Below are 142,835 nucleotides of genomic sequence, written 5' to 3' on the forward strand. Positions count from 1 at the left end.
AATAGTTAAGACATCAACACTATGACATAACACATGGAATCATGTAGTAACCAAAAAAGTGTTAAACAAGTACAAATATATTTTATAATTGAGATTCTTCAAATATCCAGCCCTCCACACTCTTGGCATTCTCTCAACCAGCTTCACCTGGCATGCTTTTCCAACAGTCTTGAAGGAGTTCCCAAATATGCTGAGCACTTGTTGGCTGCTTTTCCTTCACTCTGCGGTCCGACTCATCCCAAACCATCTCAATTTGGTTGAGGTCGGGGGATTGTGGAAGCCTTTGTCATGCAGCATTCCATCGCTCTCCTTCTTGATAAAATAGCCCTTACACAGCCTGGAGGTGTGTTGGGTCATTGTCCTGTTGAAAAACAAATGATAGTCCCACTAACCCCAAACCAGAGTGGATGGCGTATCGCTGCAGAATGCTGTGGTAGCCATGCTGGTTAAGTGTGTCTTGAATTCTAAATAAATCACAGACAGTGTCACCAGCAAAGCACCCCTACACCTTAACACCTCCTCCTCCATGCTTTACGGTGGGAAATACACATACAGAGATAATCTGTTCACCCACATCGCATTTCACGAAGACACAGCGGTTGGACCAAAAATCTCCAATTTGGACATCAGACCAAAAGACAGATTTCCACCGGTCTAATGTCCATTTGCTTGTGTTTCTTGGTCCAAGCAAGTCTCTTCTTATTATTGGTGTCCTTTAGTAGTAGTTTATTTGCAGCAATTTGACCATTAAGGCCTGATTCACACTGTCTCCTCTGAACAGTTGATGTTAGAATGTCTGTTACTTGAACTCTGTGAAGCATTTATTTGGGCTGACATTTCTGAGGCGGGTAAGTCTAATGATCTTATCCTCTGCAGCCGAGGTAACTCTGGGTCTTCCTTTCCTGTGGCGGGCCTCATGAGAGCCAGTTTCATCAAGGCGCTTGATGGTTTTTGCGACTGCACTTGAAGACTTTCAAAGTTCTTGAAATATTCCAGATTGTCTGACCTTCATGTCTTAAAGTAATGATGGACTGTTGTTTCTCTTTGCTTATTTGAGCTGTTCTCGCCATAATATGGACTTTTATCAAATAGGGCTATCTTCTGTATACCACCCCTACCTTGTCACAACACAACTGATTGGCTCAAATGCTTTACGAAGGAAATTCCACAAATTAACTTTTAACAAGGCACACCTGTTAATTGAAATGCATTCCAGGTGGTTGAGGCTGGTTGCTGGTTGAGAGAATGCCAAGAGTGTGCATCAAGGCAAAGGGTGGCTATTTGAAGAATCTCAAATATAAAATATATTTGGATTTGTGTAACATTTATTTGGTTACTACATGTGTGTTATTTCATAGTTTTGATGTCTTCACTATTATACTACAGTGTAAAAATAGTAAAAATAAAGAAAACCCTTGAATGAGTAGATGTTCTAAAACTTTTGACCGGTAGTGTATGAAAATGTCATATTTCATTTTTTATTTTTTTTTTATTTCTAAAAATCTGTTTTTGCTTTGTCGTGATGGGGTATTGTGTCTAGATTAAGGAGGGGAAATAAACAATTAATCAATTTTAGAATAAGGCTGTAACTACAAGAAGAAATCCAGCCCAGTCACGGACCAGGATGTCTTGCTCCCAGGCAGACTAAATAACTTTTTTGCCCGCTTTGAGGACAATACAGTGCCACTGACACGGCCTGCAACGAAAACATGCGGTCTCTCCTTCACTGCAGCCGAGGTGAGTAAAACATTTAAATGTGTTAACCCTCGCAAGGCTGCAGGCCCAGACGGCATCCCCAGCCGCGCCCTCAGAGCATGCGCAGACCAGCTGGCTGGTGTGTTTACGGACATATTCAATCAATCCCTATACCAGTCTGCTGTTCCCACATGCTTCAAGAGGGCCACCATTGTTCCTGTTCCCAAGAAAGCTAAGGTAACTGAGCTAAACGACTACCGCCCCATAGCACTCACTTCCGTCATCATGAAGTGCTTTGAGAGACTAGTCAAGGACCATATCACCTCCACCCTACCTGACACCCTAGACCCACTCCAATTTGCTTACCGCCCAAATAGGTCCACAGACGACGCAATCTCAACCACACTGCACACTGCCCTAACCCATCTGGACAAGAGGAATACCTATGTGAGAATGCTGTTCATCGACTACAGCTCGGCATTTAACACCATAGTACCCTCCAAGCTCGTCATCAAGCTCGAGACCCTGGGTCTCGACCCCGCCCTGTGCAACTGGGTACTGGACTTCCTGACGGGCCGCCCCCAGGTGGTGAGGGTAGGCAACAACATCTCCACCCCGCTGATCCTCAACACTGGGGCCCCACAAGGGTGCGTTCTGAGCCCTCCTGTACTCCCTGTTCACCCACGACTGCGCGGCCACGCACGCCTCCAACTCAATCATCAAGTTTGCGGACGACACAACAGTGGTAGGCTTGATTACCAACAACGACGAGACGGCCTACAGGGAGGAGGTGAGGGCCCTCGGAGTGTGGTGTCAGGACAATAACCTCACACTCAACGTCAACAAAACTAAGGAGATGATTGTGGACTTCAGGAAACAGCAGAGGGAACACCCCCCTATCCACATCGATGGAACAGTAGTGGAGAGGGTAGTAAGTTTTAAGTTCCTCGGCATACACATCACAGAAAAACTGAATTGGTCCACTCACACAGACAGCATCATGAAGAAGGCGCAGCAGCGCCTCTTCAACCTCAGGAGGCTGAAGAAATTCGGCTTGTCACCAAAAGCACTCACAAACTTCTACAGATGCACAATCGAAAGCATCCTGGCGGGCTGTATCACCGCCTGGTACGGCAACTGCTCCGCCCACAACCGTAAGGCTCTCCAGAGGGTAGTGAGGTCTGCACAACGCATCACCGGGGGCAAACTACCTGCCCTCCAGGACACCTACACCACCCGATGTTACAGGAAGGCCATAAAGATCATCAAGGACAACACCCACCCGAGCCACTGCCTGTTCACCCCGCTATCATCCAGAAGGCGAGGTCAGTACAGGTGCATCAAAGCTGGGACCGAGAGACTGAAAAACAGCTTCTATCTCAAGGCCATCAGACTGTTAAACAGCAACCACTAACATTGAGTGGCTGCTGCCAACACACTGACTCAACTCCAGCCACTTTAATAATGGGAATTGATGGGAAATTATGTAAAATATATCACTAGCCACTTTAAACAATGCTACCTAATATAATGTTTACATACCCTACATTATTCATCTCATATGTATACGTATATACTGTACTCTATATCATCTACTGCATCCTTATGTAATACATGTATCACTAGCCACTTTAACTATGCCACTTTGTTTACATACTCATCTCATATGTATATACTGTACTCGATACCATCTACTGCATCTTGCCTATGCTGCTCTGCACCATCACTCATTCATATCTTTATGTACATATTCTTTATCCCCTTACACTGTGTATAAGAAATTAGTTTTGGAATTGTTAGTTAGATTACTTGTTGGTTATTACTACATTGTCGGAACTAGAAGCACAAGAATTTCGCTACACTCGTATTAACATCTGCTAACCATGTGTATGTGACAAATAAAATTTGATTTGATTTTAACGTAACAACATGTGGAAAAAGTCAAGGGGTCTGAATACTTTCCGAATGCACTGTATATGGGAGAATTTGATTTGAATACATCTTATCAAAACTTCAACAAGTATGCCCAGATGATACTCAAAACTAAAGCAAAGCACTAGGACACAAAGTAGCCTACTATCAATGCAACGTAATGAGTCCAAACCTATCCTTATATTGTCGTGTACTGTACATAAAAAATGTATGTTGCATATTTGTAAGGACCCCTTAAAATGAATTGTTATCGCATATTTCTCTTAACTCCCCTGCAATCAGCTGATATGACTTAAATCACTTCCAGGATTCACTTTAGCTAACATAATTTGCTGTCATCCTGATAGAGAACCACAGTATGAGTCATAATACCCATAAAACCTAGCAGTCAAATGGAATGATTCCAACCATTTTTCCAGCATTCATTTTTCCTATAGCGGATTTTAGAAACACTTAAAATGAGGGTTTGTAGACTTTTTTGATAACCATGTAAATCTCTCTCGGACCGGTTGACTTGTATCAATATATTCACATATATTTAACGCCAACAAATGAAACGTTAGTTAGCTGCTAATGTGGCTATCAAGAACTACAAATGCCATGATGATCTGGACGAGACTGCCGAATCGAGGCAAAGGTAAGAATCTCTGGATTAATTATCTAATGTTAGCTAAATGTAGTAATTCATAAATTGGATACATTTCTTTGTGTACCTGCTAGCAAAGGTGTCAGCTAGAGATGACGAGCTAGAGATGACGAGCTTGGAGGGATATGTAGTCTACGAGGATGCGAATTAGCATTTTTGAATCTGTGTGAATCTGTGTAAATAAAGCCTAATATATTGATAAGTCACCTTGTCCGAGAGACATTTACACGGTTATCAAAACATCACACCATGGTAAGCCTACACAAAACACAGCCCTTATTTAAAGTTTCTAAAAAAACTTGGTGCGAAACTACTGGAATTATTTCCCTCTTTGACCGCTAGGTTTTATGGGTATTATGACACCTCTAATGTGGGGCTCTATAGGCCAATGTTGTATCACTGTTTCTCTCTCCCATTTAATGAGTCGTTCCTTTCAGTCATTAGTCGTTCAACCAAATCGGTGCCTTTTGAGGTGTAGTTTTTTTAAACATTCTGTCATAATGAGCCCATGTTAAACTTAAATAAAAGTTAAGTAAAAAAGTACTACTTACTGTTACTATAGTAAGTGGCTATTAATTTCCAAATGTATGCCACATTTACGTACTAGTAGGAACTAGGAAACTTGGAAATGTCTGACTGAGCAAAATATGGGGTTGACAAAAAAGGCTCTGCATGGTCAAACCAACATCTGCAATGTCCTTACAGCATTTACTGCAATGGGGACTCCGCAGAAGTCAGGTGCATTCATACGTCTTGCACTTTATGGAGCAGAGCAGAGCTGTTGTGAAGGAAGTTAACCCTCGCAAGTCTGCCGGCCCAGACAGCATCCCAAGCTGCGTCCTCAAAGCATGCGCAGACCAGCTGGCTCGAGTGTTTACGGACATATTCAATCTCTCACTATCCCAGTTTGCTGTCGCCACTTGTTTCAAGATGTCCACCATTGTTCCTGTACCCAAGAAAGCAAAGGTAACTGAACTAAATTACTATCGCTCTGTAGCACTCACTTCTGTCATCATGAAGTGCTTTGATAGGCTAGTTAAGGATCATATCACCTCCACCTTATCTGACATCCTAGACCCACTTCAATTTGCATACCGGCCCAATAGATCCACAGACGATGCAAAAGCCATCGCACTGCACACTGCAGTGCACACCTCCACCATGCTAATCCTCAACACGGGGGCCCCACAAGGGTGCGTGCTCAGCCCCCTCCGGTACTCCCTGTTCACCCATGACTGCATGGCCACGCACGCCTCCAACACAACAGTAGTAGGCCTGATTACCAACAATGACGAGACAGCCTACAAGGAGGAGGTGAGGGCCCTGAAAATAACCTCTTCCTCAACATCAACAAAACGAAGGAGCTGATCGTGGACTTCAGGAGACAGCAGAGGGAGTACCCCCCCTATCCACATCGACAGGACAGCAGTGGAGAAGGTGAACAGCTTCAAGTTCCTCGGTGTACACATCACTAACAATCTGAAATGGTCCAACCACACAGACAGTGTGCTGAAGAAGGTGCAACAGCGCCTCTTCAACCTCTGGAGTCTGAAGAATTTAGTCTTTGTCCCTAAGACCCTCACAAACTTTTACAGATGTGCAATTGAAGGCATCTTCTCGGCTGTATCACTGCCTGTTACAGTAACTGCACAGCCCGCAACCCCTGGGCTCTCCAGAAGGTGGTGCGGTCTGCCCAATTCATCACCGTGGGGCATACTGCCTGCCCTACAGGGCACCTACAGGCCCTGATGTCACAGGAAGGCCGCCCAAAAAATCAAAGACATCCACCACTCGACCCACAGCCTGTTTACCCCGCTATTATCCAGAAGGCAAGGTCAGTGCAGGTGCATCAAAGCTGGGACGAAGAGACTAAAAAACAGCATCTATCACAAGGCCATGCTACAGTAATATAAAGACTGAATGCACTAATGTCTAATTTACCCATCTCCCTCTGGCTTTCGGGGGTCACCTTATATTTTATTTGTAAATAGTTTTTTATTTGTATTGCAGCTGCACTCAAATATCATCAGGGCATTCATACTTTTTGTGCTTTGCCAAGCAGCTTAGAGCTGTTGTGAAGGAAGTTGTCAAGGAAGTGATTTTGTGATTATGCAGGACCTCCGACCCTCACCTACTGTCAACCAATCATGTCAATGTGGAGCTATACAGAGCCACCACAATGTTACAAAATTTGAAATGCGTACGCAATGCCGTACAGAGCTCAATTTGGCCTCTGCATGCCTCCAGGGGGCACGAAATTGCATCACACCATCCATACAGCGCCACTGACCACATTTTCAGGTCAAGCATAAATTGGCTTTAAGCACACCTAACCTATTATTTTTTCTTGCCCAAAAGGAAACCTTTCTGGCTAGTCTCAGGGAATGTAAAACAGTTAGGAAGAGTGACTTTTAAAACGGGATTGAATGAAGTAGCAGCAAATATGATACATGAGCCACTAATGTGTATGGAGAGCCTCATAAGTTTGGCGAAATCACCTAATATCTTTCAGTCTAATACTTCTATTTACTTACTTTTGTAGTCAGACCGAACTGTCCTCTCCAAGTTTATTTGGAATTTAGCCTGAAAAGGATTGGAAAAATATGATTGGTTGATGATAGGCATATGACGTTGGCCAACGTCTGGTCTTGCACTGCACATAATATTAAATCTAAACAACGATTGGAGAAGTGTTTAACATCACCAGTACCACATCCTTTTAATAGGCTATATACATTACATTACCAAAAGTATGTGTACACCTGCTCGTCAAACATCGCATTCCAAAATCGTAGCCATTAAAATGGAGTTGGTCCTCCCCTCTCAATGTGCTACAACAGCCTCCACTCCTCTGGGAAGGCTTTCCACTAGATGTTGGAACATTTGCTGCGGAGACTTGCTTCCTTTCAGCCACAAGAGAATTAGTGAGGTTGGGCACTGATGTTGGACGAATAGACCTGACTCATCCCAAAATTGTTCGATGGGGCTGAGGTCAAGGCTCTGTGCAGGCCAGTCAGGTTCTTCCACACCGATCTCGACAAACCATTTCTTTATGGACCTCGCTTTGTGCACAGGGGCATTGTCATGCTGAAACAGGAAAGGGCCTTCCCCAAACTGTTGCCACAAAGTTGGAAGCATCGAATCGTCTAGAATATCATTTTATGCTGTAGCTTTAAGATTTCCCTTCACTGGAACTAAGTGGTCTAGCCCGAACCATGAAAAAAAGATTGCATGGCTGTGTGATCGATTTTATGCACATCAGCAAGGGAACTGGCTGAAATTTGAAGGGGTGTCCACATTATTTGTATATATATTGTATATTTTAATTAGCGCAGCGTGACTGCAAGAGACAGGTTAGAATGTCTGACTGAAATACAGGACAAATCAACCTTTTTTCAAGATTAGTGATGTTTAGATTAGGGTGACCACATGTCCCAGATTGTGTGTGACATGATTGTTTCCTTGTTGGAGAAAGGGATAAAATGTGGGACTGTCCCGCACAATCCGGGACATGTGGTCACCCTAATCTATGTATGGATTAAAGCCAATTTATGCTTGATCTGAAAATGTGGTGTGATGATTTGTATGGAGGTTAAGACGCAAGCCTCTGGAGGCATGCGGAGGCCAAATCAAGCTCCTTACCGCATCACCATGTGCCTCTCAAATTTTGTAACAATGCGAAGGGCTGCCCATTATTATTGGTTGATGGTAGGTTGGGGTGGGAGGTCCTATAAAAACACAAACTTCCTTGACAACTTCCTTCACAATAGCTCTGCTACGCGAAGGACAAAAAGTATATTTGCTCTGTTTTCTGCAGAGGCTGTATCACAGTAAATGCTGTACAGCCACTGCAGAGCCAGATTGGCCATACAAAGCCTTTAACAGGGTGAACATGTTATTCTCCACCCGTTCAGTTGTCCATAGTGCTGAGCAAGTGTTTTTTTAGGTCGGTTCAGTTACGGTTCGATCTAGTAAGAAAAAATATAATTGTTTTCGATTTCAATTTCTATAAAAACATTTTTTACATTAAATGCATTATAAACAATTTACCACAAAACACCAGAAAATGACCAAAAAGAATAGAACCAGTTCACCTGATTTTACTCTAGGATTTGATTATTAGATGTTTAATGTTCCTTTAAAAATATATATTTAAAAAAAGTAATGGCTTCACCATATTAAAACAAGAGTTTAGTTCACATAACAGGGTTGACCTTGAATGAGGGACAGTCGTAAATAAACCACTAATCACATGAAATACATCATCTTCAGAAATGACTGTCAAAGCAACAAAATAACTAGCCTTTGCAATTATGGTGAAACTTGGAGACATTTTGGGATTAAGGGCTCAATTCAATCAGATCCGCTTTAGCCGATATCCGCATAGTGGTTGTTTTGGCATGTCGGAGGTGGAACTGGATATTCCCTAAAACATGGCACTTCAATACATCTATGACCGAAAGTTACTTTTTCATAGCAGGTTAGAATTTACGCAACAAGTTAGGAGAATTAGCATAGCAGGTTAGGATAATTAGGTTAAGGTTAGGAAAAGGGTTAAGGTTGGCGAAATGCTCTCCTAACCTGCAATGAAAAGTTACTTCCAGTTGTAGATGTATCAAAATGGTGTGTTTTTAGGAAGTCCCATTAGAGCTGTCAAATCAACAAGCAGCTCCCGGCATTATCTGAAGTGGACATGGCCATTGGCTGCATAGAGTAGCATTAAGAGAAATCCATTGCAGCCTTGTTTACAAGCTCAAACACTGGAATGTGAGATGTAATCTCACCTCCATTAGGCTGATCGAAATCCTCATTATTTAATTTTATGATTTTCAATTTGAGTGTCATTATTTCTATAGGGTGAATTCAAAAAGAGTAGGACGTTATATACACTGGGACACCATAATCCTGACGTTTATTTATTGGTTTGACAAGAGCAAATCAAAACTAAGCCCTTGCAGAGAAACCACATGATCAAAATCACATCACTTCATTGATGTGATATCATAAGAGGCGGGAAGAGCAAGCTTCAAACAAGCTTACCCTGCAAAGCACATGGTGAAATCAGCTACATGATGTCATCTGAGCCTCTCTTTCCCGATCTCTCTGTGGGAGAAACTCTCTCGGCCCACTTCCTGTGTGGCACTTCACTTCCTGTTGTTGTGATCATTTTTTCTGTTTTGATGTTAAGGTTCTAAAACTACCAGAAATAACGCAGTGCCAAATTCTGATGTAAATGTGCATACTATGTACTGATGCATCAAAATACATTTAAAAAAATTGCCAATATTATGTTTCAATTTTGTAATTCAGTCATGTTTTTAGTTGTCCTGCTTTACCAACTATAGCTAACTAAAGTAGGACAGCATGGAGTAGCTAAAAGTGGGACAGTCTTATAAGCTATTCCAATGGAGGAAAGGGATCCAGTTTACATTAGGGAACCCCTGTACTTAGGTTAGGCAAGGTCCTGGTTCGTGTAGTACTATATCCTGTAAAAAAAAAGAAAAAAAATGTATTGTACTGTTATTTGAGTGATTTCAGAAAAAGTGGGACACTTTTTGCATTTACATTTTCTGTAACTGCTTCAGACATCTGTTCAACATATTAGCCCAACAGATGATGAATTTCTGAATTCCTCAGATGTTTCCTAATCACACAAAATGTACTTGAATTGTCATTAGGGTACAATTAGGACTATAATAATGGTGTCCCAGTTTATTTAACCTGCTGTCTCAGTCTACCAAATGCAAACTGAAAATATGGTTTTGTACACAAATGTCATGCCTCCTGTGAATTTGTTTTGTTTTTTGGGGTGATTAAGGAACATCTTGAGGATTTCAGGAATGTATCACGTGTTGAGATATGTTGGCTAGATGTTGAAAAAGGTTACAGAACACAGATATGAAAAAAGTGTCCCACTTCTTCACCCTATATTCTACACTTTCTCGTTCTGAACTTCTAACACAAGTGTGTAATTGGCATGCTGACTGCAGGAATGTCCACCAGAGCTGTTGCCATAGAATTTGTTAATTTCTCTACCATAAGCCGCCTCCGTCATTTTAGAGAATTTGGCAGTTGTGGCTTTTGAACGATCAGAAGAGCAGCTCCAACAGTTACACCTCAGTTACCGCCACAACATCAGAAATGCGGGTGTCGGCTATTGCCTGCTAACGCTTGATCAAATTGAATCTAGGCCTAAGTGCAGTAAAATCTTCCTAGAAGTGTCAGCGTTGACGGAGGGATGTCAAAATTCAGAATTTGGGCAATTTAGCAATCCTTAATTCATGCAAAAAACAACTGATTTATTGAATTAATGTGGTCTATGTTAAAGGGCACTTAATTTAATATAACAGACTTAAAATTCAATATTGGTGCAACATTTCTACTTAAAATATCAGAGATGCAAAAGGCACCACCCACATACTGATCCTGAAGACATCCTTCACAGGCTGGGGCTTTGACCAAATTACATGTCACCAATTCTGTGCCTTCACCTCAGACTGTCACTAAATAACACACTAAAATGTGTAGACCTAACTCACTGCAGCACTATGAGACAGTACATATTCTGTGATAGAAATGTGTTTTTAATCTAATTGATTATAAAAATAAAAAGCAACCTACTGCATTGGACAGGGGTCTGTCTTGGACAAAATGATGGTTAACATTTTATTTTTCAGTTACCCCCCCCAAAATCCATTTTATGTTTCATACAGGAATCAGTTGGATGACAGGATTTACATAATTACCCCCCTCATGCTAAAATTCACTGGCAGCCTCTCGACTCACACACAATGCACGGTCTCCTTGCCTTAAAAATGCAGTGATTAAAACATTCACACAATGTCATAGAACTCAGTCACATTAGTTCTGCTGTATGAAAAGCCTTGACCTTGCTGGAACACATTGCTATCATTGATGCTTATAGAACACAACGTTGCAATTTCCCCAATCCCCACACAATGATTTGTATTGTATCTGTGCAAGTAGGGATGGAAAATACAGTGATTAAAAGGCAAGATGACTCGTGACCGGTTCTTTTCATTATTTCACTAGATTACCTTTGCTTTTTTATGGTAAATAATTTCACAACTCAAATAAACCCATGTGATATTGCATTATGCAAAAAAACAAGTACACATCCCATTGTTGATGTTTGTTTTTTTTCGGTCCTCCGAGCATGCTGCCGCTGGCTACATCTACAGGGCCAATTTCCCGATGATGACACCGATGACGAAGAACAGCACGCAGAGCGCCAGCACGCGGGTACTCAGGCCCTCCTCCCTTATCATGGCCTGTGAGGAAGATGAGTGGGGAGAGGACGCCATGGACGTGACCTTCCTCTTCCGCAGACCATCCTCCTCCTGGGTAGAAGGAAGGAGTCACAGGCCAAATGTCAGTTATTTGCTCCATCTGAAACTATGCAGACTTACTTAATAGGCCTCATATTTGAGATGGGTAATTGACTGATTTGAGATCAGTAACTGCTTTTCACTGTTATTGCTCAAAAACAGATGTTATATATTAAACAAGGCCTATTAAGTAAGTCTGCATTGTTACAGATGGAGCAAATAAAATGCATTGTGTCAAACAGATCTGATTGCTGTGGGTTCTAGGGACATTTGAGTCTCACCCTGATCTGTTTGTTCTCTTCCCGTAGCCTCTGGACCTCCATCTGCAGCCTCTTGCACTCCTCCATGATCTTCTTCACCTCGCCGTCATCCAGGGAGGAGCTGGCAGACTTAGGGAGTGAGGAGAGCTCTGACTTTATGGGGGTAGAGGACACATTTTTGTTGCTTTCACTGTCATGCTGTGGAAAGGAGTGGAGACAGAAACATGCAGATGAATAACAGAATGGGGATGAGAAGCACAAAATAAAAAACATGGTAACGGCTGTTTCAGAGATGCAATGGAGTGGAGATGATCGAATCATTCAGAATCTATTTGTGAATGGAATGAAGGTGCTCTGAATTAATCTTGAGGGAAGGAATGTCAACAACAACAAAAAACATGCAATTGTATGTAGTAATATGATAAGATGTAGGAGATACTTACAGTTTTGTCATTCTCTAGTGGCAGCTCAAATGCACATCTCAACTTGGAGTCCATCAGCTCCTCTGGCTTTGCCTCTTTCCACTGTCGGCCAGAAGGAGGAGAGAATGATAGAAAGAATGACAGAGAGAAAGAGAGAAAAAGAAGAAGAGGGCCGAAAGAAAACTGAATAATAAGGCAACACCAAGATGACCACACCCAAATAGGGACTCCATGACACTCATAAGAAGCATATCCTGACAGCACATTTGTCCCACTTGCAACGCATAAACAAGTAGATGCTTGAGACAGTAAGACAGAACTAGAAATGCAGATTGAATAAACTTACTGTGATCATCAGATCATAATTAGTGACATTCAGATGTATCACATTCCATTTGGACACTTACCACCCCTTCCATGTCAGTCATGTCATATGGAGCAAGCATGGACTGCACCATGAATTTGTGTTTGCTCTTTTCATTGGGATCATAGTCGAAAGGCTGTAGCATAACTGCAAAACAAAGCAGACAAATGGCGTCAAGCAAACTCTTAGCAACAAGTTACCTTCCGTTGACCAGCTCAACATACTATTAGTTCCTGAGATTATTCTGCTACGATCATCTATAAATCAAACTAAAAGATACCAACCAGATACATTGATGGAAGTGCCTGCGTCAATGATGCCACTGTTTGGACGGACACAGTATCGACGAGGCGCTGTCGTCTTCACTTTAAAACACACATTTCTGTCTGTTGGGTTACCTAGCTTCAGGGTGGCCGTGACGACATCTGTAAATGGACCTGGAAAAGATGGAGAGAATAGACAACAGATACACTACATGACCAAAAGTATGTGAACACCTGCTCATTGAACATCAAAATCATGGGCATTAATATGGAGTTAGTCCCCCCTTTGCTGCTATAACAGTCTCCACTCTTCAGGGAACGCTTTCCACGAGATGTTGGGACATTACTGCTTGGACTTGCTTCCATTCGGCCACAAGAGCATTGGTTATGTCAAAACTGATGTTGGGCGATTAGGCCTGGACCGCAGTCGGTGTTCCAATTCATCCCAAAGGTGTTTGATGGGGTTAAGGTCAGGGGTCTGTGTAGGCCAGTCAAGTTCTTCCACACTGATCTTGACAAACCATTTCTGTATGGACATCGCTTTGTGCACGGGGGCATTGTCATGCAGAAACAGGAAAGGGCCTTCTCCAAACTGTTCCCACAAAGTTGGAAGCTAAGAATCATCTAGAATGTCATTGTATGCTGTAGCGTTAAGATTTCCCTTCACTGGGGGAAAAAAAAGTATCTGGACACCTCTTCAAATTAGTGGATTTGGCTATTTCAGCCACACTCATTGCTGGCAGGTGTATAAGATTGAGCACACAGCCATGCAATCGCCATAGACAAACATTGACAGAATGGCCTTACTGAAGAGCTCTAAGCTGCTGTAAGCTGCTCTGAAAGGCGGTCAAAGGGGGAGTTGGCTTTGGGGGTGACCAGGAGGAGGAGTTGGCTTTGGGGGTGACCAACCGATCGCTGACCAGCGAGCATGCATTTAGTTTACTTGCATTTAAGAGCAGTTGGAGGCCACGGAAGGAGAGTTGTATGGCATTGAAGCTCGTCTAGAGGTTTGTTAACACAGCGTCCAAAGAAGGGCCAGAAGTATACAGAATGGTGTTGTCTGCGTAGAGGTACAACACTCACTACCAAGTTCCAAACTGCCTCTGGAAGCAACGTCAGCACAAGAACTGTTCATTGGGAGCTTCATGAAATGGGTTTGCATGGCCGAGCAGCCGCACACCAGCCTAAGATCACCATGCTCAATGCCAAGCGTTGGCTGGTCTGGTGTAAAGCCATTGGACTCTGGAGCAGTGGAAACATATTCTCTAGAGTGATGAATCACACTTCACTTCTGGTAGTCCGACGGACAAATCTGGGTTTGGCGAATGCCAGGAGAACGCTACCTGCCCCAATGCATGGTGCCAACTGTAAAGTTTGGTGAATGAGGAATAATGGTCTGGGGTTGTTTTTCATGGTTTTGACTAGGCGACTTAGTTCTAGTGAAGGGAAATCTTAACGCTACAGCATACAATGATATTCTAGATGATTCTGTGCTTCCAACTTTGTGGCAACAGTTTGGAGAAGGCCCTTTCATGTTTCAGCATGACAATGCCCCCGTGCACAAAGTGAGGTCCATATAGAAATGGTTTGTCGAGATCGGTGTGGAAGAACTTGACTGGCCTGCACAGAGCCCTGACCTCAACCCAATTGAACGCCTTTGGGATGAACTGGAACACCAACTGCGAGTCAGGCCTAATAACTACACTTTTTCTTGATCTCCTTTATGTTATTATCATCATCATTATAATAAGTAATGTCATTATCATTAGTAGACTTATTGCCTTGTATAACTACCATCGAGCTGTAGGCCTAAGAGCGCATCCTGTTAAGTCTTAACACCTGAACTTGCTTAGGCCTATATTTCAATACTTATATTGGCTACTATATCAATCAATTAATCGTTCATGTCAACACACAGCATACGAGTCATTCATATGCAATCAAGCATTTTAGGTTTAAAATAAAATCGACCTTGAATAATTAGCATAATAAATAAACCGTTTGGCAATTGCATTCATGAATGCATGCGACTGTTTTGAGTCTTTGCTGTAATAAAGGCTTTGTAAAAAAAAATGTAAAAAAAGGTTACAACAGATTCTCTGGTACCCTTTACATTTATTTAGTGTTGTTTATAATGTTACAAACAGTCAGAAAATGTATATAGTAATATAAAAGCACCTGGTACATAATATGAACGCAGAACTGGCTCCCTACCTTCTTTTTCTTGATCTCCAGTATTTTCCACAACTAGTCAGATGTATTCCACACATCTGAATTCCCCTTTACCTCCTGTGCAACCAGTGAACATTCCCCAGTTTAGAGTTTATTTGTCATGTCTTCAGCATCCATTTTGCTGTCACGTGTTACAGTGTTCAGAGTTTGTTATAACCAATTTATTGATGTAATTATGATATAGGTCAGATTGGTCACATTTATGCGATGCATACGTGTCACGTAAAGAGAGCAAGGCCGAGGGTTGAGGGAATAGGGAATGTTTTACCTAAACAAATGAGGGATTTCGGTAACAAAACCTTTCAGTGAGAAATGTCTGTAATCATGTTGCAGCTTCAACAACACGGACAGTGTGATAAATACTGTTGATGTTCTTTAGTCTTTGCTGCAGCAAGGAGGAGGGAGAGACAACCGGTGCTAGTCACAGTCACTCGCTGTAAAAACAAAAATTATACAGTGCAGCAAGTCTGAGCCCGGCCCGGCACAATCAAATCAATTGCAGTCGGACTCCCCGGTCAGACTCCCTCTAGTTATTTGTGTGTCTTAATATTTCATCAAACATAGCGCTTAAAGCATCATACAAGCTCATTGCATATAGTTGATTTGATTAAAACACATAAGATGTGTCTATATATGGAAAAAATAAACGTTTAAAAATGTCAACCAATTGATTGGTCGAAAGAACCTGATGACTCGGTCAACCAATTTTATTTATAGTTGGGGACAGCCCTAATATAATTCTCAAATCTATTCATCAATTATAGCCTGTTCAATAACTCAATTACAAGCGGTAAGATGGTCCTACTCAGAACCTTACAATTCTGCTAAAACTCACTGATTCTGAGCCTGACAATTGTCAACAGTCACTTTTCTACTGCAGTATTTCTCAATCAATTCCTGGGGCTCCCCTAGGAGGTGCACAGTTTCAGGCCAACAATAACACCAATCAAGGGCTGATTCAACTAATCAAGGGCTTGTTCATGTGTGGTCAGGGCTAAAACAAATATGTGCCCCACGAATGGTTTGAGAAACATATGTATCCATAAAGGTAATTGTGAAATGGGATTTTCCCTAGTATCGCTCTGACCTCAGAAAGTACTATAAATCAATTAATTATACTTCATTTAGCTAGCTAGTAACGTTAGTAGCTATAGCAGAAATAACTTAATTTATGGTGGCAAAAACTGACTCGCAAGTAAGGGAGATCGTGATTATGATAGTAACTGAATAACATGCAACTAACATTGATTGAGGAAATTACCAGGGCCTGGCTTTTCTTTGCAGGCTAAGATAGCTAGCTAGCCACTGAATAAAATGACAGCTAGCCATTAGCCGGTTAGCATCGGTAGGTAGAAGACGTTGCTATGCAATGTCCCTTTGCTTGTCACCGCTCTAGAAACCAAATATGATACACCGTGTGCAGACCCATTGTTTAGTTATCAACAACACTACTGATAATGCGTTGACGTTAGCTAGCTTGGAACAATGGTCAAATACTTGCAGACCAAACTGCCCGGCCCTGCCCTCTTACCTCTAAATTTCAGTTCGTGTGGTGGCTCAAGCTGGAGGACTTGCTCTTGTCTGGCCATGTCCCAGAGGTTCGAAAGCCTTTCTGATATAAGTACCTGGTCTATATGTCGCAGCTTTTGTTAGTATAACTATTGTAAAATCTCCTAAATACGACCCGATTTCGTTAAGGGATAGCTGGAGGATCACAAACGCACCACTTGGACAGCCAAGTGCCAACAGCTGAGCGAAGCTAGCAAGCAAGCAGGAAGGAAAGGATCCGTGTGACGTCGTGGGAGGGGACAGGTCTGTGGAATGTCAGCAAAGAGATCTTTGTAAAGTTGTTATATTTTTTTCGGGCAACCCGAAAAAACACTCTGATCTAGCAGCTATTTGAGAATGTAAAGTCATTTTCATTTAGAGGCTGTTTCAAGCAGATATCCTTATTAATTGACAAACTGGGTGATGCCCAGAAAGGCTTGTAACGATGCAAAGGAATCAAATCAAACTTTATTTGTCAAACGTGAAATGTTTACTTACAAGCCCTTTAACCAACAATGCAGCTCAAGAAAGAGTTTAGAAAATATTTAACAAATAAACCAAAGTTAAAAATTATAAAAAGCAACACAATAACATAACAATAACGAGGCTATATACAAGGAAGTGGTACCGAGGCAATGTGCAGGGGTACAGGTTAGTCGAGGTAATTTGTACATGTAGGTAGGGGTAAAGTCACTATGCATAGATAATAAACAGCGAGTAGCAGCACTGTAAAACAAATGGGGGGTAAATAGTCTAGGTGGCCATTTGATTAAATGTTCAGCAGTCTTATGGCTTTGGGGTAGAAGCTGTTTAGAAGTCTTTTGGTCCTAGACTTCGCACTCTGGTACAGCTTGCCGTGCGGTAGCAGAGAGAACACTTACCTGTACCCCGACACATTGCCTCGGTACCGCTCCCTGGAGTCTTTGACAATTTGAAACTCTCGACCCGCTCCACTACAGCCCTGTCAATGTTAATGGGGGCCTGTTCGGCCTGCCTTTTCCTGTAGTCCACGATCAGCTCCTTTGTCTTGCTCACATCGAGGGAGAGGTTATTGTCCTTGCACCACACTGCCAGGTCTCTGACCTCCCCCCTATAAGCTGTCTCATCGTTGTTAGTAATCAGGCCTACCACTGTTGTGTCGTCAGCAAACTTAATGATGGTGTTGGAGTCGTGTTTGGCTACGCAGTCTTGGGTGAACAGTTAGTACAGGAGGGGACTAAGCATGCACCCCTGAGGGGCCCCAGTGTTGAGGATCGGCTTTGCAGACATGTTGTTGCCTTCCCTTAGCACCTGGGGGTGGCCCGTCAGGAAGTCCAGCATCAAGCTGCAGAGGGAGGTGTTTAGTCCCAGGGTCCTTAGCTTAGTGATGAGCTTTCTGGGCACTATGGTGTTGAATGCTGAGCTGTAGTCAATGAACAGCATTCTCACATAGGTGTTCCTTTTGTTCAGGTGGGAAAGGGCAGTGTGGAGTGCAATTGAAATTGCATCACCTGTGGATCTGTTGGGGCAATATTGGAGTGGGTCTAGAGTATCAGGGATGATGCTGTTGATCTGAGCCATGACCAGCCTTTCAAAGCACTTCATGGCTACCAACGGTAATCATTTAGGCAGGTTACCTTCGCTTCCTTGGGCACAGGGACTATGGTGGTCTACTTGAAACATGTAGGTATTACAGACTCAGTCAGGGAGAGGTTGAAAATGTCAGTGAAGACACTTGCCAGTTGGTCCGCACATGCTTTGAGTACACGTCCTGGTAATCCGTCTGGCCCGCGGCTTTGTGAATGTTGACCTGTTTAAAGGTCTTGCTCACATCGGCTACCGAGAGCATTATCACACAGTCGTCCGGAACAGCTGGTGCTCTCATGCATGCTTCAGTGTTGCGTGCCTCGACGTGAGCATAGAAGTTATTTAGCTCGTCTGGTAGGCTCGCGTCACTGGGCAGCTCGCATCTGAGTTTCCTATTGAAGTCCGTAATAATTTCAAGCCCTGCCACATCTGACAAGTGTCAGAGCCGGTGTAGTAGGGTTAAATCTTAATCCTGTATTGACGCTTTGCCTGTTTGAAGATTCATCTGAGGGCGTTGCGGGATTTCTTAGCGTCCGGATTAGTGTCCCGCTCTTTGAAAGCGGCAGCTCTCGCCTTTAGCTCGATGCGGATATTGCCTGTAATCCATAGCTTCTGGTTGGGATATGTATGTACGGTCACTGTGTCTTAATATAATATAATATATATATTTTTTAAGTGGGTGCTTATTATTTATGGAGTATTTTCCCTGTTTTTGAATGTCAGTAAAAAGGTCTGCAGACCATGCTTTGGTGTTTTGCTGCCTCGTGCATCCTGAGGGAGGAAGTAAGATGGCACCAAGATGGCATAGCAGTCAGACGTCCTTTGTCCTCGTCTTGTTGTGTCCTGTGTCTATATATATTTACATCTTTCTTCACATATCTTTTATATTTTCTTTTCCAAAAACTCAACTTAAAAACTCTCTCCTGCAACCTGCCTCACCAATTTAAAAAAAGTATTATGTACCTCAAATCTGAAATCCACAATAGAAGCTAGCCAGAAGCTAACCAGAAGCTAGCCAGTTTACTGGCTAACGTTAGTATTCAGCTAACCACGGTTTTTGGTCATCAGCTATCCTTTAGCTCAAAAAGCTATCACCAGTTTTGTACAACGCGACTCAGACCAGAACATACTGAACCTATTTTTCTTTCCATATCCCCGGATCTCAACCGCAAGCTCTGGACATTTAGACCTGGATCTCACAGCTGGTTAGCTGCAATCCGTGTGACTTTTGGCTTACGTCGATCCCGGAGCAAACGTGAATTATTCCGGAGCTAGCCAGCTGAAGCGTTCCATCAGCCACTCCTGGGCTACAATCCCCTATCCGAACCCGTTTTACTGCTGATGCTGAGCCCCACCGGGCCTTCACAACTGAACTGCCGACGTTATCTGCCCGAGGGAGTTATCCAACTGGCCCCTCCGTCGCCACGTGACCTGAACGCCCATCTGCGGCCCGCTAATCGTTAGCTGTTTTATCGGCTGCTATCTGAATAGGTCTATCGGACAATTCTTCTTGGGTCACTTTAACTATATCTATTTTTCCAATTGATTGATTGATTGGATTGATCCCCTCCACCACACAGAACCCCACTAATCTACCAACGGAAACGCACAAGGTGGCTAAAAACAGACCTCCATCCTATGCTAGCTTGCTACCGATGGCCCGGCTAGCTGTCTGAATCGCCGTGACCCCAACCAATCTCACTACTCACTGGACCCTTATGATCACTCGACTAAGCATGCTTCTCCTTAGTGTCAATATGCCTTGTCCATTGCTGTTCTGGTTGGTGTTTATTGGCTTATTTCACTGTAGAGCCTCTAGCCCTGCTCATTATACCTTATCCAACCTTTCAGTTCCACCACCCACACATGCAATGACATCACCTGGTTTCAATTATGTTTCTAGAGACAATATCTCTCTCATCATCACTCAATACCTAGGTTTACCTCCACTGTATTTACATCCTACCATACCTTTGTCTGTACATTATACATTGAAGCTATTTTATCGCCCCCAGAAACCTCCTTTTACTCTCTGTTCCAGACGTTCAAGTCGACCAATTCTCATAGCTTTTAGCCGTACCCTGATCCTACTCCTCCTCTGTTCCTCTGGTGATGTAGAGGTGAATCCAGGCCCTGCAGTGCCTAGCTCCACTCCTATTCCCCAGGCGCTCTCTTTTGATGACTTCTGTAACCGTAATAGCCTTGGTTTCATCCATGTTAACATTAGAATCCTCCTCCCTAAGTTTGTTTTATTCACTGCTTTAGCACACTCTGCCAACCCGGATGTTCTAGCTGTGCCTGAATCCTGGCTTAGGAAGACCACCAAAAACTACAACATTTTCAGACAAGATAGAATGACCAAAGGGGGCGGTGTTGCAATTAACTGCAAAGATAGCCTGCAGAGTTCTGTCCTACTATCCAGGTCTGTACCCAAACAATTTGAACTTCTACTTTTAAAAATCCACCTCTCTAAAAAAAAGTCTCTCACCATTGCCGCCCTGCTATAGACCACCCTCTGCCCCCAGCTGTGCTCTGGACACCATATGTGAACTGTTTGCCCGCCATCTACCTTCAGAACTCGTGCTGCTAGGCGACCTAAACTTGGACATGCTTAACACCCCAGCCATCCTACAATCTAAGCTTGATGCCCTCAATCTCACACAAAATATCAATGAACTTACTAGGTACCACCCCAAAGCCGTAAACACGGGAACCCTCATAGATATCATCCTAACCAACTTGCCCCCTAAATACACCTCTGCTGTTTTCAAACAAGATCTCAGCGATCACTGCCTCATTGCCTGCATCAGTAATGGGTCAGCGGTCAAACGACCTCCACTCATCACTGTCAAATGCTCCCTGAAACACTTCAGTGAGCAGGCCTTTCTAATCGACCTGGCCGGGGTATCCTGGAAGGATATTGATCTCATCCCGTCAGTAGAGGATGCCTGGTTATTTTTTTTAAATGCCTTCCACACCATCTTAAATAAGCATGCCCCATTCAAGAAATTTAGAACAAGGAACAGGTATAGCCCCTGGTTTTCTCCAGACCTGACTGCCCTTAACCAACACAAAAACAGCCTATGGCGTTCTGCATTAGCATCGAACAGCCCCCGTGATATGCAACTTTTCAGGGAAGCTAGAAACCAATATACACATGCAGTTAGAAAAGCCAAGGCTAAGCAGAAATTTGCTTCCTGCAACACAAACTCAAAAAAGTTCTGGGACACTGTAAAGTCCATGGAGAATAAGAACACCTCCTCCCAGCTGCCCACTGCACTGAGGATAGGAAAAACTGTCACCACCGATAAATCCACTATAATTGAGATTTTCAATAAGCATTTTTCTACGGCTTGCCATGCTTTCCACCTGACTACCCCTACCCCGGTTAACAGCACTGCACCCCCCACAGCAACTCGCCCAAGCCTTCCCCATTTCTCCTTCTCCCAAATCCAGTCAGCTGATGTTCTGAAAGTGCTGCAAAATCTGGACCCCTTTCTTTCTAAAATGTCTGCCGAAATTGTTGCAACCCCTATTACTAGCCTGTTCAACCTCTCTTTTGTGCCGTCTGAGATTCCCAAAGATTGGAAAGCAGCTGTGGTCATCGCCCTCTTCAAAGTGGGGAACACTCTCGACCCAAACTGCTACAGCCCTATATCTATCCTACCCTGCCTTTCTAAGGTATTTGAAAGCCAAGTAAACAAACAGATTACCAACCATTTTGAATCCCACCATACCTTCTCCGTTATGCAATCTGGTTTCAGAGCTAGTCATAGGTGCACCTCAGCCACGCTCAAGGTCCTAAACGATATCTTAACCGCCATTGATAAGAAACAATACTGTGCAGCCGAATTTATGGACCTGGCCAAGGCTTTCAACTGTCAATCACCACATCCTCATCGGCAGACTCGATAGCCTTGGTTTCTCAAATGATTGCTTCACCTGGTTCACCAACTACTTCTCTGATAGAGTTCAGTGTGTCAAATCGGAGAGCCTGTTGTCCGGGCCTCTGGCAGTCTCTATGGGGGTGCCACAGGGTTCAATTCTTGGACCGACTCTCTTCTCTGTATACATCAATTGTGTCGCTCTTGCTGCTGGTGAGTCTCTCATCCACCTCTACGCAGACGACACCATTCTGTATACTTCTGGCCCTTCTTTGGACACTGTGTTAACAACCCTCCAGATGAGCTTCAATGCCATACAACTCTCCTTCCGTGGCCTCCAATTGCTCTTAAATGCAAGTAAAACTAAATGCATGCTCTTCAATCGCTGCCTGCGCCTGCCCGCCCGTCCAACATCACTACTCTGGACGGTTCTGATTTAGAATATGTGGACAACTACAAATACCTAGGTGTCTGGTTAGAATGTAAACTCTCCTTCCACACTCACATCAAACATATCCAATCCAAAGTTAAATCTAGAATTGGCTTCCTATTTCGCAACAAAGCTTCCTTCACTCATGCTGCCAAACATACCCTTGTAAAACTGACTATCCTACCGATCCTCGGCTTCGGCGATGTCATTTTCAAAATAGCCTCCAATACCCTACTCAATTAATTGGATGCAGTCTATCACAGTGCCATCCAATTTGTCACCAAAGCCCCATATACTACCCACCACTGCAACCTGTACGCTCTCGTTGGCTGGCCCTCGCTTCATACTCATCGCCAAACCCACTGGCTCCAGGTCATCTACAAGACCCTGTGAGGTAAAGTCCCCCCTTATCTCAGCTCGCTTGTCACCATAGCAGCACCCACCTGTAGCACGCGCTCCAGCAGGTATATATATCTCTCTGGTCACCCCCAAAACCAATTCTTCCTTTGGCCGCCTCTCCTTACAGTTCTCTGCTGCCAATGACTGGAACGAACTACAGAAATCTCTGAAACTGGAAACACTTATCTCCCTTACTAGCTTTAAGCACCAGCTGTCAAAGCAGCTCACATATTACTGCACCTGTACATAGCCCATCTATAATTTAGCCCAAACAACTACCTCTCCCCTACTGTATTTATTTATTTTGCTTCTTTGCACCCCATTATTTCTCTCTACCTTGCACATTCTTCCACTGCAAATATACAATTCTAGTGTTTTACTTGCTATATTGTATTTACTTCGCCACCATGGCCTTTTCTTTCTTTTTTTTTTGCCTTTACCCCCCTTATCTCACCTCATTTACTCACATTGTATATAGACTTATTTTTCTACTGTATTATTGACTGATTGTTTGTTTTACTCCATGTGTAACTCTGTGTTGTTGTATGTGTCGAACTGCTTTGCTTTATCTTGGCCAGGTCGTAATTGTAAATGAGAACTTGTTCTCAACTTGCCTACCTGGTTAAAAAATGTGACATAAAAAAAATATAAAAAAGTAGAGCATAATGGAACACCACCCACAATAATATTACGTCATACGGCCTAAACCAGGAAGTAAGAAATATCAACAATCAGGCCAGAACGAGAAGAGTGACGCGATCGCCTGTTGGCGTTTAAAAATTTAAAAGGACCTTTATTGCTATATAGTTTAGAATCGCAGAATGTCCGTGTTTGGGAAGCTGTTCGGCGGTGGGGGCAAAGGAGGTAAAGGGCCAAGTGCACAAGAGGCGATTCAGAAGCTCCGAGAGACCGAGGAAATGTTAACGAAGAAACAGGAATTTCTAGAGAAAAAAATTGACCAGGAACTCATTACTGCGAAGAAAAACGGAACTAAAAACAAACGGGGTGAGTTGCCAACTAACATCACATATGAATTTTCACGATTGTTGTCTAACTTGGCTAGCTAATTAAGCTAGCTAACTAACGTTAAAGTTCGCCTGATTTGTTAGCTTGCTGCCAGCTAGCCAACTTTCCGAAAAACCACACCTGTCACTGCATAGTCAGGTTGCCAATCTCGCCCTACCTCGTTGCACCAACTGTGTTAGAACAACTAATATGCATTATACCCGTTTTTTAAATGAAGGTTTTGTGTGACTGGTATCAAAAGTCTAGGTCTGGCTACAGCTAGTGAATCAACATTTGTCAAATGGCATCGTGTGACTGGGGGATTTTGTGAGTCATGAATTTGCACTCAATACCTGCTTGTCAAAAGAAGGGAAGGGGGCATCCATTCAGTCAGTATCAAGTTAGCAGTTTTAATTTCCCGACATTTAAATCATTGGGATTCCAACACACCCTGTTATAGGGCCTGTAGTAGTGATTAGTTCCCTAATAGCTGATAGAGGCTCCAAGTGACTTCTAGCATTCTTCACTGACAGTGGTGTTCATAACATAGGCTTTTGATGTAATAGTGAGTGGTTACACATTTACTCACAATAAAGTCCTGGGCATTCAGAAACACTGTGACCATGACTCACTTCCACTGTCTTCACATACTAACCAAGCCCCCCATGAAAGTCGACTTTGCTCATGATCATGGTGTTCTCATGTAGTGTTTTAATGCTCTAAACCTATTTTACCTACACAGTGACTCAATTCTTGCTAGTGTTTATTTCCCATGTTCTTTACAACAAATGCTATGTTTCCATCACAAACATTAAATGACATTTAGCCAATGCTTTTATCCAAATGACTTAATCATGTGTGCATACATTTTATGTACCGGTAGTCCCAGGAATCAAACCCACTAACCTCTTTTTCGTTTTCACTACGCAAAGCGGCCCTGCAGGCCTTGAAAAGGAAGAAGCGGTATGAGAAGCAGCTTACCCAGATTGATGGCACATTGTCCACCATCGAGTTCCAGAGAGAGGCACTGGAAAATGCTAACACCAACACTGAAGTGCTCAAGAACATGGGCTTTGCTGCCAAGGCAATGAAGGCTGCCCATGAAAACATGTAAACGGAGGCACACTAATTGTTTATTAGCTTTGGTCAGGCACTCATACAGCTCTTGTATTAATTCAAATCTCTATGTTCCATCTATTGTTGTGTTTTAGGGACATAGACAAAGTAGATGACTTGATGCAAGACATCACTGAGCAGCAGGAGCTAGCGCAAGAGATCTCAGATGCCATCTCAAAACCTGTAGGCTTTGGAGAGGAGTTTGATGAGGTATGTGACATGAACATGTCTGAACATTGTTCTTGATTTGGCTTTCATCGGTGCTGTTAGTTTAATAGGTGACCAGATATCACAGAGTCTGGATATTCTGATTGTCTTGCATCATAGGATGAACTCCTAGCAGAATTGGATGAGCTGGAACAAGAGGAATTGGACAAAAACTTGCTGGAGATTGGCGGGACAGAAAATGTCCCTCTACCCAATGTGCCTTCTACTTCATTACCCTCAAGACCTGGTGAGTCCTTCGTAATATGCAATAAAACATGTGATTTCTCCAATGGAACATTTTATTCCATGGTTACTATCCCAACAGTACATGAAATAACTACTTGATCGCTTGTCCTTAATTGCTATAACACATCTATATTTGCAACTTTTACACAAGTAATTCACAATTTTTGCATGGCTATTTATTTTTTATTTGTAGCCAAGAAGGAGGATGAAGATGAGCATGACATGGAGGACTTACAGCGCTGGGCGATGGAGGCTAACTAGTTGCATTACTGACACCACTTGTTGTAGAGGGGAAGAAAGGACTAATTGAATATGGTTGTTTTGTGTCCGAGAGCCAACCATCTTCTAAAACTAACACTAGAAAGGCCAATGCTGTAGGTTCTGTTTCCAGCCCAAAACCAGAGAAAGGTTACCATGGCCTTCCATTAAAAGAGGAAGTTCAGAAGCTGTATAAAAGCTATAAACAGGATGTTTGAATCAGAAAATGTCTTTGGAAATTTCTACCAAAAAGTTTGAGCATAATTGTTTGGCAGTGATTGTACTATCACTGAACTGTTCTATTGTCTTTGATGCTATGAACTTCACTGAAAGGCAAACATTTGTTTTTAATACATGGGCGTTGCAATGTCTCTCTTTCCGACTTAAACATATTTACCGTGTGGTGGGTGTGGGCTGGATATATTTATTCACTTTTACTTTTTGTTTGTAGTTTCTCCCAAAATAAGATGGAAATATGAGCATGCTCTCATGGTAATGTTTAGAAGGGTCTATTTTCTGGATTGTTTTTCTGAATTTTGTTTTACATATTTTTTCCCCTTATCAAATTTTGGTGATTCCCATCTACTAAGCATCTTCACCATGTGGCCCTTGCTATTTGATGTAAATATCTAAATAATTTATATTTTTGCTGTCACAGAAGGTTTTCTTCATGTTGTGCTAAGCATGCAATGAGGGAAAACTTAAAACACTGCACAGCTTCAGAGAAATTATGAACCCCAACCAGTTATGTTCTCTGTGTCATTTCTGAAAGGGTTCATTTTGAATTATATAAGTTTGGGGAAAAATCACCATCTTAACTGCAGGGGGGAAAAATAGACTTCATGGTTTGTCATGATTAGACTAGTAGATACAGTATCAACATTTGGGGTTTGAGGATTACTTTTATTTTATTTTTTACACAATGTACATTTTTTTTTACATAGGAAAAGAATATTCACAAGGATAAGCATGTTTGCATTTCAATGGTTTAATTGTCCAGATGAGAATATTATTTGGAAAATAATTAAAGTTGTTGATTATTTTGTGGTGCAGGTTGTTTTTCTTGGTAAGGCATCAGTGTACAAAACAATAAGATAATCTGTGAATTCAAAACTCAATAAAGTAGGAAATCTTTATTTTGTTAGTTTTAAATATTTTTGGTTAATGTGTCTGATTTGCAATCATTGGCAGTTGGTGTCATTTAAGATGGAGGACGATAAAACATTTTCATGAGCATGGCGTTATTTATACTACAGCATATTGGATGACTGTCATTCATATTCCATTCACCCAGCTCATTGAAACATTGATAGGTTTAGGCTACTACATGATACATTTTTGGGTAGCTACAGCCTAGCCTATGAATGAAAGTTTACAACGTAGTTGCACAGGTCAAGATACATTTTAGTAATCAAGGTGAAAGATAATGACACATTCAATACCGCCTTGCACAATATTGCCAGCATCTAGCTGATCTATTGTGTGATCATTAGTCTAAAAGTTGCAAACGAGAGTTTTAACAGAATCTGCAGAATGAATACACCCCTGATCACATGCAAACACAGTTCACAAGTAAGTGAAGTGAAAAAAAAAAGTGAAATATAGCTCTCTTGCTTCGTCTTCATTTTTTAATGATTTTTGTCTCTTTGCTCTTTGAGTCAGCTACTCACCACATTGTATCCACTGCAGTGCTAGCTAGCTGTAGCTTATGCTTTCAGTACTAGATGCATACTTTGATTGGGTGGATACCATTTCAGTTCATGCTGCAAGAGCTCTGATAGGTTGGAGGATGTCCTCTGGAAGTTTTCAAAATCACTTTGAAAGTATATGGAAGTGGGTGAGAACCACGAGCCTCCTAGGTTTTGAATTGAAGTCAATGTACCCAGAGGAGGACAGAAACTACCTGTCCTCCGGCGACACCATGGTGCAGAGTGCTGTTAGGACTACTGTAAAACTTCATTGCAAATCAGTGTTTTAATCAATGATTTGGTGATGTTAATATATTTATTGTAGTTTTATCTAAAAATTATAACTTTAATGTTCCACTATTTTTATATAGGAGATGTAAGACAGCTCAGGAATTATTTGTACTTTACACATTTAACCCAATTTTTGGGGACGCAAAACTACATGCATACAGGTTACCTTTAGATGAGTCCTGTGACACTTGTGGGGAGGGGCTGTACCGGTAAAACATGAGCCTATCACAATTAATACCACATGCCTAAAAAAACTATAGGCCATTACACCTTTATTTAACATTACTGCATGTCAGCCGCATGAAAAATGTGCAAATTGACTGGAAACCGGTTGGTTTTCAGCTCCATCGTTCATCGAATCAGATGGCTCATTCATCATAAAACCATTTGATGTTGCCAATTATTTTTATGATAACTTCATCGGCAAAGTGGGAAAATTTAGGCAGGAAATGCCAACATCGAACAGTGAGTCATCGTTTTTATGCATAAAAAAACTAATAATGAAAGAAAAGTATTGCAAGTTAGAATTTTGTAAAGTTAGTGTGGGAGAGGGTGAACAATTCTTAGCAATCAATATTGACAAACCTGGCATTGACAGTTTAAATAGAAAGCTACTGAGGATGGTAGCTGACTCTATAGCCACTCCTTTCTGTCATATCTTTAATCTGAGCCTAGAGGAAAGTCTGTCCTCAGGCCTGGAGGGAAGCCAAAGTAATTCTGCTACCCAAGAGTGGTAAAGCAGCCTTTGCTGGTTCCAACAGCAGATCAATAAGCTTGCTGCCAGTTCTTAGCAAACTGTTGGGAAAAAATTGTGTTTGACCAAATACTATGCTATTTCTCTGTAAACAAATTAACACCAGACTTTCAGCATGCTTATAGAGAAGAGCACTCAACATGTACTGCACTGACACAAATTACTGAAGATTGTTTGAAAGAAATTGATAATAAGAAGATTTTGGGAACTGTACTGTTAGATTTCAGTGCAGCCTTTGATATTATTGACCATATCTTGTTGTTGAGAAAACGTATGTGTTATGGCTTTTCAACTTCTGCCATAACGTGGATTCAGAGCTATCTATCTCATAGAACTCGGAGGGTTGTTTTCTTTAATGGAAACTTCTCTAATGTCAACAATGTAACGTGTGGTGTACCGCAGGGCAGCTCTCTAGGCTCTCTGCTCTTTTCTATTTTTGCCAGTTACCTGCCACTGGCATTAAACAAAGCATGTGTGTCATGTACAGTATGCTGAGGATTCAACCATATATGCAACAGCATCCACAGATAATGAGGTCACTGAAACCCTTAACAAAGAGTTGTAGTCTGTTTTGGAATGGGTGGCTAGTAATAAATTGTTCCTGAACATCTCTAAAACTAAGAGCATTGTATTTGGTACAAATCATTCCCTAAGTTCTAGACCTCAGCTGAATCTGGTAATGAATGGTGTGGCTGTTGAACAAGTTGAGAGGACTAAATTAATTGGCGTTACCTTAGATTGTAAACTGTCATGGTCAAAACATATAGATTCAATGGTTGTAAAGATGGGGAGAGGTCTGTCCATAATAAAGAGATGGTCAGATTTTTTGACACCACACTCCAAAAAGTAAGTTCTGCATGCTCTCGTTTTGTCTAATGTTGATGATTGTCCATTCGTGCAGTCCAGTGCTGCAAGGAAAGACCTAGTTAAGCTGCAGCTGGTCCAGAACAGAGCAGCACGTGTTGCTCTTCATTGTAATCAGAGGGCGGCTATAAACCTCTGCATTCCAGTCTCCCTTGGCTAAGAGTTGAGGGAAGACTGACTGTAACATTTCTTTTTATAAGAAACAATGTGTTGAAAATTCCAAATTGTTTGCATAGTCAACTTACAAACAGCTCTGACACACACAGCTACCCCACCAGACATGCGACCAGGGGTCTTTTCAAAGTCCCAAATCCAGAACAAATTCAAGAAAGTGTACAGTATTATATAGAGCCATTATTGCATGGAACTCCGTTCCATCTCATATTGTTCAAATAAACAGTGAACCTGGTTTAAAAAAACAGATAAAGCAACACTTCACGGCCCAATGCCTCTCCCCTATTTGACCTAGATAGGTTGTGTGTATGCATTGATATGTAGGCTACATGTGCCTTGTTTTATGTATGTAGTTCTGTCCTTGAGCTGTTCTTGTCTATTAATGTTCTGTATTATGTCATGTTTCATGTTTCATGTGGACCCCAGGAAGAGTAGCTGCTGCTTTTTCAACAGCTAATGGGGATCCTAATAAAATACCAAATACCCCCCCCCCCCCCCCAAAAAAAAAAAATTAATAAATAAGCTCCAAGCTGCGTTGAGGTTTGAGGAGAACATTGTTTCAAGGTGGAGACGAGTAGCCGAGACACTCCCGGACAAGGCGGAGATGAGTGGCCGAGACTAAAGCACGCGTGGACAACCGTGGATTATAAAATCATTTTACCCAGAACAAAAAATGACATTTGAAAAAAGCAAGTGAAAATTATCATGACAATCATTCAATCATCTGTAAACCAAATTGGACAGGTAAAAAAAACATGTAAAAAAATCACATTTGACACTTCAAAAAAGCAAGTTATAAATTATAATTACAAGTGTTACGACGTGTTTGAACCTTTTGGCTTCCATAATGGATGAATAATTTCGGGCTACACGTGTAATCCTAATGACAATCCCAGAATGTCGTTGCAATACATGTAGGTGTTTTGTAAAAGTCTCTTTCCTTTCATCAAATTGCAGGTGCACAGTGCACTATTGGGCCTGAAATGATTTTGTCAGTGGAAGAATGTGCGAGGGTAGCCTACTGGAGCTCCTTTGTTAAGTGATTGTTTGACAATCAGATGAAAACATCATGGCTGGTTGTGTTTATGCCACATTAAAAGTCATAGACAGCGTGTCCATAAGGCTAGGGGAAGCTAAGCTTTCCCCAAATTAAATGTAATTAAAATGACAAAATAATCCGCCTATAACCTAATTAGCTTACTCTTGTCTATACAGAAATAAATAAAATCATTCAAAATACGCTGCTACACCAGAATGCAGGATTTGGCCATTGAGGATCATTAGCTATAAACAATTAAAAAACTTTATTTTTTAAAGCTGCTGATTGTTTTAAATCGCACAGCCTGCAGTCAAAAGGGCCCACACTTTGGGGACCGCGCACTGCAAATACCAAATTGCTGACTGTTGAGTTCAGACTGTCAGTGATAAACAGAGAGACCCAGCCAGGCATATCGCAATACTTAAGAATACAATCGCACAAATACTGTTTGGAAAGCAAATTACTATTGCTGTAATGACATGACAATGAAAAGACTCAATCTGTCTCTTAGTTATCAAAATTCTTAACTTCATTGAGCAAACAGCAGCCTATCTTATTGGCTCCAGCTGAGAACATGGGCCTTATCCCCGCTGAGTGTGCATATTCACTGTTTTTGTCATTGTGTCAGTGCCACTTCTGTTTGTTCTTGGACGATAATCTCCTCCTCCAGGTTAGATGGACGACACTGTGGCCAGGTGGCACAGCGGTCCAAAGCACTGCATCACAGTGCAAGAGGCGTCACTACAGACCTGGATTCGATCCAGGCCTGTATCACAACTAGACTTGCCTAGTTAAATAAAGGTTAAATAAAAATGAAAATCTTGTATTTGTGTCAGACATCGTTTGTCCGTGTCAGCAGAGTAGGCTACCGTGTAATTTCTGTAGTATAAAAAAAATGCATGCACGCACTTGGGTATCCCGTACCAGTAAGAAATTAACTACCTTAACCCCTGCTAGTGAGTCATTCGTTTGTAGGCCAACCTGTTGGAAACTACAGACGTGTTCGTGAGAAGACCAATTTTCTGGATGTCTCCTGGTCTGACAAACATTCCTGTAGCTCTGCCACTTTCCACCACAAATGAGTAAGGACGACATCGGTGGATGCGGTAGATTGAAACAGAGCCCACGCAAAAAAACCAGATCTCTCGAGTTAAACAGACAGATTTTTATCAACTCAATGCTTTCGCACAAATTTGGGATTTTAGCAATGTTGCTAATCTTTACATCATTACATTAGTCCACACTTAAGCATTGTTAATCTGCCCCTAATCTGATAGAAGACATTTCTGCTTAGTGAGACCCTCAGTAAAGACCGATGGGGGATACAAAATGTTCTAGATCGTTCTTGTTCTTTCCACAAACATGTCAGAAGACAAGGTAAATGTCACTTCTTATCGTTGTGTATATACTCTTCTCTATTGGAAGAATCTCAACCAGGGGTGAATTCATTCTGCAGATTCTGTTGCAAACTTTCTTTTTAACGGAAGCAAACTAAACAGGGACTTACCTGAATATGTCCAATAGAAACTCTTGTTTAAGTTGCAAACCTGAACTATTTGGACTAATGAATACAGCCCAGGGGTGTATTCATTGTGCTGATTCTGTTGGAAAACTTTCACTCAAAACGGAAACGTTTTGCAACGAAAAACAGAGTTCCTATTGGACAAATTCATTTAGGTCCCTCACCATTTCATTCTGTTTTCTCTGTTTGGTTCTTAAATGGTAAACGATTTTCGTTGCAATACTTAATAAATACACCCCGGGGGTGATCTTTGTTGTGGAATGACTTTCGGCCTCAGCCGACAAGGCTTATATTATATTTTAGTAATTTAGGTCTTATCCAGAGCGACTTTCAGGAGCAATTCAGGTGCCTTGCTAAAGAGCACAAAGACAGATTTTCACCTAACCGGCTCGAGGATTTGAATCAGCTACCTTTCGGTTACTGACCCAACACTCTTAAATCACTAGGCTACCTGCTGCCCAGTATCGAGAGTTTGGCTAGTGGGCTAGCTAATGAAAATATTAATCATGTTTTCAATACAGTGACCAAATGTCAGCTAAGCATTATAGAGAATTGTGAAACATATTTTAGCAGTGTGTATGTCAATGTTTTCTCTATGTAAACATTGTACCAGCAGTAACTAGTCTTAGAGGACTGGAAATATGTTTATCAATGAACATAGCTATTTGTCTTAAATCACACTGGGTATAAGCTAATCATCTTGATTTAATTCTCCCATCAGATGATATTCGACCCCAACATGACCAAGAAGAATAAGAAGCCTTTCATGCTGGAAGAAGACAGTAGAGACCGAGTGGGAGAGGACACACCGCAGGTGGAGGCCAAGGAGGTGGAACCTGATGGTGGGGAGGACAGATGCCGCGTTCAAAACAAATGGGAACTCTGAAAATGCGAGGTCAAATCATGACATCAGTGATCTTCAGGTCGGAAAGTCGGAGTTCTAGAAAGAGGCCAGAGTTCTCGAGTTGGATTTCCAAGTTGGATGAGTGTTCAAATCGTTGGTTTTATTCCGAGTTCCTAGTTGATTTGAACGCACTGAAGTCAGAAGTCTGAGTTTTTCGAGTTCCCAGTTGTTTTGAATGAGGAAAGAAAGTTCAATCTGGACAATCTCGAAGGAAGGAAGAAAGGTATGACGGCTCACACCTGACAAAGAACTATGGCTGAATCTCAATGGTCTTTCCTCAAATTATTTTGTCCTCTCCTTCCATCCTTCACACACTTCCCACTCAAAATGTAACAGGGATGTGAGGAGAGGAAACGTGAAAACAAGAGCCTTTTCTCATTTGGGCAAAAATCTGTCCTCTGTCCTCTTTCCACTCTCCTCCGTGAACCCGAAACCGGTAAGTTTTGAAATCTGCAACACCCCCTTTGAATCAGCAATAGTTTTCTCGAAATAGAAAAAGCATGTAAATACTTAAAAACGATACATTGCTAATCCTTTTACCTGTAAAATGTCTTGCACAACTAGCTACATGTAATTTTTATCACTTTATATATTTATTTTGGGATTCCACCCTATAAACGTAATTTGCCTAATGACGTGTGATTGGAGAAGGAGTCTCATTTCATACAAGTGCATTTTCGTCACTTTCTATCTCCTTGTAGATTCTCCTAGATTACCTTTGACCTTTTTCAAAGGGAAGCCAGAGTGGATGGAGGAGAGAGGATGCAGGAGTTGAAAAGGCCAAGGAACAGAGTAAACAGGAAATATTCCATTAGTGACTTACCGCTCTTTTAGACCACTGATCTGTCATGATTGGAAAGGAGGGAGTAACATAATAAGACCAATAAATAATAAATATATAATAATAAATATCAAACACCCAATAAAGTGTTTAATAATGACATTGAGGAGTGGATAAAGGTATGTTATAGGACTTGATTTACATGAAAAAATAAGAGTATATACCTTGTATGTAAACCTGGATTGGAGCCATGTCTATGAGAACCATATCAACTCTATATTAAAGTGAACAGCCTTGTGTTTCTTTCCAAGGCTTTGGGGCACCACGTTTCTTGGTGAATCTTTCCTTGAGTCTTGTCACATCTAATTTACCATTGTAACATGTTTTTCTGACAGGTTCTCTCAATCCGTTAAAAACAGGAGCTGAAAATGCAAGGAGAGCAGAGCAAGGCAGTAGAAGACGACAACCTGGAATCTTCAGTTGCCAGCAAATAAAAATGAGTCCTAGAAGGTTGATTTCCAGGAGGAAGGAGAGATACTGGAGAAGGATGGCATTTGACCTCGTAGTAATTATTCACTTTAGTGAAGGGCAGTGTCTTGAATGCTAGTGTCTGTCTTGTACATTCCTTTCAATGAGTACAATTGTGTTAAAATATGACCATGTGGTGTTTTTGCTTTAGCTATTGAGGATGAGGGGGAAGACAATGATGGCCTCTCATTCAGCTCCCAGTCTGGGCGTGGGGAAGTACAGACAGACACTACGAACATGACGAGGTAGGCGTACTTACTTCAATTCAGTTATGATTATTTAAAATAATATTGCAAAGGGCATTTGGTTATATTGATTCAAGGCACGGCCTCGGGCTGTTGGTTCCTGCAATTCTAATTGCACTAGTTTGAGAGAGAGTCTGATGTTCATAATGTGATGTCAGCTGCTGTGTCTTCAACATTATGTGGGACAGCTTTGTATTCTGGACATAAACATACATACATACATTTCTTTGCCAAATGTTTTGCAGTTTTACTTTACTTGTCACGCCCTGATCTGTTTCACCTGTCTTTGTGGTTGACTCCACCCACCTCCAGGTGTCTCATGTTTTTCCCATTAGTCCAAATGTATTTATCCCTGTGTTTCATGTCTCTCTGTGCCAGTTTGTCTTGTTTTGCCAAGTCAACCAGCATTTCTCCAAGCTCCTATTTTTCCCAGTCTCTGTTTTTTCCTAGCCCTCCTGGTTTTGACCCTTGCCTGTCCTGACGCCGAATCCGTCTGCCTAACCACTCTGCCTGTTCTGACATCGAGCCTGCCTATCCCTTTGTACTGTTTGGACTCGGACCTGTTCACCGAACCCCTGCCTGTCCTGACCTCGAGCCTGCCTATCCCCTGGTACTGTTTGGACTCTGACCTGGTTTATGAACTCTCGCCTGTCCCCAACCTGACTTTTGCCTACCCCCTTTTGGTATAATAAATATCAGAGCTCAACTATCTGCCTCCTGTGTCTGCATTTGGGTCTCGCCTAGTGCCTTATTGCAAACAGGATGCATGTTTTGGATATTTATATTCTGTACATGCTTCCTTCTTTTCACTCTGTCAATTAGGTTAGTATTGTGGAGTAAATAGTAACTACAATGTTATTGATCCATCCTCAGTTTTCTCCTATCACTGCCATTAAACTCAGTTACTGCTTTAAATATCACCGCTCAGGCTAAGACCCAGATGCAGACACAGGAGGCGGATAGTACGAGTCAGAGTTTATTACAGTACAAGGGACAGGCAATCGGTAGGTCAAGGCAGGCAAAGAGTTGTAATCTAAATTACCTGGAAACAGGAGACAAAGGGCTGTGAGACAGGAGTTTAATTCTAGATACATGGAAAGTGGGATGTATACGGAGGTTGCAGGGCAACAGAAGGTCGAACAACAAAGGGGCTAATGACCTTAGAGATGGGGAAAGGGCCGATAAAATGGGGGGAAAGTTTGCGGAACTCCACCCAGAGGGGCAGGTGGAGGTGGTCTTGAGAAAAGCGGCCCGGGCTCTCTTTTAGGTGCGGCGACAGTGACAGACGAACATCTGGGCAGAAGGTATGCTGACCTCTTGCTCCGGGAAGAGCAGGGGCTGATATCCCAGTGAACACTCAAAAAGGCGAGAGACCAGTAGCAGAACAGGGAAGGGTATCGCAGGCATATTCCACCAACACAAGTTGCTGGCTCCAGGTGGAGTGATTGGTGGAGACAAGGCAACGAAGAGTCATCTCCAGGCCCTGATTGCCTTGCTCTGACTGGCCTTTAGACTGGGGATGAAAACCAGAGGACAGGCTGGCTGAAGACCCAATGAGGGTGCAGAACACATTCCAGAACAGGTATGGGAACTGAGGACCATGATCAGAGACCCTGTCGACCAGAAGTCCATGGATCCAGAGGTCGTGCTGCACCATGAGCTGGGCCATCTCCTTAGCTGAGGGCAATTTGAGGAGGGCTCTGAGGAACAGGGAGTGGTTAAAAGAGGATAGCCAGAGCTTGTTGTTCTGCACACACAAAATGCAGGCGGCAACGAACGCGGAGACGTCAGGAACCATGGTGGGCCACCAAAAACATTGTATGATTAAAGCCAAGGTTCGACGGGATCCAGGATGACAGGTGAGTCTCGAGGAATGCTGGGAACACTGCGCCTTGCGGACCAGACTCTCTATTCCCCAGATGATAGCAGACACTAGTCAGGAAGTAGGGAGGATGGTCTCGGGGTCCAATGGAGTAGTAGCGGGGCTGTACACACGTGAGAAGTGCTTCAGACTTCACATTCTTGGACCCAGGGCGGTAGGAAATAGTGAAATGGAAACGAGTGAATAACAGAGCCCATCTCGACTGCCTGGAGTTGAGGCGGCGCTTGGCAGTGCGGAGATATTCCAGGTTCTTATGGTCCGTCCACACCAAGAATGGATGTTCCGACCCTTCTAACCAGTGCCTCCATTCCTCCAACAGCAACTTAACTGCGAGCAATTCTCAATTTCTCACATCATAGTTCCTCTCAGTGGGGTTAAGACGATGGGAAAGGAAGGTGCAGGGATGCAGCTTCTGGTCCTGGGCAGAATGCTGGGACAGGACTGCCCCCACTTCGACGTCCGAGGCATCAACCTCCACCATGAACTGACGGGACGGGACCGAATAGATTAAGATGGGAGCTGTAGTGAATCGCTGCTTGAGGTCTGAGAATGCCCGGTCAGCTGCTGGAGACCATATTAATGGAACCTTGGGAGAGGTGAGTGCAGAGATGGGTGAAGCAAGAGTGCTGTAATGCCAGATGAAACAACGGTAGAAATTAGCAAACCCCAGGAAACATTGCAGCTGCACTCTGGATATGGGTTGAGGCCAATCTACCACCGCTCTCACCAATCTACCACCGCTCTATTCCCTGCAGTGATGACGTATCCTAGGAAGGAGATGGTGGATCGATGGAACTCACATTTCTCCGCCATCACGAAAGCTGGTTCTCCAGAAGACGCTGGAGGACCTGTCGGGAATGGAGGACGTGCTCTTGAACTGACCACGAATAAATGAGGATGTTGTCGAGGTAGACAAACACAAATCGGTTCAACATGTCACGGAGCACATCATTGACCAGGGCCTGGAACACTGCGCGAACGTTGGTCAGTCCGAACGGCAGACCAGGTGCTCATAGTGCCTGGTATGATCATTGTTATGTTTGGAGGAAAAAGGGGGAGGTTTGCAAGCCGAAGAACACCATCCCAACCATGAAGCACGGGGGTGGCAGTATTATGTTGTGGGGGTGCTTTGCTGCAGGAGGGACTGGTGCATTTACATTTCACAAAATAGATGGCACATGAGGAAGGAAAAATATGTGGATATATTGAAGCAACATCTCAAGACATCAGTCAGGAAGTTAAAGCTTGGTCGCAAATGGGTCTTCCAAATGGACAATGACCCCAAGCATACTTCCAAAGTTGTGGCAAAATGGTTAAGGACAACAAAGTCAAGGTATTGGAGTGGCCAGCCCTGACCTCAATACCATCGAAAAACTGAGTTAGAATGTATTTGGCTGAGGTGTAGGTACATTTCCGACTTCAACCGAATGTTATGTTATGTAGAAAAAATCTAATCAAATCAAATGTATTTATAAAGCCCTTCTTACATCAGCTGATATATCAAAGTGCTGTATAGAAACCCAGCCTAAAACCCCAAACAGCAAGCAATGCAGGTGTAGAAGCACGGTGACTAGGAAAAACTCCCTAGAAAGGCATAAACCTAGGAAGAAACCTAGAGAGGAACCAGGCTATGAGGGGTGGCCAGTCCTTTTCTGGCTGTGCGGGGTGGAGATTATAACAGAACATAGCCAAGATGTTCAAATGTTCATAGATGACCAGTAGGGTCAGATAATAATAATCACATGGGTTGTCGAGGGTGCAACAGGTCAGCACCTCAGGAGTAAATGGCAGTTGGATTTTCATAGCCGATCATTCAGAGTATCTCTACCGCTCCTGCTGTCTATAGGGAGTTGAAAACAGCAGGTCTGGGACAGGTAGCACGTCCGGTAAACAGGACAGGGTTCCATAGCTGGAGGCAGAACAGTTGAAACTGGAGCAGCAGCACGGCCAGGTGGACTGGGGACAGCAAGGAGTCATCAAGGACAGGTAACATATTTAAAATCATCCATCCCTAAAGAAAAAAGAAACAGTTGTGGGACACACACACACACACACTCATACACACTCAACCCCTTTCCCTCACAACAACCATAGACTCAGATTCTCAACAGTTGCACCATCCCAGATGTTAACTCAAGAAAGGTCTTGATTAACGAATGCATATACAGTTGCAGCTTTTACAGGCTTATCTGAGATCTTTATACTTCATCATAGCAGACTGTCAGTAGGTGAAAATAGCCAGATGTCCTTTAATAAGAGCACATTATTCAAATTGAGACAACAGAAAATGTGGGAGAAATTAGGATGACATCTTTGTGGTGTGTGTGTGAGTGTGTGTAATATATAATAACATACACCGAGTATACAAACATTAACAACACCTTCTCTTTCCATGACATAGACTGATCAGTTGAATCCATGTGAAAGCTATGATCCCTTGTTGATGTCACTTGTTACATGAATGTGAAGAGACAGGTTAAATAAGGATTTTTAAGCCTTGAGACAATAGAGACATGGATTGTGTTTGTGTGCCATTCAGAGGGTGAATGGGCAAGATATAATATTTAAGTGCCTTTAAATGGGCTATGGTAGTAGGTGCCAGGTGCACCGGTTTGTGACAAGAACTGCAAAGCTGCTGTGATTTTCAGGGTCAAAAGTTTCCTGTGTGTATCAAGAATGGTCCACCACCCAAAGGACACCCAGCCAACTTGACAACAGTGCGAATCATTGGAGTCAACATGGGCCAGCATCCCTGTGGAACGCTTTCGACACCTTGTAGAATCCATGCCCCAACAAATTGAGGCTGTTCTGAGGGCATGGGGTGCAACTCAATTTAAGAAAAACACTCTGAGCAGGCACCTTGGATATAAGAGGTTATTGATTTCAAATAGTAAACAAGAATATACAAGCTATCCACATGGTATCAATGAAACTCCTGATTTTTTCAAAAAAGCAAATACAAAGTCTAGTTCAAATGATTTTAAACCTGATTTTTACAATAACAACACAAAATATTCAACTTTATTGCATGAATTCCATTTTTAAGAGAACATGTTGTTTGGTTTGCCTTGTTGATTATATTGAATAGGTAACACCCAAATAAATGTTTATCGTGCAAAGTCATCCTTGAAAGTGTGTAAACCTCGTTTTATATCATGGGTGGAATTAGAACAACGTCAAGATAACCAGATATCACTAGCGATTCCGATTTAACTAATTTTTACATGTAAAACCCGTATTTCATTGTGAGACGAGATTATCTGTGCAGCGCGTCTGCAATGAATACTACCTGGAACCGGTCCTAAATTGCCGACGCATGTGCAATGAAAGCACTTCCTTTTCCGCTCATTGCGCTGCGTTTTCTTCTTCAACCAAGCTTCTCCTCAGCGTAAAAAAAGGTAAACACAATTGATATGTACACATTTGAAACTACTGCATTTCACTGGGACAAAGGTAAGCTATTTAGTATCAATGCATCGGTTGATATGATAATTTGGTGCAGATGTATTGCTTGCTAAGTGAACAACATTATAATGGTTTATGAGTAACCTCCATTCATTTAGCTAACGTTCTATCACTGAAGCCCAAAAATAACGAAATCTGTTGCCACAATTTGACAACCACTCGCTAGCGGTCCTCTTGCGTTATTGTACTTTATGTATACTACCATGGTAAGGTTAATTGAATAACCACGTTATTGTAATGCTGTCTATTCTGTACCATTTAAGATCACTAACCGCGTGTTGGCTCAAGTGAATCCGACGTCATGAGTTTGTTCGGGGCCAGCACTGGCTTTGGCGCTGGGGGATTTGGAGCGGCAACCACGGACACCCACAACCCAATGAAGGTAAGTAGCTATCACATAACATTCCCTATCTGTAACCTGCTTAATAATCAATATTTTTTTAGTAGTAGAACTTGTTCTGAGAGGTGTAATTCAAATGTTTTTGATTTTGAATTATATGTTATCTCATACAGGATGTGGAAGTAACCTCACCCCCAGATGACAGCATCAGTTGCTTGGCGTTCAGTCCTCCTGCCATGCCAGGGAACTTCTTAATAGGGGGATCCTGGGCCAATGATGTGAGTCGTCATGTTCCACTTAAAGTGCCCACTTCATACTTATGTTTGTTGCTATGAGTCTAAAACCCATTCACTTTGTAACCAACATATGAGACTGTTTTCTTACATTTTTCCAGGTGAGGTGTTGGGAGGTACAGGACAACGGGCAGACAGTCCCCAAAGCCCAGCAGATGCACACGGGTCCAGTCCTTGATGTCTGCTGGAGCGAAGTAGGCCCCCTCACATCTCATATCTTTACCAACCATATGAGGTGTTTGAATGAAACTTGACTTATTCGTTCCCTTGCTCTTTTAGGACGGTAGCAAGGTTTTCACTGCGTCTTGTGACAAGACTGCCAAAATGTGGGACCTCAACAGCAACCAGGCAATACAGATCGCACAGGTAAATATTTCAGGCTATGAATACTGTTTTCAGTGTTATTTTTCAATTTGTAGTTTTATCACCTCTCTGTGCTTCCCTTGAATACATTGACAAGTTCTGTTGACACTAGATCATATTAGAAATGGTCTTTGATTTGTGTTTCCATTTAGCATGATGCTCCTATCAGAACAGTCCACTGGATCAAAGCACCCAACTACAACTGCATCATGACAGGCAGCTGGGACAAAACTCTGAAGGTAAGAAACATGATTGGGAACTATTTTATATAATAGTTATTAAAGGAATAGAGCCAAACAGTCATTTATCCCAGTGGCAGTAAGGCTCCTGAATGACAGTCACTAGAATGTTCAGCGGGCTGGCTTACAGTTGACATTGTACTGCTGTGAGGTGTATATTGTGTACAGTTAAATCATTATGAGTCACCCATGAATTTGTATGCTTTGATGATATGTTTTAATTTACAGTGTCAGAAACAACATTTCCCCATTGTGATCATAAAGTCATTCTTAGTTATACTTTTAATCATTCATTTATTTGTTTGATTTGCTCTGCTGTAGTTCTGGGACACCCGCTCGCCCAACCCAATGATGTCTCTGCAGTTGCCAGAGAGGTGCTACTGTGCAGACGTGGTGAGGACCTAGTGCTAAAGCTCCAGTGATTCATATTCTTTAAGTGGTTTTCTATAATAGCTCTAAATAGCGTTCAGCAGAGTTAAATGTTCCCCAAAAAATTGCTTAAAGTGTGCTGTCCTGGGGCCTCATTTATAAACGGTGCGTATGTACAAAATATACCCAAAATCTGCATATGCCAGTTTTAGCACAAAGGTTTTCACAGTACTTGACATGAGAATGTCCTTTCCTCCACACAAATTAAGACCATGTGTACGCACATCTTCTGGCGGTTTAAGTATTGCAATCAGGAAAGTTGGCCTGTGCAAATGGGGTATATGGTGACACGCTTATTCATAAACACATAACGAGATGCAGCCATTTGCTGTTAGTGAGAATAGCAAATATCAAGTGTGTTTTTTGTTTTTAGATTCTAAAATAATTATAGAATTGTTATTTTCGTAATTATTTCTGAATAAATTCCTCAATTTTTATGGCTGTGATGGGTTCATATTCCTGAAATAGCCATTCAACAAATTACCATGTGCATCTCTCATTTAATTGGGTCAATGTAAATAGGCAATGTACAGGCAATGTATTTCACGTTTTGCTATACGTGATCACATATGCAGCTTGGTTTCTAGCCGACAGATGAATGTAACAGGTGAACATCAACACAGTTGATCTTGTACTTTGAAGTATGTATGCTACTACTGTATGCCAATTGTTTTCTCTTTCAGAAATGGTCAATACAGCATAAATTGCTGCATTTTAAAAAAACCTTTCTGCCAACACAGTAAAGACAAGTTACTGCAAAATAGCATAACTTTCTGCCCACACCTCTACAGAAATGTGATCAAATATACCATTGATCTTTTTTATAGAAACTGCCGTGGCCTAATTCCAATAGTGACAAATATACAGAAAATAAAGGAAGCGTTATTGTCACTGAAAAAAGTGAATGGAGGGTGTTTTCCGGGTGGAGATTTAATACTCGTTCACGCATGCTCAGTTTGATGACAGGTCTGATTTATAACGGGAAACATGCGTATGTATGGTGTGCACCAAGTTTATAAATCTCTATTTTTAGACGTACGCATTCTTTTCAGAAATGGCGTGCGCAGGTATTTGGTGTGAAATGTATGAAACGGTTATTAATGAGTCCGCTGGTTTCATAAGTCATGTGTTGTCAACTCGGCTGATTGGTTCACTGTTGTTTTCAGGTGTACCCCATGGCAGTGGTAGCGTCTGCAGACCGAGGTTTGATTGTATATCAGCTTGAAAACCAGCCGTCTGAGTTTAGGAGGATAGACTCACCACTCAAACACCAGGTGACTGGTCTCACATACCAGGTGACTTACAGGTCTCCCTAAAAGAGTTCTTTTGACCTCATTGGGACTTCCTGGATAAATAAAGGTTACATTAAAAAAAATGAACAATACATTTACAGGACTGTCTACTACTGTACATACACACACCTTTTCAGAGTGCAGTTTCCATTGATTATCAATTATTCATGAATAGTTCATGCCTGTGGTGTATACCCTAACACTACCTCTTCCATCTCCCTGTATCAGCACCGCTGCATAGCCATTTTTAAGGACAAACAGAACAAGCCTGCTGGATTTGCTCTCGGAAGCATTGAAGGGCGGGTTGCAATTCACTACATCAACCCTCCTAACCCGTGAGTGCCACAAACCAGGCTGTTTCTTAAACTGTGAGAAAGACCTTGGCTACCACCCACGGCACCCTACTCATCACACTGTGTTTTTGTGTTGTAGAGCCAAGGATAACTTCACCTTTAAGTGCCACAGGTCGAATGGAACCAACACAGCCACACCACAAGATATCTATGCTGTGAGTCCAGATTTTGCTCTCTACACCCTGCTGTCATATACATTTGGCTACAGTCAATAGGTAGCATAATATATTGGGGTGTTTTTCATGCAAACACCTTGCTGTTTCTTATTAAACAGGTAAATGCCATCTCCTTCCACCCTGTCCACGGGACACTGGCGACTGTTGGGTCAGATGGTCGCTTCAGCTTCTGGGATAAAGACGCCCGCACCAAGCTGAAGACCTCAGAGCAGCTGGATCAGCCAATCACAGCATGCTCCTTCAACAACAACGGCAACATCTTTGCTTACGCCTCCAGCTATGATTGGTCAAAGGTAACATTTTCTCTCGTACCTCATGTTATGATAGGTTGATTTAAGACTCATTCTATTCCTTAAATGGCCAGGCAATATTTTAAATAAGCAAAATTGATAGATCTTTGTGTTAAACCTCAGGGACATGAGTACTACAACCCTCAGAAAAAGAACTACATCTTCCTGCGTAATGCTACTGAGGAGCTGAAACCACGGAACAAGAAATGGTGAGTCAGAATGCCATTGTCATTTCATCAGTCACCTCTATGGTGACCGTCAAGACATGATTTTCTATGCTCTCATTAAGAAATGTAGAACCACATGTATATTGGTGGACAAGAAAAGACTTGAAAGCAACAGACTTAATGGCTTGTACATTTCTCTCATGTCTCTAGATTTGTCCAGTATCTCGCCTGTTGTTTGCAAAATGGAGGGTTGTCAAATGCACACGTCATGCCTGCACGACCCTGTTCCTTTCCTGTGCCAACACCAATGGTGGAGCTGGTGCTTGCAGAATAGGGGTTGCAGAGTGATAAGATATTGTTTTGAAATATCTGATATTTTATTTTGTCACGATACCATGGTTGCATTTAAAGTAATGTTTTTTTTTCTGTTACGTTGTTGTACAATTTAACGATATTGGAGAATGACATAAATGAGTAGATAAAGACAAGTTACACTATCCAACTGTTTTTTGCAACACCTTTTTTCATTCTCTTGCACATATTTTTTAAATGTAACTCTGTGTGTCAGTTAAGAACAATTCTTATTTACAATGACGTCCTACCCCGGACCAGTTGTGCGCCGCCCTATGGGACTTCCAATCACGGCCGGATGTGATGCAATGATGCCTTTTGCTCTGACATGCAGTACTTTAGACTGCTGCTCCACTCGGGAGCCAACCCCTGCACATATTCACATATGTTTAGAACACTAAACAAGCAAAGCATAGAACATACATGGTGTACTGGGCTTCTGTAACTGGACATTACCCTTTTTCACCCATTTAGATTTCTATAAAAGGGACACTCAATTTGGGAAAGGGGATACTTAGGGGGCTGCCTTAATTCACATTAGCACCCAGAAAACAGTGGGTTAACTGTCTTGCTCAGAACAGATTTTTACCTTGTCGGCTCTGTGATTCAATCCAGCAACCTTTCGGTTACTGGCCCATCGCTCCTACCCGCCAGGCTACCTGCTGGCATCAATAGCTGCAGGTCCCAGTATCTCTAAATTCCCTTGTCTATAGTAGGCTACTATAATGTATAGCTAAACTACTCTGCACGATAAACTGAAAAATGCTGCAGGAAAATATGTTTAGTTCTATACGATAGTAGACTACAAGCAGAATTTAGACAGACAGGTTTAGATCAGTGTTTCCCAACCCTGGTCGATTACCCCCATTTTTATTGTAACCCTGGACAACCACACCTGATTCAACTTGTCAACTAATCATTAATCCCACAATAATTTGAATTATGTACGTTTGTCAAGGGCAACAACGAAACTCTACTGTTGGAGGTACTCGAGGACCAGGGGTTGGGAAACACTGGTTCAGATGACCAGACACCGGAGCGGGAATTCGTATATTCTCGCGATGGACTTTTACGTCACAGTCTACATAAAACATTCGAACTCCTCGGCTACTTCTCTTTTGATTACGATATTTTGTGCGAGTATCAATAATCATGCCTCGCATCTATGTTGGAAAACTTAATTATAATGCTCGAGAAAAAGACCTTCAAAGATTTTTCAATGGCTACGGAAAGCTTATGGAAATTGATCTGAAAAATGGGTAAGTTGATCATATAAGAGAATCAGTTGGAACAAAAAATAGCTGGCAAGCTAATGGTAACTTCATATCCAGTTGGCGTTAGCTAGCTAACGTTACCTACTTGCTTTCGGCTACCATCCCCAAAACATACGCGAAATACATTCACCTTTCATTTGTGTTATCTGTGCGTGTAATAGAAATTAGCTAAAGTTAGTGGTTATTAGATGCACACATTTGATTTACTAAAGCATTTAACATGTTTGGTAAAGAAGGCCCATAGCTAACGTATTTAGATGCTAGCTACTACACAGCGTGTTCAAAATGGCTGCTTGTTTGGCTGCAGGGTGTTTTTTTGTCGTTACTAGTTATTACTGCCAAAGTCATGAACCCCACAATTTCTCTTTATTAAAATGTGATTTTTAAACCTAACCATAACCAATCACTCTTAACCTTAAACGAGGACCAAAAAGATAATTGTTTTCATGCATTTTTACAATATAGTCAATTTCGACTTTGTTGCGGTGCTATCTAGTGGAAACCTATTATTTTTTGTGCGGCCATGTGGCTACCAATGATGTATATAAACCCTGGCTTTTGGATGCTAAGTATTGGCATATGAAGCTCTGAAGTCACCGGTCGGCCATATTGGTACTCCACAGAAGAAACAGGCCTCCGTATTAATAAATGTCATTCCTACAGTATTTCAATATTACATGTGTTTTTTTCTTTTTGTGGGTGAGACTGACAATAGCACTTTCTTAAATGTATACTTTTATAGGGTGTCCTCCCACAGAGTGTAACAAAAATTTGCATGAGCTGAATTAAATGTTAAAGGCTTTGAGAATAAAAAGCCTGGTGTATGTTCAGTGCTCCGTTGACATTTCAGAGTTACACTTGTGAATTATTTGAAAAATAACAAGAATTTTGAGTGGGTATGGAAAGTGTACTAAAATGTGATTCTACATGACTGCTCAAAATCAATATCCATCTTACCTCTTATGTTGGGGCTGGGCGACATGGTCCAAATAGCATATCAGAATATTTTTTTCTCCAATTTATGACAGTATGGTGTTTTTAAATAATAAAAGTTCAACATTTGCCTTGAGGAGTGTGGCCCCATAGGGTGGCAACACATACATTCTAAGTTAATTCATTGGGGTTTTTCTCCATTCTGTTCAATTCAACCAAAAATAATTGTCATACATTTCTACATTTCTTGCCCTCAAATTATATATAATTTCCACACTGCCACATGGGGCTGCACAATATGGGTTAAATAATCTAGGCCTTGTTTTTAACTAAATGTTGTGATATATATCAAAACACTTGGGTGAACTGTTGGAATCATGGCATTAGGATGTTAATTATATTGTTATAATAGTGGGCACTTTGATTACAGTGTTGGACATGACAATGAATGAAAATGCCAGGGAGGAGTTATGACAGGGTAGGAACCAAATTGTTGGACAGTGTTTCCCAAGGAACCCTACAATCTTTGGCTACATTAAATGTTTCTTCATGTAGCCAACATATTCATCATTTGCCTATTCCTCTTTGATTTAGAAGATACTGTTGCGCAAACAACATGCAGATTGAGGCCTGCTAAAACTTGCTTAGAATATACAGACTTTGCTTTTTGTAGATGTAAGAAACAAACTAATTGTGTAATTATAGAATGCTTTTGAATTTTATATTAAGAAACAAAGTAGAAACAACATTGTTGTCATCAACATTGTTGCATGTGCTACATTGACCGTGCAGACTGAACAAGTTTCTTGTGGTCAAGCAACAACAAGTGCTCTCCTAGGGGTGCAGGGCTAGGTCTGTGTGGAAAGCGGCGAGGAGAGGGATGCCTTGAGTAGCGGTGTAAACTATAGAATGGATGTTATACATGGCATATCATACTAATTAGTTTTAACGTTCTAATCCTGTTATAGAAGATAACGTAAAAACCAGTCCGTGCCTCAATACCGGTCTATATAGTAAAATACAGCTCTACTATTTTATGTCCTGCGGACTCAAAAAAGAAAGATGTGAGTTCAACAGTAAAGTGAGCCTGTCAAATAGCCAGTAGCCTTAATTCTTGCAGAGTCCAGCCTTGCTGTTTCAATGCAATTATTATTATTTTGAACATGGCCTTTGAACAAATTGAGGTTTGGGCCTTTGGTTTTCTTCAAGGAAAATCTATACAATTAACTTATTTTACCCCTTGGTCAAAAGGCATTTTTTATAGGACAACCTATACTGCAGCGGATGCGTTAGTTGAGAGATCTGTGTTTTCAAAACGCAGACCCTCAAACAAATGTGCTTTTTGAACCATTTCACCTGTTTTATGTTGCATCAAGACTGTTCAGGGGTGTACAACTATAGTTATCCTTCACAGAAAATGTGACTGACTAGTTGGCTAATTAGCAGCTTGTAGTTTAAGTGCCTTAATTCATTGGTTTGGCATTTGTTTTTATTGCTAGCTTATTTAACTTTTTTATCTTTTAGATATGGCTTTGTAGAATTTGAGGATAATCGCGACGCGGACGACGCAGTGTATGAACTGAATGGCAAGGAGTTGTGCGGGGAGCGTGTGACCGTGGAACATGCCAGAGGACCGCGCCGTGACCGAGATGGATATGGTGGTGGTGGTGGCGGCGGGGGTGGTGGTCGCAGTAAGTGCAATGTATTTCAATGTTCCTGTCACCCTTTTCCCGATGGGTCAAGGAGATGTGAATGTGGACCGTACACACACAGGCCTGTGATCCCGAAGTGGAGTTTGTCATAACTCGCCAATACTCAATGATGTCACCGTTTCCATAGTGTCACCATTGAGTATGGTACAAGTTTGACCCAACTCAGAGCAGACCTCAGATTACTGCTACTGATTGTTTAGTTGTAGTGAAACCATGTTTCTAGTGTTTTCTTCCTGGTGGAATTGTGAGCACCAATAAACAACACAACTGTATTTAGTTAAGAAGTCACGACTTTGTCACCATGTAGCCAAGCTGTACCGTGAAATACCATTACATGTGAATTGTCTTTGCGTTTTGATTTCAACATTAACAAAGTCCTTGATGTTTCAATTTGAAAGAGTCCAGCTGAGGGCTAAGGCTGAGTCCATTGAGGCTAAGATGACTGCCTGTCCCGTTTGGCCTTGGCTTTCACCTTTACAATGTGTGTGTGACCTATGCCTCTTGACCCTTGGCTGACCTAACCGGAAGCCTTGATGACATCATCCTTTTTCCAATAGACCAGGGGTGATGGTGAGGATTCCCATTGGTTTCTATGTTGAAAGAATAAGTGGGGCGGCTTTAAGTCAACATGTTACCTTTCCCTGTAAAGCAGGCAAAGCAACTGCATTGTCCCCAGTTTGACAACCGGTTAGGCTATGTCATAGGGTAAAACCTTTGTAGAGATATGTCAGTTGGCACTCTTGCAAAGTGTGCTACAAGTTTTTGACATTGACTTTGTGGAAGCCTCTGTTTGTCTTTCAGGATTCAAGAGTTTGTAAGAAGAACATCACTGTCCATTTGTTTATACTGCTAAAGATTTGCGGTTTTTAAACATTTGTCAGACTGGCTGTATGTTGCTGATAACAGATGCAGTGGTGTTCTTTGCACAGCAATGAACTACAGAGGCTGTACAGTGAGAAGAATAAAAATGTACAGCCACTAAGCCAACAAATGCCGCAGCTTTAATACCTCAGTCACTTAATTAGGTTTGTCTTGAGACTGGGTCCAGATGGACATCTCACAGGACCTATATTAAACATTACCACACCTTTTATTCTGGTAGTTGCATTCTCTGTTAATGGTCTGAGCCATTAAGTGAAATGCCTATATGCCACTCTGTTTTTCTGACAATTTGTCTGTCCTGTCATTTAAAGGTAGTAGTGGTTACAGCAGCAGCAGAAGCCGCACTGGCAGGGATAAGTACGGGCCACCCGTCCGTACAGAGTACCGACTGATCGTTGAGAATCTGTCCAGCCGCTGCAGCTGGCAGGATCTGAAGGTGAGTTGAGGGGACACTTATATTTAAGCAATAAGGCCTGAGGCAGTGAGGTATAGTATATTTGCAATATACCAAAGGGCTGGTCTTAGGCACGATGCAAAGCATATTGCCTGGATACAGCCCTTAGCAGTGGTATATTATGTACCACAAACCCGCAAGGTGCCCTATTGCTATTATAAACCGGTTACCAACATAAATATAACAGTAAACAAGTAGTTTTGCGCCATACCGTGGTATATTGTCTGATATACACAGAGCTGGAATGCTGTTTCAACCAATCAGTGTCCACGACCCAAACTACCTGGTTTATAATTATAGGTGAGGGACAGGTACTGAAGATGAACTGTCAGTTGCTATCCATGGTAGGCCGTTTTTGTTTCTGAAAAATTGGGGTAATGTTCGGCAGTGACTTTGCCTGGTCTCCTACAGGATTTCATGCGTCAGGCTGGAGAGGTCACGTATGCCGACGCCCACAAGGAGCGTACCAACGAGGGTGTCATCGAGTTTGGCTCACGCTCAGACATGAGGAGGGCCCTAGACAAGCTGGACGGCACGGACATCAACGGGAGGAAGATCCGCCTGGTGGAGGAAAAGTCTCGCCGCCGACGCTCCTACTCTGGCAGTCGCTCGAGGTGAGGTTCTACATACTACCCTGCTCTTTATGAGTAGGTGAATCCCATGTGTGGTCACACTTATGCAGCCATTTATTGTGACATTTGTATTCTTGTTCCCCCCTTCAGGTCTCGCAGCAGACGTCGCTCTCGTAGCAGGAGCCGCAGGAGCAGTCGCTCCAGGAGCAACTCCAGATCCCACTCCCGGTAAGCTGGCCCTAATGTCTAGAGAAGTATGGTTTAGATTGTTGTACACATATTGACCAAAGATTGTTAACAATTCTGTCAACACCCTGCAGATCCCATTCTCGAAGCAAGAGACGCCACTCCAAGTCTGGAAGGAAGTCTCGTTCCCGCTCTCGCACCCGCAAATCCAGATCCCGTTCCAACAAAAGCAAGTCCCGTTCCAAGAGCTGCTCCAAGGTGAAATCCGAGCGGGATTCCCGCAGCCGCTCCAAGGAGAAGTCGGCCAACAAGAAGTCCCGTAGCCGATCAGCATCTCCCGTGAAAAATGGGAAGGAGGAGCGTTCTTCTCGCTCCCCTTCTCCAGCAGCTGACCGTCGCTCCAAGTCTCCGGACAAGCGCTCAGTCTCCCGCTCCAAATCCAGGTCTAGATCAGCTTCCCGAGATTAAAGGGTTCATCCACGTGTTCCTCATTTGAGCAACTAGTGATATAGGACCAGCTCCTATTTGACAGATCAATCGCAGCACCAGGTGCATCAAGGCATGCTCAGTCTTAATCAGTGCTATCCTTGACACTTAAAAATCCGAACTACTATCTTGACGTATTATACATGGCATGAGAATGATTTAGTCATGTTTATTGTGGGGGAGTGCGCATCGTAGATTACAGCTATTGATCAGTTTTGTATTAATTGTACATAAAGGAGCTTGTCTGAAGGGCTTTGTATTTAAAACAAGCCAGGCCTTTTCTTTAATATCCTTTTTAGTTCTTGTTCGTATTCCTCTGTCTGCTTTTGCTTACCTCAGGGTGGTGTTTTGAGTTCATTTTTCATTTTCATGATAGGAGTCGTTTCACCTATTGAGCCCCCCTAAAGATGTACTGTATGTACACATACAATTTGTAGATGAGCAGATTTTTGGCCTTGTATGAACAGGTTTACCAGGGATGGTGGTACAAATTACACCCTCTCCACATAAGAAGCCGTTCTGATTACATGTGACATGCCCATTTTTTTTATTGTACATTTAATAAAAAGTTCATATGAAAATTGCTGGTTTGTGATGTTATTCTCCCATGATAACACACGCTTTGCTGTGTTGACGTTTGGGCCAAAAACAGTCATTGAATGTTATGATTGACAGTGAAATTGTTGAGTGTAATATAATTGTTTCCTTGACGCGCGGCGGGGAGCGGTTATGGTTGAAATTATAAATCATTTGGGAGGTTATTTAACTCATGGAATTGGAGCGATGCAAGTCGGTGAGTTGCGCATGCGTGACTTTTAAGATTCTGACCCGCAAGAAGAAACCGCTGGTAAGCTAAATTTAGTCCCAAATTGATCAGTTAATATGCATGTATATTGCTTTGACGTGCCTGCAATAAGCGCTACAGAATCCTGAAACTATAACGCTTGCAGATGGTAAGAGAATTTGTCATTTTCTTGCAGTTGACATCCAGCATGCATGAACATAATTAGTCATAAAGCTATTTGGTATCGCAAATCATTTAAGAATTCAATATATTCTGTCATTCGATATTCTTTTACATCAGGTTTCCAGAGAACTAACGGTCCGCAACATAATAGGGATTTTATTTTATTTTTCTCGCCTGAATGTCATGAAACGATATCATTCATTCGAAATATTGCCAGGATTTTTCTTTTTTTAAACATTTTCACAAATTGTTTTTTTTTTTCTCAAATAGCTTCAAGGGTTTCTGATCCTCCGCCATTTTACTGCTGAATTGCTGTGTTTTTGTTAGATTAATAATATAATTATTTTGCTTTGTGGCGCTACTTTCCCTTGTTATTCGAAGAGGAGCGTTGTCAAATAAAGCAGTTGACATTACAGAAAGGTCATAATAGCTCAATGAAATTGTTTATTTTAAAATAAATAATTCCTTGAATGTACTTTATCACCGATGCTGTCAAGTGAGACAAATTCAATTTTTAAGGTTCCCTCACAACAATGCAGAGAAAAGCAGCATTATTATTGATACAAGGAGAAGAATGGTCCTATGTATTTAGCTGTTTAGTTGTAATAGAGAACAAGACTGGATGCAGGGGATGCATAATATGGGGAATACATCTGAATCTTGTAACCTTTCTGGCATTCAGGACCCATATTCCAATGTCACTTCAGCTGTCATTCTAATCCTAATAAATATGTGAAATTGTGATGGTTAAACTGACATTATGATCTTTTTTTCAGAGGCAGTAAGTGAAGTCTGCCATGAGTGCCAAAGTGGAGCTGGATGTTTCAGCCAAAGAAGCAGATCCCAATCCTTCCAGTGATGCCCTCTCCTCCAATGACAGCCTGTCGAAGAAGACACACCCACAGACCACAGCACTCATCCTGCCAGGTGAGATAAGGCCACCATGACTCCTGGAACTATTACACTCAATAGTGTTCCGTAATGTATTGCACCCTGAACTTTCTCCAACTCAGAGATATGCTGCACAATGTCCTAAGTTTTGACAAAACAGAGGGGGGTACATACTACCCTCCTAATAGTTTCACACAGCTACATATCACATTCGCTCAAAACTTAGAAGACTGGCCCCTCTCTCCCCAGCCCCTGTTCCCAGTACACAGAAGGTGGAGGTCTCTCCGGGTGCTGCTGAGGCAGGTAATGGAGCCACTGCTGGAGAGGTGGAAACCCCCACTCTAGCCCCCCAGGTTGGGGGAGCCTGTAGCATCGTCCATGTACTGGAGTGGAAAGAAGGGATGGCCATCTTACCCAGCAGCAACCTAAAGGTGAATGACATCTGATGGCCGTTGTATGTTATTATAAGCATAGGGTTCTCTAGTATTAAGCATTGTTGGAGTAAAGAGGCCAGCCAGCCTGGTCTCATAGAATAGATGTAACATAGTAAATCCGGAACACTCAAATTAGAATGATATGTTCAGTTCGGTATGGTTACATAAGACAAGACAGAAGGTTACTGAGGGAAAAAATGTAAGTAGGGTGGGTTGGTTGGTTGGTTTGGCGCATAAAGCGAATGTTAAGCAACCCAAAGGTTGCTTGTTCAAAACTCATCACGGACAACTTTAGCTAATAAGTAACTACTTACTACTTTTTGCTACTTTGCAACTTCTTAGCATGTTAGCTAACCTTTTATCCATAGCCAAACTAATGTTAGCCACCTAGCTAACGTTAGCCACAACAAATTGGAATTCATAACATCATACGTTTTGCAAATGTATAACATATTGTATGAATTGCAATTTGTAACATATTCTACAAATTCAAATTCGTAACATTTCATACAAATTGTAATTCGTAATATATCATACGGCAGGTAGCCTTGTGGTTAGAGCGATGAGCTAGTAACCGAAAGGTTGCTAGATCGAATCCCCAAGCTGACAAGGTAAAAATCTGTCGTTCTGCCCCTGAACAAGGCAGTTAACACACTGTTCCTAGGCCGTCATTGTAAACAAGAATTTGTTCTTACCTGACTTGCCTAGTTAAATAAAGGTAAAATAAATATGAAATGGACATCCACAAATGAATGCATACAAAATGTAACATGTCATAAGAATTTGGAGTGTCCTGGATTTACCCCTGAGTCCAGGTTGTGTATGCACATGGTTGAAATACAGTATGTGTATTTTTCAGTTCTGTGTGAGTGACTGTGGAACACTGGAGATGATCAGCCAAGAAAAAATCAGCAGTGCTGAACCAGCAGTAATGGTGTCTGGGAAAATACCTGACTCCAAAAACAGGCCAACTAACAAAACAGGTAGGATACTGGAAATTAGGAAATTCTGTGTGTTTTCTGCAGCTGAATAGTCAATTAACTAAATCCTAATGGAAATGATCTAGCTAGTGAACTAGCAAGTTCACAACTCATATTTAATTCCAGAAATATCCTCAAAAACAATTTGCTATACTGTATGCAATCCTTTCCTAATCCCAACCTGATATAATGCCTCCAACTGTGTGATCACTCTCTCCGTAGCCGATGTGAACAGGTTAACATTCACAAGGCCGCAGGGCCAGATGGATTACCGGATAGCTACTCAGAGCATGTGCTGACCAACTGTCAAGTGTCTTCACTGACATTTTCAACCTATCCCTGACCGAGTCTGTAAATACCTACATGTTTCAAGCAGACCACCATAGTCCATGTGCCCAAGAACGCCATGGTAACCTGCTGTTGTGTCTTTACTATCATTAACGTAAGACTTTTGTTTTTTTATCAAAGATTCTCTGTAATTAGCATTTCGTGATTAACTAATTAGGCAAATGTAATTAACTAGGAAGTCGGGGCACCAAGGAAAATATTAAGATTACAAAGTTATAATTTTCCTAATACAACTTTTCAGATATTTTAATATCTGATCAATTAGTCTTCTTACTTAATTAAATATTTATTTTACCTCAAGTTAGTCTCATTCCAAACTTCGTAAATTGTTGGAAATCTGCACGAACCCAAGCTTCACCATGAGTCATCCATACATCAATTTTCTTAAATCATTTATTTACTAACTAAGTAATTCACAGAAATGCATAAACAAACAGTACCTAGTTACAAGGAAATGATAACGGAGTTTCCCTAGTGGGATAAACCGGCATCGCGGCTTGGTGTACAAAAGGGAAGTGGGGGTCGACTGAGATAAGACAACACACAGTTGATAATTATAACAATTTAAATGCTAATCCTTTGCACATGAACGCTCACTAATTCGGGAACAATTGCAATCAATATATATATTTACACTCAGGGATCTCTGTTGAAAAGTTTGTTTCTGTTGGAGAGTTTGTCCGCCCTCTCTGTCGTGGTTAGAATGGATAGTTCAGAGTGACATTCATTCATGTCGTTATAGAATAGATGTTTTGGTGGCTGTCTTCGCCTTTAATGATACCGAATTCCTAGCTGCAGACTAGTAATTCATATCAAAGACATGTTCTTATTCTGTCGGTATCGATAGTCTTAGAGTTTAACCACGTGGGATGGTTAAAAGATTCAGCAGTCTTGTCTCAAACCCTGGCCCTCTCGTTATCGAGGTCAGCTGGTCTGCGACCTTTGTCCTCTCGTAATTGAGAGCAACATGGTCTGTTGAGAAATTCTCAAGGTGGGGGTTTTATTTGGGAGAGCAGAAAAAGGCTGTCTCATGACGCCATGTCCTAACTGTGCTCATGGGCGGTCCTCTGATTTAGTTAAACTCAAAAGGGAATTGGAGTTTCCTTCATTAAACAGTCCAAAATCACATTACACAATTTTACAAACAGTATCATTCTCACTCATTCATCTTACACAACAATTAGATGTAAACCTCATATCTGAGGCTATTATATAAACAGCGTTATGGTAATGTGGCCATATTGTCTCCCATGAGTTTCCAAAATTGTACCAAAAGGACCAGTTCGTAGCTGGATTCTTCACCTATATTTTATACCTTCTCCGAAACATAAATGTTGATCGGACCTCAAGTTCTGTGAGGTGGAAGAAATTCCTTTGTTCTCTTCTATGAAAATTCAACTCTCTCTCTATACTGTGGCCATGAGGAGATAATCTCCTCCAGGAATTTATGACCTCTCTCTGACCACAGCAGCCTGGGTGTAGGAGACAGGGAGAGGGGGATGGGGCTTGCTGTACCCAAAAAGGGCAATGTCATGACACTGCCTAAATGACTACCAACCCGTAGCACTTACATCTGTAGCCATTAAGTGCTTTGAAAGGGTGGTCATGGCCCCCATTAACACAATCATCCCAGAAACCCTATATCCACCCCAATTCACATACCACCTCAACAGATCCACGGATGACGCGATCTCCAATGTACTCCACACTGCCCTTTCCCACCTGGACAAAAGGAACACCTACATGAGGATGCTATTCATTGACTACAGCTCAGTGTTCAACACCACAGTGCCCTCAAAACTATTACTAAGCTAAGGACCCTGGGACTAAACACCTCCCTCTGCAACTGTATCCTGGACTTCCTGACGGGCCTCCCCCAGGTGTTAAGGGTAGGCAACAATGCATCTGCCACCCTGACCCTCGACACGGGGCCCCTCGGGTGTGTGCTTAGTCCCCTCCTGTACTCCCTGTTCACCCACGACTCCATTCACATCGACAGGGCTGGAATGGAGTGGGTCGAGAGCTTCAAGTTCCTTGTCGTCCACATCACTAACAAACTATCATGGTTCGAACACATCAAGTCAGTCTTGAAGATGGCACGACAACACCTATTCCCTCCCGGGAAACTAAAGAGATTTGGCATGGGTCCTCAGATCCTCAAAAAGTTTTACAGCTGCGAGAGATTTCTGACTGGTTGCATCACCGCTTGATATGGCAACTGCTCGGCAACTGACCTCAAGGCGCTACAGAGGGTAGTGGTTACGGCCCAGTACATCACTGGGGCCAAGCTTCCTGCGATCCAGGACCTCTATACCAAGCAGTGTCAGAGGAAGGCCCTACAAATTGTCAGACTCCAGCCACTCTAGTCATAGACTGTTCTCTCTGTTACCGCACAGGAAGCGGTTCCGGAGCAGCAAATCTAGGTCCAAAAGGCTCCTTAACAGATTCTACCCCCAAGCCATTAGACTGCTAAAGAGTCAATTGGGTCCCTGGACTATTTGTATTGACCCCCTTTTTTCTGCTGCTGCTATTCGCTGTTTTTTATCTATGCATCGTCGCTTTACCTCTAACTACATATACATATTACCTCAAATAACCTGTGCCACAGCACATTCACTCTGTACCGATACCCCTGTATACAGTGCATTCGGAAAGTATTCAGACACCTTGACTTTTACCACATTTTGTTATGTAACAGCCTTATTCTAAAATCAATTTTTTTTCTCCCCCTCCTCAATCTACACACAATACCCCATAATGACAAAACAAAAAACAGGTTTTTTGATTTTTTTGCATATGCATAAAAAAACAAAAACAGAAATCACTTATTTACATAAGTATTCAGACACTTTGCTATGAGACTCGAAGTTGAGCTCAGGTGCATCTTGTTTCCATTGATCATCCTTGAGATGTTTCTACAACTTGATTGGAGTCCACCTGTGGTAAATTCAATTGATTGGACTTGATATGGAAAGGTGCACACCTTTCTATATGAGATACCACAGCTGACAGTGGATGTCAGAGCAAAAAACAAGCCATGAGGTCGTAGGAATTGTCCGTAGAGCTCCAAGACAGGATTGTGTTGAGGCACAGATCTGGGAAAGGGTACCAACAATGTCTGCAGCATTGAAGGTCCCCAAGACACAGTGGCCTCCATCATTCTAAAATGGAAGAAGTTTGGAACCACCAAGATTCTTCCTAGAGCTGGCCGCCCGGCTAAACTGAACAATCGGTGGAGAAGGGCCTTGGTCATAGAGATGACCAAGAACCCAATGGTCAAACTGACAGAGCTCCAAAGTTCCTCTGTGGAGATGGGAAAACCTTCCAGAAGGACAACCACCTCTGCAGCACTCCACCAATCAGGCCTTTATGGTAGAGTGGCCCGACGGAAGCCACACCTCAGTAAAATGCACATGACAGCCCGCTTGGAGTTTGTCAAAAGGCACTTAAAGGACTCTCAGACCATGAGAAACAAGATTCTCTGGTCTGATGAAACCAAGCTTGAAATCTATGGCCTGAATGCCAAGCGTCACATCTGGAGGAAACCTGCCACCATCCCTACGGTGAAGCATGGTGGTGGCAGCATCATGCTGTGGGGATGTTTTTCAGCGGCAGGGACTAGGAGACTAGTCAGGATCTAGGCATAAATGGAGCAAAGTACAGACAGATCCTTGATGAAACCCTGCTCCGGAATGCTCAGGACCGCAGACTGGGACGAAGGTTCACCTTCCAACAGGACAACCACCCTAAGCACACAGCCAAGATAACGCAGGAGTTGCTTTGGGACAAGTCTCTGAATGTGCTTGAGTGGCCGAGCCAGAGCCCAGACTTGAACACGATCAAACGTCTCTGGAGAGGCCTGAAAATAGCTGTGCAGCGATACTCCCCATCCAACCTGACAGAGCTTGAGAGGATCTGCAGAGAATAATGGGAGAAACTTCCCAAATACAGGTGTGCCATGCTTGTAGTGTCATACCCAAGAAGACTTGAGGCTGTAGTCACTGCCAAAGTACTGAGTAAAGGATCTGAATTCTTATATAATTGTGATATTTCAGTTTATTTGAATACATTTGCAAAAATCTCTAAAAACCTGATTTTGCTTTGTCATTATGAGGTATTGTGTGTAGATTGAGGGGGGAAAACTTTTTCATCCATTTTAGAATAAGGTTGTAACAGAATGTGGAAAAAGTCCAGGTCTGAATTCTTCCCCAATGTACTGTATATCCTCGTTATTACTTTTCTTTTCTTTCTTTCTTTAGTTTAGTTTATTTTGTATATTTTTTTTTAGCAAATATTGTTTTACTTTAAAGCAAATTCAGCATTGTTGGTTAAGGGCTTGTAAGTAAGCATTTCAAGTTATGCTTACTTACAAGCGCCGAATACCTGTTGTATTCGGAGCATGTGACAAATAAAATTTGATTTGATTCCATTGTAGATATGGTGTCTCCTCTCAGCTCTGTGGGTGGTGTGGCTGTGGAACAAGAGAGGCCCATCAAGATTGAGTCTAAGACCCAGGGAGGGCCAGGACAACAGGAGAGCTGTGATCCTATGGCACAGAGAACCTACCCAGAGCAGCTACGCAGGGAGCCTATGACTGACAAGTAAGTGCTGAAGACTGAAGCCTTTCCACACTTTAGAAAGTTCATTTTTATGAAAACATCCTTTTACCATAGAAAGTGCAATTCATGCTAAATTAAAATCAAGGAACCATCATAAGCATACTGTGGATGCTCAGACACAAAACAAACTACAGGAAGATATTAACCACCATGCAGAAGATGTAACGTATGTCATAGGTAGCCTAAGGCAAAGCTTTGTAGTGGACTCAACTATTCTCTTAAATGTTCCTTAGGAGGGGGGGAGGCACAGATAAGATTCCCGGGGGCAGGGTAGCATCTCTGGACCCTGAGCTGCTGAAACCCATGAAGAAGAGGAAGAGGAAGGACTACCTGAGTCCGTCAGAAGAAGAATCTGAGCTGGATGGAATGGTGGGAAAGGCTTGAGTGTCACTTCATCCCACATAAAGCGTGCACAATTTAGTAGTATATTTTGTTGTTGTAATAAGTAAATGATCTGACATGTACGTGATGTTATGCATCAATAAAAAAATTTGTTCAGTACGACCATTCATAGTGTAGGCACTATGTCTTTATTGTCGTAAATCTGTGTGTTGTATTTGTGGTTCTAGGATTACTTGAAGACAGAAAGCAAACACAACAAAGCAGGTAAGAATCATCTAAATTGTATATAAAAAATATATATATTCAAGTCATATTTCTGTTGTGTCAGAACTCCCATAAGCTTTAAGTTGTGTTTTCTGTCTGTGTACAACAGGTTCTGTTGAAGTCCATATGGATCTGTGGACATGGGGACAGTATCTGGAGGAGACCAAAGCAGTGGCAGCTCCGGCCAAACTCTTTCAAGAGGTGGGTTTTATTGTCTTTGGGTACATACTAAATGAGAGAACAAAAGTTGATATTCTTTTCAAATTAAAGTGGGTGTAAGTGGGCTTGTGGGCGTGCATTCATGTGTGTATGACTGTGCTTTTCTCACTATGCCCCCTGTATTTTCAGTCTCAGAGAGTCCCTCAGTGCAAAAGCAGCTTCCGCCAGGGCATGAAGTTAGAGGGCATCGACCCCCAGCACCCCTCCATGTACTTTGTTCTGACTGTGGCTGAGGTACTGTGTGCATCGCTGCTCAACCTACAGTCGCATGCTCTTTGAGGTTTGCTTCTACCTCTCTCCCTGTCCTGACTGCTTTGCTGCATACACACTACATACCCTGACTGAAACACTTTGATGAATCACAGAGAGAGATATAAGGGAAGAGAGGAATCCACATAACTGGGGAAGGACACGGAGAGAGACTTGGGTAGACATGGTTTGACTCCTGTCTGTCTTCTCCTGTCTGTAGGTTTGTGGCTACAGGCTGCGGCTCCATTTTGACGGCTACTCAGACTGTCATGACTTCTGGGTAAATGCCAACTGCCCCGACATCCACCCGGCAGGATGGTGTGAGAGCACTGGACACAAACTCTACACCCCCAAAGATAAGAGTACACTGGGCTTTGGTTTGGGGTTGGGCTGCACTTTGGACACTGAATTAGTTTTATGTTTACATTTTCAATGTGGCTCAGATCATTCGCCCAAGCATCTAAAGTATGTCATTCATAAGGTAACTAATGAGAATGTCCTTATTGGAGTAGTGGTCCAGGAAAATCTCCACATTATATGTTTGTGTCTGTTTGTGCCACAGGCTGCAAAGAGGAGGAGTTCTCCTGGGCCAGCTACCTGAAAATGAGTAAAGCACAAGTTGCCCCTAAAGAGGTGTTTGCCAGCCCTGGAAGAGTAAGTATAAGCATGACTCTTATCCTCAGTCAGTGGTATGCATCTGCCTGAAGTAAGTAACTGTAAGCGACTAATGTGGTGTGTTTGTGTTGGTGGTCCCCTGGTCAGACGGATACGGAGTGTGGTTTTGAGGTGGGCATGAAGCTGGAGGCGGTCGACCGCATGAACCCCTCTCTCATTTGCGTGGCGACCGTGACCGACGTGGTGGACGACCGCTTCCTGGTTCACTTTGATAACTGGGACGACACGTATGACTACTGGTGAGGCCATTTTTCATGTATTTTTCATGGCTTCTCTAAATTATGAACTGTGCTGTTTTACTAGCCATGATGCCATGATTTAAATTCTAATCTAATTGGTTGATGTTGCATTACGCCATCCAGGTGTGATGCCAGCAGTCCATACATCCATCCTATTGGCTGGTGCCAAGAGAGGAGCCTCCCCCTCACGCCGCCTCAAGGTGACTGACAAAGTTCTAAGATATGACTATAGGTCTAATAAGTGAACTATAGGGAATGCAGTGGAATTTCACACACACCTATGAGCTAGATCCCATGTGCCCCGTCTGTCCTGTCAGATTACCCAGACCCAGGCAGGTTCTCCTGGCCAAGGTACCTCGACGAGACTGGCTCTACCGCCGTGTCTGCTGAGGCTTTTAAAGTGGTGAGTACTAAAGACTTGTTGCAATGACATGAACATGGGTGAATACATTTTATTTGACCTGAATCCTTTTTGGTGGGGTAAAGTGTAGTTGTGAACATAATTGCTGTTATGAGTTGAAATTAGATTAACTATAGGGACTGATTTGAGGTTAAGTGGCGCTGTGTGATGATGATGTGACCCTCCCCTCTGCAGCGTCCTGCCCATTGCTTCCAGGCTCAGATGAAACTGGAGGTGGTGGACAAAAGGAGCCCCGGCCTGATACGGGTGGCCACAGTGGAGGAGGTCGACACCCACCGCATTAAGGTCAACCAGTAGTGTGTGTGTGCTAGGGATGCAGGGGTCAGCTGTTTGATCACCCACCCGCAATTGCAAATAACCCTTCAGCAACCGTCCGACTATACACTGAGTGTACAAAACATTAAGCTGCTATTTCCATGACATAAACTGACCAGGTGAATCCAGGTGAAGAATACAGTGCATTCGGAATGTATTCAGACCCCTTGACTTTTTACATACTTTGTTACGTTACAGCCTGATACAATTTCATTTAAAAAATGATCTACACACAATACGCCATAATGACAATGCAAAAACCTTTTTTGCAAATGTATAAAAAATATCACATTTTCATAGGAATTCAGACCCTTTACTCAGTACTTTGTTGAAGCACCTTTGGCAGCCTTGAGTCTTCTTAGGTATGACGCTAGAAGCTTGGCACACCTGTATTTGGGAAGTTTATCCCATTCTTCTCTGTAGATCCTCTCAAGCTCTGTCAGGTTGGATGGAGAGGGTCACTGCACAGTTATTTTCAGGTCTCTCCAGAGATGTTTGATCGGATTCAAGTCCGGATTCTGGCTGGGCAACTCAAGGACATTGAGACTTGTCCCGAAGCCATTCCTGCGTTGTCTTGGCTGTGTGCTTAGGATCATTGTCCTGTTGGAATGTGAACCTTAGCCCCAGTCTGAGGTCCTGAGTGCTTTGGATCAGGTTTTCATGAATGATCTCTCTGTACTTTGCTTCGTTCATCTTTACCTCGGTCCTGACTAGTCTCCCAGTCCCTAGCTCCAAACAAAATCCCCACAGCATGATGCTGACACTACTATGCTTCACCGTAGGGATGGTGCCAGGTTTCCTCCAGACGTGACGCTTGGCATTCAGGCCATAGAGTTCATGCTTGGTTTCATCAGACCAGAGAATCTTGTTTCTCATGGTCAGAGTCCTTTAAGTGCCTTTTAGCAAACTCCAAGTGGGCTGTCACGTGCCTTTTACTGAGGAGTGGCTTCCGTCTGGCCACTCTACCATAAAGGCCTGATTGGTGAAGTGCTCCAGAGATGGTTGTCCTTCTGGAAGGTTCTCCCATCGCCACAGAGGAATTCTGTAGCTCTGTCAAGGCGACCATCGGGTTCTTGGTCACATCCCTGACCAAGGCCCTTCTGCCCCGATTGCTCAGCCTTGGCCGGGTGGCCAGCTCTAGGAAATTACTTGGTGGTTCCAAACTTCTTCTATTCAAGAATAATGTCGGCACTGTGATCTTGAGGACCTTCAATGCTGCAGACATTTTTTGGTACCCTTACCCAGATATGTGCCTTGACACAATCCTGTCTCTGAGTTCTACCTTGGCTTGGTTTTTGCTCTGACATGCACTGTAAACCGTGGGACCTTCTATAGAAAGGTGTGTGCCTTTCCATATCAAGTCAAATCAATTGAATTTACCACAGGTAGACTCCAATCAAGTTGTAGAAACATCTCAAGGATGATCAATGGAAACAGGATGCACCTGAGAGCAATTTGGAGTTTCATAGCAAAGGGTCTAAATACCTATGTAAATAATCAATAAAAAGTGCTGCACAGAAAGCTAGCCTAAACACCAAACAGCAAGCAAAGCAGATGTAGAAGCACGGTGCCTAGGAAAAACTTCCTAGAAAGGCCGGAACCTAGGAAGACACCTAGAGAGGAAGCAGGCTCTGAGGGGTGGACAGTCCTCTTCTGGCTGTGCCGGGTGGCAGGTAGCCTAGTGGTTAGAGTGTTGGACTAGTAAAGGAAAGATTGCAAGATTGAATCCCCGAGCTGACAAGGTAAAAATTTGTCGTTCTGTCCCTGAACAAGGCAGTTAACCCACTGTTCCTAGGCCGTCATTGAAAATAAGAATTTGTTCTTAACTGACTTGCCTAGTTAAATAAAGATAAAATATATCTATTTTTTGAATTCAGTTTTTTTATAAACATTTGCAAAACTTTCTAAAAACCTGTTTTAGTTTTGTCATAATGGGGTATTTTGTGCAGATTGATGAGAACACTTTTTAATTAAATACATTTTAGAATAAGGCTGTAACGTATCAGAATCTGGAAAAAGTCAAGGGGTCTGAATACATTCCGAATGCACTGTATGATCCCATATTGATGTCACTTGTTAAATCCACTTCAATCAGTGTAGATGAAGGGGAGGAGACCGGTTAAAGAAGGGTTTTTAAGCCTTGAGACAATTGAGAAATGGATTGTGTATGTTCAGAGGGTGAATGGGCAAGACAAAACGATTTAAGTGCCTTTGAATGGTGTATGGTAGTAGGTCCCTGTTGCACCGGTTTGTGTGAAGAACTGCAATTCTGCTGGGTTTTTCACGCTCAACAGTTTCCTGTGTGTATCAAGAATGCTCTACCATCCAAAGGACATCCAGCCAACTTGACACAACTGTGGGAAGTATTGGAGTAAACATGGGCCAGCATCCCTGTGGAATGCTTTCGGCACCTTGTTGGGTCCATGCACCGACGAATTGAGGCAGTTCTGAGGGGAGGAACTCAATATTAGGAAGGTGTTCCTCATTTTTGGTATACTCAGTGTATGTGATAAAGTGAAAATCTGAGGCCCGCACTCGACCCTAACCCATACAGTTGAAGTCAGAGGTTTATATACACTTTTTCAACCACTCCACACATTTCTTGTTAACAAACTATAGTTTTGGAATGTCGGTTAGGACATCTACTTTGTGCATGAAGTAATTTTTCCAACAATTGTTTACAGACAGATTATTTCCTTATAATTCACTGTATCATAATTCCAGTGGGTCAGAAGTTTACATACACTAAGTTGTCTGTGCCTTGAAACAGCTTGAAAAATTCCAGAATATGATGTCATGGCTTTAGAAGCTTCTGATAGGCTAATTGACATCATTTGAGTCAATTGGAGGTGTACCTGTGGCTGTATTTCAAGGCCTACCTTCAAACTCAGCGCCTCTTTGCTTGACATCATGGGAAAATCAAAAGAAATCAGCCAAGACCTCAGAAAATAAATTGTAGACCTCCACAAGTCTGGTTCATCCTTGGGAGCAATTTCCAAACGCCTGAAGGTACCACGTTCATCTGTACAAACAAGTATAAACACCATGGGACCACGCAGTCGTCATACCGCTCAGAAAGGAGATGCGTTCTATTTCCTAGAGATTAACATGCTTTGGTGCGAAAAGTGCAAATCAATCCCAGAACAACAGCAAAGGACCCTGTGAAGATGCTGGAAGAAACAACTACAAAGTATCTATATCCACACTAAAGCGAGTCCTATATCGACATAACCTGAAAGGCCGCTGAGGAAGGAAGATGCCACTGCTCCAAAACTGTGATTAAAAAAGCCAGTCTATGGTTTGCAACTGCACATGGGGACAAAGATCGTACTTTTTGGAGGAATGTCCTCTGGTCTGATGAAACAATATTTTTACTGTTTGGCCATAATGATCATCGTTATGTTTGAAGGAAAAGGGGAGGCTTGCAACCCGAAGAACACCATCCTAACCGTGAAGCACGGGGGGTGGCAGCATCATGTTGTGGGGGTGCTTTGCTGCAGGAGGGACTGGTGCACTTCACAAAATAGATGTCATCATGAGGTAGGAAATTATGTGGATATATTGAAGCAACATCTCATGACATCAGTCAGGAAGTTAAAGCTTGGTCGCAAATGGGTCTTCCAAATGGACAATGACCCCTAGCATACTTCCAGAGTTGTGGCAAAATGGCTTAAGGACAACAACGTCAAGGTATCGGAGTGGCCATCACAAAGCCCTGACCTCAATCCTATAGAAATGTTGTGGGCAGAACTGAAAAAGCTTGTGCGAGCAAGGAGGCCTACAAACCTGACTCGGTTATACCAGCTCTGTCAGGAGGAATGGGCTGAAATTCACCCAACTTATTGTGAGAAGCCTGTGGAAGGCTACCTGAAAAGTTTGACCCAAGTTAAACAATTTTAAGCTGAAATAAATTATTCTGACATTTCACATTATTCAAATAAAGTGGTGATCCTAACTGACCTAAGACAGGGAATTTTTACTAGGTTTAAATGTATTTGGCTAAGGTGTATGTAAACTTCCGACTTTTTTACATTTACATTTAAGTCATTTAGCAGACGCTCTTATCCAGAGCGACTTACAAATTGGTGAATTCACCTTCTGACATCCAGTGGAACAGCCACTTTACAATAGTGCATCTAAATCATTAAGGGGGGGGGGGTGGTGAGAAGGATTACTTATCCTATCCTAGGTATTCCTTGAAGAGGTGGGGTTTCAGGTGTCTCCGGAAGGTGGTGATTGACTCCGCTGTCCTGGCGTCGTGAGGGAGTTTGTTCCACCATTGGGGGGCCAGAGCAGCGGACAGTTTTGACTGGGCTGAGCGGGAACTGTACTTCCTCAATGGTAGGGAGGCGAGCAGGCCAGAGGTGGATGAACGCAGTGCCCTTGCTTGGGTGTAGGGCCTGATCAGAGCCTGGAGGTACTGCGGTGCCGTTCCCCTCACAGCTCCGTAGGCAAGCACCATGGTCTTGTAGCGGATGCGAGCTTCAACTGGAAGCCAGTGGAGAGAGCGGAGGAGCGGGGTGACGTGAGAGAACTTGGGAAGGTTGAACACCAGACGGGCTGCGGCGTTCTGGATGAGTTGTAGGGGTTTAATGGCACAGGCAGGGAGCCCAGCCAGCAGCGAGTTGCAGTAATCCAGACGGGAGATGACAAGTGCCTGGATTAGGACCTGCGCCGCTTCCTGTGTGAGGCAGGGTCGTACTCTGCGGATGTTGTAGAGCATGAACCTACAGGAACGGGCCACCGCCATGATGTTGGTTGAGAACGACAGGGTGTTGTCCAGGATCACGCCAAGGTTCTTAGCGCTCTGGGAGGAGGACACAATGGAGTTGTCAACCGTGATGGCGAGATCATGGAACGGGCAGTCCTTCCCCGGGAGGAAGAGCAGCTCCGTCTTGCCGAGGTTCAGCTTGAGGTGGTGATCCGTCATCCACACTGATATGTCTGCCAGACATGCAGAGATGCGATTCGCCACCTGGTCATCAGAAGGGGAAAGGAGAAGATTAATTGTGTGTCGTCTGCATAGCAATGATAGGAGAGACCATGTGAGGTTATGACAGAGCCAAGTGACTTGGTGTATAGCGAGAATAGGAGAGGGCCTAGAACAGAGCCCTGGGGGACACCAGTGGTGAGAGCGCGTGGCGAGGAGACAGATTCTCGCCACGCCACCTGGTAGGAGCGACCTGTCAGGTAGGACGCAATCAAGCGTGGGCCGCGCCGGAGATGCCCAACTCGGAGAGGGTGGAGAGGAGGATCTGATGGTTCACAGTATCGAAGGCAGCCGATAGGTCTAGAAGGATGAGAGCAGAGGAGAGAGAGTTAGCTTTAGCAGTGCGGAGCGCCTCCGTGATGCAGAGAAGAGCAGTCTCAGTTGAATGACTAGTCTTGAAACCTGACTGATTTGGATCAAGAAGGTCATTCTGAGAGAGATAGCGGGAGAGCTGGCCAAGGACGGCACGTTCAAGAGTTTTGGAGAGAAAAGAAAGAAGGGATACTGGTCTGTAGTTGTTGACATCGGAGGGATCGAGTGTAGGTTTCTTCAGAAGGGGTGCAACTCTCGCTCTCTTGAAGACGGAAGGGACGTAGCCAGCGGTCAGGGATGAGTTGATGAGCGAGGTGAGGTAAGGGAGAAGGTCCCCGGAAATGGTCTGGAGGAGAGAGGAGGGGATAGGGTCGAGCGGGTCGACTTCAACGGTATATAGAAAATGCGCGGTAAAGTTCCCTTATTTTTCTATTGAACATTTTATTGAACAATGACGTTTCTCTTTAACATTTCTTAATTGGTTTATTGAATATTTAGGTCTATGGAACAGTATCCTAATGTTTTTCTTAAACAAAAAATGTCAAACAATTTCCTAAATTGACGCCTTGTTCATGGTTTTTATGGCCAAGTTCCCAAAAGCATTTGGGGATTGCCGTGTATTTGGCGCTCGTTAGTCCCTACGCTCGTTAGTCCCTACGCTCGTTAGTCCCTACGCTCGTTAGTCCCTACGCTCGTTAGTCCCTACGCTCGTTAGTCCCTACAATCGTTAGTCCCTAAAGCGTAGACTTATGCACTAATGCCAGATTTTAAAAAAGAATGAAAGAAAAACCTCCAAGTAGCCTATAGATATGAATGATACATTTATGCATTTGTTTTTATACAGTCTTTGTTTTGTTCCCAGCCCTTCATCCACACAATGTTTCATGACCCTAAACCCGTCCGCCCGTGGTTATAACGCGGGGACTACAGGTTATGAATCAATCCGCGCATCCCGCTGTGCGTGCGTGTGTGTCTTGCGGTTGTATGTGCCAGTGCCACTACTACACTCCCGTAACTATGTCGTATTATACCATATTATACCATACAGATCCATTTTGATGGCTGGAGTCATATGTATGATGAGTGGATGGACTCGGACCACCCTGACACCCACCCGGTCGGCTGGTGTGAGAGTACGGGTCACCCGCTAAAAATCCCACCCCCTGAGTCCAACAAAACCCAACAGCTTGGTAACAGATACCATACTTCTCTGACTCTACTTCACCTTGATATGAGTGCTTACATGTTCGGTTTGATGACGTTGAGCTCTGTTCGTTTGTGTGTGTGTTTTAATAAGACCCCAGGGAACCTGCAACCACAGGCCAGTCCAGTTTCTCCTCCATGCCTTGCAAAGTAATCAACCACTCCAGATCCACAAAGTACAGCTTCCATCACAGGTCAGTAGGCGCCAGAAGCAGGTCTCTGAAATGCCTATGAAGCAGTCAATGTGAGTAGATGTGTTCCATACCAACCTTATGATTATGTTATCATGATGTTATAATAAAGTCAAACCTACTTTTTGAAACAGGAAGTGTCCAACGCCTGGATGTGATGGCTCGGGTCATGTGACTGGGCGGTTCACAGCGCATCACTGTCTGTCAGGCTGCCCATTGGCTGAGCGAAACCAGGGCAGACTCAAAACCGACCTATCAGATACAGAGGGGAGCGGAGCCAAGCGGAACATATTAATCTTTGGCCAAAGGACCAAAAAGTCCCGGTACCATGGCAGGTAAGACTCATGTTAACAGTGGCTGAGGCTGTAGTGGTATTTTGCTGTAACCTCTGCTACTGTAGCTCCCCTTCTCACCAGTTTCTCTCTTTCTCTCTTGTCAGGATTGGTCGTCCTCCCAAGTATAGAAAAAGCCAGCACAGAGGTTACCAGAGTGAGTATCACAGTTTTATGCTCTGCACACAGTACACATGTGTACTGTATCCATTTATGTCTATGGCCACACTCTGATTATATATGAGTTTACTGCATCCTATATACAGGATTCTGTGTGTATGAGTTACTTGCGTTAATATGTGTGATTTTGTGTGTGCTGATGTATGTGTGTGCTTTCCTGTGTTGCAGCGATAGCCACAGAGGGTATGTGCCCGTCTCTGTTCATGTCTGCCCTGTCGGCCCACCCGGACCGAACCCTGTCTCTGTGCTGGGAGCAACACTGCAAACTGCTGCCAGGTGTCCAGGGCATCCATGCTACACAGGTGGCAGCATGGACCGTGGAGGAGGTGAGAGCTGTAAAACTCACCCAGAGGTTAAAGTTCTCTGTCACTGCAACGGATTCCCAGTTTGAGGGGGGGATTATGATTTTGGGTTAAGAATAAATAAAAACACCAGGCCACACCTGAACATCTAAAACTAGACAAAACATATGTAGACAGGATAATGAACCTATAATGAACCTTTTCAAATAAAATGGATGCACTCACTAGTTACTGTAAGTCACTCTGGATAACAGCGTCTGCTAAATGACTAAAATGTAAATAACTGCCCCTTTTCTGGCTCGCAAATGGATTTTGACAAACACATCGGTCGTAAAAAATCTGTGCTGCCCTTCGTGGAATTTTGAAATCCTGATGCGGCCCTCAAGCTGAGATCGTCTTGCTTTAACCCCTGTACCTACCCCTATTTATCTTTGGCTTCAAGAAACGGGTGAATCAGAGTACATTGATAACCCTTTGTGTTCTGTGTAACAGGTCTTTGGATTTGTCCAGAAACTGACTGGTTGTGAAGAACAAGCCTGTGTCTTCAAAGAGGAAGTGAGTACAATGTTAATTGATAATTAAGTATGAAGTAATGATACAAACAAGAGCCCATTTAGAACAGCTAAGTTAAGTAATTTAAGTTACGTTCTGTTGTCCTTTATTGTTGTTTTATTTGCATGATAGACTTATTTATATTCCTGTGTTTGAGTTTCTTGTATATTTCTTCTCAGATGATTGACGGGGAGGCCTTCCTATTACTGACACAAACTGACATCGTCAAAATCATGAACATCAAACTTGGTCCCGCCCTCAAGATCTCCAACGCCATTTTAATGTTCAAGAGTATTGACGAAGGCCTCAAGTGATCCTGTCCCCACTCGGCCAGAGACTCCGTGACTAATCATCATGTGCCAAAATCATCCAGAACCCTACCCTGTTATGTGTTTGGTGTTCAGTACCCATCAGAGAGAGAACAGGGGGGCTGAGAGATGAAGATGGGGCGAGAGTGGAGAAGAGATGGGGACAGAACTGAGAAAGAGAAAGAAAAAAACTGGGGGAAAGTGTAAGCAAATGTTTTTATAAGGTTGGTTCACTGCTCGTGCAATAAAATTAGTACAATTTTAACTGAAAGTGTAAGGAGCGTCGAAAGATAAACTTTTGTAATTTATGCAAAATATATGGAATTATTTATGTGGGATGATGTTTTAATGCAATTTTTTTGTCACAGATTTGAAATCCGGCGGGATTTTATGCTGCTGTTTCTTTACTTGGTCACTAGGTACAGCATATGGACAGCTTCTAAGACCAGAAAAGGTTTAAAGTTTCTCAAGTATTGATCTTACGTGAGATAAATTCAAAATCATGTTTCAAAATATGAACTTTGTTTCGAACATTTGAAAAGGTTTACATTTTCACTCAGAAATATCAAGATATCTGGGGGATTTATTGTTTTGAATCATTTGTATATTTTATGTAGGTTTATGCACTGCATTTAAATATAATCTTACAAGGGCTCCAGGATTCCTATAGCTATATTTCTCTCTGGTGGGCAAAACTGTATCGCCATATTCTTGGATCAAAATCGTTCATTCCATATGTACAAATAAATGTCCAATTCAATCTCTTACTTGTCTTGACTTCAGTTGATTGGTGATGATGAAGTAAGTTCAATTCAAAATACTTGATCTTTATTAAATTGTGTATGTCTGCGCAGAGGGTAGTGCATACGGCAAGCGCTACTTTTTTGACTCATCACATAAACTGCTGCTACTGTTAATTATCAATCCTGTTTCATAGTCATATTATTCCTAGTTATATGTACGTACAGTGCCTTCAGAAAGTATCCATACCCCTTGACTTATTCTACATTTCGTTGTGTTACATCCTGAATTCAAAATGGATTAAATAGATTTTAATCATGAAATACAAAATGTCATTTGCATAAGTATTCACACCCCTGAGTCAACACTCTGTCAAATTGGTTGTTGATCATTGCTAAACAACCATTTTAAGTCTTGCCATAGATTTTCAAGCAGATTTAAGATAAAACTGTATCTCGGCCACTCAGGAACATTCACTGCTTTCTTGGTAAGCAACTCCAGTGTATATTTAGCTTTGTGTTTATTGTCCCGCTGAAAAGTGACTTCATCGCCCAGTGTCTGGTGGAAAACAGACTGAACAAGTTTTTCCTCTAGGATTTTGCCTGTGCTTAGCTTCATTTCGTTTTTTTTCATCCTGAAAAATTCTCCAGTCCTTAACAATTACAAGCATACCCATAACATGATGCAGCCACCGCCATGCTTGAAAATATGGAGAGTGGTACTCAGTAATGTGTTGTGTTGGATTTGCCCCAAACACAACACTTTGTACTCACAACAAAAAGTTAATTGCTTTGCCACATGTTTTGCAGTATGACTTTAATCCCTTTGTCGCAAACAGGAGGCAAGTTTGGGAATATTATTTATTCTGTACAGGCTCCCTTCTTTTCAGTCTGTCAATTAGGTTAGTATTGTGGCGTAATCACAATGTTGTTGATCCATCCTCGGTTACCTCCTATCACAGCCATTAAACTCTGTTTTAACTGTTTTAAAGTCACCATTGGGCTCATGGTGAAATCCCTGAGTGGTTTCCTTCCTCTCCGGCAACTGAGTTAGGAAGGATGCCTGTATCTTTGTAGTGATTCGGTGTATTGATACACCATCCAAAGTGCAATTAATAACTTCCCTATGCTCAAACGGTTATTCAATGTCTGCTTTTTTTGTTATGTTTTTACCAATAGGTGCCCTTCCTGGTGAGGCATTGGAAAACCTCCCTGGTCTTTGTAATTCAATCTGTGTTTGAAATTCACTGCTCAACTGAGGGACCTTGCATATAATTGAATGTGTGAGGTACAGAGATGGGGTAGTCATTCAAAGATTATTTTAAGCACTATTATTGCACACGGAGTGAGTCCCTGCAACTTACAATTCAATTCTCACAATTCAATTCAAAGGGCTTTATTGGCATAGCAAACATGTTTACATTGCCAAAGGGCACGCGCACACAGACAGACAGACAGACAGAAGTGTTCCCTGCCCCTAAATTTCTTTAATGATTCACTGGCACAGTGGAACCACCCATTCATGACGTGATCCCAACCAGTCACTGAAATCTGTAGTCTAATGCAGGACAACAGTGCTGTGCTCTGCGCAGGGACACTTGACTCGATCTGCGGGGCTTCAGTCAGTCGACAAGACATCGCTCCGGCTGCACGCACCTGCAACAGGTGGCCTAAGCTTCATTTTAACATTCACAAAAGGTAGGTTGAGAATGTACAGAATGGACTATATAATGTTACAGTAGCCTATAGATCCTTTTATGTCTTTACATTTATGGGGAATTGTTTGAAATACAGTTTTATCATGTTCTATAACACTTTGGAAAATGTCCTTGAATCCTTTTGAAATACTCGAAATAGCCTTTGTAAACACTCGAGGAATACAACGGTAAACATTAATAGGCTAGTAGTCGATATTAGACCCTCTTTGATATATGTATGCATGTGTTATGCTGTCATAAAAGGTCTTCTGAATTTTGAGTAGTTTGTTTGCACCCCATTTGCATGTATTTCACAACAATGGTGTAGTTTGAGAATATAATGCCTATAATAATTCCATACCTCTGATTAGATGGGTAATACACTTGACTGTAAATATTTATCAACCTTCAAATGAGTTTCTAACTAACTTTTCACACCTCTACTGTAGCAAAATACAATCTACTCTTGAGGACATATGATTGATCCACAAAATTGTATTTAGTTAAAGTAGAGGTTACTGTATTTATTCAGTAGACCTAAAGGTTAAACATTTCCCAAGATCAAGGAAAGAACATTTCAAAACATTCATCCATTCTTGGCAAGTGACTGTGTGGGGGAGGTTTGAATTGGTTTGAATCATGACCTAAGCCATCCTCTGCACATTTGTGGACGTGGGAATGGCAAAATAATATTGACCATGTAAACGTGTTCACTGATATGAACTCTTCAAAACACCAAATGTCCTTCGTTGTGCCTGTGTTGGGTTTCAAACCAGAATGACCAGTTTCTCAGGGTCAGACTGGCATAGGGGAACCAGCAGTAGCGTCACACACAGATGGGGGTGCTATCATATCACGATGTTCCTACTGTGTCCTTTTGTCAATGACAGGTCTATGAAACACTGATGTAGGTTCCCCAGTGAGCACGGAATGGACCAAGACCATGGCAAATTCTAATCCAGTGAGTGTTTCTGTGGTGTGGTGTCCAACCACAGACAACCAGGCCGTTGTGCAAATGGTTACTGGTTGTTTACATCGCTTTGCTCCATCATTCATCTTTTTTCTGTGTGTCATCTAGCTTAGATCACCATCCTCCACCCTCAGTGAGGTCAACCTGGGACCTTCAGCAAACCCACAGTATGTACAGTATTAAGAGTCATGGGTTTCAATGATCCATAGTGCCATGTCGAACTGACATCTGGCAACCCTTTACCAATGGAATTGTGGTCGTGATGTCATATTCATTCATTGCAACCACAACATACACTGAGTGTACAAAACATCCTCTCTCCATGATATAGACTGACCAGGTGAATCCAGGTGAAAGCAATGATCCCATATTGACGGAACTTGTTAAATCCACTTCAATCAGTGTAGATGAAGGGGAGGAGACAGGTTAAAGAAACGTTTTTAAGCCTTAAGATAATTGCGACATGGATGGTATATGTGCCATTCAGAGGGTGAATGGGCAAGACAAAAGATTTAAGTGCCTTTGAACCAGGTATGGTAGTAGGTGCTAGGCGCACTAGGTTTGTGTCAAGAACTGAAACGCTGCTGGGTTTTTCACGCTCAACAGTTTCCCGTATAGATCAAGAATGGTCCACCACCCAAAGGACATCCAGCCAACTTGACAACTGTGGGAAGCATTGGAGTCAACTTGGGCAAGCATCCCTGTGGAATGTTTTCAACACCTTGTAGAGAGGGGGGGTGCTAAATATTAGGAAAGTGTTCTTAATGTTTTGTACACTCAGTGTACATTGCTGTACATGTGTTTTTGAGGCTTGATTAAAAATGTTATTTCATGGATCATACCAGTCATGTTGCGAGACGGTTGTCTCTGCCATAACCTGTTACGATAGGTGTTATGTCCATCCATATGACACAAATATCTGTATCATCATTCCTGTCTTGTTTCAGTGCCAAGCCCACTGACTTTGACTTTTTGGCTGTTATTGGAAAAGGGACCTTTGGGAAGGTAAGTCTGCTGTTTGCCTGATAAAAGGCTGCATGCCTTCATCAATGATTAACTTAGTCTATGCAGGACTGTTAAGGTTACCTTGATGAAAAGGCCAAAACCAAACAATGAAACAATGAATGAGGATAGTTTTTCACTAATTTTACTCAGGATGAGCAGCCATTTTTAATTCTTCCAGTTCAGTCACAGTCCTTTTTCATTGTCAATTACTGTTTTCTATATTTTGTGTGACAGATAATAAAATATATTATGTGTGTACTCATTGCCCTTCTATTTTCAAGATAGGGTTATGATAAGAGAGTGTCATATTAGGAGTTGATGTTTTGAGGAAACAATCAGAAATGTACTGACAACCACCCTGCATCCAGGTCCTGCTCGCCAAGCTCAAAGCTGACAATAAATTCTATGCTGTGAAAGTTCTACAGAAGAAAGTCATCCTGAAGAAAAAGGAGGTTGGTCTATAAACTTTTAATTTGGTTATTCATTATCACAACAAACTCGCATATAGTTTATCTGTATTCTGTTTTCAAGGTCAACTCAATTCCACTAGCAAAACCCTTCATGTCAGTATATATTCAATGTGTGTATGATTTTCATTGTGTAGCAGAACTGGTTTAGCCTAAATCTGTGTTGTGTTTCTAAGATAACATCTAATCTAATCTGAAGTGTGTTCTGTCCTTTGTACTCCGACAGACAGATTTTACAGCCCCCAGTCTCTGTTTTGTGTTTCATACATACTGTACATTACCATAATCAGTAATGTTATATTCCCTGGGTTTTGTATCACTTGATAGTTATAACAATCAGCAAATGAATCTTGTACTTTCTGAGCTACTGACAGACTACTCAGTCCTGTAAAAAGAATGACTCCCTCAAGTGGAGTGTTACCTCAATGAAGCCAATTTACTTTATATACTGAGAGCCTGTTGCCTGCCTTGGAAACCAGGGCCATAGCTAAAGTGGAGAACATTAGTCAGAAGTGTGTAGGTGGCTGCACTTTCAGCAGCATAAATAACACTGAGGACCTTGTAGGAAAGAGGTGTTCTATGCCCCTCTCTCTCTCTCTCTCTCTGTATATCGTCTCTTGTCATGTGCTTGGGGCCAAAGCAGTGGCGCTGACAGGGGCCTGTATTCTGCTGTGTCCTGCGCTCTGTCCCGTGCCCGCTGGTTCAATGCTGCGTTGTGTCCTCCAGCAAAAGAACATCATGGCAGAGAGGAACGTGCTGCTGAAGAGCCTGAAGCACCCTTTCCTGGTGGGCCTCCACTACTCCTTCCAGACCCCAGAGAAGCTCTACTTTGTCCTGGACTATGTCAACGGGGGAGAGGTAGCTGGCTAATGGCCCTGGGTCTTGTTTCTCAGGTTTCATATGACTGTTTGGATATGGCAAATGATAAAATGAGTGGACTGTAGCAATGTTCCCAATAAGTAATCCTTTATTTATATTAAAGCTATCAAGCTATTGACAGCACAGACGCAGCAATGCAGTGTGGCATAGCCTCAGGCCCTTGGCTCAATCAGTGTAGTGACAACAAACACATTATTCCCCTTTAATCATTGGCTCAGTCCAAAGTCTCTGTGTCACGGCGTTATTATGAGTTAATAATGTAACAGTAGTAATATTACATGCTTCGTCAGAGTCAAGCGTACTGACAGTTAAAACAACATGTCATAACTGTTTTCTCTCTCTCCTTTCTCCCTCTATCTCTAACATTTCTTTCTCTCTCTCATAGCTCTTCTTCCACCTGCAGAGGGAGCGGTGCTTCTTGGAACCGAGGGCTCGGTTCTATGCTGCTGAGGTAGCCAGTGCCATCGGCTACCTTCACTCCCTCAACATCGTTTACAGGTCAGACAAAGTTTACAAGGACATATTCAGGTAGAAACAACACATTATTATGTAGAGTATTGAGGTTAAGTGAAACCAAATATATTTTTTTGTTCTTATCTAGAGATCTGAAGCCAGAGAATATTCTCTTAGACTCTCAGGTAAGTGTTGACTCATAAGTGGATATAATGTTCTTCGATTGTTTTCAATATCTCAACTCACTTCCTTAGAGAAGATAGTTCAAGAGTTCACAATACAGGATCATATGCAGTCTGTAAGTTCCTGTAATATTGGGATGGTGCTTAAAACGTGTGTTCCAGGGCCATGTGGTACTTACAGACTTTGGGCTGTGTAAAGAGGGAGTGGAGCCAGAGACCACCACGTCCACTTTCTGTGGAACCCCCGAGGTGAGGGATAGCCCTGAGATTGTGTCTGTGCTCAATGATATGTTAAAGATAACCCATGTCTAATAGTCACGTAGTTCTATACAGTTGAAGTCGGAAGTTTATATACAGTTAGGTTGGAGTCATGAAAACTTGTTTTTTCAACACCTCCACAAATTTCTTGTTAACAAACTATAGTTCTGGCAAGTCAGTTAGGACATCTACTTTGTCCATGACACAAGTAATTTTTCCAACAATTGTTTACAGACAGATTATTTCACTTATAATTCACTGTATCACAATTCCAGTGGGTCAGAAGTTTACATACACTAAGCTGACTGTGCCTTTAAACAGCTTGGAAAATTCCAGAATATGATGTCATGGCTTTAGAAGCTTCTGATAGGCTAATTTACATCATTGAGTTAATTGGAGGTGTACATGTGGATATATTTCAAGGCCTACCTTCAAACTCAGTGCCTTCATGAGAAAATCAAAATAAATCAGCCATGACCTCAAAAGAAATTGTAGACCTCCACAAGTCTGATTCATCCTTGGGAGCAATTTCCAAACGCCTGAAGGTACCACGTTCATCTGTACAAACAATAGTACGCAAGTATAAACACCAGGGGACCACGCAGCCGTCATATCACTCAGGAAGGAGACGCGTTCTGTCTCCTAGAGATGAATGTACTTTGGTGCGAAAAAAAGTGCAAATCAATCCCAGAACAAAAGCAAAGGACCTTGTGAAGATGCTGGAGGAAACAAGTACTAAAGTATCTATATCCACAGTAAAACGAGTCCTATATCGACATAACCTAAAAGGCCGCTGAGCAAGGAAGAAGCCACTGCTCCAAAACCGCCATAAGAAATCCAGACTACAGGTTGCAACTGCACATGGGGACAAAGATCATAGTTTTTTTGAGAAATGTCCTCTGGTCTGATGAAACAAAAATAGAACTGTTTGTCCATAATGACCATTGTTATGTTTGGAGGAAAAGGGGGAGGCTTTCAAGCCGAAGAACACCACCCTAACCGTGAAGCATGTGGGTGCTTTGCTGCAAGAGGGACTGGTGCACTTCACAAAATAGATGGCATCATGAGGGAGGAAAACTATGTGGATACATCTCAAGACATCAGTCAGGAAGTTAAAGCTTGGTCGCAAATGGGTCTTCCAAATGGACAATGACCCCAAGCATACTTCCAAAGTTGGAGTGGCCATCACAAAGCCCTGACCTCAATCCCATAGAAAATTTGTGGGCAGAACTGAATAAGCATGTGCGAGCAAGGAGGCCTACAAACCTGACTCTGTCAGAAGGAATGGGCCACAATTCACCCAATTTATTTGTGGGAAGCTTGTGGAAGGCTACCCGAAATGTTTGACCCAAGTTAAACAATTTAAAGGCAATGCTACCAAATACTAATTGAGTGTATGTAAACTTCTGACCCACTGGGAATGTGATGAAAGAAATTAAAGCTGAAAGAAATTATTCTCTCCACTATTATTTTGACATTTCACATTCTTAAAAAAAAGTGGTGATCCTAACTGACCTAAGACAGGGAATATATACTAGGATTAAATGTCAGGAATTGTGAAAAACTGAGTTTAAATGTATTTGGCTAAGGTGTATGTAAACTTCCGACTTCAACTGTATACAGTGCCTTCAGAAAGTATTCACACCGCTTGACTTTTTCCACATTTTGTTGTGTTACAAAGTGAAATAAAAATGTATTTAATTTAATTTTTTTATCTACACTCTAGAAAAGATACTCTGTAATGTCAAAGTGGAGAAAAAAAATCTAACATTTGTTTTGAATTCATGGAAAATAAAATACTAATATATCTTGACTAGATAAGTATTCAACCCCTGAGTTTGCAAATGTTAGAATCACCTTTGGCAGCGATTACAGCTGTGAGTCTTTCTGGCTAAGCTCCAAGGGCCTGGATTGTACAATATAAACTCAGTCAAGTTTGTTATTGATCATTACTAGACAGACATTTTCAAGACTTGCCATCGATTTTCAAGCCAATTTGTCAAAGCTGTAACTAGGCCACTCACAAACATTCGTATTGTTAAGCATCTCCAGTGTATATTTGGCCTTGTGTTTTAGGTAGATGTTCTGCTGAAAGGTGCATATGTAATCCAGTGACTGTTGGAAAGGACCAAGAACCAAGTTTTCCTCTAGGATTTCCCTGTGCGTAGATCTATTCCATTTATTTTTATCCTCAAAAAACTCCCTAGTCCTTGCCTATAGCAAGCATACCCATAACATGATGCAATCACCACCGTGCTAAAATATGAAGAGTGGTACTCAGTGATATGTTGTGTTGGATTTGTACCAAACATAACAGTTTGAATTCAGGACAGAAAGTATATTTCTTTGCCACGTTTTTGTCAGTATTACTTTAGAGGCTTATTGGGAATATGTTTTATTCTGTACAGGCTTCCTTCTTTTCACTCTGTTATTTATGTTAGTATTGTGGAGTAACTACAATGTTGTTGATCCATCCTCAGTTACCTCCTATCACAGCCATTAAAATCTGTTTTAACTGTTTTAAAATCACCTTTGGCCTCACTTTGAAATTCCTGAGCGGTTTCCTTTCTCTCCGGCAACTGAGATAGGAAGGGCGCTTGAATCTTTGCAGTGACTGGGAGTGTTGATACACCATTCAAAGTGTAATTAATAACTGCACCATGCTCGAAGGGATATTCAATGTATATATATATATATATTTTTACCCATCTACCAATAGGTGCCCTTCTATGCGAATCATTGGAAAACCTCCCCCTGTCTTTGTGGTTGAATCTGTTCTTGAAATTCATTGCTCGACTGAGGGACCTTACAGATAATTGTATGTGTGGGGTACAGAGATGAAGTAGTCATTCAAAAATCATGTTAAACACAATTATTGCACTGAGAGTGAGTCCATGCAACTTATTAAGCACATTTTTACTGCTGAACTTATTTAGGCTTGCCATAACAAAAGGGTTGAATACTTATTGACTGAACATATTTCAGCTTGTCATTTTTTTATTTTACCCCTTTTTCGTGGTATCCAATTGTTTTAGTAGCTACTATCTTGTCTCATCTCTACAACTCCCGTACGGGCTCGGGAGAGACAAAGGTTGAAAGTCATGCGTCCTCCGATACACAACCCAACCAGCCGCACCGCTTCTTGACACAGCGTCATCCAACCCGGAAGCCAGCCGCACCAATGTGTCGGAGGAAACACTGTGCACCTGGCAACCTTGGTTAGCGTGCACTGCGCCCGGCCCGCCACAGGAGTCGCTGGTGCGCGATGAGACAAGGACATCCCTACCTGCCAAACTCTCCCTAACCCGGACGACGCTAGGCCAATTGTGCATCGCCCCACGGACCTCCCGGTCGCGGCCGGTTACGACAGAGCCTGGGCGCGAACCCAGAGTCTCTGGTGGCACAGCTGGCGCTGCAGTACAGCGCCCTTAACCGCTGCCTTCATTTTTATTTCATTTGTAAACATTTCTAAAAACATAATTCCACTTTGACATTATGGAGTATTGTGTGTAGATCAATAAAACAAAATCTACATTTCATCAATTTTATATTCAGGCTGTCACACAACAACATGTGGAAAAAGTCAAGTGGTGTGAATACTTTCTGAAGGCCCAGTATATATCTGTTTATTTAACTTTCTCTGTCTCTGTAGTATTTGGCCCCTGAGGTTCTGCGTAAGGAGCCCTATGACCGCACAGTGGACTGGTGGTGTCTGGGAGCTGTGCTCTACGAGATGATCTATAGTCTTGTAAGTTTTTCAATCTTATATGGCTACTGTACTTAGCGCAATCTACATAAATGTCCAAGACAATTATGTTACCAACTTCAGGAAATGCTTCTTGAGTAGCTGGCTGCTACAGTACTGTGTCTGTTCTCTGCTCTACTCACCCTGTTTCTGGTTTTCTAGCCCCCGTTCTACAGCCGGGACGTGTCTGAGATGTACGATGGCATCCTACACAAGCCTCTGCCGCTGCCCCCAGGGAAGTCAGGCGCCCTCTGTAGTCTGCTCCAGGGCCTCCTGCAGAAAGACCAACACCGCAGGTTGGGAGCCATTGCTGACTTTGTGAGTCACTGACTGGACCGTGTCCATGGACCATGGCACCTTATTCCCTTTCAAATCAAATCTTATTTGTCACATACACATGGTCAGCAGATGTTAATGCGAGTGTAGTGAAATGCTTGTGCTTCTAGTTCCGACAATGCAGTAATAACCAACGAGTAATCTAACCTAACAATTCCACAACTACTACCTTATACACACAAGTGTAAAGGGATAAAGAATATGTACATAAAAATATATGAATGAGTGATGGTACAGAACGGCATAGGCAAGATGCAGTAGATGGCATCGAGTACAGTATATACATATGAGATGAGTAATGTAGGGTATGTAAACATAAAAGTGGCATAGTTTAAAGTGGCTAACGATACATGTGTTACATAAAGATGGCAAGATGCAGTAGATGATAAAGTACACTATATACATATGAGATGAGTAATGTAGGGTATGTAAACATATAAAAGTGGCATTGTTTAAAGTGGCTAGTGATACATTTTTTACATCAATTTCCATTATTAAAGTGGCTGGAGTTGAGTCAGTATGTTGGCAGCAGCCACTCAATGTTAGTGGTGGCTGTTTAACAGTCTGATGGCCTTGAGATAGAAGCTGTCCTTGATGATCTTTATGGCCTTCCTGTGACATCGGGTGGTGTAGGTGTCCTGGAGGGTAGGTAGTTTGCCCCCGGTGATGCGTTGTGCAGACCTCACTACCCTCTGGAAAGCCTTACGGTTGTGGGCGGAGCAGTTGCCGTACAGGATGCTCTAGATTGTGCATCTGTAGAAGTTTGTGAGTGCTTTCGGTGACAAGCCGAATTTCTTCAGCCTCCTGAGGTTGAAGAGGCGCTGCTGCGCCTTCTTCACAACGCTGTCTGTGTGGGTGGACCAATTCAGTTTGTCCGTGATGTGTACGCCAATGGACTTAAAACTTACTACCCTCTCCACTACTGTCCCGTCGATATGGATAGGGGGTGCTCCCCCTGTTTCTAGCCCTACGTGGGCTCTGATTATAAGTAGTCCACTGTACGCCATTTCTGCAGTGGTGTAAAGTACTTAAAGAAAACTACTTTAAGGCACTACATAAGTCATTTCTTGGGGTATCTGTACTTAACTATTTATATTTTTGACAACTTCTACTTTACTACATTCCCCCCCCCCCAAAATAATGAACTTTTTACTCCATACATTTTCGCTGACACCCAAAAAGTACTTGTTACATTTCCAATTCACACACTTATCAAGAGAACACCCCTGGTCATCTTTACTGCCTCTGATCTGGTGGACTCACTAAACATACATGCGTCATTTGTAAATGTTTGAGTGGGTTCTCCTGGCTAGCCATACATTTAAAATATAAGAAAATGGTGCCATCTGGTTTACTTAATATAATGAATGTGAAATGATTTATACTTTTGATATTGATACTTAAGTATATTTAAAAGTAGTATTTTACAAGGTGACTTTCACTTTTACTTGTAATTTTATTAAGGTATCTTTAGTTTTACTCAAGTTTGACAATTGGGTACTTTCTCCACCACTGCATTTCTGAAGCACACTATGCCATTGCCGTTTAGTGTTTCACACATTTTGAGTGAGTTATACACTGGTCATGTCTTATATCATCCTGAAATGTTTTTTTTTTTTACAGCTACAAATAAAGAACCATGTGTTCTTCTCCCCGATTAACTGGGATGATCTGTACCACAAGAGAATCACTCCTCCATACAACCCCAATGTGGTGAGTTGTTTGTGCTGCCAGCTGTTTCTTACCATCTTCTATAACTTCAAAATTCAATGCTTTTTTTCTAAAACTTTCTTTCACTACCTCATCTTTGTAACTTTCAATCTTACCTCTTTTCTCTAGCACTCCCCTCTATTTCCTAACAAGTCCCCTCTCTCTTCTCCTTTAGAAAGGGCCAGCGGACACACAGCACATAGACCCAGAGTTCACCAGAGAGATGGTGCCTAACTCAGTGGGCTGCACCCCTGAGCTCAACGCCGGCACCAGCAGCTCTAACGCATTCAATGGCTTCTCCTACGTTTCTGGTGAAGACAGCTTCCTTTGAAAAGGGAAGGTTCCTCACAGCACCACCACTGCCGAGGTCGAAGTTACCCGTAACCACATATCTACAATTCGATCCCTTAACTGCAAATCCTAACCTTAACCTTTAAGTCAGGAGGATAAAACATATATTTTACCTTGGATTCAACTTCATTGGCCACGGTCATAGAAATTGAGCACATTGAATATCATGCATTTTTGCGTAGGTGATGCAAGAAAGAGATATTGTAAGAAAACATTTAAATGCACCACCCAACTGTTGCTTTTTCTGTAGGTGACTGCCCTATGAATTATATTTATATGCCCTCGTCTCTGCTTGAATTCTCATTTCAGGACAAAGTCTTTTGGCACATCCAATCGTGCTGGACTTTTTATTTGCTAGCAGACAGATGTTGATTTAATTATCCTTTCACTACAACGTAAAGTCAACCGTGTGACTACATAAAGGACATGTAAATACAGTACACACTCCTAGATGCTATGTGTAGAAGGTAAAGCTAGGTTCTATGGAAAGTTGTGGTGTATGGATTAAGATGGTCTGATTATCACTAGAACAGGCAGACACAAATGTGTGTGAAACTCTAGTTGAACCCATTCCTCTGCTCTTTAAGTGCTGCTTTTAATACAAGCACTGTGGACTTTCCAAACATTTCTTATCCTTAAACTCATTTGTTGAAAATATACATTTTTGCACATTGATTTGTGAACATGCTGTTTCTGTTATATCGCTGACTTTTAGTAGATTAGAGTACATAAAGGCTTGACTCAAATGTTGCGTCCAGGAATGCTTAACAGCAACATAAACCTATGCCAGATTATTCTCACAGCTGTAAAGGTGCATGCCATGGTGCTATTAACCTTGTTAAACAAAACATGTGATTGTGTCAGCACAATGGGTGACATTAAATAAAGACTGTTGACATGCCAACACCATCTTAAAGATGACTGACATTCAATGAAGCACAGTTACAAGTATGTGTACATAACTTCACAATAAATCACTTCCCTACCCATATGTTGACCGTGTCTGGCATTGACAGATTTTCCATCGATTAAACTTCGAAATCAAAAACCTACACTATGATGAAATAATGACTAAAAACATTTTTCTTTATTTCTCAAAACGTTTCATTTTCATCAAACAAAACAAGGAATACATAAAAATAAAGAAAATAAATTAAAAACATGACAAAAGGCAAGACAGGGATCAGTGACTGGCAGAGAACATCCTGAACAGCTCATCACATTCATTTCACGCTGCACAGAGGACATGCGTGTGTTTTCCCTAAGTGTCAACACACAGAGGTGTTCATCCATGAACAATGACAACAAGACTTTTGAGTGGGACCCTGGTGCCTGACAACAAACATCTAAACAGAGATAGGTGTTCAACCTTGTGATTTCATAGAACCAGGATCGCACTGTCAACCCATGCATTTCCTGTTTTGGGATGTATTGTGAGTGTGTGTGTGTGTGTGTGTATGTATGTGTTTGTGTGTCCATCCTATTTTTTGTAATTCCGCTTGCTTAAGAAAAAGCCAATGAGCAGCAGGACCACAAAGATGGCCAGGAAGATGCCCAGTGCCACACAAGAGGGCAGAGGGTAAGGAGGGAACGCCCCATACACATACACACTGAACGTAGTGGTCAGCATGCAGTAGCTGCAGAAACACAGAAACAGTCAATATCATCAGAAATATTACAAGATCAATGACAATCCAGTTTTAATGTGTACTATAGAATATGTATGGCATACAAATAGTATACTGGCTATGTATTATGGGTCTTTATTATATGAAAGTATTCAACTACCGTGTTCAACCTTCAGTTGATGTTCTATACAGCCTGGTAACTAAACACCCTCCTGAAAGAGGCTGTTTACCCTCCTAGTCCACACTGACCTGTAGCTAGGATCCACCACTATGACTCTGAACACGTACATCCCGTTGTAGTTGGGAAACAAGACTCTGTTTCTTGTGCCCATGTTGAGGACCTGATACTGGGCTTCTGGGTCAGTGAGGGGCGGACCATCAGAATCCTTGCAGCTCTTATAATTCTTAACCAGCAAGAGGAGAAAGATAAACCCCACTGAGAAATTATGCTCGGTAGCCAGGTACAAATCAAGCAGAGGGATGAATGTATGCAATCTTAATGAGAGGACAAGGATAATGTATCAACATTTGCTAAGTTTATGAATATGTTGGAGGAATATTCAATTACATTGTGGTAAATAGAGCTAGATAAGTTCCTCCCTCAGGATACAGGCTATATGATTATGGTTATAGTGCAAGGAGCCTTTAGTCTACAGTGCTGTGTTAACAAATTCCTATCAACCATTATTGACTGGTTATAAAGTATGAATTCAATTGAATTGTTATAGAATGTGTACGTACATTCCTGGTCCAGGCAGTGTTTGGGTTAGGTTGATATTTCTGCTGGCTCAGCAGAGAGGTCCAGTTCTGGGGCTGGGAGACGCACTTGGCATCCTCGACCGACTGGAGGTACTGGTAGTTATACATGCCGTTCACTTCGAACAACACAAAGTCAGCGCTCACCTGCTCCACAAACTCATTACCGTTCCAGCTGCAAAGGGTCAGGGCAAGTTTGGAGGTACTGGTAGTTATGCATGCCATGTTCACCTGCTCTAGAAAAGGCTGTGTGGTGGGTTGGCACTGGCATTGTTGCTCTGTGATGGAGTGCCATGATGTTCTATGGTCTTTGTGTGTGTGTCATGTAGTTATATTAAGGATCTGTCTGAACTCCACTTCACAGAGACGACAGGTTTCTTACACTGAACGTTCTTCAGTAACAGCTGTTAAAGGGTTGCCCGTGTGTGTATTTTGTGGGTTTTGTGGGTCACTCACAGCTCCAGGGAGGGTATCCAGGGGGTGTCGTGATAGACCAGTAAGGGGCAGAAGTAGTCTGTGATGCTGTAGGAGATGTGCAGGTCACTGGAGGCAGAGCCAGGCCGGAACAGGTGCTGAGGGTCATACACAGCTCTCAGAGAAGGAGATGAAGGAGGAAGAGGATAATGAGAGGAATACTAGTCGTTTTAACTGACATGACACAAATATATATAATATATAATAATATCCTTCTTAGAACTCTGTGATACCTTACTTGGGGCAAGGCTTAAAGGTAGACTCAGCGATATGACGTAGGTGCACCCAAGTAAACAGCATAGGGGGTCAATTTCCGCAACAACTAAGCGCAATGCTAAACTCCCCCAGTTTTGGTCCCATACCTCCAACGCTCTAACAGCGTGACGCGAACGCATGCACATGCGCAGATACTGTGTGTGAACATGTGGGAGCAAAGTCTTGCATCTTGCGCATCGCAATATCTGCGCTGCTGCTCGTGGCAACGTTATTTAGCTGAATCTACCTTTTATGTTCCACGAATGATAAAGTACAATACTCTACATTGGCATTACAAGCATATTTTTATAGAAACAAATCATATGTTGATTAAACATTTCTATGAACCATGATAGTCTCAAATCTAGATCCATCAGTGCTCTGTGTGTCACTGCCCCGTCCGCAGAACCTACTTGGGGATGACGTAAGAGAAGTTGTCCTGAAGCTGCTCTTGAGTGAACGTGCCTTTAGTGCAAGTGGTTATGTCCCTGTGGCAAAAACAATAATGACATAAAGAACCAATGAGTTTGGACACTCAGATCTTACAGTAGAATATTTCAGAAATGTTTTGAAAATAGCGAATACGGCATGAGAATTTATCCCTCACTTAAGAACTCGGGTATGCTTTCCAGGAGGGCATCCAATGAGAATGTGAGCTTTCTAAAACGGGAAAAAGAACAACAAACAATGTTAATATAATAGTAGGTACGTAATGCCACACTGGAGGGCCATAGCCTTTTCTGTAAACCGTGAGGCCAAACTAACATGGCCCTTTGCTGTTAACTCATACACATTGTTGTGACTGTTAGAGGGCTGTGTTTCTGACCAGGGGGTTGAAGTCTTTGCAGGACACGTTTCTTCCCATCAGGTCTACTGCCACTGTGGAGAGGCTGCCTTTACGTAGACTGGAACTGACCCAGAGAAAACACTACACGTCAGCAACAGGAACAAACAGCACCCTCTGCTGGAGAGACCACTGTCCTCTGTTAGAGAGACCACTGTCCTCACCAGCTAAAACTCCTTGCCAATTTGCCATCTACTGAACATTTGAGAATGCATTCTTACCTTGGCTTCAGGGTTCCGTCTGCTGCCTCCATAAAGAACAACTGCTTCAGTTCAATGTCCTACCATTCAAAATACAGTATGTTAGAAATGGAAACACTCCCCCCCACCGCCCGTGCCACATTTTATACTGTGTCCAGCACCGTATAAAACTGTGTCCAGCACCGAATTGAAAGCTAGACAGTCAGGGAGCATAGGAAATTCCAAAAATGATTGATAGAGGACAATTTTTTGCCAATTTTGATAGCGAGGAAATATAACACATTTTCAGTGCGGCCCTCCAGACCTCTTTGAAGACAGAATGTGGCCCCCAGGGCAAAATGAGTGTGACACCCCTGATCTAGTGATTCAGTTGTACCAGGCGGTATTTCTTGGTGCCCTCCGTAGTAATGCCGTCCTCTACACACTTCTCATCTAAGGACAGAAGCTTAGACTCTGTAACTGTCACCTGGTCACACACAAGAGGAGAACAAGGACACAGTTCAGATTCATTAATTGTATTTGCATGACAACAGTAGCACAGATCTGGGACCAGAATACTGGGAAATCCACAGTGAAGTTAGATTTTTTTATTTAAAAAAATTAAATATCCAAAACATAACAATATAACAAAACAATATGCTTGCAGTGAAGCCGCTCAACAACTACATCATACCAGTCATCCAACAATCCCATTCAGAGCGACACACAGAAGCATCCAGAGTGAATGCCCCACCAGGCCAAAAAACGTGAACCCGAACCCTGCAAGATCCCCCCACAGTTCCCCAATAGCAGTCTCTCAACCATTCAAGACCCCTCCCACAGCGTGTGTGCATGTCTGGCACTATTAGAATGCAAATTAATTACTTAAAAATCATACAATGTGATTTTCTGGATTTTTGTTTTAGATTCCGTCTCTCACAGTTGAAGTGTACCTATGATAAAAATTACAGAACTCTACATGCTTTGTAAGTAGGAAAACCTGCAAAATTGGCAGTGTATCAAATACTTGTTCTCCCCACTGTATGTGTGTGTTCTTGTATGCGTTTATTTGAATGAGAGTGTGTGTATATGCACGTGTACAAACACCTGCACAGCATCAGCCTCAGGCAAATCCGGCATTAGCTGTAAAAACACTGCCCCTCAGTGTCATTCAAACGTACTTTTTATTATGTTTTACTTTGACTTTATTTTATATACTTTTATCTTTGATCATCATTCTATCTCCCGCACAGCAACTCCACTCCCACTTGTCTCCAATTCCACATCCCAACCCTCAGTTTCCCTCAGCCCATCCCATCTATCTCTGCTACGACCACATCGGGTTTCTACGCAACACATATCTTTCAACTATGCTGTGATGTTTAACGTACAATTTCAATCTATCCAATTGAATAGAATCCAGAGATTGCGAGTTGAAGATAAATACTTCTACTAAGAGTATTAGTATATTAGTAATTGACTGACCCGGTCTCTCCAGATCTCCCAACAGTACTATTTCTAGGGTCAATTTTAGATCAATGCTATGCATTTTCAGCCATTCCTGAACCTGAGACCAGAAAGAGGCCACCTGAGGGCAATACCAAAATAAATGGTCTATTGATTCTGTATCCTCACAACAAACTCTGCAGACCTTCGATGATTTTATGCCCCAAAGATTCAACATGATGAATATTGAATTGAACATTTAAAGGTATCCCAAACAATAAGGGGATTTGCTGAATCTTTAAAAAAAAATTTTACCCCTTTTTCTCCCCAATTTTGTGGTATCCAATTGTTAGTAGCTACTATCTTGTCTCATCGCTACAACTCCCGAACGGGCTCGAGAAAGACGAAGGTTGATGAGACAAGGATATCCCTACCGGCCAAACCCTCCCTAACCCGGACGACGCTGGGCCAATTGTGCATCGCCCCACGGACCTCCCAGTCGCGGCCGGTTACGACAGAGCCTGGGCGCAAACCCAGTGTCTCTGGTGGCACTGCAGTACAGTGCCCTTAACCACTGCGCCACCCGGGAGGCCTCTATTAAAACTTTTTTAAACCTTGGATGCAAGAGAGAAAGAGACAAGAAAGTAGTCAAGACGACTAGCTTGATCAAGTCTCCTCCATGTATATCTCACTAGGTAAGGGTTTTTTAGTCTCCCAATACCCACTATTTTTAATGTGTCCATAATATTTGTGATTTCCTTAAGGGCACGGTGATGATAGTTTGTAGAGTGATTACCTTTACAGTCCAATGAAGTATTTAACAGTGTGCTATAGTCTCCTACCATAATGATTTGATCATTTGTTGCCTGTAAGTTCAATAAATTGTTATAAATGTTTTCAAAGAAGTGTGGATCATCCTGATTTGGACCATATAGATTAATGAGCCAAATCTCTTTTCGTCCACTTTCATATTCAAAAGGATCCACCTTCCTTGCGCATCATTATTGACTATTTTCACATTCAGATTGAAATTTTTGTTAATTAATATCATCACACCTTTTGAGTTCCTTTGTCCATGACAGAAAAAAATTCACCACCCCATTCCTTTTGCCACGCAACTTCATCTAAGGATGTAGAGTGAGTTTCCTGTAAACAGTATATGTTGTATTCCTTTTCTTTTAGCCATGTAAAGACTGATCTTTTTTTATAATCTGCTAAATCGTTACAATTATAACGGGCTATACTTATTTCACCCCTTACCATAACTAGATACTATTCTCAGTCTAAATTGAACATAATTAGTGCTTCTAAAGTTACTGCCATTAGAGGTATTATGACGGTCAAAACTAGAGCTTTCAAATGTCTGATATTTAGAATTCAAGAAATAGGTTCTAGCAATATTTGTTTTATTCCCTTGCCTGTTTGCCTGTGAGCCAATGCCACACATGTCAGAAAATTGAGACAAGATATTATGTGTGTAGAAAATCTGAGTAGGTTGATGTGTATGATATTGCATGTGATTTATTGAGAGTGTGTACAATGTCTGTATAAGAGTAAGACTATAATGTGTGATGTCCAAATAAATAATAACTCCGCCAATTTTCATGGTTGAGTGTCTATGTGTGTAACATGTAGTGCGTATAGCCTTAATATTCATGATAATTGTAATCCATATCATATCACCCTCATAGTTGCATCCTAATTACCTTTAACATAATTGAGACACATCCCAGCATTTCCATAGCAATTGACGTTTCACATGATCATGAAAGAGACCTTGCATTACTCTAGAGACGGCTTCACTACAGTATAAATGTATTCCATACAATACATTATTATTCCCCAATGCACCTATTCTGATATCTTCCCCTTGCTTGTTGTAAACATATATAAACTTGTAGACAAATACATAAAAAAGATAGACAAACAAACCCATTAAATTATAAAACAGTTATTGACAATAGAGAGGGAGAGAAGAGAAAATAGAGAGATTGAGAGAAGAGAGCGAGATCAGGTGTGTGTGTGTATATAAGTCTGTATGTGTAAGCGAGCATGTAAATGAGTACATGTGTGTTCATATCCACTTCATAATGTTCAGATATTTTTACAGTTCCCATACTTTCTTTTTTCCCGTAACCTGAAGTCCCTGTAGAATTTAGTACAGCTTGGTGCTATGGAGCTGTCTCGGAAGTTTATGAACCTCTTACCAGGGGGAAGAATTTGCAAAGAGGTGATGGGATGTAGACAGCAGACAGATGGACGGTGCTGCCCATGTCGATGTAGAAGAGCTCCCCTGCAAACGTGCTGTGGAACTGTTCCACCTGGAGTGAGAAGAGAATCATGCCTACGTCTCATATGACACATTATTCTCTATGTACTCATGTTTTTTTCTGGATTAAAAAGAGGTTTAGGTGGTGGGCGTGGCTATGGGTGCGGTCGGCCCATCAATTTCCTGCAATTCTACACGTTTATCCATGGAGCTGAGAAATGTTCTATATATTTTTTGGTACCCCTTTTTTCGTGATATCCAATTGGTAGTTACAGTCTTGTCCCATTGCTGCAACTCCTGTACGGACTCGGGAGAGGCAAAGATCGAGAGCCATGCGTCCTCCGAAACAAGAGCCTATGTGTGTAACATGTAGTGCGTATAGCCTTAATATTCATTGCTTCCTGACACACTGCTCGCTTAACCCGGAAACCAGCCGCACCAATGTGTCAGAGGAAACACCATACAGCTGGCGACCAAAGTCAGCGTGCATGCACCAGGCCACCATAACCATAACGAGTCGCTAGAGCACAATGGGACAAGAACATCCCAGCCAGCCAAACCCTCCCCCGGACAACGCTGGGCCAATTGTGTGCCGCCTCATGGGTCTCCCGGTCGCGCCGGCTGCGACACAGCCCGGGATCGAACCCGGTTCTATAGTGACACCTTGCAATTTTAAAACAAATTTCCTATGATGCTACATACTATGCCATGGAGCTGAGCGAAATATATATATTTTTTTACCTAATTTCCTGTAATTCTATGCACTTTGCTATGGCTAAGGCTGTCATAATTTATATATATTTTTTTTATCTCAAACATCCTTTCTTAATTGAAAAGTAATCTAAGAAGTAATCTAGTTTTTGTAAAGTATCTTTAATCTGATTAAAATAGTTTGCTGGTAATGTAACCAGGGTTTTTTTCTGGATCGGAGGGGTGGCAGAGGGCGTGGCAATGGGCACGGTAGCTGCTGCCGAATTTTGGATAACATTTTTGAGATCCCCATTTTGGTGGGGTGGGGGGGTTTATAACAATTTTAGCTTTTCTCCATGGATCTGAGATATAAAAAAAATCTGTTTTAAAGTTAATTTCCTGCAATTGTACACATTTTGCCACGGAGCAAAGACAACATTTTGCAGTTTTAAAGCTAATATTCAGGTATTCTATGCATTTTGACATGGCTAATGATGTGTGCTTTTGCTCAAAATTAATAACAAAATCTTTACTGTTAAATTAATTGTTTTTGGAATTCTCAATTCCCCTGACTGTTTAGCTTTTATCGTGGTGATTACTAGTTATCAAAGATCATATTATTTAAAAAATATATAGGTCCATTATCTTTTCTACATACTTTATATTTGGTTTAAGTCGTTTAAGTTTACACTGAAGGTGTTTTTCCATCCCAAAAATGTATTTCAATTAATTTTTCCCAGTTTGGACTTAGGACTCCCCCCCCAAAAAAGGCTTAGGCAGCCTGACCAGGGGTATCTACGGCAGAAAGATCTCTGGTACTGTATGTTGGGGAATAGGGTGTAATTTGCAGATTTGACATGTAGTTTGTCTTCACTCACTGGGCAGGACTGAACGGGTGGTGTGGTACGTGTTAGCTCCTGCTGGACAATGATAACCTTATGGTCAAAGTCCACCCCTATAAGCAGCAGGTCCTCACGGGCGTGGATCATCATCAGGTCCCCATAGTCACTGAACAGCATCAGGTTGTCCTTGGACAGGTCAATGACAGACGCAAACTGAAACAGGCAGGCAGACACAGGATAGTACAATATATTATAATACAGGACAGCTCTCTGTTACTGACAGTGGACTTATCTTTCCAGTCAGGACCATAGATATAATTTTGTACAATAATACATAAGGAGTTCACCCACGCTGCCCAGTGTGGGTGAAAATGCGCTTTGGTCATGAAATGTCACTTCCTTATGTTATAAAATACATTTTTACAAAGACAAATATGATTCTTCATGTTCTGACTCGTTAAGCGGGGTCTTTCTCTAACATATCATTAACATTATATCCAAAAAGGCAGATTTCGTAACCTAATATACGTCTGCAAAGTTGTTTCCGTGGGTCGCAAAAAGCAAAATTAGCATAAAACAAGCTGAATTAAATGTAAAAGGCTTTAAAAATAAAGATCTTGCGGTATACTCAGTGCTCTGTTGACATTTCACAAAGATACGCTCGTTTTTTACAGATTTATTTTAAAAAATAACAGACATTTTGCATTAATATGAAAAGCGTGTATTGCTTGTATTTATGACAATACTCCACGTCATGTCTCAAAATCTATATATATCTTACCTCTATATTGTTTTATGTCCTCCGGATTTGAGAAGAAAGACGACGAGTTCAACTGTGAGCATGTCAGTTAGCTGTAATTCTAGCACAGCATCCAGTCTAGCTGACGCAAAGGTATTTCCCTGATTTTTAGCCACTTTTTTTCTCTGGCCTCCATTGATTTAATCACTATACTTCTGGCCAGCCTACAAGGCTAAAAACTGCAATAACTTTTGAACTTATAATGATAGAGACATAGGTTTGGAGCATTGGTTTTCTTAGAGGAGTATCTACACAATTAGCATATTTAGCATTATTTTACCCATTGATCAAAAGATGTGTTTTGGATTGGACACCCTATAATACATGTGTAATATACAGGCCTACAGTGTATACAGTATGTATGACAACACTGGTCAGGACTCAGAAGATCTCACTACCACTAAAGGGATTTCAGAACTTGAAGCAGTTGCAATTGAGTTGCACTAAATGAAAGCAGTTGCACAACATTGTGAGAGTGGCAGGTAGCCTGTGGGGGTGGTAGGTAGCCAAGCGGCCCAGCAACCGGGGAAATGCCCGTTTGAATCCCAGCTCCTTAAAATCTGGTGCGGAGTGAGCAAGCAACCGGAGGGTTGCTGGGCTCACCTAGATACCATTGGCTGTTGTTGTGCCCTTGAGCAAGGCACTTAACCTGCTATAATTGCTCCAGAGGGGCTGCACTGCGGCTGACCCATTGTGTCTTGGGGGGTTGGGTTGTGAGCATAAAGACACATTTCCCATCTCTACTAATCTTAAAAAAGCTACATGTAGAATTTTAGAATTGTAATTTCAGAAAATGTCCATAACATATCAATTTATTTTATCTTTTCTTTTTTTTACCCGTTTTCTCCCCAATTTCGTGGTATCCAAGTGGTAGTTACAGTCTTGTCTCATCGCTGCAACTCCCGTACAGACTCGGGAGAGGCGAAGGTCGAGAGCCATGCGTCCTCTGAAGACACAACCCAAACATGCTGCACTGCTTCTTGACACAATGCCCACTTAACCCGGAAGCCAGCCGCACCAATGTGTCGGAGGAAACACTGTGCACCTGGCGACCGTGCACTGCGCCCGGCCCACCACAGGAGTCGCTAGTGTGCAATGGGACAAGGACATCCCTGCTGGCCAAACCCTGCCCTAACCCGGACGACGCTGGGCCAATTGTGCACCACCCCATGGGTCTCCCGGTCGCGGCCAGCTGCAACTGAGCCTGGACTCAAACCCAGAATCTCTAGTGGCACAGCTAGCACTGCGATACAGTGCCTTAGACCACTGTGCCACTCGGGAGGAGTCCATAACATATCTGCAGAAATAGTGGAATTATAGTGTTTCATAATTTTTTTCACACAATAAAATTATTTTGGGCCAATACAAAATCGCATTCTAAAATGCAGACTTTATATTTGACAACCGAATAGGGTAAGGAAACATTGTGCCATCAAAATTGCTGTGAAATATATTTTCAATATGGATGAAAATTAAAGTAAAATAGCCATGTTACAGGGAGATGGAATGCGGGGGAGTTGTTTGGAGTGCAGTCTAGTTGTTGCAATTCATCTAGCTTCCACATGGGTGAGACATTCTATATGTAGCACCTTTAATATGAACAGTACATGTTATTCACATACTGTATGTATGGTAAGTATATACATCCTGAATACTTACCCTTACTGTAGTTGCCTCCAGTCCAGCCCTGCCATAATACAGTACCCCGTCGCTGGTGAGAACAGCCATCGCACCGTTGTCGTCTAACCATACACAAGAGGGAGGATTCAGTGGTACCATATTGGTTTAGTATAATTTACAACACACACACATCTGAGTGATTTAGTCGTGGCATTGTTTTAGTCTAATTTATGACACATGAAGAAGTGAGCACACACATTCACACACATAGATGTCAAGTAGATATTACCTGTTGCCACCTGTAAAATGGTGACTTTAGGAGGCGGGAGGGTGGCATTCTCTTCTCCCATAATGTACACTGGCACAATCACAATGCCTGAAAACCAAAATAGGCATTAAGACGTCAGAAGAGTGAAACTAAATAATATTCTTTGGTCACCCACTGGTTTTCTTTAAATGGACTAATATCACAAGAAGAATCCAGCATCATGCAAGGGGACCCTTAGATGGTGATTTTGTAATACCATGGTTGGGTGAGTAGAGCAGCATGTGTGGAGACCAGATGATGAGGTGGCCTCTCATGCCTGCTGGCTGGATCACATGGATGCTGGACAGCGGGTCTCGCATGGGGTGATTGTCTGTCTGTACCGAACGATTTCCGGAAATGTGCCGGAAAGAAAACTACCACACATTTTACAGCTGGTACACTGATCGTGTCTGTGATTATTTGGTGACTTCAGAAAGGGCTGTGGTCAATCTCTCACCTTTCTTTGGTTGTCTGCTAACATAGCCACGATGCTTGACACAGTGGGCATGTTGAATACCCCTATGATAAATTCCTGTGAAATGAGAGTGATGAGAGTTGGCTTTTGGGGTGCTGCTGACTTTTTATGCTTAGACCTGAGGACTATGAACCTCAATGATTTTGCATAAGTTTGATTTCTACGGTTAACTTCAAATAAATGTAAAATAACTTTGAGATGACAATGACTGACAGAGTATCCAAGCTCACCGTTGCCTTGGGGGCCATAGGGAGGTTAAAAAAGGAATTGCCTCCATTCGAGGACATGTAGACCTGTTGGTCGTCAAGAGCACTCCCCAGATTGTACAGCAGAACACAAGAGCTCACATCCTGTTGACAAAAAAACCCAAGACACAACACATTACACAGCCATTCACAGCAGTCTAAAACAAATGTTGAACATACTACGGTGACACACGTTTGATGAGAGAAAATATTTAGCTGTGGAGTTTACCATGCAGGCCTTGTCTTTGCTGAAGCAGCACTGTAGTGTAGATACAGTAGACACCATGGATTTCACTCCTGAAACAAGAGATCTGTGATGATCACTGCAGAACAATGGTTTTAATGAGCAGAAAGTAAATTATAAGATGACATTAGGAAACCATTGCACATTATTTTCAATTCAAACTTGATATTTGAGGTGCATGGACATGGTTATATGCTCCAAACCTTGAGCAGGAGTCCATGTCCCTTTAGTTAGAGAGTATAAGTACAACTTTCCATCGATCACAATTGCAAGGTTGTCCAACACAAAAGCTGCTGAACTCACCGACCCCTGAAGCTTCTACAAATATGAGAAGTTGTTATGAATTTCAATAAACATTAATAAGGCAAGACATTAGTAATAGCTAAAGATAGTGTATCGAAAAGTAGGAGCACAATCTTGTTATATATTCATGACTATAACAAATTATAGAGATAAGTTACACATCGGTGGGTTGAGGGGAATTTGTACAGAGACTCACACCAGCCCCTTTATATTCGAGTGGAGTGGCTGATTCCTCAAATAATGCCCTGGTAATGAGGATCCACTTCCTGTTATTAGAAATGATAAATGAGGCGGGAACATTTTCAAGAAAACCACTGTGCTAAACAAGGTTGGAAAAAATTGCAAGCTATCCTAGTAATAGCAAAATGTTTCACCCCATGTACAAGGCCAGGCGATTGTCGCAGTGACTTCGAACCAGAACTGGTCGTTTCTTCGCAGAATATAATAATGTCTGATGAGAAACATTGAGGTGGTTAACTTTATGTTGGCTCGCTAGCTAGGGGTTAAACAACGGAAGACATTCCCTGTGCATATAAACATCAAAATTCACCGCAGATGGCGCTCGAATCGATTGATCCTGCTTTTCGACATCTTGTTTGGGTGTGGAAGACCATGGAAAACCTGGACTTTGAATTACAAAATTATAAGGTACAACAAGAGCCTATGTAGTGCAAAACGAGAGAGATCAAATTTAATTTTGGCTATCAATAATAAAGACAGGTCATATTTTGCAAAAATACATTTACAAATAAACATTAGCCTAGCCTAGAGACGATGCTTGAACTTGGCTGGCTAGCTAGCTATGTTAACTGTTGGGGGAAACGTTACCTGGCTTCTTCATTGGTACAAAATGGCAAAAATGACATTATTATTATTATTATAAAAATGGTTTGGGCATGCGTCCGCCACATTGTTGAATAGTAGTTTTTATGTATGTTATATTGCCAAGTATTGCTGTTTTGAGTGACTGAGAATGCTCTATACGGGTAACGATCAATCGTTAACTGCCTCGAGGGAGAGATAGAGGAGATGCTGCAACCTGGTCTCAGAGCATTTCGTATTATTGTGTACGTAAATCAGTCACACTATTGTACATTTTCCGAATTAAATTAGAATGATATGTCCCGAATTGTAATTAGTACAATATGTTATAAATGGCATTCACACAATATTTTACAAATTTGCCTAACGTATTTTGTTACAAATTTCAATTTGTTGTAGCTAACGTAAGCGGCTAACGTCTGGCTAAGCAGCTAATGTTGGCTAGGTAGCTAACGTTAGCTAATAGGCTAGGGTTTAGGTTAGGAGTTAGGTTAGGATAAGTGTTATGGTTACGGTTAGGAGAAGGGTTAGCTAAAAGGGTTAGGGGAAGGGTTAGCTGACATGCTAAGTAGTTGTAAAGTATACTTAACAAAAATATTAACGCAACATGAAACAATTTCATGTTCATATAAGGAAATCAGTCAATTGAAATAAATTCATTGGGCCCTAATCTATGGATTTCACATGACTAGGCAGGGGCGCAGCCATGGGCCACCCAGTGTAGAGCCAGGCCCTGCCAACCAGAATAATTGTTTTCCCCACAAAAGGGCTTTATTACAGACAAAAATACTCCTCAGTTTCATCAGCTGTCCGGGTGGCTGGTCTCAGACAATCGCGCAGGTGAAGAAGACGGATGTGGAGGTCCTGGGCTGGCGTGGTTACAAGTGGTCTGCGGTTGTGAGACCGGTTGGACGTACTGCCAAATTCTCTAAAACGACGTTGGAGGCGGCTTATGGTAGAGAAATTAACATTAGATTACATTATCTGGCAACAGCTCCTACAGTCAGCATGCCAACTGTATGCTCCCTCAAAACATGAGACATATGTGGCGTTGTGTGAAAAAACTGAACATTGTGACCTACCGGCGGCTCATATCGATCTTATGTGGCAAAATTATTTATTTATTTTGTGATATCCATTTGGTAGTTACGAATCGCTGCAACTCCCATACGGACTCAGGAGAGGTGAAGGTTGAGAGTCGCGCGTCCTCCGAAACATGACCCCGCCAAGCCGCACTGCTTCTTGACACAATGCTGGCTTAACCCGGAAGCCAGCCGCACCAATGTGTTGGAGGAAACACTGTACACCTTGGCAACCGTGTCAGCGTGCATGCGCCTGGCCCGCCACAGGAGTCGCTAGAGCACGATGGAACGAGGACATCCCGGCTGGCCAAACCCTCCCCTAACCCCGACAACGCTTGGCCAATTGTGCGCCGCCTTATGGGACTCCCAGTCACGGCCGGCTGCGGCACAGCCTGGAATCGAACCAGGATCTGTAGTGACACAGCTAGCACTGTGATGCAGTGCCTTAGACTGCTGTGCCACTCAGAGGCAAAATTGTGTTTTTTACATTGGATAAAAGTAGAGACTCAGAGCTACAAAATCGTATATCATGCACTACAGTTGAGGAACAATGGGAAAGTAGATGCAGATGGACCCACCTTTGATCTGAGAGGCAGCGAGCTGAGTGGATACCACATCTCAAACTTAGTTTTTAATTTTTTTTAATAAAGAAGTGAGCGACACACGCAAAGTCGAGTTTTTAGTCGAGTGTGTATTCCTGTGTGTGGAGGTGTAAACAGGGCGGAGTCAGTGGAGGAAGATCTGCGAGTTCGTCGACTCAAAGACACCTATCATTGGTCGGTTGCGGGCGACCTCCTGACACTGAATTGATCACAGTAGGGATTGGTGCGGTCTGTAGGGGTGTGGGGCCAAGGTGACTGTGGGTTCTGTGTGAAGCACGGTACCTGGTGAAACCCTATTGGAAGATGGACCTCATTCTAAAAAGTGTCTGTGAGACCATCTAAGTGATCCTCAGAAGTGGTGAATTCCAAATATTTTAAATGTGCTAGCCTGGTATGCCCTGGGTTTGGTAATTTAGCGTTAAATATCTAGCGTCTCTGTGAACTGGTTTTGGCCATTTAATGTTAAAACATCCGGAATCTGTGTGAAATAGTTAAGACCATTTATACAAGTATAAGATAGTAAGGTGCACCTGTACTTGTTGAAAGATGCAAATGTGTGAGTTGTATTATCCTAAGAACTAAACTTGAGATAGAAATTAGAAAATATTCCTGCAGGTTAAAATATTGTTGAAAAACAACTAATTGATTAGGTATGTTTGCGAATATAGCATTGTGTGACTGTGATATGAGAGTTGTGTGAATATGGAAATGAGTCTTAATCAGAAGTTTGGATAGTTACATATAGAAATATGCTTAATCAGAATCTTGAAATTTGGATAATAATCTTTGAAATAACGTTATCTTGGGGTTCCGTTCCTTCACCGCCCATCATAGAATATCACGGGGTGGTATTGCGAGCAGGATGATATTTTAGAAAGCAGCTGAAGGTCTATAGTTCCTGAGAGGTTTGATTTTGCCGTGGTTTCTGGGAGGTTAGAGAACCGTTGAGGATCCCATGGTCATTGTCCAGGAAACAAAAATTATTATTTTTTGGTTCTGCTGGGAGTATGTTTGGAGAGCTGCTTCGTAGCTATGGAGTCCTTGAAGAGGCAAATGGAATGGTTCTCGTGAGTACCTAAGAATTTCTTACGTTTTATATGGATTCGGTGAATATATTAAAATAAGATAAATTGTATGTGTGTATAATCAATTAGAGATTTGATAAAGTAATATTGGGAATATAATTAGATATAATTTAAACCACCCATACGTAGATGTTTGTAGGTTTTGAGATGGTATCTTTAATGGATAATTTGATAAAGATTAGGTTTAAGCATTATTAAACTGTCTACAAAGTCTGGGCAATTTTCTTAGAAACCGATTGGAGTGTGTCCACTTTTGGTTAACTTACCCTAACGATGTAACTAAATAACACGTATTGGATTTTCTCCGTCTGGGTACTACTACATGTGAAATAAAATTTCCCTCAAGGCCTGAAAATGTGTTTTATTATTTTTCTTCCCAGTATGAGAGGAGTTGCTGGATGTATTGAATAAACCTTTTTCCATAAAGTTGCAGCGAATTAAGATGGAATCTCGACGTAATTTATAATCTTGTACAAAGCCTAGGGTATCCATCAAACTAATTATCATTGCGTGATTAATGTGATGTAGTAAAGTAATTGGAATATGTTACATGAGAAAACATGATCTACTTTTATTAAAAAGCGCACGATATGTATAGTAGTCAATGAATGTCGATTTAACTCTTTGGCTGCTACTCTATTCCTTTGGCATGTGAGAATCTCGCCGGAGAAACGCTTGGACCTTTAATTAAGGCTATTTCCTGGGAATTGTGTCGTTATTATGTTATTACAGCTGGCCATGCCTTCCACCTGGCTACCCGACCAGCAGCAGCAGCAACCTGCCCAAGCCCCGCCCCTTCTCCTTCACCCAAATCCAGATAGCTGATGTTCTGAAAGAGCTGCAAAATCTGGACCCCTATAAATCAGCTGAGCTAGACAATCTGGACCCTCTCTTTCTAAAATTATCCACCACAATTTTTGCAACCCCTATTACTAGCCTGTTCAACCTCTCTTTTGTATCGTCTGAGATCCCTGAAGATTGGAAAGCTGCCGCGGTCATCCCCCTATTTAAGGGGGAGACACTCTAAACCCAAACTGTTACAGACCTATATCCATCCTGCCCTGCCTTTCTAAATTATTCGAAAGCCAAGTTAACAAACAGATCACCCAACATTTCGAATCCCACCGTACCTTCTCCGCTATGCAATCTGGTTTCAGAGCTGGTCATGGGTGCACCTCATCCACGCTCAAGGTCCTAAACTATATCATAACCTCCATCGATAAAAGACAGTACTGTGCAACTGTCTTCATCGACCTGGCCAAGGCTTTCGACTTTGTCAATCACCTCATTCTTATCGGCAGACTCAGTAGCCTTGGTTTCTCAAATGTCTGCCTCGCCTTGTTCACCAACTACTTCTCTGATAGAGTTCAGTGTGTCAAATCGGAGGGCCTGTTGTCCGGACCTCTGTTGGTCTCTATGGAGATACCACAGGGTTCAATTCTCGGGCCTCACTCTTTTCTCTGTATATATCAACAATGTCGCTCATGCTGCGGTTGATTCTCTGATCCACCTCTACGCAGATGACCCCATTCTGTATACATCTGGCCCTTCTCTGGACACTGTGTTAAAACCTCCAAATGAGCTTCAATGCCATAAACACTCCTTCCGTGGCCTCCAACTGCTCTTAAATGCTAGTAAAACTAAATGCATGCTCTTCAACCGATCGCTGCCCGCACCCACCCGCCCGACTAGCATCACTACTCTGGACGGTTCTGTTTTAGAATATGTGGACAACTACAAATACCTAGGTGTCTGGTTAGACTGTAACTCTCCTTCCAGACTCATATTAAGCATCTCCAATCCAAAATTAAATCTAGAATCGGCCTATTTCGCAACAAAGCCTCCTTCACTCAAGCTGCCAAACATTCCCACGTAAAGCTGACTATCCTACTGATCCTTGACTTCGGCATTGTCATTTACAAAATAGCCTCCAACACTCTACTCAGCAAATTGAATGTAGTCTATCACAGTGCCATCCGATTTGTCACTAAAGCCCTGTATACTACCCACCACTGCGATCTCTATGCTCTCGTTGGCTGGCCCACACTACATATTCGTCGTCAAACCCACTGGCTCCAGGTCATATATAAGTCTTTGCTAGGTAAAGCCCTGCCTTATCTGAGCTCACTTAACAACCACCCATAGCACGTGCTCCAGCAGGTATATTTCACTGGTCATCACCAAAGCCAATACCCCCTTTGGCCGCCTTTCCTTCCAGTTCTCTGCTGCCAATGACTGGAACTGTTATGAACTTGAGTGAAGACCCAAACGCGGTTTTAACAGAAAACAGAGTTCTTTAATAAAAAACAGGAATGGCATAAATCCTCTTCCAACGTAGTCAATGGAACAAAAGAACGTAGTATAATGCAGGATGCACCTGCCATGCAGACTCCGACAGGACAGGACAAGGTGGAAGCAAACGAGACGACAGCTTGCTTCTGGCATCAAAAAACACAAACAAGAATCAGACACTGAAAGTAGCAGGAACAGAGAAAGAAATAGAGACCTAATCAGAGGGGAAGAGAGAACAGGTGGGGAAAGAGAGAATGAGCTAGTTAGGGGAAATGTAGAACAGCTGAGGGATGAGAGACAGAGAAGGTAACCTAAAAAGACCAGCAGAGAGAGAGAATGAAGAGAAAGGACAGGAACAGACATAACAAGACATGACAGTACCCCCCACTCACCGAGCGCCTCCTGGCGCACTCGAGGAGGAAACCTGGCGGCAACGGAGGAAATCATCGATCAGCGAACGGTCCAGCACGTCCCGAGAGGGAACCCAACTCCTCTCCTCAGGACCGTACCCCTCCCAATCCACTAGGTACTGATGACCACGGCCCCGAGGGCGCATGTCCAAAATCTTACGAACCCTGTAGATGGGTGCGCCCTCGACAAGGATGGGGGGGGGGAGGGACGAGCGGGGGCGCGAAGAACGGGCTTAACACAGGAGACATGGAAGACCGGGTGAACGCGACGAAGATAGCGCGGGAGAAGAAGTCGCACTGCGACAGGATTAATGACCTGGGAAATACGGAACGGACCAATGAACCGCGGGGCCAACTTGCGAGAAGCTGTCTTAAGGGGAAGGTTCTGAGTGGAGAGCCATACTCTCTGACCGCAACAATATCTAGGACTCTTGGTCCTACGCTTATTAGCGGCCCTCACAGTCTGCGCCCTATTACGGCAAAGTGCCGACCTGACCCCCTTCCAGGTGCGCTCGCAACGCTGGACAAAAGCCTGAGCGGAGGGGACGCAGGACTCGGCGAGCTGAGATGAGAACAGCGGAGGCTGGTACCCGAGGCTACACTGAAAAGGGGATAGACCGGTAGCAGACGAGGGAAGCGAGTTGTGGGCGTACTCTGCCCAGGGGAGCTGTTCTGACCAAGACGCAGGGTTACGAAAAGAAAGACTGCGTAAAATGCGACCAACAGTCTGATTGGCCCGTTCGGCTTGACCGTTAGACTGGGGATGAAAGCCGGACGAGAGACTGACGGAAGCCCCAATCAAACGGCAAAACTCCCTCCAAAATTGAGACGTGAACTGCGGGCCTCTGTCGGAAACGACGTCAGACGGAAGGCCATGAATTCGGAAAACATTCTCGATAATGATCTGAGCCGTCTCCTTAGCAGAAGGGAGCTTATCGAGAGGAATGAAATGAGCCGCCTTAGAGAATCTATCGACAACCGTAAGAATAACTGTCTTCCCCGCTGATGAAGGCAGTCCGGTGATAAAATCTAAAGCGATGTGAGACCACGGTCGAGAGGGAATGGGAAGCGGTCTGAGACGGCCGGCAGGAGGAGAGTTCCCAGATTTAGTCTGCGCGCAGACCGAACAAGCGGCGACAAATCGACGCGCGTCACGTTCCCGAGTGGGCCACCAGAAACGCTGGCGAATGGAAGCGAGCGTACCCCGAACGCCGGGGTGGCCGGCTAACTTGGCAGAGTGGGCCCACTGAAGAACGGCCGGACGAGTAGGAACGGGAACGAACAGAAGGTTCCTAGGACAAGCTCGCGGCGACGGAGTGTGAGCGAGTGCTTGCTTTACCTGCCTCTCAATTCCCCAGACAGTCAACCCGACAACACGCCCCTCAGGGAGAATCCCATCGGGGTCGGTGGAGACCTCAGAAGAACTGAAGAGACGAGATAAAGCATCAGGTTTGGTGTTTTTGAGCCCGGACGATAAGAAATAACAAACTCGAAACGAGCGAAAAACAGAGCCCAACGAGCCTGACGCGCATTAAGTCGTTTGGCTGAACGGATGTACTCAAGGTTCCTATGGTCAGTCCAAACGACAAAAGGAACGGTCGCCCCCTCCAACCACTGTCGCCATTCGCCTAGGGCTAAGCGGATGGCGAGCAGTTCGCGATTACCAACATCATAGTTACGTTCTGACGGCGATAAGCGATGAGAGAAAAACGCGCAAGGATGGACCTTGCCGTCAGAGAGAGCGCTGAGAAAGAATGGCTCCCACGCCCACCTCTGACGCGTCAACCTCAACAACAAACTGTCTAGAGATGTCAGGTGTAACAAGAATAGGTGCGGATGTAAAACGATTCTTAAGAAGATCAAAAGCTCCCTGGGCGGAAACGGACCACTTAAAGCACGTCTTAACAGAAGTAAGGGCTGTGAGAGGAGCTGCCACCTGACCGAAATTACGGATGAAACGACGGTAGAAATTAGCGAAGCCCAGAAAGCGCTGCAGCTCGACGCGTGACTTAGGAACGGGCCAATCAATGACAGCCTGGACCTTAGCGGGATCCATCTTAATGCCCTCAGCGGAAATAACGGAACCGAGAAAAGGGACAGAGGCGGCATGAAAAGTGCACTTCTCAGCCTTCACATAAAGACAGTTCTCCAAAAGGCGCTGGAGGACGCGTCGCACGTGCTGAACATGAATCGAGAGAGACGGTGAAAAAATCAGGATATCATCCATGTAAACGAAAACAAAAATGTTCAGCATGTCTCTCAGGACGTCGTTAACTAGTGCCTGAAAGACAGCTGGAGCGTTAACGAGGCCGAAAGGAAGAACCCGGTATTCAAAGTGCCCTAACGGAGTGTTAAACGCCGTCTTCCACTCGTCCCCCTCCCTGATGCGCACGAGATGGTAGGCGTTACGAAGGTCCAATTTGGTAAAAAACCTGGCTCCCTGCAGGATCTCGAAGGCTGAAGACATAAGAGGAAGCGGATAACGATTCTTAACTGTTATGTCATTCAGCCCTCGATAATCCACGCATGGGCGCAGGGACCCGTCCTTCTTCTGAACAAAAAAGAACCCCGCGCCGGCGGGGGAGGAGGAGGAGACTATGGTACCGGCGTCGAGCGAAACCGACAAATAATCCTCGAGAGCCTTACGTTCGGGAGCCGACAGAGAGTATAATCTACCCCGGGGGGAGTAGTTCCCGGAAGGAGATCAATACTACAGTCATACGACCGGTGTGGAGGGAGAGAAGTGGCCTTGGAACGACTGAACACCGTGCGCAGATCGTGATACTCCTCCGGCACCCCTGTCAAATCGCCAGGCTCCTCCTGTGAAGAAGAGACAGAGGAAACAGGAGGGATAGCAGACATTAAACAGGTTACATGACAAGAAACATTCCAGGATAGGATAGTATTACTAGACCAATTAATAGAAGGGTTATGGCGCACTAGCCAGGGATGACCCAAAACAACAGGTGTAAAAGGTGAACGAAAAATTAAAAAAGAAATGGTTTCGCTATGATTACCAGAGACAGTGAGGGTTAAAGGCAGCGTCTCACGCTGAATCTTGGGGAGAGAACTACCATCTAAAGCGAACAAGGCCCTGGGCTCCCTAACTGTCTGAGAGGAATGTCATGTTCCCGAGCCCAGGTCTCGTCCATAAAACAGCCCTCCGCCCCAGAGTCTATCAAGGCACTGCAGGAAGCAGATGAACCGGGCCAGCGGAGATGGACCGGAAAGGTAGTGCGTGATCCAGAAGGAGAGGCCTGAGTAGTTGCGCTCACCAGTAGCCCTCCTCTTACTGATGAGCTCTGGCTTTTACTGGGCATGAGGTGACAAAATGACCAGCGGAGCCGCAGTAGAGACAGAGGCGATTGGTGATTCTCCGTTCCCTCTCCTTGGCCGAGATGCGAATACCCCCAGCTGCATAGGCTCAGCATCCGAGCCGGCGGGGGAGGGTGGCAGTGATGCGGCAGGTGGCAGTGATGTGGAGAGGGGAGCAACGGAGAACGTGAGCTCCTTTCCACGAGCTCGGCGACGAAGATCAAACCGTCGCTCTATGCGAATAGCGAGAGCTATTAAGGAGTCCAGACTGGAAGGAACCTCCCGGGAGAGGATCTCATCCTTAACCTCGACGTGGAGACCCTCCAGAAAACGAGCGAGCAAAGCCGGCTCGTTCCAGTCACTAGAGGCAGCGAGAGTGCGAAACTCAATAGAATAATCCGTTATGGATCTATTCCCCTGACATAGGGAAGACAGGGCCCTGGAAGCCTCCTCGCCAAAAACAGAACGGTCAAAAACCCGTATCATCTCCTCCTTAAAGTCCTGATACTGGTTAATACACTCAGCCCTCGCCTCCCAGACTGCCGTGCCCCACTCACGCGCCCGTCCGGTAAGGAGAGAAATGACGTAGGCGATGCGGGCTGCGCTCCTGGAGTAAGTGTTGGGCTGGAGAGAGAACACCACATCACACTGAGTGAGGAATGAGCGGCACTCAGTGGGCTCCCCAGAGTAACACGGCGGGTTGTTGATCCTGGGCTCCGGAGACTCGGAAACCCTGGAAGTGGGCGGTGGATCGAGGTGGAGTTGGTGAACCCGTCTTGTGAGGTCGGAGACTTGGACGGCCAGGGTCTCAACGGCATGTTGAGCAGCAGACAATTCCTCCTCGTGTCTGCCTAGCATCGCTCCCTGGATCTCGACGGCGGAGTGAAAAGGGTCCGGAGCCGCTGGGTCCATTCTTGGTCTGATTCTTCTGTTATGAACTTGAGTGAAGACCCAAACGCGGTTTTAACAGAAAACAGAGTTCTTTAATAAAAAACAGGAATGGCATAAATCCTCTTCCAACGTAGTCAATGGAACAAAAGAACGTAGTATAATGCAGGATGCACCTGCCATGCAGACTCCGACAGGACAGGACAAGGTGGAAGCAAACGAGACGACAGCTTGCTTCTGGCATCAAAAAACACAAACAAGAATCAGACACTGAAAGTAGCAGGAACAGAGAAAGAAATAGAGACCTAATCAGAGGGGGAAGAGAGAACAGGTGGGGAAAGAGAGAATGAGCTAGTTAGGGGAAATGTAGAACAGCTGAGGGATGAGAGACAGAGAAGGTAACCTAAAAAGACCAGCAGAGAGAGAGAATGAAGAGAAAGGACAGGAACAGACATAACAAGACATGACAGGAACGAATTGCAAAACTCACTAAAGCTGGATACTTATATCTCCCTCACTAATTATAAGCATTAGCTGTCTGAGCAGCTTACCCATCACAGCACCAGTGCACAGCCCATCTGTAAATACCCCACCCATCTAACTCATTCCCATATTGTTATTTTTGTTGTTTTTGCACTTTTGCACCCCAGTATCTCTACTTGCACATCATCATCTGCACATTTATCACTCCAAATAGTAATTATTTCGCCACTATGGCCTATTTATTGCCTTTACCTCTTACTACATTTGCACACACTGTATATATATCTTTCTATTGTGTTATTGACTGTATGTTTGTCTATCCCATGTGTAACTCTGTGTTGTTGTTTTTGTCACACTGCTTTGTTTTATCTTGGCCAGGCCACAGTTGTAAATGAGAACTTGTTCTCAATTGGCCTACCTGGTTAGATAAAGTTTAAATAAAATGAAATAAACAGTAGGTGGCCGCATGCACTTTAAACGTTTGTTTGTGGACCGCCATGATATCATAGAAGAAGAATGCGAAGGGTTGATGGTCTGGAACGTACCCTTCTGCAAACCCCCTCTTGCCCGGGAAAATCTGCACACAAAAAAATGCGCTGGGCTCGAGACAGATATTGAAACATATGAGTTGTGGAGTCGTTTTCTATAGTCAAGCTACTTTACTTGCACATTCTTGTAACTTAAAGTAGTTTGTTGCGGTTAGAGTTCAGTGTCGATTGAACAGACAGAACATACAGTTATGTGAGGCAAGGCCGCAACAGTTGGGTTTTGGAGGATTGCTGGACCCACGGAAAAGCGAGGGGAAATGTCGTGGGGGTAAGCCAATCGGCCATATTATTGCATACAGTAGTGAAATGGAGCCACGCACTTCAATTTATTCAAGGAACCTGGCACTGCATTCCAGAAAACATTAAGGCTTTTGTACACTCGTGTTATTTTCAGGGGACTTCGTGTGCATTATGGTTGTGAGCTGGGAGCTAGCTCGGTAACGTTAGCCAGCTAACTGTTGCTCGTTTAGAAGCCGTTGTTATTGTGGCCAGCAAATCAAATTGTATTTATCACATGCACCGAATACAACTGGTGTAGACAGTGAAATGCTTGCTTACGAACCTTTTCCAACGACGTAGAGTTAAACTAAACTAACACGAGCAATACAATACAAAATAATGGAGCTATACTATATACAGGGATTACCAGATCAATGTGCAGCTGTACTTGAGGTAGATATGTAACGTAAACTCGCCCGATTCCGTACAAATGTGCGTAACCGCGACATTCAAACGAGGCTACAAAGAAAAGTAATGGGACTGTGTTGATGTCAAAATCGGGGGTGTGAACTAGGTTTCTATTCATGCGTTGATCGACATAGTAATGGCTCTATAGTATTGGAGACAAGTTGGAAAAAACTGACCCTCCATGTTGACGTGTCATGTCGTAACGTACAGCATGCATAAAGCTACTATTTATGTCTCTTAATCTCTCTCCACCAGGTGTAGCACTTCTCTCATCGTTTAAAAACAAGAAATGGACAGTGACGGGGGTAAGGGGGATACCTAGTCATTTTTTCATCTTCATTGCATGCGATCATCATTCTCAAAGCTGCTGTTTACTTCTAAGATCACTTAAGCACCACCCTAAAAACCCGATTCAAATTCGACACAAACCTTCAAATAGATATGTAATGACACGTTATATAAACACTTTATAGTGTTTTATTTACATCTTAGTGGCGATAAGGTGATAAGTTGGACAGATCGAGTGGAAATAAAGCAATTTTCCCACACTACATCTGTCCTTCTCACTATCACGCATTAGTTTAGCTTCCCCACCTGCCATTTTTAAAAAGACCGGATGGGGCTCATTGCCTACTTGAATCATGCAGAAACGGGCAGTGTGGGGGTCATGTAATTGATTTTGTTGGAAAGGGGAGAAATTGTGCTTTACAATGGTATTGACATTACAGTTGATCTGGAAGTATTACATTTTTGGGGCGCTAAAATAAGGTCAATTGTATGGACCAAGGCGATATACGAGTTTACGTGAGTTTACGTTAAGTGAAGGTAGGGTAAAGTGACTAGGCGTCCACATTGCTAGATGAGAATAAGAGTCAAATAAAGAGTAGAGTGGCAGCCGCCTAGTAGTTGTTTGCTAGATGGCCAAATCAGCTAACGTTACCGGCTTCTTCTTCACCACCAGTTGCAGTCAATTGGACATTTTCTGTCATGTTTGCAACAATTTACTAACAACAGTTCCACTTTGTTAGCATTGTGCATGTGTCATTGATTGGTGAAGACATTACTTTTGACTGATACGCCTAAATTGAAGATTGGCTTTATCGTTAGTGGCAACAGTTAACTACATTGTTTGCAAGACTGATACAGTAGGTGGGCTTCTAATCAAACCAAATTTGATTTAGTCACATGCGCCAAATACAACAGGTGTAGTAGACCTTACAGTTAAATGCTTACTTTATAAGCCCTTAACCAACAATGCGTTTCAAGAAATGGACATTGTCTGTGAACACTAACAAAACTTATTACACAGTTTGAAGGACATGTGTGTTACAAAATTACAATACGAAACTAGATGTACGAGGTAGGGCAGCTGCAGTATTTTATTCTTATTTAGTCCAAATAGCTTTTTAAAAGGTTAATAACATGCCTAGCCATTCTATTGTTAAAGGGTGCACTTTTTAAGGCGATGGTTACTTTTGGCCGATGGACCTGGAACTTTGTCAGAAGTGAGATAACTTTGTCAGAATCAGGTGAAGCATTACAACAACCATGTGTAGTGATCGCTTTGTCCCGAACGACTGAGGGATACCAGTCGGCTGGTTTTGTGGACCAGCCCAGGCTGAATGTCGGCGCTGTACAGTACCGACCGTCATTGGGGACATCATATCATCAGTGAGAGACAGGTATTAGGCCTAGCGTTATAAATTGCCACGCGTTCTACATGTCCAAACGGGCGTATCAACCTTGTGGTAGAGAGGATATACTGCCATATTAAGTCGAGACATCTCTTAATAAAGCCTTGTTCACATTGGCAGTTTGAAGTGACTCAAATTCATTTTTTTTGCATATCCGATTAGAATCTGTTCGTTTTCTTGCAGTCTGAACAGCCAAAAGCCACATGGAATTTGATATTTCAAGCCACCTATGAAGGATACAAATCTGATTTCTGGCCATGCAACGTCTTGTCAAATCTAATTGATTTGCCCCACAAGTGGTGTTTAAACTTATTTGGCATATCTTGTTGCTTTCTAGCTACTTTGGTGACAGTTTTGACAATAACATGAAGTGGTAGCTAACTCGGTTGTTAGTTTATGAACAAATTTAGTGAATGTGCTAGAAACCTAAACAGCTAGCTAGTTGGCTGCTGTGGTGAGCCAAAATGGACTCGTTTTGAAAGTTGGATCATCTTCTCTTTTGAGGCTTTTGAAAGTGTTCTTACACTATGATTTTGAACATTCAAAGCAATGTCCGTGGCAGGAATTGTCACCTTGAGTTCTCAGTGAAAGGAAGCGGGAGCACCACCACCAATCAGCCTACACTCTGCACACTCACCCGTCGTTAAATGACATACCTTTGCCATGTCAGCAAATGACTGCAGTCTGAACACACACAAATCCAATTTGGTCACTTGTAACTTGCTGTTCGGACAGTCAGTTTCCCAAAACGGATTTAAAAAGCAAAACTGATTTGAGAATTAAGGCCTACAGTGTGAACAAGGTAGTTCACATGAATAGGTTCAGCTCAATAAAGCAGCTGGTATGACTGGTAGGTGATAGTAGCTGTGAAGGAACTTTGTAATTGAGGGGCGCATCAATGGCTGTGTTTCAAACTCCTCCTCAGCCCTCGTTTTGCGAGTGTACAATTCTGTTCACTTCGGGGCCTGAAACGCATCATAATTAAATTCGTGATGATTGTTCATCCGCTAAGATAAGTCTACATACAAGTGTAAGTAAAAACTATTGTCAAAGTTTATAAATTGTGCTATGAATGCACATGAAGGCACAAACACATCTCGTAAAAGTGATGTTTTTGTTTGGTTAGCTTTTGGAAATTGTAGAAGTGAAACATTTTCCTTCAGAGGTTCCAGCTAGGCAGGCTAACGTTATTTAGCTAAATAATTTGCTAGCTATAATACAGTAGGTGTATATTAATAATGATATAGTTCATATAAGTAGACATGCAATCATAATTGACTGTAGCGCATATAAAACTCCCAAAAGCTACCGGTGGCTGAAAACAGTCATCGCTGGATGAATGAGTGATGAATTTCCAGGCAAGGACAGGGCATTTAAAAATAATTCCTTCCTTGCCCCTGCAAGTGTATACTCGTCAGACGTCATCAAAAGTGTCCACTTAATTTGAGGGCTGAGGTGATAAGGTGTCTTTTAAGTGTTTGGAATGCAGTCCATGTCTCACTTAAACATCAAATTAGATTGAATCCAGGTGTGCTAAGGTTTTATGCCTTCATCTGGTCTCTTCTTTTTATACTTGTTTATTTGCAGCATGCAGAGTGACGATGGAAACGGGATGCTGTGTGTTGACACAGACTCTGATGTGGCGGAACAGCGGCAGAGTTGTAAAGTTTAAAGTGAAGTGGACTCATGAGGAGGTGAGCGACTGATCTAGACTTAGCTTGAGCCCTTGTCCCATAACGCTAAAATGGCCTTTTATACTTGTTTATATAGTCCTCTGTAACGTAAAAACACTAACCAGAGGCTCTCAGCCTTGACTAATGTAAAAGTGCTATAAAGAACGAGGAGAATAGTTGCAGCTGCTCTGTAGTTAGCAGGTGCAGTAGTATGTTCTTTCTCTTGTACCTGTAGGATGATAATCTGAAGATCCTGGTGCACAACTTTGGAAAAAGTGACTGGAAAACTATCGTCAGCTTCCTACCAGAGAGTATTTGTGACAGATATAGCACAGGCTTAATTGTAGAATATAATTTTAGTCCTATTTTTTTCCTGTTAGGATTGATACTATGAATAAGAGCATATCTGTGTAAAACCTTACAAAAGTTGCTTTCCTCTTGGGACGCACAGAGTACCAATGTATGCACCGCTATATGAAGGCTCTGGATCCAGATATAATCAAGGGTACTTGGACAAAGGAGGAGGATGACAAGGTGAGCATCAACAAGCCAATGTCATTATACAGATAGTTTGCTGTCCTTAAAGAGGAAAATGATTTCCACAGACCATTATTTATCCTTCCCCTTCTTACATCATTGTCTCTCTGTAGGTCATTGAGCTGGTGAGTAAATATGGGACCAAGCAGTGGGCGATGGTGGCCAGGCACCTGAAGGGCAGCCTGGGGAAGCAGTGCAGGGAGTGCTGGCACAACCACCTCAACCCGGACGTGAAGAAGTCCTCATGGACCCCAGAGGAGGACCTGATCATCTACAAAGCCCACTGCGTCCTGGGGAACTGTTGGGCTGAGATTGCCAAACTGGTACCTGGAAGGTCATTTGCCACAGCAGGGTCCAGCATGAACTTTTATTCTCACCGGCCCGTCAGTTGACCCAAAATCTTCTGTCCCAAACTATATTTCTACTGTCCTGGACCTGGGGTAGTTTAAGTTGCATTTGGGCCATGCGGGGCCCATAGGTTAGCGTGTCTATTTATTAAACTACGAATAGGCAACAGTTTTAATATGGTATGTATTAAAAGCTGCGTAATATAAATGAATAACAGTTCATAATTTTAGCTAAGTCTAATATTTAACTAGTTATGCTGTCCTCTGATTTTCAAGAAGTTGTTGTGACTCTTGGTGGTGCACCTCTTGGAACTCCCCATCCCGGATCCGGGATCGTGACTAAAGCCTCAGGCTCATTAGCATAACGCAACGTTAACGATTTCTGAAAATCGCAAATAAAATGAAAATAATGCGTCTGCTCTCAAGCTTAGCCTTTTCTTAACAACACTGTCATCTCAGATTTTCAAAATATGCTTTTGAACCATAGAAATTAACTAATTTGTGTAAGAGTATGCAAAGCTAGCATAGCATTTTGAGTAGCATTTAGCACGCAACATTTTCACAAAAACCAGATAACCAAATAAATAAAATCATTTACCTTTGAAGAGCTTCTGATGTTTTTAATGAGGAGACTCTCAGTTACATACCAAATGCACAGTTTTTCCTGAAAACATCTGTGTGTAGGAGAAATCGTTCCGTTTTCTACATTGCATCTGGCTACCGAAACGAAACGAAAATTCAGTCACCTACAACGTCAAACCTTTTCCGGATTAACTACATAATATCGACCGAAACATGGCAAACGTTGTTTGGAATCAATCCTCAAGGTGTTTTTTCACATATCTCTTCATTGATATATCGTTCGTGGAAGCTTGCTTTCCTCTCTGAATCCCATGGAAAAATACTGGCAGCTGACTTTTGCGCACCAATTTCGGCGCAGGACACCGGGCGGACACCTGGTAAATGTGGTCTCTTATGGTCAATCTTCCAATGATCTGCCTACAAATACGTCACAATGCTGCAGACACCTTGGGGAAACGACAGAAAGGGTTGACTCACTCCTCTCGCATTCACAGCCATATAAGGAGACAATGGAAAACAGAGCCTCAAAAATCCTGCTCATTTCCTGGATGCCGTCTCATCTTGGTTTTGCCTGAAGCTCACGTTCTAGGGCACGCACAGAAAATATCTTGGTAGTTCTGGACACGTCAGAGTGTTTTCTTTCGAAAGCTATCAATTATATGCATAGTCGAGCATCTTTTTGTGACAAAATATCTTGTTTAAAACGGGAATGTTTTTCATCCAAAAATGAAATAGCACCCCCATAGCATCAAGAGGTTAAATGAACAGCCAATCATATTGCTCAAATAGACAGACTTTTATGCATGTGCTTTCGACAATGTGGTGCTGAATCCGATGCTGCCCCAGTAGTTTCCAATGGAAGATCGCAGCAGTGCACAGAAATCTCAAACTGAACAGCCAAAATGCGCTGAAAATGTTGATGGAGCAAGTGGCTGTCGTGATCAACTGGTCTAGAACTGGTCCAGACGTTTTTACTGGCATGTGGGTCATGATTAATAATATCAAACCCTGCCACATGCAATAAAATGGGTCACATTCACATCCTATGTTGACCTAGCAGAATTTGTACATTTCTACCTTTGACAGGACTGACAATGCCATGAAAAACCACTGGAACTCAACCATCAAACGTAATGTAGAGATGGGAGCATATGTTATGGACAATGACGGGAGCCCACTACTACTCTGGAGCAGGGCGAGGTCAGCCCTGTGAATTCTTCACATACTAACAAGCACCATGGTTCAACTAACCCATCACCCATTACTTTGGAGCAGGGAGAGGTTAGCCATTTGTGTTTCTCACATTAAACAAAAACAAAAAACAGGTGCCTGTATATGCTTTGTGTACACAATGTAAAGTGTTGCATTTTGAATATAGTGGATGTTTGATAAACTAGGTTATTTTTGCTTGCAGGTGGATTTCCGTTGTGATGTTGTTTTAGACTCGGAGCCTGAACCTCCAGAGGTGGTAAGAATGCGATGTCCTTGACTGTTACTGTGTTTGCAAAACCTCACCAACACCCCCTATTTGCCCTCTGAACCGCCTCAATTCATCAGTGCAAGGACTCTGTAAGGTGTCAAAAGCGTTCTACAGGGAGGCTGGCCCATGTTGACTCCAATGCTTCCCACAGTTGTGTGAAGTTGGCTGGATGTCGTTTGGTTGGTTGACCATTTGTAGATGCATATGGGGAAACTCAGCAGCGTTGCGGTTCTTGAAACAAGCCAGTGTGCCTAGCACATATTGCCATACCTGGTTCAAAGGCACTTAAAAAAAAAATTCTTGCCCATTCACCCTCTGAATGGCACACCTACACAATCCGTGTCCCCTCCATCTACACTGATTTTGAAGTGGATTTAACAAGTGACATCAGTATTGGATCACAGCTTTCACATCAGTCTGTCATGGGAAGAGCAGGTGTCCTTAATGTTTGGTACACTCAGTGTATGTCTGTGGGAGACAAACAGAAGTGATATGTCCCGTGTTCTATTATCCTCCTATCAGGTATAATTTACAGTGCGTTCGGAAAGTATTCAGACCCCTTCACTTTTAGAATAAGGCTGTAACGTAACAAAATGTGGAAAAGGGAATTACATTATTTTTTCCCCTCGTCATTCTACACACAATACCCCTTAATGACAAAGCAAAAACAGGTTGTTAGAAATTTTGGCAAATGTATTAAAAATAAAAACATACCTAATTTACATAAATATTCAGACCCTTTGCTATGAGACTTGAAATTAAGCTCAGGTCCATCCTGTTTCCATGAATCATCCTTGATGTTTCTATGACTTGATTGGAGTCCACCTGTGGTAAATTCAATTGATTGGACATGATTTTGAAAAGGCACACACCTGTCTAAATAAGGTCCCACAGTTGACAGTGCATGGCAGAGCAAAAACCAAGCCATGAGGTCGAAGGAATTGTCCGTAAAGCTATGAGTCAGGATTGTGTCAAGGCACAGATCTGGGGAAGGGTACAAAACATGTCTGCAGCATTGAAGGTCCCCAAGAACACAGTGGCCTCCATCATTCTTAAATGGAAAACCACCAAGGCTCTTCCTAGAGCTGGCCGTCCGGCAAAACTGAGCAATCGAGAAAGAATGGCCTTGGTCAGGGAGGTGACCAAGAACCCAATGGTCACTGACAGAGCTCCAGAGTTCTTCTGTGGAGATGGGAGAACCTTCCAGAAGGACAACCATCTCTGCAGCCCTCCGCCAATTAGACCTTTATAGTAAAGTGGCCAGACGGAAGCCGCTACTCAGTAAAATACACATGACAGCCCGTATGGAGTTTGCCAAAATGCACCTAAAGGACTCTGACTATGAGAAACGAGATTGAACTCTTTGGCCTGAATGCCAAGTGTTACGTCTGGAGGAAACCTGGCACCATCCCTACGGGGAAGCATGGTGGTGGCAGCATCATGCTGTGGGGATGTTTTTCAGCGGCAGGGACTGGGAGACTAGTCAGGATCGAGGGAAATATGAATGGAGCAAAGTACAGAGATCCTTGATGACAACTTGCTCCAGAGAGCTCAGGATTTCAGACGGGGGCAAAGATTCTCCTTCCAACAGGACAACGACATCTAAGCACACAGCCAAGACAACGCAGGAGTGGCTTCGGGACAAGTCTCAATGTCCTTGAGTGGCCCAGAGGTAGCCCGGATTTGAACCCGATTAAACATCTCTGGAGAGACTAGAAAATTGCTGTGCAGCAACACTCTCCGTCAAACCTGACAGAGCGTGAAATGATATGCAGTGAAGAATGGGAGAAACTCCACAAATACAGGTGTGCCGAGCTTGTAGCGCCATACCTAAGAAGTCTTCTGAGGCTGTAATTGCTGCCAAAGGTGCTTCAACAAAGTACTGAGTAAAGGGTCTGAATCCTTAAGTAAATATATCTGTTGTTGTTTTTTTTTACACATTTTAAAATATTTCTAAAACCCTGTTTTTGCTTTGTCATTATGGGGTATTGTGTGTAGATGAGGTAAACAACTATTTCATCCATTTTAGAATAAGACTAATGTAAAGAAATGGGTCTGAATACCTTCCCAACACTGTATTATAACCTAGTGGAGACACTTTCTTTTTTTTTCTTTGCAATTTTACCAGGTAAGTTGACTGAGAACAAGTTCTCATTTACAGCAATGACCTGGGGAATAGTTACAGGGGAGAGGAAGGGGATGAATGAGCCAATTGTAATTATTAGGTGACTGTGATGGTTTGAGGGCCAGATTGGGGATTTAGCCAGTACACCGGGGTTAATACCCCTACTCTTACGATAAGTGCCATGGGATCTTTAATGACCTCAGAGAGTCAGGACACCCATTTAACATCCCATCCGAAAGACCGCACCCTACACAGGATAGTGTCCTGGGGCATTGAGATATTTTTTAGACCAGAGGAAAGAGTGCCTCCTACTGGCCCTCCAACACCACTTCCAGTAGCATCTGGTCTCCCATCCAGGACCAACCCTGCTTAGCTTCAGAAGCAAGCCAGCAGTGGTATGCAGGGTGGTATGCTGCTGGCTCACATGCTTCCCCATTTGAGAATTTCTTCACAGTATAATCTTGAAACATTCAAACCGCTTCGCACATTTTCTTTGTTCTCTGTAGATGAGGCAATATGGCCCTCACTCAAAACATTAGGCCAAAAAAGGACTCTCACCCAGCCAGGCCAAAGATGGTGGTGTCTCCACCTGTCTCAGCCAAGAGGGACTCCAACAGCCCCTGCTCTAGCGGTGTCCCCACAACCCACCAGTCGCGTCAGAAGAGCATCACAGAAGCCGTACTGCGGATGATATCGGAGGACATGCTTCCCCTCAGCTTCGTCGAGGGCTCAGGCGGTTCATGTCTGTGATCGGCCCCCAGTATCAGAGGCTGTCCCAGCGTGCCGTGGGCCTCCGGCTGTACGATGATGTGGAGAAGGCCATCAAGCCCCATCTGATCCGCAACCTGAAGACCTGCCTGGTGGCCAGCTCAGGCAATGCTGTGATCCACGCCACCCTGGACCTCTGGGCCAACCCCTATGCCGACCCCATTGTCGCCGTGCAGCTGCACCTCTTGGATGACGACTGGCACATCCACTGGCCCACCATGGCCTTCCGCCACATCGGCCACAAGAACTTGAACTTGAACGTGGCCGTGGCTCGGGAGCTGGAGGCCGTTCTGCTGAGTTACAGCCTGTTCCCCAACAACCTGGGTTACATTATCACCAACGAGGCCAAGCACACCATCGCTGCCTATGACCTCTTCTGCGACTATAGGATCATGTGCTCGTCTCAGCGAGGCGACCTAAACGAGGAGGAGATGCTGGCCTTCCTAGGCGACCAGATGCCCACAGAGGACTTCTCAGAGATCCAGTTTGGCACCCGTGTGGGCTGCATTGCCAACATGCTGCAGCTGGTGATCAAGGAGGCTCTGAAGAACTCTTGTGTTGTGGAGAACCTGCTGTCACAGGTACACAACGTGGTGGCCTTCTTCCACCGCAGCGCCTACTGGAACGAGGTGTTGCTGAAGGAGTGTGGCATGTCATTGACCCCCTCACCCGACAGTGGTCACTGAAATTCCACCTTTGTGTCAATGCGGCAGATGGTGCTGGAGGCGGTGTGGGGCTCGGTCTTGACTCTGCTTTCTCAGGCCCGCATTGAAGCCAAGGACTCGTCCAGCTCCCCGCCCATGGTGAGGGCCAAGCGAGAGCAGGTGGTGGACATCATCGGCCTGCTGGAGCCCTTCGAGGAGGCCATCCAGGTGCTGCAGAGCGACGCTGTCACCTTCTCCCTCATCATCCCCTCTCTGATCGGCCTGGACAGGACCTTGGAGACCCTCCCCACCAACTACAGCCACTTCTCCAAGGGGCTCCGATCTGGCCTGCACACACACTTCCAGCCCCTCATCCTGCAGAGGGACCTGATCCTTGTCACGGTGCTGGACCCCCGCATTAAGCTCCAGCCCTTCGACAACGCCAAGCAGGAGGGGGACACCTCCACACTGGCCGCCCCCTCCAAGTTCCAGGTCCGAACGCTGGTTGAGGCGTCGGTCACCGACATGGATTCCTGGAACCCATTGGTGAAGCAGAAAGAGAGTGAAGACAGCCATGAGGCCTCCAGCTCCAACAGTTGCAGCATCAAACTCAAGCGCAAGTCCATCTTCGGTTTCCTCCAGCCTGTGGCCAAGACCATGAAGCTGTCTGAGCTGGACCAGTACTTATCAGAGCCTGTGCTGCATGGGGACTGCTCCACCCAGGTTTTTTAGAGATGCCTCACGGTTTCCCCAGCTCCAGAGGACAGCCAGGAGGCTGCTGGCTGTGCCAGCCACATCAGGGGGCTTTGACCGGCTTTTCCCCATGGCGTCCTGCATCGTCAGGGCCAAGAGGAGCCGGCTGCCCCCTCACACCACCGAGAGGCTGCTGATCTACAGGGAATCACTGAAGGGTAAAGACGGGAAGACCTCCAATTCCAATGGCTTTACTTAACAGTCATAGACATGCTGAACAAAGTTTATTTGTCACGTGCGCTGAATACAACAGGTGTCGACCTTACAGTGAAATGCTTACTTACAGGCTCTAACCAATAGTGCAAAAAAGGTATTAGGTGAACAACAGTGCCTTTTACTTCTCATTATCAGTCCTGTCTCTTACCGTAATGTTTTTTATATGTAACCTTTACTTCACTCTGCAAGTCAGGTTTTTTTAACCTTTTTATTTAACTTGGCAAGTCCGTTAAGAACACATTCTTATTTACAATGACAGCCTAGGAACTGTGGGTTAACTGCGTTGTTCAGGGGCAGAACGACATATTTATTTTACCTTGTCAGCTCGGGGATTCAATCTAGCAACCTTTCGGTTACAGGGCCAACGCTCTAACCACTAGGCTACCTGCTGCCCCATTAGGTGATTGTCACCCAAGTTGACATGATTGAACAATGAGCCGGAACAGAAACCTGCCACCAAGGGTTGAGCTTTGAGGGCTGAGTCATGTCATGAAATGTAATACAACAGAAATAATACCTCCTAATTCTTGAATAAAATGTTATTTTTGTAATTAAGAAGTTCATTAATATTGGTTATCATGGAACATTTTGGAAAGAACATGTTTGGTACACCTTGTAATGGACAATATGGCGAGATGGACAAATATTTTTGAGTGTATTATGGCAACTATTCTTAAATGTTTTCTGTTTGGGGTTTGAAGCATTTTTTTTGCCATTATCTACTGTAGTTACTACTGTGTATTTGCAATTTTTCTTCAAGGATCAACTAGCGAGCAGGGAACCAGTGTTATAAAGTGATGAGTTCATATTGAATGGTGTTTTAAAAATAATTTTCTGGTTTGTTTGGTCAAACAACTTTTAATCAAAATGGACATTGTTTTGCATATTACTGTAAATGGGTCTTATGCAGGTTGACATTTCACCGATGCAAATATGCACTTTTCTATACCTCTTTTCTACCTCTAATACTGTAAGGTTTCAGTTGCTTGTCGCTGTGAACTCTTACTTGGGGACCAATCTCATAGCAAGTAGTGTTGGAGTAGTAGATAAACTGCTTTTCTATGGAAGTTGCACAAATAGGTTAATTTGGATCACCTTGGAATGAGAGAGAATTTCTGTCAGTTGTAAGTGTACTGAAATAAATTGCCTAGGAATTGAATTTGATGTACAGATAACATTAACTCTCCCCATAGGTTAACTAGTGATGAACAATGAAACGGTAAGATACCTATACTGTATTCAACTGGGTCGAGCAGTTAGTGTTTTTAGTGTCATAGCCTATATCTGGTATGTTCTTTTCCTGACATTATGCCTGTACATTTCACTATTACATATTTAAGAATTTTGTAATTATGTAATAGTGAAATGTCCACACTACAATAATTTCTCTGTGTATTTATTCTAGTCACTTTAAACTAACAATGCCTTGAATGTATCAATTTATTCTAATCATGTAATGGATTTGAGACTTTGGTCTTATTTTGAGGGGGATTGTGTTCATGGTCTCATTTTAAGGGGGATTGTGTTCATGGTCTTATTTTGAGGGGGATTGTGTTCATGGTCTTATTTTGAGGGGGATTGTGTTCATGGTCTTATTTTGAGGGGGATTGTGTTCATGGTCTCATTTTGAGGGGGATTGTGTTCATGGTCTTATTTTGAGGGGGATTGTGTTCATGGTCTTATTTTGAGGGGGATTGTGTTCATGGTCTCATTTTGAGGGGGATTGTGTTCATGGTCTCATTTTGAGGGGGATTGTGTTCATGGTCTCATTTTGAGGGGGATTGTGTTCATGGTCTTATTTTGAGGGGGATTGTGTTCATGGTCTCATTTTGAGGGGGATTGTGTTCATGGTCTCATTTTGAGGGGGATTGTGTTCATGGTCTTATTTTGAGGGGGATTGTGTTCATGGTCTCATTTTGAGGGGGATTGTGTTCATGGTCTCATTTTGAGGGGGATTGTGTTCATGGTCTCATTTTGAGGGGGATTGTGTTCATGGTCTCATTTTGAGGGGGATTGTGTTCATGGTCTCATTTTGAGGGGGATTGTGTTCATGGTCTTATTTTGAGGGGGATTGTGTTAAACAAATGCAAATCTCTCGATTTCACATAAGCTACTGGTATTGCGTTCTGAACCTTCATTTTGTGCTCTGTCCAATTGCCAACCTCTCATGAACAGCTATCTTTAGTTGGGTTTACCTCTACCAGATTGAAATGTCTGGGGAATGTATGGAAAATAAAGACACTCAATGTTTCTGTATTTTACAGGTTCTCATTTTTGTTGTCTGCGTGAATTATGTATGTATAGGCCTATTGATGAATGCACATCTAAAAGTTGTGTACAGCATTGAGTACACAATTATTTACAGGTTACTATTAATCCCGGTTAACCCATTACTAACGTTTTGTGTAATGCTTGATTACCATTTATGTTGATGTAGTCTATCCAAGAGAGATTAGGTTATTATCAACCTTCAAAGAGCAGTCACTCGCATGCTGTGAACAGTCACTCGCGCATGCTGTGAACATTCCTCGGACGTACACCACTGTACAGATGTTATTCAGTCATTTCATCCACGCTGCTCGTGCACGTCAACGAGCGTTTGCGTAATCATGCCCTAAAATAGAACTTGGCTATATTTGTGAAGCTTGATGCACTGCAAGTCCTGCCTCTCCCATCTCATTGTTTTTAGGAGCATTTACCAACGTGGGTGATTGAAAGATGAACTGAGGTCCATACTCAAGTCAAGTGGGTGGTGGTGTAATGCACCTTAGTTGTTTGCCAACTTCCATAGAAAGTCCGAAGAAGAAGCCTGAAGGAGGAGAGATTACTAGAAACAAACTTGATTTATGCTTTAATCTGTGGATTAATTGTCGGAGTAGAGGACCTTGTGCATTTCTGGTCAAATAACAACCCTATGATTATATCCCAGGACAAATTAGCTAGCAACAGAAGGTTAGCTAGCTAAATTGCCGTAAATGTTTAATGCTTTTCGACCTGTCCCCAAATTAATATAGTTGGTTCAGGGTTCGTTTTGATATTTAAACCTGCGTGTCCTGATTGTGTCTGGTGTGGGTGGACAAAATCAACATGCATGCGAGTGGTCTGGTCAGCATATTAGTGTTATGGCAGCAACATTGAGTCCACCCACTCCATTGGTCCCAATACAATACACTACATACCTGCCTATGAATTACATATTGGATTATAGAGAGAAAAATATTCTAGGTGCCGAAGCAAAATGTATGTATGGTGATGTGTGTGCTGCCCATCATACCTGATTCCCTGCTGGGTGTGCAATATCAAGTGTGCCTATATTTAATGTGGTCTCAATCAAATTACCCATTGTTTATACTAGGCTATAGGCCTAGGCTATACGTGGTGCGTGTTCGGAGAACCACAGGGCAAAGTTTTATTTGTATGAAAATGAACTTCCCAAGATTATTTTTTTTTGCGGTGCTGGGACGTTGTAAATAAAACTAGGCTACACTGCATTACACATTGCAATGGATAGCCCTGGCCTGCCCTGCTCTTGGTGATGCATATGACCTTCATATGATGGAGTGTCAGTGGTCCAGCTCAATCAAATCTCAGACACCCAGAATATTGGGAATTATCACTACCAATTTAAGATACATAAAGTTGTAGTAGAGGTTTATCAGATGAGGAAATTGTAAGCTCTATGAAAACTGAATCAGATGAGTTGGGATTTCTATGTTTAAATGAATGATTAGAATATTCCACCATGAAACCATATGATTGTATGAAATTGATTAGGATCATGAGATTATTCTAATGATGTGTGTGGTTTTAGTTAGTAGAATTATATATCCGTGAGTGTAGTTTTTAGTCAGAATTAGGGTATAACAATATATCTGTACAATATGCATAGTATAGTATCTTAAAAACAGACTGTCTGAGCAAGATTCGGTGCCGACCTTGGCTGGGGGCCACTGAAAGTACTTCCCAGGGTCTCCCTATCTTGAGGGAGGATGGGGAGTGATTCTCACGGCCTCCCCGAATCTTTGTCGGCAGGACAGTATGTGCGTATGATATCTGCTGTTTGTGTGGAAGTATGTGCGCAGCTATAAAATGGATGTCTTTGTATTATTGACTTTAGAACGTTCTCTGAATAAACTGTACTAACCTTTTGTATAAACTGAGTCTTTGACTAATTATTGTTATACCCATGGTCTTACAAACCTCGGGGATTGGTCAGAGCTATTGATTGTCAGTTATTATCATTGGGATAGAAAATTCTCATGACAATGAGAAACGTGTACAGTTGAAGTCAGAAGTTTACATACAGTTGGGTGAATTTTGGCCCGTTCCTCCTGACAGAGCTGGTGTATCATAGTCAGGTTTGTAGGCCTCCTTGCTCGCACACGCTTTTTCAGTTCTGCCAACAAATATTCTATGGGATTGAGGTCAGGCCTTTGTAATGGCCACTCCAATACCTTCACTTTTTTGTCCTTAAGCCATTTTGCCACAATTTTGGAAGTATGCTTGGGGTCATTGTCCATTTGGAAGACCCATTTGCGACCAAGCTTTAACTTCCTGACTGATGTCTTTGAGATGTTGCTTCAATATAGCCACATGATTTTCCTTCAACATGATTTTGCTCCCTCATGATGCCATCTATTTTGTGAAGTGCACCAGTCCCTCCTGCAGCAAAGCACCCCCACAACATGATGCCGCCACCCGGTGCTTCACGGTTGGGATGGTGTTCTTCGGCTTGCAAACCTCCCTCTTTTTCCTCCAAACATAACGATGGTCGTTATGGCCAAACAGTTCTATTTTTGTTTCATCAGACCAGAGGACATTTGTCCAAAAAGTACGATCTTTGTCCCCATGTGCAGTTGCAAACCGTAGTCTGGCTTTTTTTATGGCGGTTTTGGAGCAGTGGCTTCTTCCTTGCTGAGTGGCCTTTCAGGTTATGTCGATATAGGACTTGTTTTACTGTGGATATAGATACCTTTGTACCCGTTTCCTCCAGCATCTTCACAAGGTCCTTTGCTGCTGTTCTGGGATTGATTTGCACTTTTCGCACCAATTATGTTCATCTCTAGGAGACAGAACGTGTCTCCTTCCTGATCGGTATGACGGCTGCGGGGTCCCATGGTGTTTATACTTGTGTAGTATTGTTTGTACAGATGAACGTGGTACCTTCAGGCGTTTGGAAATTGCTCCCATGGACGAACCAGACTTGTGGAGGTATACAATTTTTGTCTGAGGTCTTGGTTGATTTTTTTATTTGATTTCCCATGATGTCAAGCAAAGAGGCACTGAGTTTGAAGGTAGGCCTTGAAATACATCCACAGGTACACCTCCAATTGACTCAAATGATGTCAATTTGCATATCAGAAGTATCTAAAGCCATGACATTGTTTCCTGGAATTTTCCAAGCTGTTTAAAGGCAAAGTCAACTTAGTGTGTGTCAGCTTCTGACCCACTGGAATTGTGATGCAGTGAATTATAATTGAAATAATCTGTGAACAATTGTTGGGAAAAATTACTTGTGTCATGCACAAAGTAGATGTCCTAACCGACTTGCCAAAACTAGTTTATTAACAAGAAATTTGTGGAGTGGTTGAAAAACTAGTTTTAATGACTCCAACCGAAGTGTATGTAAACTTCCGAGTTCAAATGTAACTGGAGAGTTGGACATCAAAATAAGTGAGGATAAACTGAAGTGTGTTTTGACAGATGAGGCTTTCCCACTCCAAATAAGGTTTACCACTCCAAATAATAATGTGTTTACGTTGACTCGTGACAACAACAAAAAAAAATACTTTTTTTATTTCACCTTTTTTTATCCAGGTAGGCTAGTTGAGAACAAGTTCTCATTTACAACTGCGACCTGGCCAAGATAAAACAAATTAGTGCGACACAAACAACAACACAGTTACACATGGAATAAACAAACGTACAGTCAATAACACAATAGAAGAAAATAACGTTATGTACAGTGTGTGCAAATGGCATGAGGATGTAAGGCAATAAATGGGCCATAGGAGCGAAGTAATTACAATTTAGCAAATGAACACTGGAGTGATAGATGTGCAGATGATGATGTGCAAGTAGATATACTGGTGTGCAAAATAACAGAAAAGTAAATGAAAACAATATGGGAATGAGGTAGGTAAATTGGATGGGCTATTTACAGATGGGCTATGTACAGCTGCAGTGATCGGTTAGCTGCTCAGATAGCTGATTAAAGTTAGTGAGGGAATTATAAGTCTCCAGCTTCAGTGATTATTGGAATTCGCTCCAGTCATTGGCAGCAGAGAACTGTAAGGAAAGGTGGCTAAAGGAGGTGTTGGCTTTGGGGATGACCAGTGAGATATACCTGCTGGAGCATGTGCTACGGGTGGGTGTTGTTATCGTGACCAGTGAGCTGAGATAAGGCGGAGCTTTACCTAGCAAAGACTTATAGATGACCTGGAGCCAGTGAGTCTTGAGACGAATATGTAGCGAGGGCCAGCCGACGAGAGCATACAGGTCGCAGTGGTGGCTGGTGTATGGGGATTTGGTGACAAAACGGATGGCACTGTGATAGACTGCATCCAGTTTGCGGAGTAGAGTGTTGGAGTCTATTTTGTAGATGACATCACCGAAGTTGATGATCGGTAGGATAGTCAGTTTTATGAGGGTATGTTTGGCGATGTTGTGAAGGAGGCTTTGTTGCGAAATAGGAAGCCGATTCTAGATTTAATCTTGGATTGGAGATGTTTAATATGAGTCTGGAAGAAGAGTTTACACTCTATCCAGACACCTAGGTATTTGTAACTGTCCACATATTCTAAGTCGGAACCGTCCAGAGTAGTGATGCTAGTCGGGTGGGCAGGTGCAGGTAGCGAACGGTTGAAGAACATGCATTTAGTTTTACTAGAGTTTAAGAGCAGTTGGAGGCCACAGAAGGAGTGTTGTATTGCATTGAAGCTCGTTTGGAGGTTTTAACACAGTGTCCAAAGAAGGGCCAGATGTTTACAGAATGGTATCGTCTTGAGTAGAGGTGGATCAGGGAATCAAGAGTTCGTTGATATATACAGAGAAAAAATGTGGCCCGAGAATTGAACCCTGTAGTACCCCCATAGAGACTGCCAGAGGTCCGGACAACAGGCCCTCCAATTTGACACACTGAACTCTGTCTGAGAAGTAGTTGGTGAACCAGGCGAGGCAGTCATTTGAGAAACCAAGGCTATTGAGTCTGCCGATAAGAATGTGGTGATTGACAGAGTCGAAAGCCTTGGTCAGGTCGATGAAGACACCTGCACAGTACTGTCTTTTATCGATGGCGGTTATTATATCGTTTAGGACCTTGAGCGTGACTGAGGTGCACCCATGACCAGCTCTGAAACCAGATTGCATAGCGGAGAAGGTATGGTGGGATTCGAAATGGTCGATAATCTGTTTATTGACTTGGCTTTCGAAGAGTTTAGAAAGGCAGGGCAGGAGGGATATAGGTCTGTAACAGTTTGGGTCTAGAGTGTCACCCCCTTTGAATAGGGGGATGACCGCGGCAGCTTTCCAATCTTTAGGGATCTTGGACGATACAAAAGAGAGGTTGAACAGACTGGTAATAGGGGTTGCAACAATGGCAGCTGATTTGTACAGGTCCAGGTTTTGCAGCTCTTTCAGAACATCTGGATTTCGGTGAAGGAGAAGCTGGGGAGGCTTGGGCAAGTAGAGCTTTTGGCCGGGTATGGGGTAGTCAGGAGGAAAGCATGGCCAGCCAATCCACGGTTTCTGGTTAGGGAATGTTTTAATCGTTGCTATGGGAATGACATCTTCAACGCACGTTCTAATGAACTCACACACCGAATCAGTGTATTTGTCAATGTTGTTGTCTGACGCAATACGAAACATATCCCAGTCCACGTGATGGAAGCAGTCTTGGAGTGTGGAATCAGCTTGGTCGGACCAGCGTTGGACAGACCTCAGCGTGGGAGCTTCTTGTTTTAGTTTCTGTCTGTAGGCAGGGATCAGCAAAATGGAGTCGTGGTCAGCTTTTCCGAAAGGAGGGCGGGGCAGAGCCTTATATTTGTCGCGGAAGTTAGAATAACAATGATCCAAGGTTTTGCCAGCCCTGGTTGCGCAATCGATATGCTGGTACAATTTAGGGAGTCTTGTTTTCAGATTAGCCTTGTTAAAATTCCCAGCTACAATGAATGTAGCCTCCGGATGTATGGATTCCAGTTTGCAAAGAGTCAAATTAAGTTCGTTCAGAGCCATCGATGTGTCTGCTTGGGGGGGAATATCTACGGCTGTGATTATAATCGAAGAAAATTCTCTTGGTAGATAATGCGGTCGACATTTAATTGTGAGGAATTCTAAATCAGGTGAACAGAAGGATTTGAGTTCCTGTATGTTTCTGTGATCACACCACGTCTCGTTAGCCATAAGGCATACGCCCCCGCCCCTCTTCTTACCAGAAAGATGTTTGTTTCTGTCGGCGCGATGCGTGGAGAAACCCGCTGGCTGCACCGCCCCTGATAGCGTCTCTCCAGTGAGCCCATGTTTCCGTGAAGCAAAGAACGTTACAGTCTCTGATGTCCCTCTGGAATGCTACCCTTGCTCGGATTTCATCAACCATGTTGTCAAGAGACTGGACATTGGCGAGAAGAATGCTAGGGAGTGGTGCACGAGGTGCCCGTCTCCGGAGTCTGACCAGAAGACCACCTCGTTTCCCTCTTTTACGGAGTCGTTTTTTTGGGTCGCCGGCTGGGATCCATTCCGTTGTCCTGGTTGAAAGGCAGAACACAGGATCCGCTTCGCGAAAGTCATATTCTTGGTCGTACTGATGGTGAGTTGACGCTGATCTTATATTCAGTAGTTCTTCTCGACTGTATGTAATGAAACCTAAGATGACCTGGGGTACTAATGTAAGAAATAACACGTAAAAAAACAAAAAACTGCATAGTTTCCTAGGAACGCGAAGCGAGAATCTGCCAGAATCTGTCACGTCTGTCACATGTGCTCAGTGTGAACCTGCTTTCATCTGTGAAGAGCACAGGTCGCCAGTGGTGAATTTGCCAATCTTGGTTTTCTCTGGAAAATGCCAAACGTCCTGCATGGTGTTGGGCTGTAAGCACAACCCCCACCTGTGGATGTCGGGCCCTCATGGAGTCTGTTTCTGACCGTTTGAGCAGATACATGCACATTTGTGGCTTGCTGGAGGTCATTTTGCAGGGCTCTGGCAGTGCTCCTCCTTGCACAAAGGCGGAGGTAGCGGTCCTGCTGCTGGGTTGTTGCCCTCCTACGGCCTCCTCCACGTCTCCTGATGTACTGGCCTGTCTCCTGGTAGTGCCTCCATGCCCTGGACACTACGCGGACAGACACAGCAAACCTTCTTGCCACAGCTCGCATTGATGTGCCATCCTGGATGAGCTGCACTACCTGAGCCACTTGTGTGGGTTGTAGACTCCGTCTCATGCTACCACTAGAGTGAAGCCAGGAAGCATAGGAACTGAGAAGTGGTCTGTGGTCACCACCTGCAGAACCACTCCTTTATTGGGGGTGTCTTGCTAATTGCCTATAATTTCCACCTGTTGTCTATTCCATTTGCAAAACAGCATGTGAAATGTATTGTCAATCAGTGTTGCTTCCTAAGTGGACAGTTTGATTTCACAGAAGTGTGATTGACTTGGATGTACATTGTGTTGTTTAAGTGTTCCCTTTATTTTTTTGAGCAGTTTATGTATATATGTATATTTTTTTAAACAATTTTTTTAAGCAAAGGTTAATAAGGGAGTTATACTCCAGTCTAGTAGGTGGCGGTAATGCAACATTTATTAGATACCAACCGCGGTTAAACCTCATCGAAGAAGAAGCAGAACGACATGCATAAACTGCATAACATGTTTTGTAATGTTTTTTTTTTATTACAGTTAGCCGTAGTTAGCTCAACACACTCCGAGGCTGTCTTGTGTAAACCATCTACACAGTAACTACATCGCAAAGAAAGGTAAATAATATTTTAGTAAATCATTTTGCATACCCCAGTTATGTATTTCGTCGAAGGAGTTCACTTTGATAACAGCTAAGCTGCTGGAAGTATCAACAACCGTACGATGAATGTCGAGTTTAAGCGAACCAGCTACTTTCTGTATTTAGTTATGATGTCAGTTCAACAGAAGTACACAACCCGAAATGTTGAAAGCATTTGATCTAGATAGTGGTTTAATTTAGAATGGAATGCAGTCTGTTTACTATCCTGCATTTGTTTTAGGATGGCTCAAGTGCCCAAAGTTAGGCTGGCAGGGGGCTTGGAGATCTGCCGCATGCTGAACGGCATGTGGCAGGTATCAGGTGCTCATGGTCCCGTGGATCATCCCAAAGCAGGTAAACTGAAAATAGGGTAAAAGTTTCTTCAAAATCAAATCTATTCACACCTTAAGTGTCTAGCTAATGTCTTATATGAGTGAGTGCCCCACACAATATTTTGTCCAGTTTATTTAACTGAGAACAAATTCTAATTTACAGTCACAGGATGAATGATTAGGAATTTAGCCAGGACACTAGGGTTGACAATAAGTGCCATGGGATCTTTAATGACCACAGAGAGTCAGGACACCCGTTTCACGTCCCATCCAAAAGACAGCACCCTACTCAGGTCCCCAAACACTGCCCTGAGGTATTGGGATATATATTTTTTTTAGACCAGAGGAAAGGGTGCCTCCTACTGGCCCTCCACTTCCAGCAGCATCTGGTCTCCCATCCAGGGTTTGACCAGGACCAACCCTGCTTAGCTTCTGAAGTAAGCCAGCAGTGAGATCCAGGGTAGTATGCTGCTGGCTATAGCTTATCAGTTCCATACAGTTTCAATGGAAAAATGTAAATACATTTTTTTTTAGATGATGCTGCCTATTATAGCATTTTTTTTTACCCACAATTTTTATTTCCCTAACAGTTATTATCAAACCCCCTTTTCCTTTTCCTATTCCAGTGCAGGCGATGCAAGCTTATATTGATGCTGGCCTAACAACTTTTGACATGGCAGATATCTATGGACCAGCGGAGGAGATTTTTGGACGCTTCAACAGCCAGGTATGAATTGTTGTTGTAGCCTACACCACACAAACTCCAGATTATGAACCTGTTGGATTGAAAGTGTATGTACATATTGTAGATTGTATGAACATTGATCTCAGATCTGTGTGTGCAAGTGGAGCAGTACCCCTGAATTGGCACAGGAGGGAGCTAATGTAGCACAGTTGCTATTCGGCGGTTGGGCTGCTCAGTCTCGCTCTCAAGAATCAGGGGAGAGATTGCGTATGGAAGATCAGTAAATTCTCTCACTCACTTATACACACACATGAAAAAGCCCTTACACATCAAGCCATAGTCATACACACATTGTCAGATGCACTCTTACACCCACACTCTTTTTTTTTCACCATTAACAATGGTTTTAATATGAAGATTTTATTTGCATCTTCATTTATTGATTCCTATGGGTTTCAGACCTTGTCGGTGCCCAGGCACGCTGCATCTCACACGATTATGACTTGGATGTGTTTTGACACCTGGAATAATGTCCTCTGAGAATGCTTCCCAACACCAACCTCTCTGAGGGTTGAATCACCTGTCTGTAACTAGATACATCTGCTCTCACGTGTGAAACGGAGAGATTTATATGGTCTCTCACATCTGACTGAAAAGTGTCTTGAGATCTTTGAGGAGATTATGTGGACTGAGTGTGTTATTATATGAAGTGTGGTACACAACCAGACTGAGTACATTTTATGAATACATTTCAGTGTCTTTTCACAGATGGCACGGAATGTAATTGTAGCGTTCTGTTTTCTAGCGGAAATGGAAACCCAGCTGTGATGCTGCAGCACCCCTGCAAGGTTTGACCAAATGGGTGCCACGACCTGGACCAATGGACCGCAAGGTGAGTCATTAATACAGACTAGTGTGTGAAAAATCATCCTGCAAGTTGTCCACCATCACACCCACCAATTAACAATTAGAACTGCTTGAGGACAGTGTCTCAGGACAACGTTCAGCTATGTGAGAGACTCCCTTATCTGATTCTATTTTGAGGTGTCTGTTCTGGTTCACCTATGTCACTAGGCTGCAACAAAAGCCTGCACCGTCACCAGCCATAACAGGGTAAGATAAGTCACGCCTGGTGAAGACATCTTTAATATGTCTCGTCACTAGGTTGTGGAGAAGGCGTTGCAGCGTTCCATGGCCCGTATGCAGGTGGATTCTCTGGACTGTGTGCAGTTCCACTGGTGGGACTACAGCGATGATAGATACCTGCATGCCCTGGGGCACCTGTCTGACCTGCAGCAGGATGGACTTATACGTAGGTTATCTTATATAACCATTTACTAATCCCATGCACACAAGCTTTGTTAAGATTCACAGTTCAGCCATGTACCTTGTGTACTTGTTGATGAGCTGTGCCTGTTTGTCAAGTTTAGATGTACTCCTTATTTTCTTACTCTTCAGGAGAGCTGGCCCTTACCAACTTTGACACTCAGAGGCTTGAGGAGATCACAAACAAAGGGATCAGAATCTCCAGTAACCAGGTACAGTGCCTGCTCCCTCATTCCCTCATTTGTTTGTTCCGTCTTTCTCTCGCTTTCTCACAAGCTTAATGGGAGGCAATTTCCTTGTGCCTTATAGAGTATTGTGAAATCTGTGCATGTTCAGTACATTAGTCTGTGTCAGCGTTCAGTATGTCCAGTATTAATGTCCAGGGATGTTTCCTCCCAGGTGCAGTACTCTCTGATTGACCAGCGGCCCGCTGCTAAGATGGAGGCGATCTGCCTGTCTCACGGCATCCAGCTCCTCACCTATGGAACTCTGGGTGAGGACCGGTCTGAGGTCGTATGGGATTAAGTCATCACGGCCACGGCTCTACTTCTACTGCTGCTTTTTGGCTGCTCTAGATCATCAGGCGTTTGCCATTTAAGAGGATGAAGAAGCACAAGCATTCATGTCACTGCCCTGAGAGAGTCAGTGGTGACAGGTTGGATTAGGTCCCAGTTAGCCTGGCCCAGGTCTGTATGGGGTTTAGCCTACCCATCTGACCCATAGATCTAGACCAGGCTAGCTCACAGTTACTGTTGCAATCTTAGTGACCGGTTATGGTCTGTTTTTTTTTCAAGTTATGTGATTTACGATATTATATCGTAAATCACATCGTAAATCACATAACTTTAGACAGACCCATAAGCGCTCCTTCTAGCCATGGTATTCTTGATATTCTGATCTGCTAATGACTGACTCTCGCATAAGTCCGCAATGAAAAATATAACGTACTCTCGCCAGATATATTGGGGAAGAAATCTGAGATACTGCATGCTTTGCTTTGATGCATTATGGTTATTAGTATTACTGAAATTAGCAAGTTGTTTAATATAGCGTTAGAGATTTTAGAAATCCTTTCCGTATTGACTCTTGCAATGTGGGGTGTAGTGATATAAAATGGTGGCAATCTAAGATGGAGTCCAAACTGACAATGCGTCTCTGCTGTTTCTCTGCTTCCCTCTTCACCCTATCTCCTCTCTTCCTCATCTTTACCCTGTCTCTGTCTCTCTTTCTTTATCCAACCCCTCCCTCCATCTTTTTAAACCTCCATCGCTCGGTCCCCCCTCTATTTCTCAGCCGGTGGTCTACTCTCAGAGCGCTATCTGGGGAAGGCGGAGCCTACAAGCAGGGTGGAGCTCAACACTGCCTCCCTCAGTAAATACAAGAAGGTGATTGATGGCTGGGGAGGATGGGGGCTGTTCCAGGAGCTGCTGGTTGTCTTGGACAGTGTTGCCCAGGGCCACAGCTGCTCCATTGCCAACGTGGCTACCCGCTACATTCTGGACCGACCAGCAGTGGCTGGAGTCATCGTGGGCTGTCGTCTCGGTGTTGCTGGGGCAGAACACATCAAGGACACCCTGCACAGCTGCAGCCCAGAGTTGGAGCTCACGGCGCAAGACCTGCGCACCATCGACGGCGTGCTGCAGCGCTCGTGTGACCTCATGAGCCTCATCGGAGATTGTGGAGACGAGTACAGGAACTAGAGGAGAATAGAGAAGATGGACCAGAGCATCTGGGTTGGAGGGAAGTAGAGATGGGGTACTGGAGGAAGAACATGTAACTGTGTGAATAAATGTGTGTATAGATGATGGTGGGAAGTTAGAGGATGGCAGGAGTAGAAGGAAATGTGGAAAGAGAAGGCATGGGGGGCTGAAACTGACAGATGGGAGGGGCATGAGGGGGAATGACAGCATGAACTATGACAGGGCACACAGATATACAGCATTTTACTTTTATTCAAAAAAATAGTCAACATGTAATAAATGTTACCCTGTACCCATATAATTAAGAATGTAATGTATATAGCGTCATGTCTCTGTGTATGGAAAGGGCTTTTAAGTAAAACAAGATCTTGACCTAAAGCAGCTTGTTTAATTTACAATACGCACAATAGTTATTGATATTTTTGAAAAATCCTCTTCCTGTACTCTTTCATGACATCTCTTCAGACAAGGAGAAAATAGTTATTTCTGTTGCATTGCTCAAAAGATGGAAATGTCTCTGTGTTTGTGGTCTGTGGTGGACCTTTGTTTGCAGTATTGTGTTTGTTTGAGGATTACTACGGTGGAAGATGTGGGCAGGCCTGTCTGGGGAACATTTTCACTAGGGAAGTAGATCATGGTGGAGTCCTCTGATGTTCCTTAACAGAGCTAGCTGACCGGCTGTTCACTCAAGGGTGGATATACGCAAACAGGAGGGGTCAGAGGCAGATTTGGGGAGGGGGTAGCACTGAGGGGCAATCAGATGACAGTCTAGAAGATTGGGGGTGGGTGTCAGCTGGGGGGAAGGAGCAGGGGTATTTTGGGGGGGGGGTTCTCCATCTCTTGTAACTGTGGTAACGAGGCAGTGATACTGTACAAGAGACAGATGCTCTAGACTGCCTCTATCGCAGCTGCTGCAACTCACAGGGAGGGTACCCACAGCCTGGGGTTAAAGGTTAGATACAATATCACATGTACTCCCCTATGGGGAAACCCACATTAGGGTGGAGTACAGTGAGTACCATGGACTATGACATCCAGTAAAACTACAGTCTCTCACCAAGGGACTGAGTTTAGCCTGCTTCAGTGTGCCTCAGACTAAGGGCTCAATTCAATCAGATCCGCTTTAACCAATATCCGCATAGTAGTTGTTTTGGCAGTGTCGGAGGTGGAACTCCATTAGAGCTGTCAAATCCACAAGTGACTCCTACCTACAGTAAAGCAGACATTGCCTGCAGTGTCGGAGGTGGAACTCCATTAGAGCTGTCAAATCCACAAGTGACTCCTACCTACAGTAAAGCAGACATTGCCTGCAGTGTCGGAGGTGGAACTCCATTAGAGCTGTCAAATCCACAAGTGACTCCTACCTACAGTAAAGCAGACATTGCCTGCAGTGTCGGAGGTGGAACTCCATTAGAGCTGTCAAATCCACAAGTGACTCCTACCTACAGTAAAGCAGACATTGCCTGCAGTGTCGGAGGTGGAACTCCATTAGAGCTGTCAAATCCACAAGTGACTCCTACCTACAGTAAAGCAGACATTGCCTGCAGTGTCAGAGGTGGAACTCCATTAGAGCTGTCAAATCCACAAGTGACTCCTACCTACAGTAAAGCAGACATTGCCTGCAGTGTCAGAGGTGGAACTCCATTAGAGCTGTCAAATCCACAAGTGACTCCTACCTACAGTAAAGCAGACATTGCCTGCAGTGTCGGAGGTGGAACTCCATTAGAGCTGTCAAATCCACAAGTGACTCCTACCTACAGTAAAGCAGACATTGCCTGCAGTGTCGGAGGTGGAACTCCATTAGAGCTGTCAAATCCACAAGTGACTCCTACCTACAGTAAAGCAGACATTGCCTGCAGTGTCGGAGGTGGAACTCCATTAGAGCTGTCAAATCCACAAGTGACTCCTACCTACAGTAAAGCAGACATTGCCTGCATAAAGTCGCATTAACAGAATCCCATGCAGCCTTGTTTACAAGTTCAAACAGTGGAATGTGAGATGTAATCTACACGTCCATTAGGCTGATAGAAATCCTCATTATTTAGTTGAATGACTTTTCAATTTGAGTGTAATTATTAATTATCTTGTTCTGAACTTCTAATGTGAGTGGGGCGGGTGGGTGTGGCTTAGTGACAATGATTCAACGCAGTTCCACCTCCTAAACCGCCAAAACATCCGCATCTCTATTGTCAGTTAACACTTGATCTGATTGAATCTAGGCCCTAAACACATTGTTTTCCCCAGCACAGTGGTCTTCAGGTTAGTGCGACAGCAGCCATGTGTGGTTGGTATTATATTTCTGTGGTGGGCTACTGTGTATCTAATCAGCTGCCCTCTCTCTCATCTTGTTGGATGACCCTATGTTTAAAGAGTATCTCTATCTGCAGTTTCATGCACAAATACATGCTGATGTGCCCTTGAATCTTTCAATAGGCTTTTTAATTATTAAAACAAATGAAATATGCACAGCATAAGGTGGGTGGTGGATATGTCCTTGTATGTTCAGCTCTCAATGCAGCATCCAAATACACCTTCGCTGTCTTCAACCAGGATCTCAGCGATCACTGCCTCATTGCCTGTATCCGCTACGGAGCCGCAGTCAAACGACCACCCCTCATCACTGTCAAACGCTCCCTAAAACACTTCTGTGAGCAGGCCTTTCTAATCGACCTGGCCCGGGTATCCTGGAAGGACATTGACCTCATCCCGTCAGTTGAGGATGCCTGGTCATTCTTTAAAAGTAACTTCCTCACCATTTTAGATAAGCATGCTCCGTTCAAAAAATGCAGAACTAAGAACAGATATAGCCCTTGGTTCACTCCAGACCTGACTGCCCTCGACCAGCACAAAAACATCCTGTGGCGGACTGCAATAGCATCGAATAGTCCCCGCGATATGCAACTGTTCAGGGAAGTCAGGAACCAATACACGCAGTCAGTCAGGAAAGCTAAGGCCAGCTTCTTCAGGCAGAAATTTGCATCCTGTAGCTCCAACTCCAAAAAGTTCTGGGACACTGTGAAGTCCATGGAGAACAAGAGCACCTCCTCCCAGCTGCCCACTGCACTGAGGCTAGGTAACACGGTCACCACCGATAAATCCATGATTATCGAAAACTTCAACAAGCATTTCTCAACGGCTGGCCATGCCTTCCGCCTGGCTACTCCAACCTCGGCCAACAGCTCCGCCCTCCCGCAGCTACTCGCCCAAGCCTCTCCAGGTTCTCCTTTACCCAAATCCAGATAGCAGATGTTCTGAAAGAGCTGCAAAGAGCTGCTGGGCTTGACAATCTGGACCCTCTATTTCTGAAACTATCCACCGCCATTGTCGCAACCCCTATTACCAGCCTGTTCAACCTCTCTTTCATATCGTCTGAGATCCCCAAGGATTGGAAAGCTGCCGCAGTCATCCCCCTCTTCAAAGGGGGAGACACCCTGGACCCAAACTGCTACAGACCGATATCCATCCTGCCCTGCCTATCTAAGGTCTTTGAAAGCCAAGTCAACAAACAGGTCACTGACCATCTCGAATCCCACCGTACCTTCTCCGCTGTGCAATCTGGTTTCCGAGCCGGTCACGGGTGCACCTCAGCCACGCTCAAGGTACTAAATGATATCATAACCGGCATAGATAAAAGACAGTACTGTGCAGCCGTCTTCATCGACCTTGCCAAGGCTTTCGACTCTGTCAATCACCATATTCTTATCGGCAGACTCAGTAGCCTCGGTTTTTACTGATGACTGCCTTGCCTGGTTCACCAACTACTTTGCAGACAGAGTTCAGTGTGTCAAATCGGAGGGCATGCTGTCCGGTCCTCTGGCAGTCTCTATGGGGGTGCCACAGGGTTCAATTCTCGGGCCGACTCTTTTCTCTGTATATATCAATGATGTTGTTCTTGCTGTGGGCGATTCCCTGATCCACCTCTATGCAGATGACACCACTCTATATACTTCCGGCCCGTCCTTGGACACTGTGCTATCTAACCTCCAAACAAGCTTCAATGCCATACAACACTCCTTCCGTGGCCTCCAACTGCTCTTAAACGCTAGTAAAACCAAATGCATGCATTTCAACCGTTCGCTGCCTGCACCCGCACGCCTGACTAGCATCACCAGCCTGGATGGTTCCGACCTTGAATATGTGGACATCTATAAGTACCTAGGTGTCTGGCTAGACTGTAAACTCTCCTTCCAGACTCATATCAAACATCTCCAATCGAAAATCAAATCTAGTCGGCTTTCTATTCCGCAACAAAGCCTCCTTTACTCACGCCGCCAAACTTACCCTAGTAAAACTGACTATCCTACCGATCCTCGACTTCGGCGATGTCATCTACAAAATTGCCTCCAACACTCTACTCAGCAAACTGGATGCAGTTTATCACAGTGCCATCCGTTTTGTCACTAAAGCACCTTATACCACCAACCACTGCGACCTGTATGCTCTAGTCGACTGGCCCTCGCTACATATTCGTCGCCAGACCCACTGGCTCCAGGTCATCTACAATTCCATGCTAGGTAAAGCTCCGCCTTATCTCAGTTCACTGGTCACGATGGCAACACCCACCCGTAGCACGCGCTCCAGCAAGTGTATCTCACTGATCATCCCTAAAGCCAACACCTCATTTGGCCGACTTTCGTTCCAGTTCTCTGCTGCCTGTGACTAGAACGAATTGCAAAAATCGCTGAAATTGGAGACTTTTATCTCCCTCACCAACTTCAAACATCTGCTATCTGAGTAGCTAACCGATCGCTGCAGCTGTACATAGCCTATCGGTAAATAGCCCACCCAATTTTACCTACCTCATCCCCATACTGTTTTTATTTATTTACTTTTCTGCTCTTTTGCACACCAATATCTCTACCTGTACATGACCATCTGATCATTTATCACTCCAGTGTTAATCTGCAAAATTGTAATTATACGCCTACCTCCTCATGCCTTTTGCACACAATGTATATAGACACCCTTTTTTTTCTACTGTGTTATTGACGTGTTAATTGTTTACTCCATGTGTAACTCTGTGTTGTCTGTTTACACTGCGATGCTTTATCTTGGCCAGGTCGCAGTTGCAAATGAGAACTTGTTCTCAACTAGCCTACCTGGTTAAATAAAGGTTAAATAAAAAATAAAAATAAAATGCATACAGGGCCCGTAGTCCAGACTATCATCAGACACACTGCACCAGATTTGATCAGGTATGGCTCAAGTCAATGTGTGTCTTGTGTTTTATTTAGTATTTTTATTGAATTCATTCAATATTCCTGCAGTGAAGCCAATCATTTACATTCAGTCATCAAGCAGACTCCCATGCAGAGCGATCCACATGGGCAACCAGAGTCAACGCCCTGCCCAAGGGCACGTCAACAGATCTCCCACCAAGTCAAATCGGGGTCCCGAATCAGCGACCCATCTCCCAACTGCCAGGCCACCAACCATCCAAGATCCCCCCAGTTCCCCAAGAGCTTCCCCTTGACCATCCAAGACCCACCCCCCCCCAAAAAAACTCACTAAACTCCCCACCCCCTAAGAATTCTGTACAATCATTTTTGCTGAAAAGCAGTCTTGAATCTTGCATTTTATATATCAACTCATACACCCTGTGCCATGGAATCGGTACATCAAACTCCTATTCTCAGCTATTTTGCAGTCTGTATAGCACAGCTGTCAACATCCTTGTCCTCAAATGAAACTGGTATACTTTCCTATTTATGATATTTTTATTTCTCTATCAGTTTTAATCCTTTATATTGGACAGACAGACCAGTTCCGTACCTCCTCCTGCTGCCACCTGCCTCCTCCATTTTCAGGGTAATATTGTAATCAATTGGTTGTAATCTTGGATTGAGCAGGCCTTCCCATACAAATCCGATAACTTCATGAAAGACATACAGTACCAGTCAAACGTTTGGATGTCTTCACTATTATTCTATGATGTAGAAAATATTAAAGATAAAGAAAAACCCTTGAATGTGTAGGTGTCCAAACTTTAGACTGCTACTGTAACTCTACCACTCCAATTTACAATATCATTTAAAAACAAAATATCCTTTTCAAACATATTTTCCATAAATACAGGTCTTTTATCAACCACCACATGTGAGTTCAACCATAATATTTGTTCTAATTAATAGAAAATGAGACATGGCAAGCTACACAAAGGCAAAAAGGCAATTTTTAAACAATGGATGAGCTTTTCTTAGTAATCTACTTGAGAACCATTTTGGGTTCAAGTAAAACTTTTATATAAGTGAAGCTTTTAAAGAGAGGTTTAGTGCTTTTATGTTTAATATCAAACCATCCAGTTCATATTCACTATATAGATAGGCACACTTTGTGTTTTCTGGCTTAGCATTCCAGATAAAGCTAAATATTTTTTGCTCATATGATTTGAAAAACAAATCATCAGGAGTAGGCAGCACCATAAGTGAGTAAACTGAGATGTGACTAAGTAGTTAATCAGTGTCATTTTTCCATAAATAGACAGGTATTTACCTTTCCATGGTTGCTGGATCTTGTCTATGTTTACAAGTATTCTATTGAAATTCATTGTAGAGAGCTCATTTATATATTTTTCTATATGAATACTAATTATGTCTACTTCACCATCAGCCCATTTTATAGGTAAACTGCAGGGTAATGTAAAAGTTGTATTTTCTAAAGATCCAATACATAATGTGGCACACATGATCAGGTTCAAATTGAGAGAGGCCAGAAAAGTGAACTAGATCTTCAATGAGACATTGCAGGGATCTCGTTTGCGGACTTGATACATGGATTCCTTTGTTTTTATGCCTCAGATTTCTAATCCTCCAATGTTGTTATTTGATCTGATTTTAATACCACTTTAGGATCCGACCCTTTTTTTTCAATTTTCACCTAAAATGACATACTCAAATTTAACTGCCCATAGCTCAGTGCCTGAAGCAAGGATATGCATATTCTTGAACATTTGAATGGAAACACTTAAGTTTATGTAAATGCGAAATTAATATAGGAGAATATAACACATTAGATCTGATAAAAGATAATACAAAGAAAAAAAAATTTTTTGTTCCATAATTTTGAAACACAAGAAAAAGGCCATAATGCATTATTTCAGCCCAGGCGCAATTTACATTTTGGCCATTAGATGGCAGCAGTGTATGTGCACAGTTTTAGACTGATCCAATGAACCATATCTGTTCAAAATGTTGTCAAGACTGCCCAAATGTTCCTAATTGGTTTATCAATACATTTTCAAGTTCATAATTGTGCATTGTATTATTTCACTGTAACAGATACTTATTTTCCACCATAATTTGCAAATAAATAAATAAAAAATCCTACAATGTGATTTTCTGGATTTTTTTCTCATTTTGTCTGTCATAGTTGAAGTGTACCTATGATGAAAATTATAGGCCTCTCTCATCTTTTTAATTGGGAGAACTTGCACAATTGGTGGCTGACTAAGTACTTTTTTGCCCTACTGTATATGATGGTCCGATCACATTCTGTCTCCTTTCTGTGTCTGTGTGTTGCCATGTAGGCTATGCTGTGTAGGTGTATTTATGATGTTATTTCATTATGGACATGAAATCATGAAATAACAAGTCAATACGTATGAAACAACTATCAGACTGGAGGGGTGTGAAGAAACCATTCCTTTATTGGTGTGAAGTCCCAGTCAGGATGAGGGGCTAAAAACAGTGCTCTACACCAGACCCATGTCCACTCACACACTCGCTCACGTGGGGTACAGGGTGTGTCGCATCAAAATGTGAGAGAATCAGACCAATTTTTATTTTATTTTAACGTTCACCTCACTCAAGACTACAGCACTACTCATGACTTTCTCTAGGGTGGGGTCGATTGTGGGGGAGTGGAGTACTGAACTTACAAGGGGCCAACTCAATGGATCAAGGGTCAAAACCACATCAATGACAGTTATCAGAAATAGCATATTTGCTTTTTTCGAATCCTTTGATTCATACTTCGTATTCTCGGAGAGCGGGTGTTGCCAGAAGTGTTTTCGGGTTGACGTTTCCATGACAATGGCATGTTGCAGTGGCGCTGGTAGTGGTCTACTTGGCGTTGGCGGAGCTGCTGAGCATCTTGCGGACAGCCTGCGCAATGGCGTCACGGTCGATGCCGAAGATCTTGAGGAGCTCAGTGGGTTTGCCGCTGCGGGGGACGTGGGCCACGGCCATACGGTGCACGTTGAAGCCGGTCTCATTCACCACAGCAGAACACACCGCCTCCCCCAGGCCACCTAAATAATTACAACCACATGCCAAGTCAATCACATTTATATAGCCTTTTTACAACTAAATAAAGCCTAAAATGCAAGAGTGCAGAGTTCTATTTTCTGGGTCTTAGTATTTGTGCAGAGGTTTGTCCTAAGACTCCATATGTCACATCCGCTCTCCTCCTCTAACTCCTTTGAGCCTGTCTTGCTGAGCTGTCTTTGTTTGTGCAGTTTAGCCCCACTGTGCTGTACAGAATGTACAGTAGCTGGCCAGTCAGTCTCATCTATACATCAGCTTTGTCTTCCACCTCACTGACACTGTAACACTGTCACCTCCACAGCCCCCTGAGTCTTTCTTGATCCTCCCTGACAGGCCTCCCACCACCTTCTCATTGACTGACCATCAGGCCGGCGGTGGCGAAGGGGGGCCGGGTGCGAGAGAGGGTGTTCCTCCACTCTACATTAGTAGCCATCTGTACAATGGGGGTCCTTGAAGCCTGGGCCTCTCCATATAGCCCCCTCTAAGCCCCCTATCACAGCCTCCCCCTTCCTCTCCCTCACACACCATCTTCCCACCCCCTATGGCTTTGAGTGGACGCCCAGCCCCCCCACGTCACCCGTGCATGCACACCTGTCATAATGCACTATTCATGCTCATGTGTAGACAGGGAGTGGGGGTGGGGGTTGGAGGTTGTCAGGGCATGGCTTCTGCTGGTTGGTGGTTAGTTAGTGTTAAGATGCAGACTGTGGCACGGCTGTGCTTATTCTTTTCTTTGTTTAGTTCCTTCAACAGACAGTATAAATACCAAGGGACAAATAAGGCAACTGTGCCAAAATAAACACCCACACATTTTTGGACTTGCTTTTATCTAGGTCAGTGAAAGCCCAATGGCCAGAGCAGAGCTGAAATGTAAAAAACATTGAGGGATGATAGTCTCTTCTCCTCCTCCTGCATATGCTCAGGCTTAGAGATTTAAGAACTGATACAAATCACATGAATGTCTCGCAACTGCATAACTATCTAAAACTGCATACCTCAGTGCCCAGTGCTATATATTGTATTCCACTGGAATAAGATAACCTGAGTCCAGAAAGCAGCCTGTGTGTGCAGAGTACCCACCCTCGTAGTAGTGGTCCTCTACTGTGACTATGCGTCCCCTGGTGGCCTTGGCGTGCTCGATGATGGTCTTGGAGTCCAGAGGCTTGATGGTGAAAGGATCAATCACTCGAATGTTGATCCTCTCTGAGAGAGAAACAGAGCATGTTATACAATACTCGCAGTACAAATTTCTTCA

At 43.0% G+C, this 142,835-nt stretch overlaps 9 protein-coding genes and 1 pseudogene across 12 annotated transcripts in view; 7 read left to right on the plus strand and 3 right to left on the minus strand.

Moving 5' to 3' along the window:
• Nucleotides 1-10,551: 10,551 nt before the first annotated feature.
• Nucleotides 10,552-16,951, minus strand: LOC135528043 (vesicle-associated membrane protein-associated protein B-like). Of its 2 annotated transcripts, none has more exons than XM_064956809.1 (6): nt 16,695-16,951; nt 12,953-13,105; nt 12,712-12,815; nt 12,326-12,406; nt 11,904-12,035; nt 10,552-11,634 (listed from the first exon to the last, which is right to left on the minus strand). In XM_064956809.1, the coding sequence occupies exons 1-6, from the start codon at nt 16,750-16,752 to the stop codon at nt 11,470-11,472; spliced, it is 693 nt and encodes a 230-aa protein (XP_064812881.1). In that variant the 5' UTR covers nt 16,753-16,951; the 3' UTR covers nt 10,552-11,469. The 2 variants fall into 2 exon arrangements, with proteins under 2 accessions (XP_064812881.1, XP_064812880.1); XM_064956808.1 differs by having other exon boundaries at nt 11,904-12,080; nt 16,695-16,949.
• A 6,728-nt stretch (nt 16,952-23,679) lies between these two features.
• Nucleotides 23,680-26,958, plus strand: LOC135528044 (charged multivesicular body protein 4b-like). The gene is made up of 5 exons (XM_064956810.1): nt 23,680-23,995; nt 24,928-25,105; nt 25,207-25,321; nt 25,439-25,565; nt 25,758-26,958. Exons 1-5 carry the CDS (start codon nt 23,812-23,814, stop codon nt 25,823-25,825), a joined length of 672 nt encoding a protein of 223 aa, XP_064812882.1. The 5' UTR covers nt 23,680-23,811; the 3' UTR covers nt 25,826-26,958.
• Nucleotides 26,959-39,805: 12,847 nt separating this feature from the next.
• Nucleotides 39,806-44,398, plus strand: LOC135528045 (mRNA export factor-like). Of its 3 annotated transcripts, none has more exons than XM_064956811.1 (13): nt 39,806-39,892; nt 40,223-40,341; nt 40,473-40,577; nt 40,694-40,786; nt 40,872-40,958; nt 41,108-41,194; nt 41,516-41,587; nt 42,790-42,918; nt 43,144-43,250; nt 43,348-43,423; nt 43,543-43,737; nt 43,858-43,943; nt 44,112-44,398. In XM_064956811.1, coding segments are annotated over exons 2-13 (1,119 nt in total). In that variant the 5' UTR covers nt 39,806-39,892; nt 40,223-40,260; the 3' UTR covers nt 44,113-44,398. The 3 variants fall into 3 exon arrangements, with proteins under 3 accessions (XP_064812883.1, XP_064812885.1, XP_064812884.1); XM_064956812.1 differs by having other exon boundaries at nt 39,886-39,947; XM_064956813.1 differs by lacking the exon at nt 44,112-44,398 and having other exon boundaries at nt 42,790-42,897; nt 43,858-43,947.
• Nucleotides 44,399-45,310: 912 nt separating this feature from the next.
• LOC135528047 (serine/arginine-rich splicing factor 6-like) lies at nt 45,311-51,332 on the plus strand. Its single transcript, XM_064956814.1, has 6 exons — nt 45,311-45,511; nt 47,984-48,150; nt 49,365-49,489; nt 49,919-50,121; nt 50,230-50,307; nt 50,400-51,332. The coding sequence occupies exons 1-6, from the start codon at nt 45,405-45,407 to the stop codon at nt 50,731-50,733; spliced, it is 1,014 nt and encodes a 337-aa protein (XP_064812886.1). The 5' UTR covers nt 45,311-45,404; the 3' UTR covers nt 50,734-51,332.
• A 291-nt stretch (nt 51,333-51,623) lies between these two features.
• On the plus strand, nt 51,624-70,848 carry LOC135528048 (lethal(3)malignant brain tumor-like protein 1). Its single transcript, XM_064956817.1, has 22 exons — nt 51,624-51,704; nt 52,495-52,645; nt 52,859-53,040; nt 53,903-54,026; nt 58,807-58,972; nt 59,224-59,359; nt 59,560-59,596; nt 59,706-59,797; nt 59,945-60,049; nt 60,285-60,441; nt 60,627-60,718; nt 60,827-60,978; nt 61,102-61,178; nt 61,296-61,381; nt 61,574-61,684; nt 68,065-68,206; nt 68,314-68,413; nt 68,545-68,745; nt 68,850-68,899; nt 69,091-69,248; nt 69,717-69,779; nt 69,956-70,848. The coding sequence occupies exons 2-22, from the start codon at nt 52,516-52,518 to the stop codon at nt 70,088-70,090; spliced, it is 2,496 nt and encodes an 831-aa protein (XP_064812889.1). The 5' UTR covers nt 51,624-51,704; nt 52,495-52,515; the 3' UTR covers nt 70,091-70,848.
• Nucleotides 70,849-72,367: 1,519 nt separating this feature from the next.
• Nucleotides 72,368-83,868, plus strand: LOC135528049 (serine/threonine-protein kinase Sgk2-like). Its single transcript, XM_064956818.1, has 13 exons — nt 72,368-72,522; nt 73,412-73,482; nt 73,600-73,658; nt 74,439-74,496; nt 74,865-74,948; nt 75,690-75,821; nt 76,228-76,340; nt 76,444-76,480; nt 76,640-76,726; nt 80,388-80,483; nt 80,643-80,798; nt 82,440-82,529; nt 82,702-83,868. The coding sequence occupies exons 2-13, from the start codon at nt 73,465-73,467 to the stop codon at nt 82,855-82,857; spliced, it is 1,086 nt and encodes a 361-aa protein (XP_064812890.1). The 5' UTR covers nt 72,368-72,522; nt 73,412-73,464; the 3' UTR covers nt 82,858-83,868.
• A 489-nt stretch (nt 83,869-84,357) lies between these two features.
• LOC135527436 (cation channel sperm-associated auxiliary subunit delta-like) lies at nt 84,358-97,164 on the minus strand. Its single transcript, XM_064955966.1, has 22 exons — nt 97,082-97,164; nt 96,804-96,879; nt 96,628-96,704; nt 96,450-96,519; nt 96,154-96,268; nt 95,936-96,003; nt 95,692-95,811; nt 95,444-95,518; nt 95,204-95,360; nt 94,969-95,055; nt 94,719-94,801; nt 92,297-92,473; nt 90,667-90,780; nt 87,411-87,500; nt 87,056-87,114; nt 86,817-86,895; nt 86,598-86,650; nt 86,404-86,478; nt 85,718-85,852; nt 85,247-85,436; nt 84,755-84,909; nt 84,358-84,514 (listed from the first exon to the last, which is right to left on the minus strand). Exons 1-22 carry the CDS (start codon nt 97,162-97,164, stop codon nt 84,358-84,360), a joined length of 2,295 nt encoding a protein of 764 aa, XP_064812038.1.
• Nucleotides 97,165-107,771: 10,607 nt separating this feature from the next.
• On the plus strand, nt 107,772-121,536 carry LOC135527437 (uncharacterized; annotated as a pseudogene).
• A 7,548-nt stretch (nt 121,537-129,084) lies between these two features.
• On the plus strand, nt 129,085-133,694 carry LOC135528050 (uncharacterized oxidoreductase YccK-like). Its single transcript, XM_064956819.1, has 8 exons — nt 129,085-129,250; nt 129,515-129,627; nt 130,232-130,332; nt 131,096-131,182; nt 131,455-131,602; nt 131,749-131,828; nt 132,016-132,109; nt 132,910-133,694. Exons 2-8 carry the CDS (start codon nt 129,516-129,518, stop codon nt 133,314-133,316), a joined length of 1,029 nt encoding a protein of 342 aa, XP_064812891.1. The 5' UTR covers nt 129,085-129,250; nt 129,515; the 3' UTR covers nt 133,317-133,694.
• A 7,244-nt stretch (nt 133,695-140,938) lies between these two features.
• Nucleotides 140,939-142,835, minus strand: part of LOC135528051 (transketolase-like) — a 22,204-nt gene continuing 20,307 nt past the window's right edge. Inside the window, exons 13-14 of the mRNA XM_064956820.1 lie at nt 142,661-142,783; nt 140,939-141,564 (exon numbers count right to left, since the gene is read on the minus strand). Coding sequence (XP_064812892.1) covers nt 141,377-141,564; nt 142,661-142,783 — 311 coding nt within the window. The 3' untranslated portion in view covers nt 140,939-141,376. The remainder of the gene's footprint in view (nt 141,565-142,660; nt 142,784-142,835) is intronic.

This window comes from Oncorhynchus masou, chromosome 33 (assembly GCF_036934945.1).
Source record: "Oncorhynchus masou masou isolate Uvic2021 chromosome 33, UVic_Omas_1.1, whole genome shotgun sequence".
In the NCBI taxonomy this organism is placed as follows: Eukaryota; Metazoa; Chordata; class Actinopteri; order Salmoniformes; family Salmonidae; genus Oncorhynchus; species Oncorhynchus masou.

Coding starts and splice junctions, on each gene's coding strand:
- LOC135527436 (XM_064955966.1), bottom strand. CDS start 97,164: ATGTGGCGGACGCATGCCCAAACCATTTTTATAATAATAATAATAATG. Junction 95,812..95,935: donor GCAAAGACAAGGCCTGCATG/GTAAACTCCACA, acceptor TTTTGTCAACAG/GATGTGAGCTCTTGTGTTCT. Junction 87,115..87,410: donor GCACCAAGAAATACCGCCTG/GTACAACTGAAT, acceptor TTTGAATGGTAG/GACATTGAACTGAAGCAGTT.
- LOC135528045 (XM_064956811.1), top strand. CDS start 40,261: ATGAGTTTGTTCGGGGCCAGCACTGGCTTTGGCGCTGGGGGATTTGGA. Junction 41,588..42,789: donor GGTGCTACTGTGCAGACGTG/GTGAGGACCTAG, acceptor TGTTGTTTTCAG/GTGTACCCCATGGCAGTGGT. Junction 43,251..43,347: donor TACATCAACCCTCCTAACCC/GTGAGTGCCACA, acceptor TTTGTGTTGTAG/AGCCAAGGATAACTTCACCT.
- LOC135528044 (XM_064956810.1), top strand. CDS start 23,812: ATGTCCGTGTTTGGGAAGCTGTTCGGCGGTGGGGGCAAAGGAGGTAAA. Junction 25,322..25,438: donor TTGGAGAGGAGTTTGATGAG/GTATGTGACATG, acceptor CTTGCATCATAG/GATGAACTCCTAGCAGAATT. Junction 25,566..25,757: donor TTCATTACCCTCAAGACCTG/GTGAGTCCTTCG, acceptor TTTTATTTGTAG/CCAAGAAGGAGGATGAAGAT.
- LOC135528050 (XM_064956819.1), top strand. CDS start 129,516: ATGGCTCAAGTGCCCAAAGTTAGGCTGGCAGGGGGCTTGGAGATCTGC. Junction 129,628..130,231: donor CGTGGATCATCCCAAAGCAG/GTAAACTGAAAA, acceptor TTCCTATTCCAG/TGCAGGCGATGCAAGCTTAT. Junction 131,603..131,748: donor GCAGCAGGATGGACTTATAC/GTAGGTTATCTT, acceptor CTTACTCTTCAG/GAGAGCTGGCCCTTACCAAC.
- LOC135528048 (XM_064956817.1), top strand. CDS start 52,516: ATGAGTGCCAAAGTGGAGCTGGATGTTTCAGCCAAAGAAGCAGATCCC. Junction 54,027..58,806: donor CAGGCCAACTAACAAAACAG/GTAGGATACTGG, acceptor ATTCCATTGTAG/ATATGGTGTCTCCTCTCAGC. Junction 68,900..69,090: donor CCAGCACAGAGGTTACCAGA/GTGAGTATCACA, acceptor CCTGTGTTGCAG/CGATAGCCACAGAGGGTATG.
- LOC135528049 (XM_064956818.1), top strand. Junction 76,341..76,443: donor TCCCTCAACATCGTTTACAG/GTCAGACAAAGT, acceptor GTTCTTATCTAG/AGATCTGAAGCCAGAGAATA. Junction 82,530..82,701: donor CTCCATACAACCCCAATGTG/GTGAGTTGTTTG, acceptor CTTCTCCTTTAG/AAAGGGCCAGCGGACACACA.
- LOC135528043 (XM_064956808.1), bottom strand. CDS start 16,752: ATGGCCAGACAAGAGCAAGTCCTCCAGCTTGAGCCACCACACGAACTG. Junction 13,106..16,694: donor ACACGAACTGAAATTTAGAG/GTAAGAGGGCAG, acceptor CATCTTTTCCAG/GTCCATTTACAGATGTCGTC. Junction 12,816..12,952: donor CACTTCCATCAATGTATCTG/GTTGGTATCTTT, acceptor TTTGTTTTGCAG/TTATGCTACAGCCTTTCGAC.
- LOC135528047 (XM_064956814.1), top strand. CDS start 45,405: ATGCCTCGCATCTATGTTGGAAAACTTAATTATAATGCTCGAGAAAAA. Junction 45,512..47,983: donor GAAATTGATCTGAAAAATGG/GTAAGTTGATCA, acceptor TTTATCTTTTAG/ATATGGCTTTGTAGAATTTG. Junction 48,151..49,364: donor CGGCGGGGGTGGTGGTCGCA/GTAAGTGCAATG, acceptor TGTCATTTAAAG/GTAGTAGTGGTTACAGCAGC.